Source organism: Pan troglodytes, chromosome 2, assembly GCF_028858775.2.
Source record: "Pan troglodytes isolate AG18354 chromosome 2, NHGRI_mPanTro3-v2.0_pri, whole genome shotgun sequence".
NCBI lineage: Eukaryota > Metazoa > Chordata > Mammalia > Primates > Hominidae > Pan > Pan troglodytes.
In genome coordinates this window covers 190,384,568-190,528,746 of record NC_086015.1, presented here as the reverse complement: position 1 = coordinate 190,528,746, position 144,179 = coordinate 190,384,568, and the positions used below count along the sequence as shown (strand labels likewise).

The 144,179-nt window shown below is 43.4% G+C and overlaps 1 protein-coding gene across 13 annotated transcripts; it reads left to right on the top strand.

Moving 5' to 3' along the window:
• Nucleotides 1-60,577: 60,577 nt before the first annotated feature.
• Nucleotides 60,578-135,007, top strand: MASP1 (MBL associated serine protease 1). Of its 13 annotated transcripts, XM_063807415.1 has the most exons (17): nucleotides 60,823-60,903; nucleotides 66,451-66,703; nucleotides 89,808-89,985; nucleotides 91,656-91,787; nucleotides 95,666-95,862; nucleotides 99,211-99,358; nucleotides 100,773-100,891; nucleotides 102,192-102,270; nucleotides 108,901-109,038; nucleotides 110,982-111,056; nucleotides 113,376-113,471; nucleotides 122,676-122,813; nucleotides 126,084-126,197; nucleotides 127,095-127,280; nucleotides 129,101-129,168; nucleotides 131,157-131,256; nucleotides 132,031-135,007. In XM_063807415.1, the coding sequence occupies exons 1-17, from the start codon at nucleotides 60,899-60,901 to the stop codon at nucleotides 132,219-132,221; spliced, it is 2,217 nt and encodes a 738-aa protein (XP_063663485.1). In that variant the 5' UTR covers nucleotides 60,823-60,898; the 3' UTR covers nucleotides 132,222-135,007. The 13 variants fall into 13 exon arrangements, with proteins under 13 accessions (XP_054537290.1, XP_054537288.1, XP_016797969.1 ...); XM_516941.7 differs by lacking the exon at nucleotides 113,376-113,471 and having other exon boundaries at nucleotides 60,794-60,903; nucleotides 66,472-66,703; XM_054681314.2 differs by lacking the exon at nucleotides 113,376-113,471 and having other exon boundaries at nucleotides 60,824-60,903.
• Nucleotides 135,008-144,179: the final 9,172 nt, after the last annotated feature.

Sequence of the window (144,179 nt, the reverse complement as noted above, 5' to 3'; positions counted from 1 at the left end):
AGTGCAAATTGAGGAGAAACAATTAAAGAAGAAAAAAAAAATTTTCTGAGTCAAAAAAGACATGTTCGGGTTTGAAAGGACTTCATAAGAAGCAATCAAAATTAATCAATAGAGTTTTCTACATACACATATTCTGGTAAGTTTTAAGTTTTTTTAGATTGGTTGGGTGAGGTGTCTTACATGTATCCAGGCAGGGATGGGAGGAAATGGCTTACCTACAAAGCAACAAAAATTAGGTTGGCTTCAGGTCCTTTCTCATTAATATTAAACTCCAGCAAATATGATGCAACTTTTGCAGAGTTTAAAGGAAAAATATTCGAGTCTGAAAAATCTATCAAGTTATTTTCACTTGCAAAATGGAAAGAAAAAAAGGATCCTTAACAAGTAGAAACTCAATATATATATCTGCGTTTCCCAGAAACCTTATTAAAATTGTGCCCTAAAAGATAATTAAAATAAATACTCTAGGATGGGAATGTCTTTAGTGCTGCCATATTTCACATACATTTTGCTTTTAGTATCTAACTTTTTTTAACCATATTTAAACTTTCTTACTATTCTGCATACAGTGTTAAATCCTAATATGTAACCTCCACAAAGCAGGGAGTTTGGCTTGTTTTTGTTCACTTCCACACCAAAACCAGAAAACCATACAGAATTGGTCCTTAAGAAATGTATGTTGAAGGAATGAATGAAGTAACCAGTAATGAGTGCAAAATCAAGTATAATGCCTTTCCCCACATGATTTTTCTTTTTAAATAATTAATATTCTCATTTATATTCATAGACTTCCTAATACTGAGCCATAACCTAGGAGTGAGCACATAACTCGCTCCTGGCCAATTAGAGCACCAGATTTTCTGGCCACAGTGAATGGTTTAGTGATGGCATGGGAACTAAGCCGGACCAGTGAGATGCCACTCTGGGGACTTGTGCTGGAGTTGCCAACAGAGAGATGCTCTCCTTCTGCTGGAGTGCCAAGCTAATAGAATGTCAGCTTGTACCTAGACAGCTTGCCACAGCCAAGTGAAAATGTGCTTGAGAATGAAACCAGTACAAAGGGAAGCTTTAAGTACTTGTTTCCAGCATGCCGAAGAACATTCTGCCATATCTTTTGGTAATATGAACAAATCAGCTCCCTTTTTTTCTTAAGTCACTTTGACATGATTTCATTTGCCACTTATAAATTAGAATTTTCTGTATGTTTATGTTTTGTGCTCTCATCAAGTTTTAGCGTCAGACCTATCAATGCTAGCCCCATAAAAAGATGTAGGCAGATTTTCATATTGTTTGCATTCTTGGAACATGTTGGAAAGCAAATAACTCATACCTCCTTCCACCTTTATTTACAACACATTGAAAGATAGACACTGACCTGGAGGAAATTAAAATACCATACACCCTTTATTACCTGCAAAGATGGCCTGAAGGACATGAGCTCTGCGGACAAAGTGGGATCCTCCTAACAGAACTTTCCAGGCAACTGGAAGGTTCTGGAGAACCACAGCCTCTCCCACTGCCACCCGTACACCCACATACACAGGGTGGGGAGGGGTGGAGAGCCTTGTCTGGAGTCAGTTTTGGTTTTCTAATTTTCCTAAAGAATTCTGTATTTTGTTTAGATTTTCATCTAGTTATACTTTCCTCATTTCTAATGCTTTATATTTTTATTTTCTCCCTTCATTCAAGGCCCAAATTCCAAAGGACTTGCTTTTTTTTTTTTTTTTTTTTTTTTTTTTTTTTTTTTTTGAGACAGAGTCTTGCTGTGTCAGCCAGGCTAGAGTGCAGTGGCATGATCTCAGTTCACTGCAACCTCCGTCTCCCAGGCTCAAGCAATTCTCCTGCCTCAGCCTCCCTAGTAGCTGGGATTACAGGTGTGTGCCACCACGCCCTGCTAATTTTTGTTTTTTTAGTAGAGACAGTTTCACCATGTTGGCCAGGCTGGTCTTGAACTCCTGATCTCAGGTAATCTGCCCGCCTCAGCCCCCCAAAGTGCTGGGATTACAGACATGAGCCACTGCACCAGGCTGGACCTACGTATTTTATTTATCTTTTTGAAGAATCGCCCCTTTTATCCATTAATTGTATTTTTTCATTTTTAGCATTCAGAGTCATTAATTTGTGCTTTTATTTAATTGTATAATTTTATATATGCATCTATATGGCTTATTTTGTTAACTTTTCTGTATTGAATTGAAGGCCTGGTTGTTATTTTGGGCCTTTTGAATTTAAATGTATGAATAGTGCTTATGCTTAGCACCAGCCCATACTTTTGCTGTATACTGTTCCTATTTTTGTTGATTTTTAGATCTCAGAATACAGTTTTGATTTGATTTACAATTTTTTAAAGAAATTTGAGATTTTGCTTGTTTAGTTTTTGTTTTTTTCAGTAGGTCTCAGTTTTGATCTAGCATTTATGTGGATCTAGCTTGATTGTGTGATAGTCCTAGAATGCAGTACACATTTTTTTTCCTGCTTCTATGGGCATATAATATACATTCTTTATAAGGTACCATATACTAGATTATCTAGTAAATTCATCCTATTAATTATGTGACTAAACTCATTAATATTCTATTTTTGGTCTATTTGGTCAATTAAATTTAAAGATAAGGTGTTTAAAAACTCTTTTGTACAGAAAAATTGGAATGAATAAAAATTATTTAATTCTAGTGAATCAAATTTTATTCTTATATCTAAGAACTGTGCTTTCTATATCTTGCAATACATTGTTTAAAGTGCATATAAGTTTATGACAAATATGGTCTTGATGTTTTAAATCAAATAGAAAATATTATCTTTTTCCATTTTCACTCCTGGCCTCAAAATTTACTTTATTTTTGAAATGTTTTTACATGTGTGTTTATTTATTTATGTTTGTTTTTGTTGTTGTTGTTGTTTCTAGATGGAGTCTCGCTCTGTCACCAGGCTGCAGTGCAGTGGCATGATCTCAGCTCGCTGCAACCTCCGCCTCCCAGGTTCAAATGATCCTCCTGCCTCAGCCTCCCAAGTAGCTGGGACTGCAGGCACGCGCCACCATGCCCAGCTAATTTTTTTTATTTTTAGTAGAGATGATGTTTCACCATGTTGGCTAGGATGGCGATCTCTTGACCTCGTGAACTGCCCACCTTGGCCTCCCAAAGTGCTAGGATTACAGGCATGAGCCTCCACGCCCAGCCTATTTATTTTATTATATGCTTTTATGAGGCAAAATGTGATTTTTTTATATACGTGTACATTGTGGAGTGATTAAATCAAGCTAATGAACATATCCATCACCTGACATGCTTATTTTTTATGGTGAGAACTTCACAATTTTCAAGTATACAGTACATTATTATTAAATATAGTCACTAGGCTGTACAACTGATCTCCAGAATTTACTCCTTCCATCTAATTGAAACTTGGCACCCTTTGACCAACATCTCCCCTTCACCACCCCACTCCTGCTGCCCCAGCCTCTAGTAATCGCCATTCTATTCTCTGCTTCTATGGGTTCAACTTTTTTAGATTCCACACACAATTGGGAAATAATCTCTTCAATAAACAGTGTTGGGAAAACTGAATATCCACATGCAGAAAAATGAATTTGGACCCTTATTTTATCCTATATATAAAAATCAACTGAAAATGGAGTAAAGACTTAAATATCAGCCCTAAAACTATAAAACTTCTAGAAAAAAGGTAGGATAAAAGCTGCTTGTCATCGGCTTCAGCAAAAATTTTTTGGATGTGACTCTAAAAGCACAGGCAACAAAAGCAAAAGTGGACAAATGAAATTGCATCAAACTAAAAAGTTTATACACAGCAAAGGAAACAACAGAGTAAAGAGACCAACTCTAGAATGGGGGAAAATATTTCCAAACTATGTAACTGATAAGAGGTTAATAGCCAGAATATATAAAGAACTCAAACAATTCAATAGGACGAAAGAAACCCAATTTAAAAATGAGCAAAGGACATAAATAGATATTTCTCAAAAGAAGACATTCAAATAGCCAACAGGTATACGAAAAAAAATGTTCAACATCACTAATCATCAGGAAAATGCAAATTAAAACTACAATAAGATATTACCTCACACTTGTTTAAACGGTTTATATCAAAAAGACAAAAGATAACAAGTGTTGGTGAGATGTGGAGAAAAGGGAATACTTGTACACTGTTAGTGGGAATGTAAATTACTATAATCATTATGGAAAACAGTGGAGGTGTTTCTCAAAATAGAACTGCATATGATCCCACTACTGGCTATATATCCAAAGGAAATGAAATCAGTATGTCAAAGACATAACTCCACACTCATGTTCATTGCAGCATTATTCACAATAGTCAGATGTGAAATCACCCTAAGTGTCCATCAGTGGATGAAAAGATAAACAAACTGTTGTACCTCTATCCACTGAATACTATTTGGCCTTAGAAAAACCTGTCTTTTGTGGCTGGGCACGGTGGCTCATGCCTGTTATGCCAGCACTTTGGGAGGCCAAGGCGGGTGGATCACAAAGTCAGGAGTTCAAGACCAGCCTGGCCAAGATGGTGAAACCCCATCTCTACTAAAAATACAAACATTAGCCGGGCGGGGTGTCACCCACCTGTAATCCCAGATACTCGGGAGGCTAATGCAGAGAATTGCTTAAACCCGGAAAGTGGAGGTTGCAGTGAGCCGACATCGCACCACTGCACTCCAGCCTGGGCGACAGAGTAAGACTCCCTCCATCTCAGAAAAAAAAAAAAAAAAACAAGAAAAATCTGTCATTTGCAACAATATAGATGAACATGGAGAACATTATGCTAAGTGAAATAAACCAGCCATAGAAAGAAAACCTTTGGGTTTTATGGTTTGTTTGGTTATAAAATATTTGATTACAAAATATAGCATACAGAAAAAGATGCATAAAACATAAATGTGTGACTTAAAGAAGACTCATCTAACAGGTCCAGTAACAGAATGTAGAATATGATGGAACTCTAAAAGCCGACAGTTCTTTTCAATCTTACCCTCAAGTATTAACCACTCTCGTGACTTTTATAGGAATTGTCTCCTTTCTCTTCATATATCATCCACCAAAGTGTGTATTCCTTACTTCAAGATTTAGATTTGCCGTTATTAAATTTACACTATAAAAATTATTTAGTATAAATTTGTTGTTTTACTTCTTTTGCTCAGTATTATCTTTTAAAGATTTACTTACGTTTTGGGGAGCTATAGCTTTTTGAGTTGTTGATGATGCTTTATACTATTCCATGGTTTAAATATATGTTAATTTATTTTTCTCTTCCACTATTGTCTGCCATTTGGGTTATTTCCACTTTGGGGCTATTTCATATAGTGCTGCTATGAATATTCTTAAACAAATTTCTTGTGCATACATTTACATTGATTACACAACAATAAGTAGATTGTATTGTATGATACACATACTGTGTATCATCAAATTTGGGATTTGCCAAATATTGTACAAAGGGATTGTATCTATTTATAAGTCCCACAGACATGTATGAGTTTCTATTGGCTCACATTCTCAGTGATACATGATTAGTCTTTTTGACGATAATGATTCTGGTGACTATATAGTGATACGTTCCAGTGGTTCTAATTGTGCATCCCTGAGATTACTAATGAAAGCGGTGCTTTTTCACATGTTAATTTCCCATTAAGTTTTCTCTTTTGTGCAATGTCTGTTCAAAATTCTTGGTAACTATTGGGTTGTCAGCCATTTTCTTATTTATTTGTTTTTTGAATTATATTTTCTTCATACGAATCCCTTGTTGTAAAAATCTTCTCCCACTCTATGGCTTGTTTTTTCACCCTCAATAATATCTTTTGATTAACAAAATTTCTTCATTTTAATATACTCAAACTTCTCATTCTTTTATGGAAAAGAAATGTGTGTTTTTCATGTCTTTTTAAATTAACTTTATAGGCCGGGCCCTCTGGCTCACACACCTGTAATCCCAGCACTTTGGGAGGCCGAGGCGGGTGGATCACCAGAGATCAGGAGTTCGAGACCAGCCTGACCAACATGGAGAAACTCTGTCTCTACTAAAAATACAAAATTAGCCAGGTGTGGTGGCACATGCCTGTAATCCCAGCTACTCGGGATGCTGAGGCAGGAGAATTGCTTGAACCCGGGAGGCGAAGGTGGCGGTAAGCTGAGATCTCACCATTGCACTCCAGCCTAGGAAACAAGAGTGAAACTCTGCCTCAAGAAAAAAAAATAAACAAACAAACAAATAAATAAATAAATAAATATTTACTGGAAATAGAAATTCTTCTATTTTATCTTATAAAAATATTTATTTTTTTGTTAAGTCTGTCACACTTAGGTCTCAAATCTCTTGAAATTAGTTTTTGCACGTGTTGTGAGATAGGGATCAAGCTTAGTATCTTTTACTTAAATAAAAAAAATACCCTTTCTCTACTGCTCTGCATTATGACCTATATCACATATCAAGTATTTATCTCTGCTGGAGTCTGTCCGTGGCTTCTCTAGTCAAGTTCATTGACTACATCCTTGTGCTGATATTATAGTGTTTTAATAACTGTGATTTTATAATGTCTTCATACCTTATATAGCATGGCTTCCTACCTTGGTTTCTTCTTAAAAGTATTCTGGGTATTTGACTTTTTAAATTTCCATATAAATTTCATAATCAGCTGAAGTTCCTTTGGGAAATTTGGGAAAAAATAATTCTTTGGGATTTTGATTGATATTGCATTGAATTTTCAGTATAATGTAAAAGAAGTGTCATATTTACAACACTATCTTCCAGTCCATGAGGAGTGTGTTATATCACTCCATTTAGTTTGTTCTTCTTTAATGTCTCTCAGAAATATTCTGCTCATCTTAAGAGAGACCTTGCACATCTTTTGTTAGATTTGATCCTAGATATTTGATATGTTTTATACTCATAATATATATTTTTAGAATTTTATGTGTTAACTGTTTGTTAAAGGTATGTATGAATACACCTGATTTCTGTACATTAATTTTGTATCTAGAAAACTTACTAAATTTTAAAATTATTGTAATAATTTATCTATAGATTTATTTAGATCTTCTACATATATAATCATATGTCCATGAAAATTACCATTTTAATCTGTCCTTTAAAATCTTTCATACTCTTTTATTTACTTTACTTACTACTCTAACTAGAGTCCCCTGAATAATAGTCAATACAAAAGTAGAACTTGGGCATTTTGTATTGTTCTTACTTTGAGAGAGAAGCTTTCAACATTTCACCATGATGTGTGAATTTGCTGAAGGTTTTATGAAACTACATTGCAGGCTTGCTAAGAGCTTTTATCATGAATAGATCTTAAATTTTACTAAATATTTTTTCTTTATGTTTCTGTGATTATATGATATCTTCTCTTCTATTCATGTGGCAAATTCATTTATGATTTTTTGTTGTTATTAAATGATCCTTAAATTTTTATAAGAAGTCAATTTAAATGGGATGCATTGTCTTTTTTATATATTGCTAGAATCCACTTGTCACTATTTTGTTTAGGACTTTATATTTCAGTGAAAATGAACTATAATATTTCTTTTGCATACCACTCTTGTCAGATTTTGATATCAAAACCATATTAACCTTAAAAAAACAAGTTAGAGATTGCTCCCTCTTTCTATTATATGAGATAGTTTGTGTAAGATTGACATTACTTCTTCCTTAAATGTTTAGTAGAATTATTCACTGAAACCATTTGAAAGTTTGAGGTTTTTGTTTGTTTTGTTGTTTTGTTTTGTTTTTGAGATGGAGTTTCGCTCTTGTTGCCCAGGCTGGAGTGCAATGGCACAATCTCGGCTCACTGTAAACTCCGCCTCCTGGGTTCAAGCGATTCTCCTACCTCAGCCTCACAAGTAGCTGAGATTACAGGCATGCACCACCATGCCCAGCTAATTTTTGTATTTTGAATAGAGACAGGGTTTCACCATGTTGGTCGGGCTGGCCTCGAACTCCTGACCTCAGGCGATCCGCCCCCCTCAGCCTCCCAAAGTGCTGGGATTACAGGCGTGAGCCACTGTGCTGGCCGAAAGCTTGAGTTTTTTATTTTGTATTTTGCCCTCAAGTAATGTATTACTTACCCTTTTTTCTTTTCTTATCTGAATTTATTCTTTTGTCTTTTATTTCTGTTGTGATTTGTTTTAGTTCTACTACGTATTTCTATTTTACTAATGGTTAGTTTTAAACATTTAACAAACACACTTAAACTTTATGCAAATACAAAACTTAGAAAGTGAAGTAACTATGTTTATATTCCCTCTAGAAGAGACTCTGAGTGCTTTCTCCTACTCTGTCTTCCTTGTGCCTGTTAAAATGATTGGAATTTCTACTCTTTCTGAGTTGTTAAAATATTTCTTTTAGTGCTTCCTCTTCCATAAGAAACTTGATTTATATTTTAAAATAAGACTTACTGGATTCATTGAGAATCAATATTTTTCTTGTGTATTTCATTTCCCGCAATCTGTCTTTTTTCCTGATTAAATTTTAATTTGGAAGGCATGCTTTTTCAAGTTCTCTGTAAGAGGCTCATGGGTTCATACTTTTGGAGTCCTTCTAGTCTCTGGCTGTGGAAGATCCTGTAATCACAGCCCTCTCCCACTGATATTCTTTGAATATTTCCCAGTGTCTTTAGCTTCCGTTGTTGAAGATAAGAACTCTAATGTCAAATTATTTCCTTTCCCTTGTAAGTAACCTATTCTGTCTTTTTAAAAACTTACAAAACGTGCTTTTTTATTCCTGGAAATTAGAGTTTTCACAAGAAAATGTTTCTGTTATTTCATTAATTATGTACATAATTCTTTGACTTCCAGTCAAAAATCTTTTTTCAGCTCCAGGAATTTTTTTTAAACTTTTTATGTTATTGTTTCTTCATTCTTTTCTCTTTCTCCTCCAGAGCTGCACATCTTTTTAAGTTATGCATCCTGAATCTACCCTCCATTTCTCTTTCATTTTTACTAATGTTTTCATTAATTTGTCTTTTTTTTTTTTTTTTTGCTTTATGTTATGGAGTACATTTTTAAGTCTGTCTAAAGATCAATAATTCAATTTTCAGCCTCTCCACATATTTTCACTCCTTCTAAAGATCATTTTAATTTCAGAAATCATTTTTAAATTTTCTTCCTAATTTCTGAGATTTCTTTCTTACTATGAGTTTTCTCTTAAGTAATATCTTCCTGAATCTCATTGAGAATTTGTATCAGAGTTCTCTCTTTTGATCTCTTCTTTCTCCTATTCTGTTTAAACCAGCCCTACTTTATTTTGACTTGTCAATATCATATTTCTCCCTTTAGGCTTCTATTTCCCCCAAATGTCCACTATTTATGTCATAATCTTTTACTTTTTTTTTTTTCTATTTTCATTCTTATGAACACAGGCCTAGACCTACCAGCACCATCAGCCGGTATAAGTCCCTTCAACACTACGAAGGCTAGGCTGTGGAGGACTTACTTCAAGGTGTTTGTCCCTTTCCAGGTAGATCAACAGCAATGGGGTAGAGAGGAGTGGATTTCTAAACTGAGGAGAGAGAAAGGCCATTAGGTTCACAAACTTCTCCAGGTTCAGGGAGAGGGAAAAATGAGCACTGCTAAAGAGCTGTGCCCCTCTACAGGACTGAGACCCACCAGGATAGCTGGTGTCAGCAAGGCTGAGCTTCTCCTGGGGCTACGAGCTGTATACTAACTGGAAGGCTGGGCTTCTCCCACACTTTTCTCCTTGTCCTCTGAGAGGCAGGCTATCATCCATGGCAAGCAGATCCCCAGACACTGCCTAAATCATCTCCATGAAAACCGAGGCTGCAGTCAGGTAGGTGGGACCTCTTCCAGGCTTCCTTTCTTCTCTGGTCTCTGGCCACATAGTGAGTGCTGAGACAGGGAGTGAATTCAAAGTATATAGATAGAATATTTCATTTCCCTTCTACTCCCTTAGAAAATACATTCCATTATTTGTAAATTGGAAAGTAAAAATAATTACTATCTTTAAAAAGGGACTTTTTTTTCCTGAGATGGAGTCTCATTCTTGTTGTCCAGGCTGGAGTGCAGTGCTGCGCAATCTTGGCTCACTGCAAGCTCCACCTCCTGGGTTCAAGTGATTCTCCTGCCTCAGACTCCCAAGTAGCTGGGATTACAGGTGCACACCATCACGCCAGGCTAATTTTGTATTTTTGTAGAGACAGGGTTTCACCATGTTGGCCACGCTGGTCTTGAACTCCTGACTTCAGGTGACCTGCCCACCTTGGCCTCCCAAAGTGCTGGGATTATAGGCATGAGCCACCACGCCCAGCTGGGAACTCCTTTTTGAAAGCACCTTATGTGTAGAGTCAGAAGACCCTGCACTAGATTCATGGTGGGGAGCCAGATGGACCTATGTTCCTCATCAGTGAAGCAGTCATGGTAGAATAAACGCAGGCTACTCCCCAATAACCTTGTGAAAAATCGAACAAAACAAATGTGAAAATACTTTATTGGAGGTAAACCACCATTAGAAAGAAAGCTGATGTTGCTATTAATGTCAATGAGAATGAGAGTTATAATAAAGAAAAAAAAAATGGACTGCCTCAAATAGTAATAAAACATCCCATCACTGGAAGCATTTGTAAGGAAGGCATGCAACCCTCTCTCAGAAATGTTGGGGGAGATTGATGCATAGGACCTTCAAATCCTTAATCTCTGAGTCCCTTTTCAATTTTCTAAAACCTGTGATTTATTCAGTACTTGGCAAGTGTTGTAGGCCTGGGAACCAAAATCTCCCTGAAGTTAAATTTAACTCCACGAATTTGAAATCAAGGAGGAGCAAATATGTATTGTAAATTGGGGTAAAGTATGACCGCAACATGTGGCTAATGCACACAGACTTCTCTTTCACTAATGACAGAAGAAATTACAATGGGAATTCTCCAGTAAAATAACTAGCTGCAGCCCATTGGCATCACCCTGTCAGGCAGAGGGAGAGAGGAATCCCAGATTAATTAGTAAAATTTGACAAATTTTCTCTCGAGTCCTAGACTCCAAGCCCACCTGCTCCTACTACTTCAGAGGCTCAGAACGCAAAGCCTCCAGTCTGGGCCTAGATGTGGTGTAAATGGATACGTTTATAGGATACAAGTTATCAAGAAAGTCCATTCCCCCATGCTTAAAAGAAACCTGGATGAAAATCACATCTCTGTCAGTTATGTCCAATATATTCTGAAAACTAATGAGACTTGTTAGGAAATGAATGAGACTTGAAACTGACAATAGAGCCCCATCCTCATGAAACCAAAGTGTAAGAAGAATGCAAAATGAAAGGAAAATCAATCTGGCTGTTGAGGCTTTGTTTGATTTACCTAATTGATGAATTCAACCAACACTTACCAAGAATCCTTTATATATTGAAGCCCTTGGTTCAGCACCTTGGAGAGGATCCAGAAAAGACCTGGAGACCTATTTTGTTCCTAAGATATTTATAGTATCAGATACTAACAAACCATGACAAAGTAGAAAATAACTGTGATATGTAGAAGTAGGAGGTTCAATTAAGGAGTGAGTGGAACTTGGGAAGATTATTCTTACCAAGAGAATCGGGAAAACTTTCCTGGCCAGTCAATATTGGAGCTGAATCTTGAGAATGAGAAGAACACAGACATGCCAGGAGGAAGGTGAGTCAAGGCACTACCTGAGAGGCAGGTGAGTGTGAGGACTGTTCATGGTACAAGGAGCTAATCCACAGCATTTATCAAGTGCCTACTGTATGCCAGGAGTTGTGCAGAGCTCTTGAAACAAATTATTTCATTTGATTGAGAAAACTGAGGCACAGATAGGCTGATCACCTTGCTTGAAGCTTAGAAGTGATAGAATGGATGCCATGTCTGGTAGTAGTTATAGGAGGATGTATAAAAGGTGCTGACGCTAAATCAAGAGGACTTTGGGTGTCAAGCTTAGGAGGCAAATGTGTCCAGCTCTTGAGATATTCTCTATAGGTCTTGTTACTGAAAAGATTGAACATATTAGTTATTAGCTAAATGTTTCTCTCATCATAGTGATTTGGGATGTCTTGAAAACCTGGGCTTCTATGGCAGAAGTGAAGATGTTCAACTGCTGTTACTTTTTCTTACCACATGGTTCTTGCCTCTAAATTAAGCAGAACTCTGAAATAATCTAAGAAAAGTCTTACTACAGTTGGAATCCTTTGACTCTGGCAGAGGAGAAGTAAGGAGTCTTGCCACAGGTAGGCAACAGACTGGTCTAGAAAGGAGTCCCCACCACTCACTTCAGCCTGAGTAAGAAAGCCCTATTGTGTGGAGAATAGATAGAAGAGGCTAGAACAAGCACCTACAAACCAGGGGTCAGCAAACCAAGTTCAGCTTTCCACTTGCTTTGTAAAGAACATTGTAATGAAACAAAGCCAGGCTCGTTCATCTATTTATTGTCTATGGCTGCTTTCACACAACGATGAAGTGTTGAGTAGCTGTGACAAAGTCCATATGGTCCACAAAGCCTAAACCCTCTGGCCCTTTACAGAAAAATGTTGCTGACCTCTGAAACAAAAAACTCAGAAAATCCTAGCATATCCACATGGGAAGGGAGAGTGGCCATCCTGTAATCCAATTACCTTCTCCCTCTCCACCCTGCTGCCGCCCACACACCGATAAAGAATCTGAACCCAAGAGAGGAAGAGATTTGCCTAAAATCACAGAACTGGTAAGAGAGCATACTTGGGGTCCCTAACTGTTAGACTAATATTCCTTCTGTTAATACCACACCAATCCTGAAAGGCTAAGGTAAGTTGTTTTCTTTTCTTTTTTTTCTTTTCTTTTCTTTTTTTTTTTTTTTTTTTAAGACAGAGTCTCACTCTGTCACCAGGCTGGAATGCAGTGGCATGATCTTGGATCACTGCAACCTCCACCTCCCTGGTTCAAACGATTCTTCTGCCTCAGCCTCCCAAGTAGCTGGAACTACAGGTGTGTGTCACCGCACCCAGCTAACTTTTGTATTTTTAGTAGAGACGGGGTTTCACCATGTTGGCCAGGATGGTCTCGATCCCTTGACCTCGTGATCCACCTGCCTCGGCCTCCCAAAGTGCTGGGATTACAGGTGTGAACCACTGCGCCCAGGCAGGTAAGTTGTTTTCTAAGCAACTATTCAATAACTACTTCCTGAAACACTGGGTGCCCAGCACCATCCCTTCTCAGGCTGCTGTGGGGAGTACAAGTTGCAGAAAGGAAGCTTGATGCCTTCCCATCATGTGGTCTGCACCAGAAGTGGTGAGAGACCTCACACAGTGGAGCAGTGCCCTAAAACCTGCAGCTTGCGAAGGGAAAGGATACAGCATCATAATTTCCCTCTTAACCCTCTCAGAAAGTCCCCACAATGCAAATTGACTTTACATTCCTCTATGAGTCCGATGCCAGCAGTCAGTCCTCCAGGGCTGGAAATGATTTCTGCTTGTGGATAATGCCTCAGATGAAGTCGCCAGCTTGCGTTTAGCAGCTGTGTAATTCAGGATGCCTACAACTCTGAGCAGCACTCAGGGAATGAGACACATTGAGGAAACGGCAGGCACTCGGCTGCCATCCTACCCTCAGCCTGGGCTGGGGCTCTGCTTAATGAGCAGAAGGTCAGGCGGCCTCCCCAAACTGTTCAAATTACTTTCCTGCTCTTCTTCCCCATCAAGCTCAGGTAGTTAAATGAGAGCAAGGGTGACTCCACTGAATATAGGAAGCAATTCGAGTGTGGGGTTGTGTGTGGTAAAGCTTTCAGTGTCTAGTGCACACTTGCCATGTGGAGGAAGTGTGTGGAGTGTATGTGTGTGCGGGTGGGGGGGTTTCTAATGCTTAGGAACCCTAATTATGCTCCCTTAGCAGTTCTGTAATTTTAGGCAAATCCCTTCTTCTCTCTTGGGCTCAGATTCTTGTCATAAGCTAGTGGGAAGAGGAGATAACAGAGTGGATTATGACTGTGTGATCCACCCCCATGAGTATATTACATGGGGGCACCCATGTGTGGTGAGGTGAGAGATTTCCTCAAACAGGAAAGTCTTTTCTGGAAATAGCGGAATTGGATCTGGACTTTTTATCAGAGATTTATAGAATCATGCAATCGGAATGTCACCTGAAGGTCACTGACTCCCAGGTGATGCCAGGAGTGAGAACTGCCCCTGAAGCATCTGAGACAGACAGGCTGTGCTGAGTTATCCCAGCGGCACACTCACTATTTCCCGGGGCGCCTGCCATGTGTTCAGACAACTTCAATTGTCAAGTAATGATTCTTTACATTGAAATGAACTCACAGTTTTCAGTCCTGTCTTCAAGTCCACTTAGAATGAGTCTGTTCTCCCATTCCTCATGTTGGCACTGAGGGTGTTTGCTTTAGGCAGTAAAGTCCCCTTTCTATCCCCTCTTCTGTCCTCCTGATCATGGAGCAGATGGATGGATGACGTGTGTGTACATATGTGAGAAGACATGTGTGTATGCACATGTACATATGTGTTGGGATATGCACAGGAGAGAAGAGGGAGTAAATACAGCAGTTCTGAATTAGTATAGTATAAAAGCCAGGTGGAAGAGAGGGTAGAAAAACAGGCAGGCTGTATTGCAGAGGGCATTATATGTGAAACTCACACAGCTAGACTTGAGGTAGGAGAGTGACATAGCCAAACTGGCAGTTTAGAAAGATTTCTCTGGGGCTGGGCTCAGTGGCTCACGCCTGTAATTCCAGCACTTTGGGAGGCCGAGGCAGGCCAATCACCTGAGGTCAGGAGTTCGAGACCAGCCTGGCCAATATGGTGAAACCCTGTCTCTACTAAAAAATACAAAAAATTAGCTGGGCATGGTGGCGCGTGCCTGTAGTTCCAGCTATGCAGGAGGCTAAGGCAGGAGAATTGCCTGAACCTGGGAGGCGGAGGTTGCAGTGAGCCGAGATCGCGCCACTGCACTCCAGCCTGGGTGATAGAGGGAGACTGTGTCTCAAAAAAAAAAAAGAAAAAAGAAAAAAAAGAAAGATCATTCTGCAGAGGAGATGCCTGCAGGACCAGGACAGGAAGATTCAGAAGAAAATATTCTGAGAGGTCCAAGTGAGAGACAGTGAGTGCTGAGCAAATCAAAGGACATAAAGATGGAGAAACAAAGTTACCTCCAAGAAATGTTCAGGAGGGAACCTTGGCAAGACCTGACGACTGGTGTAGAGTTGACATAGAGAAAAGAATCAGGGATGATGCCAAGGGGTTGGCTCAGGGTGATGGGACAGTCAGCAGATGGAACATCTTCAAAAGTCTGCCACTGCCAGAGAGTTTTATTTTGTGGCCACCTCAGAGCCCTCCCAAAGGAGTTTCTGCAGAGAGAGAAATGATACATTAACTTCATGAATTGGCAAGGCATGAGGAATAGGAAACACTAATTACAGGCCAAGATAATTAACCAGCAGGTCTGGGATCAGCTGCATGTAACCTCAGCTCATCTGCTCCTGAAAATGACCAAGGGAAGATGTGGGGGAAGAGTGTGGGCAGGACATTTTGCAAACACTGAGGGAGCAGCTGAGCTCAGGCCTTGGTGACACTTGAGTTTGATGTTCTTGGCACTTTGGCTCTGGTTTCTGGAGCCCTTGGGGGTGCCAGATGCACTGCAGCCGGCCAGCCAGTTGTCCAAACGTCACTTATGCCTCTGGGCCACTAATTACAAGGCTCCCCTTTAGCCTTACTGCTGTGCTCCATTAGGGCTTGCTGGTGACAGGCACGGGAAATGGACTAGAGGCCATTAGACCATCCAGGTTGGGAAAGGTCAGGTCTTGCCTCTTGGGACAAAAGCCAAAAGCCTAAAGCCTAGCTTTATGATCTGATGCTTGAAGCAGGACAAAGATCTCAGGACTAGGAAAGCGGGATAAGTTCTCATCCAAGCCCAGCCATATGACCTTGTGCAAGCAAATCATTTCACTTCACACAGCCTCTGTTTGCTTACCCCTTACCTAGGCATAAATAAGCCCTGGTTGGGAAGATCAGATGATATCAGAAGCATGGAAACACCTTGTGAATGGCAAGTGCATTTTAAGAGCTATTTTTACTGCTGTTAATGTTAATGTCTAGCACAAACATTAAGGTACACTGAACTGGGAAGGAAGAAAACAGAGTTTTAATCCCATTTCTGACTCTGATCTTCATATGACCTTAGGCAAGTCACGTCTCTCCAGGCCACAGTTTCATCTGAAAACTGAAAACGTTGATTTAGATCAGTTATTCTCAACTAAAATTTTGCATTAGAATTGCCAGTGGAGCTTTGTAAAGATGTCCATTCTCCACCCCAGATATGCTGAAGTAGATTCTCTAGAGAAAGGAATGGTTCTCACGCCCACTGAGAACCACTGGAATGGACGGTCAAGTTTTGCCTGCCTCCCACCTCTGCATACCTGCTCCCCCCACTGCTAGAACTATAGGACCCCTCTCTTAGGATAAGGCTGGACGCAACCTTCAGCACTGACCCTATCCTTAGGCTGAGGCACTTAAACCACATCAGGCCCAAGCTCTGGACCTCAGTGTCAAGTCCTCCGAGCCCCGAACTGGCTCTGATCTCTTGTCTCAGTCACATCTAAACTCCACCCAGACATCAAGATGTGGTGCTCACCTCATTCCCTAGGACAGCTGCATGATGGCCTTGTCCAGCTCTGCTTGGAAAGGCATTGTTTAGCTTTTCTCAGAGTCTGAACCCTAGGCTGATGGGAGACCTGCTGCTAATGGAAAGATTGCCCTGCTCTGACCACCTGCTGGGATTATGCAGCTATCACTGGCTGTCGGACCCTTCCTTTTGTCATGCCACCTGCCTCACAAAGAACTCCTTCCCATCCTGAATTCGTGTTGGACAGCATGATGGGCTTCCCAGGACTACATGTGGCCTGTTGTGCGCGGAGCAGGTGGCATTTTCTGCCTCTAGGCTGCCTACTCTATCCTTCCCTACTCCAAGCTTATTCCTACACTGTCCAGCTGCAGCCAGTCATTTTGTCCATTTCTGCCCCACATGTGATTTCAGTGGTTGCTAATATCCCTCAGGGCTGAAAAGAACCACAGTGTTTTCTCCGGACTTCAGGAAAAGCACTGAGCCTCTCTGGGCCTGTTTGCTCATCTGTAAAATAAGAGTGGCAACCTCTGCCTTGTAGGAGCATTAGCTGACTCAAATGCTCCTCCCCATCTATTAACTGAATGAACTTCCTGTCCTCTGGCCTTAGGTCTTAAGTGTTGCTTCCTAAAGAAGGTCTCCCTCACAAACATTCCCCCGCAACTCTTCTGTGCTCTGATAGCAACCTGTACTTTTCCTTTGCAACTCCTTAAACTTGTGTAATTTTCAATTACCAGTTGAAAGTCTTTCTCCCGGCCTGACACAGTGGCTCATGCCTGTAATCCCAGCACTTTGGGAGGCCAGGGTGGGTGGATCACTTGAGGTCAGGAATTCAAGACCAGCCTGGCCAACATGGCGAAACTCCATCTCTACTAAAAATACAAAAATTAGCCAGGCATGGTGGTGGGTACCTGTAATCCCAGCTACTCGAGAGGCTGAGACAGGAGAATCACTTGAACCTGGTAGGTGGAGGTTGCAGTGAGTTGGGATCACATCACTGCACTCCAGCCTGGGCGACAAGAATGAAATCCCATCTCCAAAAAATAAAATAAAATAAAAAATAAAGTCTTTCTCCCTTACTATTTCATAAGTGCCATGAGGACAAAAACTGCCTAACTCATCACTATTAAATCCCCCATACCTGGAACATAGCAGACATGAAATACACATATCTGATGACAGACAGATGAAATGTTGAATGTGTCTGACACATAGCTGGTGCTCAAGAATATTATTCTCTCCTCTCTTCTCCTCTCCTCTACTCTCCTCTCCTCTCCTCTTTGAGAGTAGACCACTAAGCCCTCCACAGGCAGTGATCCCTCAGCACAGAGCAACATAGAGCAGAGCTGAGCTGTTGCATGAGGCCTAGCCCAGCCTCTCTCCTGGGTCCTGTGTGATCCGAAACCCAAGCAGCAGCCCCAAGTCACTCGAAGTCTGGTGAGAGTGATGCCCATATCTGCAGTTATCAATCCTGAAGTATTCAGTATTTAAGAATTTTCATCTGGAAATCTTTTTTAAAATAGTGGTGCCTTGGTCCTACTCATAGTGATTTTCATGTAGTTGGTCTGGAATGTGGCCTGGTCTTTGGTGTTTTTAAATAATTTCCCTAGGTGATCCCAATATACAGTAATGGATGAGAACCACTGATCTGGTTCAATCACCATTTTTCAGATACAAAGGCTGAGGCGCGAGGGGGAACGGAGTTAGCCCAAGAACCTCCAATACCTTTTGCAGAGCTGGAGCTAGAAGTAGAAGAGCTAACTTTCCACCCACAGCTCCTTCCACTGCACCAAGTAGCAAATTGAAATCCCCTTTATCAATAACAGAGGCTGCTTCCCTGGCATCAGACAAAGCTGGGAGCAGAGAGCTTGTTTTTTCGCCCTAAAAGATCTGTCATTAAAAGCCTGTTTATGCAAGAAGGGTATAATTAAAAGTGAATGAGTGCCATTTTTTATCGCAATGAATATTAATTAAAGGAAAACACTGAGTCAATACTCATTAGAAAAAGACGGAGGCTGAAAGGCAGACTGCTCATACCAGGGTTGTCAATCACATCAAGCAGTAATGAGATGACAGGACCCTAATAGCAAAATGTTGCTCTATTTTCCTCAAATCCTCTTGGATTTAGAAGTTAGCCAAAATGCAAATCTCAGGCTAGGCTCCGTGGCTCTGCATTCTGTTTGGGCACAGGACTGTCTTGCCTAGGACACAGCCCTCCATGGGCGTCAGGCTGTAAATGGTTTTACTTATGCAGGGTTAGGATGCTAGAGAAGTAAGTGGCCTCTTCAGCCTCCCTAGAGAGTGAGGGGCCAAACAGATCCAGTGATTCTTGCCACATTGTTCCTGTCCCTGAGCCATGGGAGAAAGGCAAAAGCACAGACTTTCCCAGAGAAGAATCCTCAAGTCATCAGCAGGTCGCCAGAGCTGATAAATTAGGCTCAACTGGGAGGCTTTTAAAAATGCAGTTTGCCAGGCCTTGCCTTGGTCCTACTGAATCTGAATCTTTTGGGCTGAAGAGTCGTAATTGGGAGTAAGCATTTAACAGATTCTCATGTTAAACTCTGGTTTTTAGCCCAGCTCAAGATCTTTGCTTTCCTTTGTCAATTGGGGTCTTAGATGATTTTAGTCATCTAAGAATCAATCAATCATTGATTCATTCATTCAGCTGATAAATATTTATCTTCATTAGGCACTGTGCTAGTCACACGTGAAGACAGACACTTGACCTCTGTTTTCTAGTTTCCTGTGGTTTAACAACAGAAATTACCACCGCGATGACTGCGCCATGAAGGAGGAACACAATGGTGAGGGAACACAGAGGTAGGAGAGCTCAGCTCTGAATGGGGAGTCCATGAAGGCTTCTAGAGATGATGAATGGAGAGCTAGGTTGAGTGGCATGTTCTCCCAGCAAAGGTGCAGAGCCTTAGAGAGGTGGCTGGAGAATCCATTTTAACTGGAAGGCAGAGGGTGTGGTGTTTCATGAGGCTGATGAGTGCTGGATGGGGAAGAGCTCATGCCATGTAAAGGCATGTGCATTTCATCATGTCAAACACAAATTGTACCTAAATTGTCTGACGGAATACAAATATCAGCAAAGAGGAAAAGAAGCGAACGGTTCAGGAGACTGACACACACACTGGTGGGTTCTAGTGGGAGCACATGCAGAGACGGCAGGTTTAAACGCTTCTTCATTACACTGGACATTGGAACAAAACAAGTGTTTGGGGGAGTGATATGGTTTGGCTTGTGCCCCATCCAAATCTCATTTCGAATTGTAATCCCTGCATGTCAAGGGAGGGAGGTGACTGGATCATGGGGGCAGTTTCCCCCATGCTGCTATCATCATAGCTAGTGAGTTCTCATGAGATCTGATGGCTTCTTAAGTGTTTGGAAGTTTCTCCTTTGCTCTTCTCTCTCCTGCTGCCTTATGAAGAAGATGCTTGCTTCCCCTTCGTCTTCCACTGTGATTGTAAGTATCCTGAGGCCTCCCTGGCCATGTGGAACTGTGAGTCAAGTAAATCTCTTTCCTTTATAAATTACCCAGTCTGGAGTATTTCTTCATAGCAGTGTGAAAATGGACTAATACAGGGAATTTCAAAAGAAATGCCAGATAGGAAGGGCACATCTACTTAGGAGCCAAGATAGCAAATATTTAAGTAATAATGGAAGACAATTAAAAAAAGAGACCAGAAGTTCAGAGAAAGGAGTGATATCTTCCCAGAGAAGCTGAGTAGATCCTGAGCAGGCAGGGAGGAGAGGAGAAGGAACTTTAAGCTGGGCAAGTCTTGGCCCTGGGACCAGCAGCTGTGAGCAAGGGCCCTGACCACTATTGTAAACCGAGAATGTCTTCCTGGGCTTTTTGACCCATGGCTGTGGACAAATGCCTAACAAATTCCTAAAGAGAAGGGCCCCATGTCTGGTTGCACCTGCACAAACAGAGCAGCAGGATGGGTACCGGTTCTGACCAGCAGGAACAGGTGAGCTCCGCACTCACGTGGGTCCATGTGGAACATTTTAGAAGAGAGTAAGTGGATTCTATTTTTTCTGAGACTGGTCTTACACAATTGGGGTTCCTCAGCTCTGGCAGGGCCTGCGGAGCTCCTCCATACCAGCTCTCACAACTCAGAGAGACGCGAGATTTCAAAATGAATGTCTGAGGGTACAGGGACCCTCCCACTGTCACTCTGCCATCTAGTCCCACCTGAAGTGAGACCTTTTCCCTTGAAGGACCTGTTCTCTATTCTTCTGGTTAGCAAACCCAGCTTCACATTGCATTGGACTCACCTGGGGAATTTTAAAACTTGTTGATGCTTGGGCCCCACCTCTAGAGATTTTTTTTTTTTTTCTTAGAGACAGGGCATTGCTTTGTTGCCCAGACTGGAGTGCCATGGCATGATCATGGCTTACTGCAACTTTGAACTCCTGGGCTCAAGCGATCCTCCTGCCTCAGCCTCCCAAGTAGCTGGGACTACAAGCACATACCACCATGCCTGGATAATTTATTTTTGTTTTTTGTAGAGACAGGGTCTCACTATGTTGCTCAGGCTGGTCTTGAACTTATGATTTCAAGCTGTCCTTCTGCCTTGGCTTCCCAGAGTGCTGGAATTACAAGCATAAGCCACTATTCTAGGCCAGAAATTCTTATTAACTGATGTGGAGTGGGGCCTGAGCATTAAGCCTTGTAAATATTGCCCATTCTTACTCTCATTTAGATAGTCAACCAACAGATGTTAGAAGGAAATTAAGGAATTATTCAGCAATTGAGATGTTCGCTAAGAATGTTATTCCCATTTTAATGAAGGAGTGTTTTCTTTTTCTTCTTATTCATATCTTGTTGATTTTCCTTTCAAACTCCAAAATCAGTTCACACTTATTGCTATAGTCCAAACAACACAATAAACATTTTTGTATATCTAAAATTAAGCTATCTATAGTCTCCCTTATTTATAATAACAAAAACAATAACTTCCTACTACCCACATCCTACATAGGGATCATTTGGGGGTTGGGATCTAGCATAATATTGATTTTTTATAGTCCAACAATTATTGAGATTTAATTTTAAATTTTCTTTCTTTACTCAAGAATGTTTCTCTCTCCTATGAATTCCCATTGTATTCCTTTTTCATTTTAAAGATTAGAGCTTTCAGGAATTCTTATAGTGAGAATTGTGCAGACTTTTGTATCCTGCAATACTTTTATTTTGATCTTGCCTTTCAATGATCACTTGAGTCGGTACAGAAGTCTGGGTTCAAAATTATTTTCCCTCATGACATTGAAGATACTATACTATTCCATTGTCTCTTGAGGCCATTATTGCCAACCAGAAGCTTGTTGTTTATTATTGTTCTGTTCTTTCTCCTTTGTACATAATCTTTGGTTTCTTTCTAGAAGCTTTTATATTGTTTTTGCCTTCATTTTCCAAAATTTGGCTAGAATATATCTAGGGTTGATTTGTTTCTTCCCACTCATTTTGCTTAGAAACCTGGTGTGCCCTTTCAATCTAAAAATTCTGGCACTAGGCTGGGCGCAGTGGCTCATGCCTGTAATCCCGGCACTTTGGGAGGCTGAGGTGGGTGGATCACGAGATCAGGAGTTCAAGACCAGCCTGGCTAAGATGGTGAAACCCTGTCTATACTAAAAATACAAAAAACTTAGCCAGGTGTGGTGGCGGGCACCTGTAATCCCAGCTACTTGGGAGGCTGAGGCAGAGAATTGCTTGAATCCGGGAGGCAGGGATTGCAGTGAGCCGAGATCATGCCACTGCATGCCAGCCTGGGCAACAGAGTGAGACTCTGTCTCAAAAAAAAAAAAAAAATTCTGGCACTAGGATATTCTCTTATATTATGTCTTTGATTTTTTTCTCATTCATTTTGTCTGTTCTCTCCATCTTTTACTCTTATTATTATAGATACCAGAATTTTTACACTATCCTCCGAATGTCTTAACTTTCCCCATATATTCTATCTCTTGGTCCTTCTGTTTGTTTGTTTGTTTATTTGTTTGTTTTTTGTTTGTTTTGAGATAGAGTCTCACTCTGTCGCCCAGGCTGGAGTTCAGTGGCGCGATCTCGGCTCACTGCAACCTCTGCCTCCCGGGTTGAGGCAATTCTCCTGCCTCAGCCTCTGGAGTAGCTGGGATTACAGGTGTGTGCCACCACGCCCGGCCAGTCCTTCTGTTTTAAGTACTGGCAGAATCACTCCATTCAGTCTTGCTGCACACAACCTTTCTCTTCACGTATATCCAATGAGTCTTTGCAGCCCATTTATTGACTTTCTTCTCAACCAGCTTTTTTTTTTCATTTCTAAGATCTTTAATTGGTACTTTTTTATGACAGCTTGTTCTTATTTTATAAATGTAAATATTAATTATAGTTTCTACATTTTATTTACTGAATTTTCTCTTTCCTATGGTGCTATTTTCTGTTTTGTTCCTTTCTTTCTCAATATTTGTTTCCTTAAATACTTAGCGATTATTTGTGACATATTCAACTTTGTATTAGAGATGACTTTCAAGGCCATCTGAGAGTGCTCTTTCTTTACCAAAATCTGACTCTAGTCCTGTGGTGGAGGAATGGGATATGTTCTAGGCAATGAGTTGTGGCTGTGCCCAGACTTGGGCGTGGGAGGTGGAGGGGTTCCAGCTTCTCTTGGATGTCACAGGTACATCCCTGCCTCTGGGGCCACAGCACTAGGAGGCACTGTCCTGTAGCACTCATTCATCTGGCTTGCTGCTTGGCTCTGCGAAGGGAGTTCAAGGTGAAGACTGACAGCACTACTAGTGGGTCTTGAGACCCTCTAGGTCTGGGGAAGTAGTCTGCCAATGCTCACATGTAGAGGAAGCGGGCCTCTCTTTGAATTTTATTAGCACTGGGCTCAGAGACACTTGGGAAACACATGAACCCAAATATAATACAAAGACAAAAAAAAATCCTTTAAACATTTCACTATGTTGCCTTTCCTTATTCTAGGGTGAATGCATGAGTTTAAAAGGCCAGACCCTAGTGGTTACGTGTGCATAGTTAACTTGAATAATTTAAGTGTTTTCCACAAGACCTGAAGCTTAATAAATTAGAGCCACTATGAAAAGACATTCAAAGAATGTATTATAGTCATCAAAAGTCATACGCTCTCCTCTTTTCCCCTCTATCTCTACTGCTTCTCTTTTTAAAATCAGATTTTAAGTTAGAATGGGTCTTAGAAGCCATTTACTTCAATCCCTATATTTTCACTTTTTTGAGGTTAATACATTAATATTTCAAGGTTAATTAAAACATTTTCATTGCAGCAAATATGGAAAGTAAAGATAAAACAATATGAAAAAAGTCATCCATAAACTCATTACCAGAGACCAGATCAGCTACATAATGTATAAGCTGTGGCTCAGGAAGGAGAAGTGGTGGGCCGGGAATCTGGCTAGCAGTGAGTAGGTCATTTGTCAAGTCTTCTCCATGCCAATCCTCTGTCCTTCCCCCTGAAACAGGAAGACTTTGTTTTTTCTATTGGTTGGAGAAACACAAGATTGACAACAAGCCTGGGTAGGGTTGTGGTTTTGCAAAGCGAGTACAGCACACAGAAGAGAAGGAGAGGCAAGGGAGTTGGGAGTAAATACAAGGAAGTTGTAGCAATAGACCCTGAAGAAAACATTACTGTCTTACCCAAGAAGCCTAGATGAAACCTCAATTCTGCCTGCTCATGCCCTCTTTCCTGTCCCTAATTGTGTTGGTCACAGTGTCTGTCTTTTGAATCTCATGGCCTCTCAGAGCTGAAAGAATCATTCTGCTCTTTGCTTGTCTTAAAGTGTGAGTGTGGTACGGGCTTTGTCATTCCAGGTGTGAGGCCGTGCCAAGACCAGTCTCGGGAGAGCTGTGGTGGCTGTGCAATTGTTCCTCTGCACTACCAGGAAAACTCTTCTAAGAAGCTTCAATGTCACCTCCAACTTGAAGTCCTCCTTCCTCTGCCCAGGTAGTGACTCAATCCCAGCTCTGTGTTCCTTAGTACTTAGGGCATATTTCTCCTACAGCATTTATAGGGTGAATGTTTATTTATAGGTCTGTCGTAACTGAACTTCCTAAAGACAAAGATATAACAGCTAGAACAATTCCAGGCACATAGCAAGGGATTAATAAAAGTTTGATGAATTAATGAATGAATGTTCAAATTAATACACTTCACTAAGGAAGCTTACCAAATATTTTGGAAGCATTTTTGTTTATATAGAAAACAGCCCCAAGAACAAATAAGATAAATTCACCTGCCATACTAAACATGATATAAACATTCTAATTAAGGCTTTCTTCTGTTAACATAGACATTTATTCCCTGACATATCCTAGAGTCAAGGGTGGAAAGCATGTGAGCAGTCATTTACTCTAACACCACAATCACTGCTTGAATTTATTCTGCAGAATCTCAGAAGAGTGCTAATCTAGTGCAAACTCCTCCACTGTCAGGTATACACCTGCTCTCCAATTCACCTATTTCAAACTCAGGAAAACACTATTTTTAGAAGAAAACATTTTAGGAAATGGAAAGAGAATTGAATTTAAAGTTAAAGATTTAGACTTGAAGTCTAGATCTGCTATTAGCCAGCTTTTGTGTTCATCTCTTCACTATCCCAAGCCACATTGTATTATCTTGAAAGTAGAAATAATAATAACTGCTATCAAAGGTGACTGTGGACACAAAGTGTGAAAATGAATATAAAAGATTTTGTGAATAGTGAAACATTGTGTACATTTAAGGAAAGAAAGGAACGGAGGATGGGGGGGTTGGTAAAATTAAAGTGATCCTTCTCCAAAGATGAGAGGGGAATCATTGCAGTCATGGAATATCATATTACAGGGAACAGGAATTCCTTCCTTGAGGTTACGTGGGGAGTCAGCAGAAGGAATCAGTTTTGTAACTCTAATCTGATGCCCTGTCTTTCCTGCCTCCATCCTCCCACCTTTCTGATCCTGTGTCTCTCATAGGGAGCTATGTGCTTTGAGCCACACTGCCTGGGTTTGGATTCTGGCTCTGCCATTGATCAAACCTCAAAAAGTACTTAACTTCTCTGTGTATCGCTTTCCACACCTGTAAAAGTGGTGTAATCATAGTATCTCCACGTAGGGTCCTTTCTTCCCTCTTATCCAATTTTTTCTTCAGGGTCTATCACTACAACTTCCTTATATTTACTCTCGACTCCCTTGCCTCTCCTTCTCTTCTGTGTGCTGTACTCGCTTTGCAAAACCAATACTCTTGTTAATCAAAACTCTCCTTTTACTCTCTGCCTGCTACCATGCAACTGAGAGGAGCTTGAGAAAAACCCATGACCACACAAACTGCCCTGCTTTAAATATAGGACAAAGGACCACAGGTGTGCCCTTAAAGCTACCTGGCTACCATATTGTATTTTCTTATTCTACTCACTCTCCTACCTGCTAGAAACAATTTTGCAGCTTCCCCTCTCCTCCATCTGCCATTGCCCACACCTGCGGCCACTGACCTTGCTTTCCACATCTCTGAGGGAATGGAAACAATCAGACGAGCTTTCTATGGAATGTCACAAATATATCCATAAAACTGCCAGCATGTTCAAACGAATCCTCTACCTTCCCTTTTATTACTAAAGACAAATTTTCCATCTCTTTTCTAAAGCTGTTATGGGTTCTTTGTGTATTCCAAAAATTCATACGTTAAAGTCTTAATCCCCATGGCCTCAGGATGTGACCTTATTTGGAAATGAGGTCATTGCAGATGTAATTAGTTAAGATGAGGTCAGACTGGAAGAGGGTGGGCCCCTAATTCAATATGACTGATCCTTAAAAAGAGGAAAAGTGTATTCACAGATGTGCACATGGGGAGAATGCCATATTAAGATGAAGGCTGAGATCAGAGTGATGCACCTACAAGCCAAGGAACACCAACGATTACCAGCAAACACTAGAAGCCAGGGAGCAGCATGGAACGGATTCTGCCTCACAGCTCTCAGAACAACCAACCCTGCTCACACCTTGATTTTGGACTCTCAGCCTCCAGAACTGTAAGACAATGAATTTCTGTTGCCTAAACCACCCAGTTTGTGGTACTTTGTTATGGCAGCCTAGCAGACTACCATGAAGTCCAACCCTTCAATTACCTATAGTGGCTAGGTCTTACCCTCTTTCAACTACTCAAAGACATTGTTTTAAAAACACTTCCTTTTCTCTCCTATCGTGTTAGTTTTTCCCACTCTGTTGCATCATTCTTATTGGCATCCACACAGGCTGTTATTTGTCCCATCATAAAAAATAATAGTTTTTAGCTTCCTTTCACTCCACTTCCTCTGCCTTCCACCCCCTCTTTTCTCTGTAGTACTTTGCAGCAAAAAATCTTGTGTTGATATATTCACTGTCTCCAGTTCTTCTCCTATTTTCTCTTAAAGAGACTCGAACTAAGGCTTTCATGCTGATGACTCCACATGAAGAGCTCTTGTCCAGGTCACCAGTGACTCCACATTGCTAAGCCCAGTGGTTGATTTTCAGCCATGCTCCTACTTAAGCCACCGGCAACATTTGATGCAGCCAATCTTTGCTTCCTCCTGGAGGCATTTCCTTTCCTTGGCTTGTGGGACAGCACCACTTTGTCTTTCTTTGTCGTTTTTCACTGACTGCTCCTTCTCATTCTCATCTTCTCTGAGACTCCTGACATTGGAGCCCACAGGGCCCTGTCCTTGGTCCTCCTCTGTGTGTGCATACATTTCCTCAGCAAGCTCTTCCAGGCTTAAGGTTTTAACTACCACTTGTGTACCAAAGACTTCTAAATGTATACCTTCAGCCAAGCCTGTTCCCTGAATCCCAGACTCACCTGTCCTGCCGCCCACTCTGGTAGATACCAATAGGCTTAACATGTCCCAAACTGGACTCCTCATCTTCCTCCACATGCCTACTCACCAGTATTCTTCTCCCTCTCAGTAATGGCCAACTCCATCCTTCCAGGATCTCAGGCTAGAACCTGGTAGTCATCTTTAACTCTTCACTTTCTCTCACTCCACAGACTCACTAAGTCAACAAGTCTGATTGGTGCTACATTTAAACCATATCTGGCATCTAAACGTTTCTCACTTCCTCTGCTAAGCTATCATCATCTCTCCCTAGAATTATTTCAATCGCCTCCGACTGGTCTCTGGACTTCCACTTTGGCACCCTATGTCATGGGCGTAACTGGCTCGGGCTGACTTCGTAGGTGGTAAAGGAATTTATCAAGACAGTTGTAGGTACAAAAAGGCAGATTTATTAGAGAAAGCATGAAATTTTTTTGCAAGGTGGCAGTGGGCAGCACAGCAGAGAAAGGACTATCTGCAAAGATGCAGGGGCTGGAGGGAAGTTTTTTAGGGTCCTGCTGAAGGGGGATATGTGTGGAATAAGGTCATTGTGCCTGCCAAATAAGGTCATCGTGCCTGCCAAATAAGGTCATCATACCCATGGATTGTTCTCCCCCACCTGGGGCCCCTTCCTCATTGTTGCTTCCTTGCCTTCTCAGGATTCCACACCCTACAGTCCATCTCAACTCAGCAGTCAGAGAGATCTTGTAAAACACAAGTTGCATTAAGTCAGCTCACTTTTAAAGTCCTCCAGTGGCTCCCTACTTGATCCTACCGGATTTGGAGAGAAAGCCAAACCCTTACAGTGGCCCCTTAGGCCCTTCATGGCCTCTGCCCATCCTTTTATCTCTGACCTCATCTCTTTTATTCCCCTCCTTCCTCCACTCCAGCCACAGGACTCCCTGCTGGCCCTGGACCATCAAAGTTGCTCTCCCCTGAGAGTCCATGCACTGGCTGGTCCTTCTGCCTGGATCGCTGTGCCTCCAGCTACCCACAGGGATAACTTTCTTACTGCTTCTGCTTAAATGTCACTACCTCAATGAGGCCTACCTGGATGACAATTATTTAAAATTGTAATCCCTGCTCTCATTTCCTTTTCTTTTCCCTGACCCATCACCTCCTAACATACAATATAATTTACTTATTCATGTGATTATCATATATGTTCTGCCTCCCTGTGCTAGACTATAAGCTCTGGAGGGCTGGGATTTATTTTTCTGTTTTGTTTATTCATGTATGCAATAAGTGTTTGTGAAAGGAAAATACATCTCAGGACCCCCAAATCACTAAGTGAAAGGCAAAAGTCAAGCTGGGAACTGCATCAGGCAAACTGCCTCCTCTTTTAATCCTAAATAAGATAGCTGCAAATATTTTTTTAAAAAACTATATCCCTCCCTCACAATTTGCCTGCAAGGAAATTCCTTGTGGGCCTCAAGATCTTTGCCCTAAACCAGTTCTGTGGAATTTCACCCTGACAACGTAAATTGATAGCTTATCTTCATAGGTGCAGGACAAAGGACAGACAGAATCAAGGTAATTCCTCTGCTCACCTGAGACAAATGCATATCCAATTGCTTCCTCTGTCGTATTGCTTATGCAAAAATGCAGATTCACTGAGCCAGACTAAGGCATAAAAGACCATTTCTCCTCTACCCCTTCTTATATGTAGCGTGTGTCTTCAGTGAAATATTGATCAAAGACCCAAAAGAATGCAAGCTTTTGTCTCGTATCTACCTATGACCTAGAAACCCCCATTTTGAGTAGTCCCGCCTTTCTGGACAGAACCAATGTATATCTTACATGTCTCATGTCTCCCTAAAATGCATAAAACCAAGCTGTGCCCCAGCCACCACTGGGCACATGTCATGAGGACCTCCTGAGGCTGTGTCACAGATGCGTCCTGAACCTTGGCAAAATAAACTTTCTACATTGATAGAGACCCGTCTCAGATACTTTTGTATTCACATACTCAAAACAGATTTGTTGGATGAGTGAATAAATGAATGGATATAAAATTTTTAGAATAGTGCCTGGCACCAAAAGGGTGCTTAATAATTATTTGCTATCATCAATATTACCGCCCATTGTTCAGATCACATTTGCATTATAAAGATCTAGGAACTTGGTTGGCAAAGAACCCCTTGAAGGAAAAGACCATGGGCGAGGAGGAAAACGCAGGGAATGTTTGCAGATTAATGAAGCTCATCCAAGACTCATTTATTTCCGGTAGACTTTGCATGGGCTCTTTGATTTTTCCCCAATCGATATCTTATGCCAGCCTTGAATGGATCCCTTGGACCTAACCCTGGCACAGCTCTGCTAAAATCACCGCTCTGGGTTTCTCAGGAGAACCACAGGCCCAATTTAGCTAGCAGGAAGTAAAAATTAACAACTTCGAAGAAACCTCAACCTATTTCTGCTGTTATCTCATTTCCAGAAATTTTCTGTCTTTAAGAATAAATAAAAGAAGTAAACTCTAGCCAAAGAGCTGGTAATGGTTAATGCTACTAAACAAAGAACAAGCAGGCTCTGCACAGTCTGTCAGGATATTCCAGTGATCAGTAGAAAATACAAATCATTTAAAAATTGTTTTTAATAGAAGGGCTTACAAGGGGACTGACTTAATAAATCCATGTGACTTCTGCTTCACAGGATGACTCTGGCTGTGGCTTTTAAAACAGAGTGTAGGGTAGAAGTAGGGAGACCAGCTAGGAGGCTACTGCAATCATCCTGGAGAGAAGTGATCACAGCTCAGATCACAGCAGTGACAGTAGAAGATGTGACAGGTGGGTGGGTACTAGATATGTCTTGAAAAAGGGAGTCAGTAGGACTTCCTGGCTGGCCAGATGTGTGATGTGTGGCATGAGAGAAAAAGAGAGGTCAGAAACACCAGCACAGCTTTGGAGCTGAGCATCTGGAAGGGCAGAGTTGCTCTCAGCTGAGTTAGAGGGAGCCCTCAGAGCACCTCACCCCACCCCTAGGACACTGCTGATGTTCAGAGAATGTGTGCGTGCGGTTGCCTTACATTTTTTTGTACATGAATATTTCACGTCTTTTTTATTTTATTTTATTTTATTTTTTTGACAGAATCTTGCTCTGTTGCCCAGGCTGGAGTGCAGTGGCACGATCTCAGCTAACCGCAACCTCCACCTCCTGGGTTCAAGCGATTCTCCTGCCTCAGCCTCCTGAGTAGCTGGGATCACAGGTGTGCACCACCACACCCAGCTAATTTTTTTTTTTTTTTTTAATAGAGACAGGGTTTCACCATGTTGCCCAGGCTGGTCTCGAACTCCTGACCTCAGGTGATCCACCGCCTCAGCCTCCCAGAGTGCTAGGATTACAGGCGTGAGCTGCATGTCTTCTTTAATGCAGAACTGACATGTATTTTTCAATTTTCTCAGAAGCAAGAGAGAGGAATTCAAAATCCCTAATCATTAATTCCTCCCGTCCCTGCCTTTTTCACTCTGTCCAGAAAAATTAGTTTTCTGAATAATTTTCATGGAACAGAAATAGCTCAAGTCTGACATGTTCTCAATAAAAATGCAGATATTAGTGACCTTCACACACACAGAGCCTCTCCCGAGTGAACATAGCCCCTCAACGTGCAAGTCTTGCCTGAATGCCTCGATGTCCATTTAAAGCCACCCGGTAAGAGGAGCAGGTATTTCTGTAACTGAGAGGAGTATTGGGAAGAGGCTAGAGACAACATTTTATATTTCTGAGCCCTTGGGATAAGAAAGAGCCCCATTTTCTCGCCTGAAGTCCTCTGAGCAGTTAGAACCACTGGGCCACTGCTGCTCATCTGTAGCCCATCCACTGATGGCTCCTTGCCCAGACACAGAGCCTGACCCAGCCAGTGGACCTGGAGAGGAAAAGGGGATAAGATGAGAAATGGGAGTTGAGGGCCTCCCAGCTCCCCATTACTAATATTAATTTACTTTCTATATGCAACTATGGCTATGGGAATTTAGGACCACATGAAGCAATAAGATCAAATGGAAATCTTGACCTGCTTGTTTGGGTGAATCAATTTTCCTGGAAGGCTCAGGGCACTGTGGGGAAAAAACGCATACAAGGTGAAAACATGGCTGTTGCTAGAGCCCAGGAGACCCTATGAGTTCAGTCAAGGCTGGGAGAGAGTCAGTGGCTCTACCCTGTGACCCCCAGGAGAGTTTGCACCCACCATGTCACAAGGGCACTGCTGTATGCTCAGAAGGGAGCTGTGTTACGAATTTTCAAATGATTCACTGCTCTCTAGATCAAGGTTGTTGTTATCAAGCAAAAGCAGTAGGAAGAGTGTGTGAGTAGAGCACTCTGTAGTTAGCAGAAGGTGTTCAGATACTTGCTGATTTGATTCTCAAACTACCCTGGACTGTCGGCTTCATCAAGACAGAGAATCATGTCTGTCCCATTCACTGTTATCAACTGTGCTAAGGACGAGGAGTGGCACGTAACAGGCGCTCCGTGCATATTTGTTAAATAAAAATAAAAGAACCCAATAAGATAAGAAATAGGGGTTATTATTCCTATTTTATAATTGAGGCCGAGAGTCCCACAGTTAATAAACGGCAGAGTCAAGACAAGACTGAGAATCTTAATCCCAAGGTCATTGCTAGCTATTTTGTCTTATGAAGCTTCTAGGTCACAAGCTTCAGGATGCAAAGAACTTCAAAGGTAGGAGCATATGGAGGAGCTGTACAGTGCAGAGAAAAGCAGGCAGAGGCCCTGGAGCTTCCCAGAACACACAAAGATTTACAAAGAAAGCTCAGGACTGAGATGTGGACACCAACATGGCAAGAAGCTTCACTTCCTCCCTGCGTGGCCAGGACACATCCCCAGCGAGCAGGGACTCACTGGGGATATGTGTGGCTCTTTAGCCTCCCCTGCAGGAGAGTTTCAGAATGCACCCTCTCTAAGGGGCTGAAGTGCTCATAGGAAAGCCCAGATCTGATGGATGATCCACTATTGAGGTATTCCTAAACAGTGGGATGCATCACCCCCACTTCTCCGGAGGAAATAACCAAGAGTTTAGTCTTACTACAAATTAGAAAGCTGCTAATGTGCATAGCTCGTTATGAAGTACAACTATAAGACATTGGGTTCTTAAAGCTGAGAGGAACCCTAAATAGTCCATAGCCTGGGTTCCTAGATAAAAGGTCTGCGAAGCTGCTGAAATAATCTGCATATTATGAGTATTCTGGAGGGGATAGTCCATGACTTTCATCAGATCCTCAGAGGCGTCTCAGATTCAAACCCAGCCACAGGAGGGTCTAGAATTACCTCCTCAGCCCCTCAACTAAGCAGATTTGCTCAAAGCCCCAGGGATGGGAAGTCCGTCTTTCCCAAGGCAGCTGAGGTCATTTCCTGTGATCAATTCCTGCTCCCCACAGAGAGTGAGGAATGTACAGATGGTTCCACTAGAACCCGAACAAAACAACTCCCTCCATGTGTCCGGCATATGAGGTCCAAAAATGAGCTGTAGGGTGGGACTACTGGGACAGCCTTCAAAATGCACCAGCCAGCATGGAAAGGGCTGCTTTTGAAATTTGTGCATTTAAAGACAACTAACGACTAGTTTCATTGCCTCCCCCAAAGTGAAGTTTTTAAGTGACAGATTCTGCTCCTCTGTCTCATAATATTCTTACATAAAGCTTAGGCATGGAGCTGATGGCACCCATCAGCCCCAAATTCGAGTAGACCACCCCCAGAATGAAGTCTAAGTCATGGAGACAAAGCCCCGCGCTTGTGCTGAATGAGATCCTCTAGTGCTCTCTGGTGGCTACGACTTGTTACTGCACCTTTCACAACACATTTGTACGAAGTTTGTATTTCTGATTTTTTTTAAGTATTCCAAAACTGAAATCAGTTTAAAGTCCTCTCTTTGCTTACATATGAGTTGGGGCTCAAGGATTGTATAATCAATGTGTCATGTGACTTATCAACGGCAGAGCCAACACTGGGGCTTAGGCCTTTCCTCTTGTTCGGGAGCTGTTTCCCACTCTGAGATTTGAAGGTGGGTGCAAGTGAAACATGGTGGAGAGCAGGAACTGCCAGGCTCAGGGTGGGAGCAAGCAGGTGTGTTAAGGATATCTCCGGGGCACAGAGCAGATTTGAGAGTTGGGGGCGACCCAAGAGCTGCACAGGGACCAAATCACCGAAGGTCCTTTATGCCAGGTTATGGAGCTTAGCGTCTGTTTGTAGGGAGGAGAGCCCCATGAAGGATTTTAAGGAGCAGAGCAATGGGATGGGGTCAAGGCAGCAGTGGAGAGGATGAACTGGGAAGCATTAAAAAGTAGGCCCACAGGCCGGACACTGTGGCTCGTGCCTGTAATCCCAACACTTTGGGAAGCCAAGGACGGTGGATCACTTGAGGCCATGAGTTTGAGACCAGCCTCGGCAACATTATGAAACCCTGTCTCTACTAAAAATACAAAAATGATGCATGTCTGTAATCCCACCTACCCAGCAGGCTGAGATACGAGAATCTTTTGAACCCGGGAGGCAGAAGTTGCAGTGAGCTGAGATCCCAGCACTGCACTCCAACCTGGACAACAGAGTGAGATCCTGTCTCTCTCTCTCACACACACACACACACACACATACACACACACAGAAAAAGTATGACCCACAGCTTGGGCTAAATAGCAAAGCCTCATCTCTACAAAATATTTAGAAATTAGCCAAGTGTGGTGGTGCACGCCTGTAGTCTCAGGTACTTGGGAGGCTGAGTTGGGAGGATCACTTGAGCTCAGAACATGAAAGCTGCAGTGAATCGTGATCATACCACTGCACTCTTGCCTGGGTGACAGAGCAAGACCCTGTCAGGGTGGGTGTGGAGTGGGGGCGGGGAAGTGTGGTCCAGGGAAAGTGTCAGAATCTCCAGGAGAGACAGCTTATAATGCCTGTTCCTACCCACCTCCAGAGACTCCATACAGTCGTTCTGGACTAGAACTCCAGTCATACCTTTAGTAAGCAGAAAGCTCCTTGGGTGTTTCTGACACAAATGATTCCAGAGCCACACTTGAAGAGTCACTGGAGGAGAATGAGAGGAGGAGGCAGTCAAAGACAGAGGCAATTTGCAAGGGATGAAAGGGAAAGAGTGCCTTGAGATTTCAGCTGAAGGGGGGCAGTCCGGGGTGTAGGAAGGAGAAAGGAGAACAGACAATGTGTGAAAAACTAAAGGAAGATTGTCTTAAGAGGGAGACAATCGTTCACAAAAACATACTCAGCAGGAAAGTTAAAGTAGGTGTGAACAAAAAACGGGTTCATACCTACTCTGTGGATTGGATGTGGCCACTCAGAGGGTCCCTAATGGCTCCACCTGGCAGCGGTTTTATTGGAAAAACGAGGGCAGAATCAGACAATAGAGAAGAGGAGCTAATTGGAGAAGAGAAATAAAGAGAACTCAGGAAATATTCCTCTCTCCAGAAGCTTGACTGGGAAAGAAAACGAGAAAGAGGATGAAGGCTGAATGGGAAGGGAAATTTTGTGCCAAAGAAAGATTTTGTTTTACAGATGGGAAAGATCTGAATATCAGTCTAAGCTGTGGAAGACGAGCAGGCTGAGAGTCACAAGCAGTGGATACAAGACAGAGCAGGCATCGCTGGAGAGGGGAGGTTCCCGAGGACCAAGGAGGAAGGCCCCTTCCCTCTTGAGGCAGGTGGCTAGAAGCAAGGGGAGAGTGTGAGGGAAAATAGATTTGCAGGTTGATTAAAGGCAAAGGCAATGAAAATAAATGTCCTGAATACAAAAGCTCATCTGGTAAAATTTGAGATACTATAAATCTGGGAGAATTGATGAGTTCATTAAACAACTGAAGATTCAAAAAGTTACTTACAATCTAGAGTGAAGAGCTACAAACTGGCTTCTGTAGTGTAAGCGGAAATTCTGCAGTTGATTTTTAAATTAGCTTGTGCAAATACAGGAGGGTGACTTGATGTAATGGCAAATGATAAAATAAAAAATTAATTGATGGTATCTCCATTTGACTAAAAAGGCTTAGGAGGCTTTGAAAAGCCAAGAATTTGAGGTTATCAATGTGGGTTCTCAGGGGTTTGCAGAATTCTAGCCTAACAACTATTATACCAATTCTTTCTAAAGATGCAAAGGCAAGGAATAGTGGGTGGTGTGATTGTTGAGGCAACTTAATCTATACTGTTCTTTATAATATTTTAATGTCCTTTATTTGCAAACCTTGCTATTTAAGCTATAATTGGAAACCAGTTCTCTGTGATCTATCTCAAAACTGACTATACCAAAGGATGTGGCTACAAATGAGGCTCATAAACCTCCCTGACCACCTGGGAATTTTTTTTTTTAAATAGAGTCTCGCTTTGTCACCCAACCTGGAGTGCAGTGGTGCTATCTCAGCTCACTTCAACCTCCGTCTCCAAGGTTCAAGCGATTCTCATGCCTCAATGTCCTGAGTAGCTGGGATTACAGGTGTGCGCCACCATGCCCGGCTAATGTTTGTATTTTTAGTAGAGATGGGGGTTTCACCATGTTGGCCAGGCTGGTCTCGAACTCCTGACCTCAAATGATTTGCCTGCCTCGCCCTCCCAAAGTTCTGGGATTACAGGCATAAGCCACCATGCCCGGCCTGGAAAAACTTTTTAAGAAGTGTCCCCACAGAAATTCCAATTGATTAAGTCTGGGCAGGGGATGAGGTCAATGAATCATTCTGATGATCAGTTAGATTTGAAACCACTGAACTGCGTAGGAAACTAGTCATCAACTGGTTTGGAGGTGACTGGTTCCCATCCTAAACGCCTACAGAGAGATAGAACTTTTTTCCTTGTGCTTCGCAAGCATTCAGAACAATTAGATTGGGCCTGTAGTGGGTATGACAAACTTATGTGCTTGAATCTGTGGCTAATTATGATTTACTAGAGGCATTTGTTGGTATTGGATATAAAAAATGTAGAAAGATCTGCTTAGACTTATAAAACTCATTTTCTTAAAACAATTCAGTTTTCAAAATAAATTCAATCAGTATGTATCTATTCTTTTTAATATTTTCAAGTGAATAGTCATTAATAAGCAATAGCTATGTGTAATGATGCTGTGGATGTTATGAAGAGAGATGAATAAAGTCATAAGAGGTGGTTTGGAACTAACTCGTCATACCCAGAGAACCTACATTTTAAAAAATGAACAAATAATTTATCATCTGTATTCTTTAGGTTTAATTTTATTAGTCGTCATATTTAAGTTATGATTGATATACCATGAAGTCCATGCTTCATAAGTGTATTGTTTGATGAGTTTTAGTAAATCTGTCCCGCTGTGTAAGCACCATCACCGTTCTAGAACACTTCCATTTTCTGACAGCAAAGTCCCCTCCTGCCTACGTACAGTCCCACAGCCTCAGTGAATCTCTGATCTACTTTCTGTCTCTATTATTTTTGCCTTTTCTAGAAATTCCCTATAAATGGAATCATAAAACCTTTAGGGTTTCGTGATGGGCTTCTTTCACTCAGCATAATGTCTGTGAGGATGATCCTATTCTTCGTGTGTATAAGTATAATCAGTCACTCCTTATTTTTCGCTCTTGCATTTCTGTCTGTGATCCATTTACTAATCAATTTTTTGTGTATCATGTGAAGTAAGACTCTAAGTTTATGTATTTATGTATGTATGTATTTATTTATTTTTGCATCTGGATAACCAGTTGTCCCACTACTATTTAAAAAGACCATCTTTCCCCATTGAGTTACCTGGGCACCCTTGTTAGAAATCAATTGACCATAAGTGCACAGATTTATTTGTACATTCTCTCTTCTGTTCCATCAATCTTTATGTCTGTTCCCATAGAAAGCGTAAGTATTAATTTATGAAACCTTTGTTTCAGTTATATAAAGTAGGCTACTGTGTAAAATGTATTTCTTACTGAGGATTATGGTAAAAATATTTTTTAAACGACATTTGTCTAGGGAGTGCCAGATAATATTCACAATAAGACACAAAAAAGAGTCCTAGAATAAATAGGCTGTTGGAAACCCATAAAGACTGCAGAACCAGGTACACCCTCATGCTTTGCAGAAGGGGAAACTGAGGCTTATGGAGAGAAAGTAACCTTCCCAAGGTTATGACAGGATGCAAGACTGGAGGACCCCTGCCTGGAAGACCCCATCTTCCCACTGCACCTCCCAGCTTCTTCTATCTCCTCCCTCCACCAAGCTCCTGCTGGCAGCAGCTGGCAGAGCCCACGGGGGCACAGGGCTAGGCAGCAGCCCACTGGTGCTCCTGTCTTAACCCCTCTCCTCAGCCTCCTCTCTGAATCTCACTGAAAACAGTCTCCCCAGACGCTGCGGAGCCCTGCCAGGTCCAGATGACAGTTCCCTGGGCTCCTACCCCTTCCTTCTTCGGAGATGAAGGAGCTGGCTTTTCTTCAAGGACTCTTCTCAGAATGGAAAAAAGAAAGCAGTGCCACCGACGTCAAATGGCTCTTACACAATGATGGAGTCTTGCTCAGAATTGTGTAAATAACTGGGGAACATATGAATTAAATTTCCCTCTACTTACCCAGGGATGTAATAAATCAGGACTGTGAGAAAGGCTGCCACTCGGCCCCAGCACTCAGAACACCTGAAGGAGTTGTCGTGTCCCCAACCCTGATGTCTTCTCACCCTGGAGCATTTCTATCCCTCTCAAGTTCCAAGGGCTCCTATGCTCTGCAAGGCACCCACACATGGGCTTGGCTCTGTCCCTGACAGGGTGGGCTCGGTCATGACTGCAGCGTCCCAGGCAGCCTCCACCCCTTCTTCATAGGGAGAGCATGCTTCCAACCTCTCAGACAGGGCTGGATATGTCTGATCATTAGTTCATTCATTCATCCCTTCACTCAACTAATACTTGTTAAGCACTGTGTTGGGAAATGCTGTGCTAGCAGTAGGAATGCAACAGTGAACAAGAAAACACAGTCCTGCTCTCATGCCTAATGAAAGAACTTTCTGGCATTCCAAGTTAGCAAAGCTTTTAGAGAGAGGTGAGTTCCTAACACTGGAAGTGTTCTGCAGAGGTTGAGACTCAAGCATCAGTTGAAGAATTGAATGGTCAGCCTCCAAGATCACACCCAAGTGCAAGGTTTCAGGAGGCTTTTAAGTGCCTTCAACGCTGCACCTGCTCTCTTCCTCCCTCCTGCCTGTGCAGTTCTCTTCGGACAGCACCTGCAGAAGCTTTCAGCCAGAGGTTTCTGTTGAGGGCATGGATGGTCCCTGGAGAAGCAACGATGAGTCTAAGTAAAGCAGATGCTAATTTTTCCTGCCTGAAAAAATAATTTAAAAAAAATCATTATAATTTTTTAAAATGTTCTGTCTTCTCTGTCCCCTCAGAAGAGATCTGAGAACTTTCTCCTGAATGTGAATAAACCTGAAGAATGAAACAAAAATACTCAAATATAAAAGTTCTAGATGAGATGTTCCCATTGGGAGAAACTGCATAAAGAATACATGGGAAATCTCTGTGTTATTTTTATAACTGAATGTTATAAAATTAACTCAAAATAAAAGGTATAATTAAACACCCCAAGAGTTCTTGATGCTTGTACCATGGGTACGTAAGATGTTACAATGAGGAGAAGAGGAGTGAAGCAGGCTCTAGCAAGGGAGCTGCAGATCCAAGCCTGGGAGACAGAGAGAGGGCATGGCCTGGGAGAGAGACAGATGACAGCCTGGGTGAGAGAGAGATGGCATGACCTGTGAGAGACAGAGATGGCATGGTCTGGGAGAGAGAGAGAGATGGCATGGCCTGGGAGAGAGAGAGAGAGATGGGATGGCCTGCAAGAGAGAGATGGCATGGTCTGGAAGAAAGATGGCATGGCCTGGGAAAGAGAGATGGCATGTCCTGAAAGAGAGAGAGAGAGAGATGGCACGACCTGGAAGAGAGAGAGAGAGATGGCATGGCAAGGGAGAGAGAGAGATGGCATAGCCCAGTAGAGAGAAATAGATGGCATGGCCTGGGAAAGAGAGATGGCATGTCCTGAAAGAGAGAGAGAGAGAGAGATGGCACGACCTGGAAGAGAGAGAGAGAGATGGCATGGCATGGGAGAGAGAGAGATGGCATAGCCCAATAGAGAGAAATAGATGGCATGGCCCAGGAGAGAGAGGTGGCATGGCCTGGAAGAGGGAGAGAAATGGCAAAGCCTGGGAGGGAGAGAGAGAGATGGCATGGCCTGGGAGAGAGAGATGGCTTGGTCTGGAAGACAGAGAGAGAGATGGCATGGTCTGGGAGAGAGAGAGAGAGAGAGATGGCATGGCCCAGGAGAGAAAGAGAGATGGCATGGCCCAGGAGAGAGAGAGAGAGAGATGGCATGGCCAGAGGAGAGAGAGAGATATGGCATGGTCTGGAAGAAAGATGGCATGGCCTGGGAGAGAGAGATGGCATGGCCTGGAAGAGAGAGAGAGAGATGGCATGGCATGGGAGAGAGAGAGATGGCATAGCCCAGTAGAGAGAAATAGATGGCATGGCCCAGGAGAGACAGGTGGCATGGCCTGGAAGAGGGAGAGAGATGGCAAAGCCTGGGAGAGAGAGAGAGAGATGGCATGGCCTGGGAGAGAGAGAGAGATGGCTTGGTCTGGAAGAGAGAGAGAGAAGTGGCATGGTCTGGGGGAGAGAGAGAGAGAGATGGCATGGCCCAGGAGAGAGAGAGAGAGAGATGGCATGGCCAGAGAAGAGAGAGAGAGAGAGATGGCATGGTCTGGGGGAGAGAGAGATAGAGAGATGGCGTGGCCCAGGAGAGAGAGAGATGGCATGGCCCAGGAGAGAGAGAGACAGATGGCATGGTCTAGGAGAGAGAGACAGAGAGATGGCATGGTCTGGGGGACAGAGAGAGATGGCATGGCCAGAGGAGAGAGAGAGAGATGGCATGGCCCAGGAGACAGAGAGAGAGATGGCATGGTCTGGGGGAGAGAGAGAGAGAGATGGCATGGCCCAGGAGAGAGAGAGATGGCATGGTCTGAAAGAGAGAGATGGCATGGCCCAGGAGAGAGATGGCATGGCCTTGGGCATGGGAGATCAGAGCAGGTCTCATTCCTCCAGGATAAAGGGTAGAGGGAGAAATTGCTCCAGCTTCTCTTATTTCTCCTTTCCTACCTACAACAAAGCCCTGCCCTCTATAAACCCCACCCCCTCCCCACCCCCACCCCTGCAGCTCCAGAGCCAGGAGGCTGGGACTCAAGTTCAGAGAAGGGAGGATGGGGCTCAGGCTGAAGTGCTGGCTGCAAAAGCAGAGGGAAGGAAAAGAAGGAGTGAGGGAATTTCCCCAAAGTCTAGAACAAACAAGCTGAGAGGGGAGAATTGAGCAAATTTAGTCAATTCCTGTGTGGGGGGAATGTTCCTGGGTAATCTGGGAAACTAGATAAGTTGAAGGTTGCCTGTGATTGTGTTTGTCAACACACAGGTGATCTAGTGGAAAGTTACATGGACAATGAAAAAAAAATGGCTAACATTCAGGAAGCATTCAAGTCAATGGCTGACTCTACACTAAGTAGCTTACATATTATGTCTTCATGAAGTAGGCATTATTCCCCATTCATACACGGTGACTCTATGTCATACCAGTACCTGAGTTACACGGACACCCAAACTGCCTGAGGCCTGGAATCAAACTCTTGCTCTATCCACTAGGTTGCTTTATAACCTCCTGGGCTCTGTCACTGCCTACAAGCTTTACGACTTCCAGCAGATTAACTTTTCTGAGCTTTAGGATTTTTTACCAGTAAAAGAAGTTATGCTAAGTATTCCCCAAAAGATTTTGAGGTTCAGATAAAATAGCAAGTTGAAATGCAGGTTGCTTCATGAGTCTCAAACACCAACCTAATCACTATTAGTAGTGGCCATGGCCTCTGACATTCACAAGGCCAGCCACTTAGAGAGTTGACATTTAGTTCTCAGCACCACTGGGTTGACATTTTAATTCTGTTTTAAATAAAACCATTACTCACTAATGTAACTAATGTTTTATTGTTGCTAATTCCAGAACCATTACACTATGGAGCCAGAAGTTAAAAAGAATTTAACTGAAGACCAAAACATGCTCAGTAGCAAATGCCTCTTTTATAAATAATTTCTGTTCCCAATTCTAACTTGGAAATTAAACAAAACACTCCTGAACAACCAAGGGATCAAAGAAGATATCCAAAATTATCTTGAGAGTAGTGAAAATGGAAACACACATAACTAAATGTGTGGACTTCAACAAAAGTGGTCCTAAGAGGGAAGTTTATAGTAATAAGTACCAATATTAAGAAAAAAGAAAGGTCTCAAATAAACAGCCTAACTGTATACCTCAAGGAAGTAGAAAAAAAGAACAAACTAAGCCCAATGTTAACAGAAGGAACTAAAGATTACTTCTGAATACATAAAACAGAGACTAGAAAGACAATATAAAAAATCAACAAAACTAAGAGATCTTTTTAAAAAAGGATAAAATTAACAATTATCTGGGCTATCTAAGAAAAAATAAAGAGAAAACTCAAATAAATAAAATTATAAATGAAAAAGAAGACATTACAAGTGATACCACAGAAATTCAAAGAATGTATTTTATGTCAACAAATTGGATAATCTGGAATAAGTGGATAAATCCCTAAAAACATACAACCTACCATGAAGGAATAAAAAATCTAAACAGTCCAATAATGAGTAAGGAGACTGAGTGAGTAATGAAAAACTTCCCAATAAAGAAAAGTTCAAGACCAGATGGTTTCATAGGTGAAGTCCAACAAACATTTAGAGAGGAACTAAAACCAATCCTACTCAAACTCTTCCAAAAGAAAAAAAAAGATGAAGAGGAGAGAAAACTTCCTAATTCATTTTATGAAGTCAGCATCACCCTCATACAAAAGCCAGACAAGGATAATACAAGAAAGGAAAATTATAGGAAAATATCCCAGATAAACATAAATGGGAAAATGTAATAAAATAAATATAGCAAACTGAATTCAACAGCATATTTAAAAAATCATTAATCGTGATGAAGCGGGATTTACCCCTGGGATGCAATGATGGTTTAACATATGCAAATCAGTAAATATGATATACAACATTAACAAAATTTAGAAGAAAAACTATATGATCATCTCAACGGATGCAGCAAAAGCATTTGACAAAATTCAGCATCCTTTCATGATTAAAAAAAACTCTCAAGAAATTAACTATAAAAGAAACGTAATTCAACACAACGAAGACCATATATAACAAGCCCACAGCTAACATTATACTCAATTGTGAAAAGCTGAAAGCTTTTTCTATAAGATAAGGAGTAAGACAAGAGTGCCCACTCTGGCCACTTCTATTCAGCACAATACTAGAAATCCTAGCCAGCTCAATTAGAAAAATACATAAAAATAAAGGACATCCCATTCAGAAAGAAAGAAGTTAAATTGTCTCTGTTTACAGAGGTATGACTTTGTATTCAGAAAGCTCTAAAAACACCATCAAAACAGTTAAAACTGATAAACAAATTCAGTAAAGTTTCAGAATACAAAGTCAACATACAAAGATCAGTAGCATTCCTATACATTGACAACAAACTAGCCAACCCCTGCCCCCACCAACAACAACAACAAAAAAACAAAACTGAGAGGCCAGGCACAGTGGCTCATGCTCCCAGCAGTCTGGGAGGCCGAGGCAGGCAGATCACCTAAGGTCAGGAGTTTGAGACCAGCCTGGCCAACATAGTGAAACTCTGCCTCTACTTAAAACACAAAAAAAATTAGCCAGACATGGTGGTGGGTGTCTGTAGTCCCAGCTACTTTGGGAGGCTGAGGCAGGAGAATCACTTGAAGCCAGGAGGCAGAGGCTACGGTGAGCCGAGATCGTGCCACTGCACTCCAGCCTTGGTGGCAGAGTGAAACTCCATCTCAAAAAAAAAAAAGAAAGAAAGAAACTGAGAAAATTCCATTTACAATCCCATAAAAATATTAAAATACAGTCATATGGTGCTTAATAACAGGGATATGTTCTAAGAAATGTCTTAAGCGATTTTGTCATTGTGCAAACATCACGGAGTGTACTTAGACAAACCTTAATAGTACAACCTGCTACACACCTAGGCTATATGGTATAGCCTATTGCCCCTAGGATACAAAACCAAACAGCATGTTACTGTACCGAATACTATAGGCAGTTGTAACACAATGTGTATCTAATAGAAAAGTTAATGTGCTGCACTGCAACGCTAAGGTGGCTAAGACATCACTAGCGATAGGAAATTGTATATGTGGTCCATCATTAATTGAAACATTGTTATACAGCACATGACTTTACTTAAGAATAAATTTAACCAAGGAAGGAAAAGTTCTATACACTAAAAACTACAAGATATTGAGAAAGAAATTGAAGACATAAACAAATAGATGTCTCATGTTCATGGATTGGAAGAATTAATATTGTTAAAATGCCCATGCTAACCAAATTGATCTACAGATTCAATCCAATTCCTATCAAAATTCCAATGGCATTATTCACAGAAATAAAACAAACAATTCTAAAATTCATAGGGCTCCATAAAAGACCACAAATATCCAAAGCAACCTGGAGAAAAAAGAATAAAGCTAGAGGCATCACACTTCCTGACTTCAAACTATATTAAAAGTAAATAATTAAAGCTATAGTGATCAAAACAGCATGGGACTGGCATAAACACAGACACATAGACCAATGAAACTGAATAGAAAAACCAGAAATAAACCCATGCATCTACAGCCAATCTTTGGCAAGGATGGTAAGAGTTCACAATAGGGAAAGCTTAGGCTCTTCAATAAATGGTGTTGAGAAAACTGCACATCCTCATGCAAAAGAATGAAATTGGACGCTTATCTTATACCATATATGAAACTTGAAGTGGATTAAAGACAAATGTAAGATCTGAAACTGTAAATCTCCCAAAAGAAAACACAGAGGGAAAGCTCCTTGGCATTGGCCTTGGCAATAATGTTTTGGATATGATCGATACCAAAAGCACAGACAACAAAAACAAAAATAAAAAGGTGGGACTACATCAAACTGAAAAGCTTCTGCACAAAAAAGGAAACAATCAACAAAATTAAAAGGCAACCGACAGAGAAGAAGATATTTGTAATTCATGTATCTGATAAGGAGTTGATATCACAAGATACATATACAAGAAACTCATAAAACTTGATAGAAACAACAACAACAAAATGACGTGATTGAAAAATGGGCAAAGAACCTGAATAAATATTTTCCAAAGAGCACAATACAAATGGCCAATATGTATATTAAAAAGTGCTCAACATCATTAATCATCAAGAAAATTCACATCAAAACTGTAGTGAGATATTACCTCACACCTGTTAAAATGGCTTAAAAAATAAGAAGCGTTGATGAGGATGTGGAGAAAAGGGAACTCTTGTACACGGTTGCTGGGAATGTAAATTTATACAGCCATTATTGAAAACGGTATGAAGATTCCTCAAAGAATTAGAGATAGAACTACCATACAATCCAGGCAATCCACTTAGGGGTACATATTCAAAGGAAACAAAATTAGTATCTCAAATATCTGCACCCTCATGTTCATTGCAGCATTATTCACAATAGCAAGATATGGAAACAAGCTAAGTGTCTGTTGATGAATGATACATACACACAAACACACACACACACACACACACACACAAATGGAATATTATTCAGCCTTTACAAAGAAGAAAATTCTGTCATTTGTGACAACATAAATGAACGCAAAGGGCACTGTGTTAAGTGAAATAAGCTGGGCACAGAAAGACAAATACCATGTAATCGCACTAACATTCTACTCTCAAATTCTATGAGTTCAACTTACTTAAAAAGTAAGGGGCTGGTAGGTGGGGGTGGGGATGCACAGGTACTGGTTAAAGGATGCAAAAATTTAGTTAGATAAGAGGAGTAAGTTCAAGAGCTGTATTGTACAACATGGTGACAATAGTTAATAACAATGTTTTGGATTTTTGAAAATTGCTGAGAGTAAATTTTAAGGGTTTTTACCACAGAAAAAGTATGTGAGGTAATTGTATACATAGGCTAATTAGCTTGATTTAGCCATTCTACAATGTAGACATATTTCAAAATATCATGTTGTACACCATAGACATATACAATTTTCATCAATTACCAAGTAATTAATTTAAAAAATAAATTAAATTAAATGTTTACGCATAAAAAAAATGCCTTATGATTAGCCAGCTTCCCTGAGATGGTTTTTTGTGAATAAGTATTTTTATTTTTAAAATCCTGCTTTTAAAAAAACCATTGTCATTCAGATTTGCTGTGTTGTGGTAGCTGCAGTGTTTAAATTTGCCCTGTGGTTTGGCCAGAGAAGCCAATGGACCACCCGGCCCCTGTGCTCCATACCCATGACCCTCAGGCAAGACGGGCTCCGGCTGAGGACCCAGAAGGTCTTTCCAGCTCTTTTCTGAGTGGCCTTATCTGACATTTTTCCTGAGCCTAGGGAGGGGCATGAGAATCAGGAGACCTGGGTACTTGGGTATTGTTAGCTCCCTGGCTTACCCTCCGGTCTCTCACCCACTCCTTCCCATCCCCCATACTACTATCAAACGGTGAATTATTATTATTATTATTATTATTATTATTATTATTATTATTTGAGACAGAGTCTCGCTCTGTCGCCCAAGCTGGAGTGCAATGGTGTGATCTCGCTCACTGCAATCTCCGCCTCCCAGGTTCAGGCAATTCTCCTGCCTCAGCCTAGCGAGTAGCTGGGACTACAAATGCCCATGCCCGGCTAATTTTTTGTATTTTTAGTAGAGACGGGGTTTCACCGTGTTAGCCAGGATAGTCTCGATCTCCTGACCTCGTGATCTGCCCGCCTCGGCCCCCCCAAAGTGCTGGGATTACAGGCGTGAGCCACCGCGCTCGGCCAAACAGCCAAGCCAAATCACTTCTGGCCATATCATTTTCTGTTTTAAAAAGCTTTTGTGTAGCCCCATTGCCTAAAAATATTGCAGTCCTCGGCCCTGGCCCACTGTCAAGATTCTGGATTGGTTGGTCTGGGGGATGTGGCAGAAGTTTGAGTTCTTAAAGTTCCCCACGTGACTCTGATGTCCAACCAGGGTGGAGAAGCACTGACCCATGCCATAAATTTTCAACACTGGTCTGGCAGGGGAGGCTGTTTACATTCTGACCCCTGCTTGACGCCCACTCCCCTTGTCTTCCCCATCTCAGTAAATGGAGCCAATTCTTATGCAGAAATTCTGATACTTATCTTTGCTCTCTACCTCTCCCTTATCACTCACTCTCATTTTATGGGCAGGTTCAGGCTTTTCTTCTTACAAAACATCTCTTGCCCTTGCCTTTGTTCACTTGATTCCACGTCCACTGTCCCCACTCTGCTCCATCCAAGTCATACCCAGGGCCTCTTTATGACCTCCATGGGCCTCCTCATCCATCAAAAGACATTAAAAAGTATATATTTAGTGCTATGTTGGTATAAAAGCAGATATAATCCAAGCTGGATTTATTTTTTTTTATTCTGATTTTTAAAGAAATCAAAATTCAAACATTTTCATGGGCCCCTAATGGTGCTGTGGCCCCAGGCTCTGCGCTCACTGTGCCTGTTAGTATAAGTGGCCTGGGCCCTGGCCACTGCCACAGCCTCCCAGCTGGTTTCCCTGTCTCCCCATCCTCCAAGTCCATTCTCCTCATAATACAGACAGAGACATTTTATAACTGTGAATTACATTGTTCCACACTCCTGCTTATAATGCATCAGTGATTTCCTGTTGTACTAAGAATACAACCAAAACCCTGACCATGGCTTACAAGGCCAGGCATCAAAAGCTTTGTTGTATTATAAATAAGAATAAAGCCTCTTACTATTGTACCCTCCACATAAGTAACTTTTAATGTTTGAATGTTTAAATTGAAGTGTGAGTAGTCATTTGATTTGTGGGTGGGGAATTGAGCAGGGACATTTAGACTAAAGAAATAGGTTTGTCTGTGATCAGTAGTTAACAATTTTTAAGTCTATAGTGGTAGAGTATATGCAACATATTCAGGAATGATGGTTGAAGCTGAGCTTCAGAGCTTCAGGCCTCAGGAGGGCCATCGGCCCCTTGAAATTATATGCCAAGTTTTGAGAATATGTGTTGTATTTAAGTTTTTCTTGGAAGAAGCTACATTGCACAAATAAGTATTAATTTCCTACTATGTACAAAACAAAGGCACTATCCTTGGTACTAAGACTACAACAGTAAATAGGGAATATAAAAATGCTTTCCACTTGGAGATTATATTATTGTAGTGGGGTAAAAAGCAAGCAATAAACCAATAAGTAATCAAAATAAATAGCCTCTTAGCTAGTTGTCAGTGCCATGAAGGAAAATAAAATAGCTTATGGAGATAGTGAGTGGGGATAGAAATAGAGGCTGCATCCTTAAACAAAGTAGTCACAAAGGACTTTGCTGAAAAGTTGACATGTTTAGAAAGAACTGAAGGAGGTGAAGGAGTGAACTATGAGACTTTATTTGGGAGTGTCCCAGACAGAGGGAATCTAACTATCTTTAGATCCTCAATAATTTACCAGAAGATGAAGTACCGCTTCTTTGAAGTAAGAAGAGAGTCAAGAAACAGGCAGAAAAAGAGTCATTTAAGGAGTGCTGGTGACTGGTTGTGGAATTCAAGGAAGATGTAAGGTCAAGAGATTCTGATAGACTGGTATAAAATGAAGTAGTGGCAAAAAAACTAGATGAGGTGGAAATCTAGACAGAGGTTCATTGAAGGAGTGCAAGACCTAGAAAGATAGAAGACTGTGATTAGAGAATGGGGAGTAAGAATTTCAGATTTCAGAGGTAGACATGGCTATGGGTATAATAGATGGCTAAGGTGAAGTGGAGGAAGTCATCTTTGAAGGTGAAGAGGTCAAGGAACTGAGAGCCCAGTGTGCCCAGGGCACCAGGAGCAATTGTGAAGGAGAGGTAAGCAATGGTGACACATCCCCAAGCAAAAGGAATGAAGGATTGGACAAAGAGGTTGAAAGGTGACAGTAGCAGAGATGAGTAAATACGGAATAGCCAGAGTGGAAGAAGAGCAGAAGAATTTGGAAAAAGAGTGGAAAAGTAATGGTCATGAAACATCAGTAAGGAGTTAGGGAAGCGAGAACCCTGATTCTCCCATGATCAGAGTCATGCTCCCCAGATGTTGGGACCATGCTGTGTGGTCCATTTGCTTCATACGGCCTACTTTCTCATATCGTATGGTTGAGTATGCTTGGTCCATGTGGCTGTAGCATCGGAAAAACCTCTGGGAAAGGGGAGACAACATGAATGGATAGAACTATAATTGGGCTGGGTGCAGTGGGATGTACCTGAAGTCCTAGGAGTTGGAGTCCAGCCAACATAGTCTAGACAACATAATGAGACCCCATTACTAAAAAGAAAGGAAAGAAAGGAAAGAGAGAGAGAGGGGGAGGGCAGGGGAGAGAGAGAGAAGGAAGGAAGGAAGGAAGGAAGGAAGGGAGAAAGGGAGGCAGAAAGAAAGAAAGAAAGAAAGAAAGAAAGAAAGAGAGAAAGAAAGAAAGAGAGAGAAAGAAAGGAGGAGAGGAGGGAGGGAGAAAAGGAAGGGAGGGAGGGAGGAAGGAAGGAAGGAAAGAAGGAAGGAAAAAGAAAAGGAGAGAAAAGAAAAGAAAGAGAAAAGGAGGGAGGGAGAGAAAGAGAGAGAAAGAAGGAAAGAAAAGAAAAGAACTATAATTAATATAAAATAAGCTTAGGTGAACAAAGGTAAAGAAGGTATGGATGAGCATATTAATTTGCTAGGTTGACATAACAAGACACCACAGACTAGGTGGCTTAAACAACAGAAATCTATGAAGTTTATTTTCTTACAATTCTGTAGTCTAGAAGACTAAGATCAATGAGTTGGCAAGTTTGGTTTTTCTGAGGCTTCTGAGGCTTCTCTCTGTGGCTTGCAGATGTGGCTTCTCCCTGTGTCTTCACATGGTCTTCCCTCTGTGTCTGTGCCCTGATCTCCTTTTATAAGGACACCTGTCATATTGGATTAGAGCCCACACAAACTATCTCACTTTAACGTATTCACCTTTTTAAAGATTCTGTCTTCACATTCAGTCATAGTCTGAGGTAGTGGTGGGTGAGGACTTCAACATATGAACTTGGGGAAGAGACAATTCAATTGATAACAGATGGTATATGTATCAAGTACTTAAGAACTCGGGGAGCCCAAAGCTGGTGGATCACCTGAGGTCAGGAATTCAAGACCAGCCTGGCCAACACGGTGAAACCCCGTCTCTACAAAAATTGGCCAGGCATGATGGCGGGTGCCTGTAATCCCGGCTACTCAGGAGGTTGAGGCAGGAGAATCGCTTGAACCCGGGAGGTGGAGGTTACAGTGAGCCGAGATCATGTCATTGCACTCCAGGCTGGGTGACAGAGTGAGACTCCATCAAAAAAAGCAAAAAACAAAAAACAAAACAAACCTCCAGAATTCTTCCTAATACCTCACCCATGCTCCTGCAAGATTACCATGGGGAAAATAACCAAAGAGGAAACCAGATATCCTGTGTTACCAGCTAGGCTATTACCTGATTTCATAGCATTGGACTCTTCAGTAATTCTGGGTTAAATGACAGGGCTTCCTTTGATTTAAGTGGGGCATCCCTAGCTCCTGCCAGAGCTTAAATCCTAATCTTAATCTCCTATCACCCTTTGTCGAAGTGCATGGAGAAAGAAAGACAAAACCAGAATGATTTAAAGGAGGCTGGTCTCAAGCTGTTTTTTCACTGCATGAAATAGGGCAGAAAGCAGGAGAAGTTAATGTATAATATGGCCAGTTGATGACACTTTCATTGCCCCCTAATAAACAGACTCTGGTCTGGATAAGAATGAAGAAGAGGGTGGGAAGCAGGTTGGGCTGAGAGGCTGGAAAAAGGGGAGAGATGTCCTTTCTTACATAGTGACTGAAGTAGGTTCTAGAAGTGATCATCCTAATGGCAGCCGAGAAAGTGTGAGGATTTTGTTCTTCAGGAGAAAAAACATCTCAGTGTACCTTTATTTGACAATACCATGTTCTAGAAAGCCAGGCTGTGTTGACCAAGCAAAGGTCACTTTGTACCTTCAAAAGACAATTAAGTTTCTTTTTAGGGTACTTACTCTCAAATAGAATGGTCAACAACCTAATATAAAAGAATATGAGCATGGCTAAGATATGGAATGAATCTAAGGGTCCATCAATGGATGAATGGATAAAGAAAGTGTGGTGTGCTATACATACACAGTGGAATGCTACTCAGCCCTCAAAAAGAAGGAAATCCTGTTCATTTGTGACAGCATGGATAAACATGGAAGACATTATGTTAAGTGAAATAAGCTAGGCACAGAAAGACAAATCTCACATGATGTCACTTACATGTATGTCTTAGTCCATGTAGTGTTGCTGTAAAGAAATATTGGAGACTGGGTAATTTATAAATACAAAGGGTTTATTTGGCTCGCAATTCTGATATTTGGAAAAGTTCAAGATTAGGCACCTGGTGAGGTCCTCAGGCTGCTTCCACTCGTGGCAGAAAGTGAAGAGGAGCTAGCATGTGCTGAGATCAATCACATGAAGAGAGAGGAAGTGGGGGTGGAAGTGCATGACAGGCTCTTTTTTTTTTTTTTTTTTTTTTGTGATGGAGTCTCGCTGTTGTCGCCCAAGCTAGAGTGCAATGGCTGCAACCTCCGCCTCCCGGGTTCCAACAATTCTCCTGCCTCAGACTCCTGAGTAGCTGAGATTACAGGTGCCCACCATGACCTGCTAATTTTTGTATTTTTAGTAAAGACGGGTTTCACCATGTTGGCCAGGCTGGTCTCAAACTCCTGACCTCAGGTGATCCACCCTCCTCGGCCTCCCAAAGTGCTGGGGTTACAGGTGTGAGCCACCATCCCAGCCACCAGGGTCTTTTTAAGACCCACTCTCATGAGAACCAATAGAGTTAGAACCCACTCATTCCTGAGGGAGGGCATTGATCTATTCATGAGGGATCCACCCCCAGGACCCAAACACCTCCCAGTAGGCTCCACCTCCAACACTGAGGATCAAACTTCAACATCAGGTTTGGAGGGGACAAACATCCAAACTATAGCAATGTGGAATCTAAAAAAGTTGAACTCAGAAGTAAAGAGTAGAATGGTGGCTGCTAGGGTGTTGGGGGAGGTAATGTGGTAGGGAGATATTGGTCAAAGGATACAACATTTCAGTTAGATAGGAATGTATTCAAGAGGTTTATTGTACAACTATAGTAAATAACAGTATATTGTATTCTTGAAAATTGCGGAGATTAGTTTTTTTTTAATGTTCTCAGTGCAAAAAAAAGTATGTGAAGTAATGCATATATTGATTAGCTTGATTTATCCTTTCTACAACGTATATATAGTTCAAAACATCATGTTGTACACAATCAATATGTACAATTTTTATTTGTCAATTTAAATAAACAAATGTTAAAAAGAAAAAAAAGAGCATGAGTACAGGGAAATCGGTGTTCATGATCCCAGCCTCACCTACCTTCTGTGTGACCCTGGGCAAGGTATTTCTCTCCTCTTGGACTCAATTACCTCCTCTTAATATTGCTAATTTTGTCAGTAAAGTAAAGATGATAATGTTTGACTTTTTTGTTGTTTTCAGGATGAAATGAGTATTAAAGGAGAAACATTCATTTTGGGAATAACATCTTGTTTCATACCAGAGTGCACCCCCTTTTTAAAACTGCTTTGAGAGCCTCTAAAACTATGATCCAGTCTTAATAATAATGTAATAGGTATAGTTCCACACACTGAAACAGAGATGTCATAAACTGAGTAGAAATGTGCTTTAAACACACACACACACACACACACACACACAACACCAAATCCAGCTCAACATTGTGAATTAGAAATCCAAAGCCCAAGGAAGACCAAAAGTTCAAGGTTTCACATTGGGTTAGGACAGAAATTGGCCTCTGTCTCAGGCATCGCAACTCACACTACAGTCCTCTCCCACCTTGCTGGGATGCTTTCACTAAGTCTACTCTCCGGAGCAATGTTTCTGTATTAGTAAGGATCTCCAAAGACATAGAACCAGTAGGAAATATATAGATTTATAAGAGGGGATTTATTATAGAAATTGGCTCACATGAGTATGGAAGACAAGAAGTTCCAGGATATGTCATCTGCAAGCTGTAAAACCAAGAGAGCTGGAGCTGCATTCAGTTAGAGTGCAAAGGCCTAAGACCCAAGGCAACCAGTGATGTCTAAGTCCAAGGCTGAAGGCCTGAGAGCTTGGGAGGGTGGGATAGGCATGTAACCACTGGTGTAAGACCCAGAGTCCAAAGGTCCAAGAACCAGGAGCTCTGATGTCTGACGGCAGGAAAGAACGCATGTCCCAGCTCCAGAAGAGACAGCAAACACACCCTGCCTCTGCTTTCTTGTTCCACCAAAGCCCTCAATGGATCGAATGATGCCCACCACATTGATGACAGCAGATCTTCCATACTCAGCCCGCTGGTTCAAATGATGATTTCTTCCAGAAAGGTCCTCACAGACACACCTAGAAATAATATTTTACCAGCTATCCGGGCATCTTTTTAACCTAGTCAGGTTGACACATAAAAGTAACCATTGCCATTTTTAACACTTAATAATTTATCTTTACATTTTTTCATATGTCTTAATACCACCTATATTATTATTTATTTCTATATTTTTGATTAAATCTATTCTGGAATTTTAAACTGAAAGCCACATATTTAAAAGTGTGTCAGCCAGGTGCAATGGCTCACACCTGTAATCCCAGCACTTTGGGAGGCCGAGACAGGCAGATCACTTGAGGCCAGGAGTTCAAGACCAGAGTGGCCAACATGGCGAAACCCTGTCTCTATTAAAAATACAAAAATTAGCTGGGCATGGTGGCAGCACCTGTAAACCCAGCCAGCTACTCAGGAGGCTGAGGCTCAAGACTTCCTTGAACCCGGGAGGTGGAGGTTGCAGTGAGCCAAGGTTTCGCCACTGCACTCCAGCCTGGGCAACACAGCGAGACTCCGTCTCAAAAGAAAAAAAAAGTATGTCACTACCACTGATAATACCTTTTTTTTTTTGAAATGGAGTCTCATTCTGTTGCCCAGGCTGGGGTGCAGTGGTTCAATCTTGGCTCACTGCAATCTCCGCCTCCCAGGTTCAAGCAAGTCTTGAGCCTCAGCCTCCCGAGCAACTGGGATTACAGGCGCCCGCCACCATGCCAGGCAAATTTTTGTATTTTTAATAGAAACAGGGTTTTGCCATGTTGGCCAATCTGGTCTTGAACTCCTGGCCTCAAATGATCTGCCCGTCTCGACCTCCCAAAGTGCTGGGATTACAGGCGTGAGCCACCGCACCCAGCAATACTACTTTTTTTAAATTGTCAAATTCTAGAATAGTAATGCCTCCATAAGCTCTGAATCTGAGACCCATCATTCCTTTTTAAGAGGCAAATTAGTGTTAATGGCATAATGGCCCCTTGAAGCTTTCTTCTTAACTTTCTTCTTAATAATATCGGGAATGAAAGACAAATGAAAAAGGCAGGAACTTCTTGGCACGTATGGTAACAGATGTTGAGAGCTGACTCATGCAACACCCATTTCCAACCTCGGTCTTCCTTGCTGCCTGCCTTGCCATATAAGCTGCAAAATAAGAATTTGACTTCCCAGCCTCCCTTGCTGCTAGTGCAGGTTGCACAACCCCGCTCTGGCCTGTGAGACACAAGCAGAAATCTCCCAGTGCTACCTCATCCTTGTCCTCCTTTTCTCCCCTCCCACTTTGAATGTGAACATGACATCTGGAGTTACAGCAGCCTTTCTGTGACCAAGAGGTGACAAGCATGAGGAGAAAAGCCCCATCCTAAGGCTGGCAGATTGGAAACAATCTTGATCAGTTGCCCCAGCCCCACCTGCTTCCTTACTTCTTACTCTGTGAGAAAAATAAGTCCTATCTGCTTCAACATTAGTCAAGATTTCTCTTACTTCCTACCAAACAGAGCCTTAACTGACCCAGGGTTTGTTAATTCCATGAATGTGATGTGTGAAATCAATGTGACACCCCTGGCGATGTGGGTTTCATGCTTTGGGAGGCCCTTCTGTAAGCCAGCTGTATTCATTTGCCAAAGATGCCATCACAAAACACCACAGAGTGGGGGGGCTTAAATCACAGATATTTATTTTCTCACAATTCTAGAGGCCAGAAGTCCAAGATGGGAGCTGATCATAATCCCAAATGCCATCATCCCCAATGTTAAAATCCTGAAAAATCAAAATTCCAAAAATATTTTAGAAAAAACTTTTTCAGCCGGGTGCGGTGGCTCACGCCTGTAATCCCAGCACTTTGGGAGGCCGAGGTGGGCAGATCACCAGAGGCCAGGAGTTCAAAACCAGCCTGGCCAACATGGCGAAACCCCATCTCTACTAAAAATACAAAAATTAGCCAGGCATGGTGGCAGATGCCTGTAATCCCAGCTACTCAGGAGGCTGAGGCAGGAGAATCGCTTGAACCCAGGAGGTGGATGTTGCAGTGAGCCGAGATTGTGCCACTGCACTCCAGCCTGGGCAACAACAAAAAAAGCGAGACTCCGTCTTAAAAAAAAAAAAGTTTTCAAAACGTTGTAAAATATTTACTTACATTTTTAAAGGGGATTTATTTAAGAAACATACAAAAACATGACAGAACTCTTCATAGGCTACTTTACACAATAAAATGGACAATAATACCATATTTTTGCAAGCAGAAACACTCAGATATACTAACAACAGTCACATGGGTATAACAGTTATGAGCAGATGAACCATATTCATAAATAAATAAATCAAAGAGCAAAATATAAAAATGTATATCACACTGTGGTTGGTAATTGTGTGCCCCCAGCTTTATACAGCAGTCATCTGAAATGCTGTGATTCTTAGACTCTTCTAAGCCTTTTGATAAGATTGATCAAAAACCGTGATGAGTCACTACCATATCACCACATCAGTTGCCCAAAGAGCCAAGGCATTGAGAAATTTTATCTTTCATAAAAGCAGATGTACAAAGAAGATACATTTTCATTTGTCGAGGAAGTTTTAATGTCTTTATGCACACACCTACTGCTTACACACAAGTTCAACATTTTGAAAATGCACTTCCATGGAGTTACATTTGCAAAAATGCACAAAGCAAATTAGGACTCTCTAAAACTCTTTATACGATGCATGCAGTATTGGAAATGATGCAAAGATGAAATGGGTAGCATAGCAAATTATAAAAAATAATGCCGACAATTTCAAATAGTGAAAAAAACTAAAAATAAAAACTAAAAGCTAAAAAGAAAATTCAACAAATAAAAAAGTTATGGAGCTAGATTATGGGCAATTGCATAGAGATAGTCCATAAGAGCTGGCCAACTTTCACAGTCATTAACTATATTTTTAAGTCTCACAACACAAAAAAATAGCTGCTTTTTTTTCTTTTAGGACATGGCTGTCCTTGGAGAATATGTTCACATTTATTTTCTATGTGACACTGCTCTTTTCAAAATTCTTCTACGGTTTAATATACATCTACGTGAGTATTCCCCATTAAGTTTTCCCATCTTCTGTGCCATGCTTCCGTGTTGTGGGTCTGTGGAAATCTATTCCATACGCACACATATATAGACCACAAATCTGGTGGAAGCAATACTGGTGATTGAACTGCAACAATACTGCCCATCGTGCACATAATCGTTTTTGAACCAGTTAGTAACTTCACTGGCTTCTTCAGGCAAATGTGGCTTTAATTCATTAAAAGCTCCTGGAATGCCATCAGCTGGAATGAATGCCAATACTGAAGTTTTTGTCATTGCTGTATCACGTGACCAGTCCACTCATCTGAAGTTTCTGCCAAACACATTGGACAGAATGGAAAAAAACGAACTTTATTGGTAACACCTTGAAGTTCACCTTTAGAAACCTCAATCACACCTAATTCCAAATCTGTCTTTGTGGTTTGAGGATTCAATTGAAATCCATTTCCCTCTGCATAAAGACAGTGACAAAGTAAATATTTCCACCTAATATGATGCAACTATCTTGTGATTTTGATTTTCGGGATTTTAGATGTTAGGGATTTAGACTTTAGAGGTTTTGACTTTTTGGAATTTCCATATTTGGGATTATAGATTTCAGGATTGTGTCTTTCGGGACTATAAACAAAACCTGTCCGAGATGGAGGTGTTGGCAGATTTGGTTTCTTTTGTGGCTTTTATCCTTGGCCTGCAGATGGCCGTCTTCACCCTACGTCTTCACATGGTCTTCCCTCTGTGTGTGTCTGTGTCTTAATGTCCTCTTATAAAGACACCAATTGTATTGGATTAGGGCCCATTCTAAGGATCCCATTTTAACTTAAACACCTCATTAAAAGCCCTTTTTCCAAACACAGTCACCTTCTGAAGTACTGAGGGTTAGAAATTCAACATATGCATTTGAGGGGAATGTAATTCAGCCCATAACAGAGCCTAATCATTTATTTTTTTAAATAGAAGCTATTTTTTGTCTGCTGTAAAATCTTGTAATCACATGACAACATGGCACATGAATGTTCAGAGTCCACAAGAAGTACGAGAAATTTGCAGACGACAGGGAACAGCTTTGCACTTGAGATCAGGAGGCCCTGGGCTCTAGACATATATCATTCACTTACAGGCACGGGCAGGCTTAGTTTCTCTGAACCTCAATGTCTTTACCTGTAAAAAGATGTGAATACTATATGCAATAATATATATAAAAGTATCTGGCATATACAAATTACATCTTATCAAATCGAAGGTGCCATCAATTATAAAATGTATCATTATGTTATTTGTACCAAAAGTGGCAAAATCATGCCGGGGGAGATTTTCAAATTACAGATTCAGGAGACTTACCCGCAGATTCATTGGGTTTGAATCTCCTGGGATGAAGCTCAAAGATTGTCATTTTTTAAAAATATTTTCCCTGTTATTCTGTTGATAGACTCAGAAGCCAGGACTTTCAGCATGCTGTCAGTCAATGTGCTGAAGAACCCAAATTTTCATTCTAAGCTGCAATCTTTGGAGCTATTTATCAGTTTCTCAGATATTCTATAGGAAGCCTGGATTTCAGCCCTTGCCAACAAAAAGTCATTGCCCAAATTCTTTACGTTTTCTAACCCATTCATTGAATTCCAGAAACTCTAGCTCAAAAGTTGCATAAAATAAATACTTTGGTAGAACATGTAAACCAAAACCTCTTCCAGTGGTAGGAATATTGCCGCATTTACCCTTAGTAGGCAGCTCTCTGATCCCTTTCCCGGACTATAGGACTATAGTGCATGGATGCTGAGCCCACCTCAGTCATTCTACACTTTCATGATTCTAAATGATGTCAGTTCCTTGTATGCATTTTTTTATCGCTTTTGCCAAACTCAAAAAACTAGTTGAACCCTTTTAAATATTACTTTTTCTGAATATCTATGATTAAATTCTGAGTAACGGTAACATTATGAGCACAGAAAAAGCAAATGTCAAGATTATTAGAGCTACTTTGGACTCCTTGACAATCTTTTAGGTCTAGCAAACTACCTAACCCCCTCCCAACGACATCATTTCATAGTCTTCATATCCACATGTTGATATCTATGATCTCAACTGAGTCCAACCCCCTGATTTCATAATTGAACACACTGATGCCCCACCCCTCCACCCCTCAACCCCCACCCCTGAGAAAGTAAGTGACTTACCCAAGGTCACATACAAGCTGGCCTATAGTCACTGAGCCCAGTTCTGTTTCCAGTCTAGTGTCCCTTCCATTCCTCCCACCCCTGATGACCCACGATGTCTTAGTGACACTTCAGCGAGATTCATCAAAAGCATCAGACAATATGTAGTGTAACCAAGTAGAAAACTGTCCTGAATCACATGCAGATCATTCCTGAGCCACGTAGTTCCTGTTTTTATGCAGATTTCCTCTGAGCCTTGGCTAACTCCCAGGGAAGCGCACATATCAGATCTGCTATATATTGGCAGAACTTTGGCTTAGAACACATCTCGAATGCTTTCCATTGAACATTGGCAGCCTTGAAGAAACATGGCTAGAAAATTATTCCAGGAGGCCTAATTGCTCTGTGACACTTTACAAGGAGAAGCTGATGGCTTTCTCGCCCAAGCTCTTCCCTCTGTACCCAGAACAAATGACTGCAGTTCCCAGTATATGCCCTAAATTAGGAGAGGGCAAACTCCGTGGCAGCATGAATTGAGGGAATGTCTTTACTGGGCAGGGGCCCTCTTCCCAGCACAGTGTGCATTTTGCCAAGCTCTTTCTCCTTCAGTTTTAAAACACTTGTGTATTCCAAGAGAAATGTCGTCCATGTGTTTCTGATTCATTTACACTTAAATCATTAAAATGTTGTTTTGTGACAGTTATTTAATGTGTGCGGAGCCTGTGAGTCTTCTTAATGGGAATGTTAAAAGCTTTTTTTCCTGCGCTGACTGAGACAGAACACATTTTGCTAAAACAGTGCCTGAGTTCAAACATATCCTCCCATCTCATATACTTGTACCTGCATTATCAACCACAGCTTGATAATGCCAAGCTTGGCAAGGCTGGCATTCAAAAGTGTGAAAATTAGAGAAACTGGAGAGAAAATGGAGTAAGAAGTACAGTGAGAGTCAAGCCACTGTTCCCCAGAACGTGCCAAAGGAACGTTATCTGAGGGTAGACAGTGCATGTGTCTGCCGCTTTGGTGAGTGTGGCTGGCAGCCCTCTCTCTGGTACTCCCCTGGACACTTCTACAAGCGCAGTCTTATTTAAGCCTCATAGTAACTCCCATTTTCCAAATGAAGACACAGAATCAGATACCTTAAGTATTGTGCCCAAAGTACACAGCTGTCTTGGGTAGAAAGGAAAGATTACAGCTAAACTCTGAGTCTAATCTTCTTTTCAAAATGACTCAGATTGAGTTTCTCTATGAATGCCGTCTGTGTGTGTGCATTTGAAATTCCATATGCATTATAAAATGTTAATGAGTAGCAGTGTAATACAGTGGCTAACACTTCAAATTCTGCCTCTATTACTTTCTAGCTGTGTGAACTTGGGAAAGTTACTTAACCTCTCTGGGCAATTTCCTCTGAAAAATGAGAATATTGCCAGCCATGTATACAACATATAAAGATGACTGAAAAGAATTCATATATTAAGTGCTTAGAGCAGTGCCTGACACGTAGCACTCAATAGCTGTTAGCGTCTAGTGCTAGTGGCAGTGGGGAGTCATAAATAACTGGATGATCTTGGCAAGTGGCATATTCTCTCTGAGCCTTAGTGTCCTCACTTGTAAAATGAGTATAACAGCAGCACTCTCACCAGTTTGCGAAAGTAACTTGAGATGATGTTAATGCCTAGTACTGTGTCTAACACAGAAAAGGTGCACAGTCAAACTTAACTTTTACACCCAGATACACCTCTCCCTATTCAGTGTTGGTTGTTGTTGTTGTGGAGGGGGTAATTTTCTTATTATTCAGCTCATCTTAGATCTAGTGTTGATTTCTCTGGAAGCCATGGGTATAGACATATATACAGGCCCAGGTCTTTCTACACCCCTGGGGAGGTGAGACTTCTTGCTGCAATGGGCCCTTTCTGGGCTGGAGTAGAGCCGCACACACTCCGAGCCAGTAAACAGTGCCACAGGTATTGCTCATGGGGAGGAACAACCAGCCAACTTCAGGACTTGGTGCTCCCCCAGTTCCGGGCCCGTGGCTCTGTTCACAGGAAAGCCTGTCGTTGTGTGTGACTCTGATCACGAGAAAACCTGTAGTTATTTGGGGCTCTGCTCACAAGGAAACCTGTAGTTATTTGCAGACAGACGCTCTGGGATTTAGACCTTTTTTTTTTCTTCTAGTGTAGGTGCTAGAATTGCCTTCTTAGTTGGTTGTTTCTATTTAATTGCTTTTCTTTCATGGGTGTCCTGAAGAAAAGCAGAAAATTATAGTCATCTGGCAAAAAAGACTAAAGAGAAATTAGACTTTGTCCCCTTTCACTCTCTGTCTCTCTCTACACACACACACACACACACACACACACACACACACACACACAGAGTGATACAAATACCTGCTTGAGCCCCTCAGTTATTTTCTCTCAAGGGCTGAAGTCAGCCACACAGGATAAAGGAGGGAAGGGAAGGAGCAGATCTTTTCGGTAGGAAGACAGATTTTGTTGTCAGGTTCCTGGGAGTGCAAGAGCAAGTCAAAGGAGAGAGAGAGGAGAGAGGAAAAGCCAGAGGGAGAGAGGGGGAGAGGGGATCTGTTGCAGGCAGGGGAAGGCGTGACCTGAATGGAGAATGCCAGCCAATTCCAGAGACACACAGGGACCTCAGAACAAAGATAAGGCATCACGGACACCACACCGGGCACGAGCTCACAGGCAAGTCAAGCTGGGAGGACCAAGGCCAGGCAGCCGGGAGCACCCAAGGCAGGAAAATGAGGTACGTGCCAGGGGAGGAGGGGGCACGGTTCCCTTTTGGGGACCAGTGTCAAATAGCAGGGAAGGTCTGACCTTGTCACTGACAGACTCACCTGCGTGTCCTGCATGTGGTAGTGAGGGGCTTTCTCATCAATTCTTAGGGCTCTGAGAAGGGAGCTGTGGGTGGGCTGGGTGCCTTCCCCAGGACTCCAGGAGACATAAAACTTGAAACGGGAGACTTTGTGCAAATCCTGCTCCGGACGCTGCTGAAGCTCAGATTTCTCCCACTGCCTGCACAGGGTGCTGCCTGCTGGCGAATGTGACTCTCCTCCTGTTCACCCACAAGGCTGATTTTTCCGTGTTCCTCCTCTGGAAAGAGCATTGCTTTCTCTCTTCCAGCACTTTGTGAGTTAGATATGTGTTTGTGTGTTCATTCCTTCTGACCAGAAAAGAAACCAGCTTCCCATAGCTTGGCTCTGTGGTTTCTTCAACCTTTACAAGTTTGCCAGTTAAACCTCAATTTAGAAAACTAAAAATCTGTCCCCATTTTACAGTTCCCTATAAATTTTCTGCATTTCTCATTGAAATCAGAGGCAGCTGGTGGCATGAATCAGGCTATGAAGTACACCAAATGGCTCTTAAAGAGATATCATACTTAAAAAAAAAAAAAGGATTTTAGAGTTCTGAAATCAAGAACTTCAAATTCTAATTGGTTTTAAACTCTTTAACCTTTCTTATTCCTCATTATACTTGACACTCCTTACCAGACCTTTCATACAAGTTCTATCCTGCAAGTCTGAAAACCCAACCACCCTAGTTATTTTTATTACTTGTTAATGCTGTTACACACACACACACACACACACACACACAATGCTCTGCAGATGTGTAAAGTCCCTAAACACATCTTTTACTATTAATTTTCTTTTCACTTGGGAAAGTGTTTTTATTTGTTTATCTTCTGCAAAGTAACCTAGCAACTTTTCTGGATCTGAGACCAATGAGAGGCTTCAGACTATGTTAACTCTTTGAACTCCGATTACCTGTGGTTCAGAGAGATAACCAGGTCCTTAAAAAGTGAGTGCAATAATTCTGTTCTTTTTAAAGCCATCGTAATTTTAAACCTGCCATTAAACATCATTTTTCTTTCTCCAAAAAAAAGTGATTTATGTCAATCTACATTGAATGATAATCTCATCTATCTGTCAATGATCTGGTCTGAATCCCACCCTACCATTCAGTGCCCCAGCCCATATCAAACTACTTGGCTGAGTAACAATTCTGTATCTTTGCATATGCTCATCCCTCAACCTGGAGCAACCTTCTTCTTTATTTTCCACCTAGAAGACCTGATTGTTCAAGCTGGCACAAATATCTCTTTCTCTCTCCTGACCACCATATTCCAGAGCGAGCATCCCCTCCTTTGTCCTTTGTTCTGTTTCTGTCCCTTGAAGCTGCATCTCTTATTGTCCTTGTAGTATCCCCTTGTTTAAATGTCCACCTCCCCTTACAAATCTCAGCGCTCCTGAAGTTACATGATCTATGTCTTCATCTTTGTATGGCCAGCACCTAGCATAATGTCTATTTCCTACCTGCCATTCAATACCTATTTGTTGAATTGAATTCAATTTTTGAATAGCCAAGCAACTACGAGAAAGGTGCTCCGCTAGAAAAGTCTCCAGCAGGTCTTGTCTCACATGGATACAGTATTTCAGTGTTTGCAGGGCACTTTCAAGAGCACTGTCTCATTGGGGTTTCAGATTCTGGTTGAAGTAAGGATTTATGGATAAGTAGTGGGTATAAAAGCAGTTAAGCAACTTGCCCAAACCACACTGATGATCGTGAAAAGGTCCAGATTCAAATTTGGGTCTTCGGGCTCCAAGTTCAGGATTTTTTCTACTATATTCCACTAGACTTTCAGCCAAGTGTATTATTCTAAACTGACGGCTCACAATTCTGACTGTACATCGGAATGATCTGTGCTGCCTTGAAACATGCCAGTGCTCAGGCCTCACCCCAGAGCAATTAAACCAGAATCTCCTGGGGAGGGACTTTGGCATTAATATTTTTAAATTTTTTACGTAAAGCCATGGGTTTTTAAATTATTTTTCACAGGATTAATTGCTTTGGCCAGATGCCTGGGCATGATATGGGCATGGACCCAGCTTCTTCTGTGAGCTCTTGTTATTCCCTTCTTCTGTTGAAGTTAATTCACCATATGGTATTGAGCATGATGTGACATCTCTTGGGGTATCCTTTTCATCGTCTGTCAAATTAGGGTGCTCTGTAAGGGATCCATGCAGTCCCTTCCAACTCTTCAATTCAAAAATGGAGTCTTGGTGTGGTGTGGGTTGAAACAAGGGGCGTGTACGGACAGTGTATGGAAAAGATAGCAAGTGCCGTTCATGCTGCAATCATAGATATATGCAGGCATTTTTACAGAGTCCTGCTAGCCTGTTCCTACAGGGGGGCCTCTAAAATCTCAGCTCTATATATTACTTTTGACATTTCTGCAATGTAGCTAAACTTTTTGATTAGCCGGAGGATAGATAGCAGGTGTTGGGAACTATACAGCCGGTGCCTCGTATACAAGAAGCCAAAAACATTCAGAGAGTGTGACAAGGAATGAAAGCTGCCACTTATATTCTTCAATTTACAGCCCCTAACGCAAGCAGGCAAGCATATGCTCAAGCCCATTACATGAAGGGAGATATTTGTTTCATATGTTTGAAACCGTTTTGAGATGCAAACAAAGTAGAAGGGAAAGCTTCCTGGGCCTTCCTCCCACGCTGACCATTTGCCTACCACACATGGCACCGGGCTTCTAGGCTACACAGGGCTGTCTGCTGCCAGTCCTTGACAGAACCGGCCTCAGGAGGCTCAGTGTCTCCTCGATGTGGTCTGGAAAAAGCAGTCATGGAGGAAGTTGACCTTTCGGCCTTGCATAATTTGGGTGTCGCTATTATAGGGAAGTCCGGTTTAGGAGCCAAAGCTCATTCCTGACTCTTGCTTTTCGGGAACTGGCGGGATGGAATAATTATAACTAACGTTTGGCTAGGGCTGGACAGTTAACAAAATACTTCCCCATCCTCCTTTACGCTGATAGCAGTGCTGTGGGAAGTCGTTATTATTACTACTTAATGGATGAGGAAACAAGACCTCCCATGACCTCCTAAAATGCAAAGGATAAATAAAGTCAAAGCTGGAGCTGAATCTAGCTCTTTTGACCCAGGGCCAGTGCCCTCCCCTCCTCAGCAGGGCTGAACCTGAACTCCCAGCCCTGTTAACACTGGTTCATTTCCTCACTTGAAAATGGGATGCCTGGGCCCTGCCACCTGGTTTTTTGACTCAGCTTTCCAACTAATTCACAGGTTAACTTGGACAGATGCCTTCCCTTCCTTCTGCCTCTGAGGCCCTCCTTCCACAGATTGGTTTAAGAAAATATTGACATTGGCTATGGGATTAAGACATTTTGTTTTCTTAATAGAATCTCACATATTGCTATTGTAGCGACCTTGAAAAAAATTAAATAAATGTATTTTCTTTTTATTGAAAAAATAGTACATGGTCCTTCTTGACAAATGTAAACATTTTATATGCACAAAAATGGAAATACTTATATTCCCATTTCAGAGATAACTACTGTCAATACCTTGGTGTATATCCTTTCAGACATTTTGTACTTACCTATTTACACTTTATGTAAATATTAACATGACATAGCTACATAATCTATGTATGTAGTTATCTTGCTCTGTTTACATACCCAAAAACTCAAATGTATGCATTACACAGATATGTGCATCTGAATACATGGGCAGACTGGGTATTGGAGAGAAACAATGTCCTGATTAGCAAATATATCATTGTTAATCTGAAGATGCTGGTATGGTTTCCCAGCATTGACTTTTTACGCTGTCTAAGACTCAGGCCCCACTTTCATGGATTCATTCATTTATAATCTGTTATATATCAGACTCTGTACTGGGACCTTTATATACATCATCTTTAGTGCTCATAGGAGCCTTATGAATTAGATATTATAATCTCCATTTTACTTCTGAGGAAACCGGGGCTCAGGGAGACTAGTTGCCCAAGTTTTCACAGTCAGTAAGTGAAAGAATTGGGACTTAAATCCAAGTACATTTCACTCCAAAGGGTGTGTCTAACGTAGTGCAATGTGATACCCACAATAATAGAGAAATGTGCAGGGAGCAGTGGCTTGTGGAGGAGTGAAAGGATACTCCATAGCTGGGAAGCTCTGAGCTGGATGGTGGAGGATAAGCAAGACAGTGGAGGATAAGTAGGTGAGGAGTGAGCAGGGCACATGCAATGAGGCTGGAATGGAAGGGCATGGCGTGCTCCCAGAATAACAGGGGGCTCACAGGGCTGGCTACTGAGATGAGGTGGGAAGGACAGATCAGCCAGATCAAAATGGCCTCAACAGCCATCCCAGGAGCAGACGCTTTACCCTGCAGACACAGTAGAACAGTGTGGTCCTATCTGTGTTTGAGAAAATCAGCTTTGGCAGAAGACTGCTGGTGGGTGGGTTGGGGATATCGGTTAGGATGCTACAGCAATAAGCCATATAGGAGAATGTAAACTATGTAATTAACTGGAGAGGAGGAGAGATGGATTTCCAAAACATGGGAAGCAGAATAAGTAGGACGTGGTGACTCTTGACTCTGGGGTAAATGAAAAGATGAATGGTTAAAGTTCAGGCCAGGGAACTGGTTGATGGTAATACCATGAACAGAAATCAGAAATGAGAGCAGGAAAAGATTAGGAGAGGAGTGATGAGGCAAGTTTGGGCCCATTAAGTTCAAGGTTACTGGACCTCACAGGGGAATCGGTCTGTTAGACAGAAGCCTGGTGTGGTGAGTGCAGACTGACCAGAAGGGCTTTGACCAGCCTTAGTCATTCTGCCTCGTTATTGCGTCAGCCATGGTGACGTGCTCTGTAAGTTTTATTGAATTTTCCTTGCCTCTTTTGCAACTCTTTATTAGTCTATTATCTCTGATTCCTACAGGAATAAGTTGTAGGTTTTTGATCCTTTTACCAAGAGGAAGAAAACTTGCTTTGCTTATTCTTTCTTTATTAAAGATTTTGCATACTTTGACTGAGTTTGTGGTGAAATACCATTTTCAACGTTAAATCTGTTTAAGGTACTACCGATTCCATCAATGCATTTAAGCCTCATCCCAGTATGATAACATTTACTTTTTCGAAAAGAGAATCAAGAGTTAAATGAAGCTGAGCTAAAGAAATATCAACTTTTACTTAATTATGAAAATTAGATTTTCAACAGTAAAATGGAAATGTCAGACTCCCAAATGTGATACTTTCTAGGAGTTTAAGTTAACACTATTATCAGAGCTTTGAATGAGCAAAACCAGAAGAAATCTTAGAAATTATCTAGTTACCATATTCCCATAATACAGACTGAAGAGGCAAGGTCAGAAGGGGAAAGCTAATTACGGCAGGCCAGAGACAGAGACATGCTGAGATCTTGTTCTCCTGGCTGTGATTGAGATGAATGGCAGGGGCCTGTGTTTATAAATGTAAGTAGACCTACATTCATGTCTTTCAGGTGGCTGCTTCTCTATTATGCTCTGTGCTTCTCCCTGTCAAAGGCTTCAGCCCACACCGTGGAGCTAAACGATATGTTTGGCCAGATCCAGTCGCCTGGTTATCCAGACTCCTATCCCAGTGATTCAGAGGTGACTTGGAATATCACTGTCCCAGATGGGTTTCGGATCAAGCTTTACTTCATGCACTTCAACTTGGAATCCTCCTACCTTTGTGAATATGACTATGTGAAGGTGAGACTCCTGATGTCCCCTAACTGGGCCAGGCTCTCTTCTGGGATTTAGACAAGGCAGTATGAAATTAGACCCTTCCAGGGTGGCATATAGTAAGAGAGACACACAACATCACAATGGTATGAATTCAGGTCAAGGTGGAAAGCTAAGTGCAAGCAGATGGGTAGAACTAGAAAGGTCCATGAAGGAAACTGAAGCTGATTGATAGAGTACGACTCAGCCCAACACAACATCCCTTCTTTCTTCCTGTTCTCAAAGCCTTTAGTGTTTCTACCAGCCTCTGTTCCAAGATCACCTTTAATTCAACAAGCAGAAAAGGGCAGAGACCTCAGAGTAAGCAGTAATCATGGAAAGAAAACCATAATTATGTCCAAAGTTGAGGCATTAGAAAGCATTGTCCAATTTCCCAAATAAAGATCAAGTATTTGGGAAGTGCAGGATATACAGTAGTAAAGAGTCAGAGATGAAGTAGGAAGGGTGAGTGGAGGCGAGATTCTTAAGGGCCTTGAATGTCATGCCAAGTAGTTTGCATTTTATCAGCAAAAAGTGTGGGTAGGAAGGGGACGGTCACCATCAGAAGTAGACGTAAAAAGTAAATATGGGGGAAGAGCAGGACCACATCAAAACAATATACCCTGGAATTTAGAGAACCCCCCAAAAAAAAAAATTCCACGGGTGGGAAGCTGTTCTTCTTTTAAAGTGAGGCTGAAAAAGGTCAGAATATTTCTAAGGGATCAAGTTTATTGCAGTTATATCTAGTTAAAAAAGATGTGGAGACCTAAGAACCTACCTTCTAAGCTCTCTCCAGCTTCCTGAAAGAGGTTCTCATCAAACAACTCTAGAGCATTTAGATATTTTTAGTATTATTGTAGACTCATTATTCCATAGCCAGTAATTCAACATGAATTAACCTTGTATTAACCAGAATATTTGGTCAACAGCAGAGAAGTGAGTTTACAAGGTGCTTTTACAATTATAATCTCAATCAAACTTTAAAACAATTTTGAGACAGGAGCCATGACCCCATTTCACAGGTAAAGAAGTAACCCAGGAAGGTTAAGCAACTCACCCAAGGTTGTACATCTGGTAAGTGACGGATTAAGGTCTCAAACCCATGCCTTGTGTTTTTGAATCACATGCTCTTTTGTCTACACCAAACAACTCCCAAGCTATTCTCCACTGAGCCTAAGATACAGCAGAGGCATACAAAGGCACTGTGCTTCCACTTATTTTATATGTAGAGTATTGTCATTGTAGATGTTGGGTCTGCCTGCAATGTCCCATTTACAATAGGTCTCTGCATCTAAAAATTTTCCAAAATTGGTCTTCCGTGGTAGGGATTTTTAACCTCAGCACTACTGATATTTTGAACCAGATAATTTGCTAAGAAAAGCTGTCTTGAGCATTGTGGGATTTTTAGCAGCATCCCTAGCTTCTACCCTAACTAGGTGCCAGTAGCAGCCCCTGCCCCACCAGTTATGGCAATCATAAATGTGTCCAGATGTTGTTCAATGTCCCAGAACCACTGCTGTATGGGATGATGCCCTCTTAGAATGCCCTGTGCTAGGGACGGTGGAAATATTAGGACACAAAAGATCTGGTCCCTTAAAAAGAAAGATGAGTCTTGAAAATAGCCATTGCACAAGATAGAAAACAGTGATGGCAATAAAGACTAACTGATAAAGAATGAGAAAAGGTGGAACTGGTTGCTCTAAGAGACAATGCGGATTGGTAATCTAGATGCAATTTCTATAAATTCATTAAAAATAGAACAAATTTCTCAGGGTCACAAGGATCAACCAGGGGGTCTTCACTGAGGCCATGAGTATGTATCATCCTAAACTGAACTTTCTGACAAAAAGGCCAGTTACACTTTTCAGGATAAAAGGGTTATCCAGAGTTAAACTCCAGGATAAGATGGATTGTAGGTATGGGTCCTCAGGCTAAGTGGAATCTCCCAGCCCATTCCCCCAAATAATGTTGGTCACAAAATCATGGCATTCTTTAGTATTTTGGTTGGAGAGTTGTCTTAACCAGAAGAAAAATTACCAAACACTGGTTTAATATGACAATAAGTTCCATGGATTTAGACAAGGCTAGATATGAACTTTCTAACCACATTTTTCTCTACTTTCAAACATGTTAACCATCTAGAAATTTTGTCAGTGCCAATAGCTTTTATTGGTACCTGAGGCTCAAGATCACAGAAATTACAGAATTTTTTTGCTCAGTTGTAGCGATGACTTCTTCTCATAATTTGCCCCCTCTCCTCCTTAAGATTTGACTCTTAACTTCATAGTCATTGAGCAACTCTTTCTCTTAAATTTGATTCTTTTTCAGACAGAAGACAAATTTAACCTTGTTAGGTCTCCTTCATCAAGATGATAAACACACAAGAGAGGATTTAGCTCATTTCTTTGCTCCAAATAAGTGGAGTATCCAAGGAAGGCAGATGAAGCAGCTGACATAAAGCAGCATTTTGTTAATGGGAAAAAATGATGATACTTTTCAAGAGCAATAATATAATCTGAAGACCTCTTCTAACACTGAATTAAAGACATTGGAATAGATTTCTAACCAAGGCTTGACTTTCTTGGCTAGAGAATATTTTGGAAATTGGTTGATGGTTTCTATCTAGAGTGGTGAGACTCCTTCCTGAAACCACAAGTAGATGGACATGGGCCCTCTGGAAGGGGCAGCACGGTCCTGGGCCCTTACATGGAATTCAGGAAATGCCTTTTCTGGTCTCAGATCTGTCACTAACTCCCCAAATGACATGGAGTGGAGAAGAATATTATTTTACAGCACCCTCTCTGTTCCAAAATTAGACAGATGGCCTCTGGGCATAACAGAGAAGTAGTCTACTTGAGGCAACTTAGGGACTGAGCTGCCTACCCGAAGTGCCTTACAGTCCTTGCATCTGTGAGTTGGGACAATTTTCCAGTTCCTTTGAAAGAAGAGATTAACATGGTGGCGGCGGGAGGTGAGATAGATTTCTCCACTTGTGCTTGCACAGCTGACTCTCTTCCAGAAGGCCACCCTAATGTCAGCATTAGCCTCCTGCAGAGGTTCCAACAGCTGTGGGGCACCAGCAGGCCTCCCCTCTGCAGGATGCTGCATGCTAGTTGGCTGACTACTGGTGCTCATGTGGAAACCACCCTGTATCCCTGCCTATACACACCCAGTGAGTTGCCCTCCTAGAGCTGAGAACTCACAGAATGTCAGGCTGCAGGGGCCCTCTGGGGACGCATCTCATCTTAAGTTGTGGTTTTCAAATATGTTCTCCCCAGTACACGTTTTCTTCTTCTTCTTCTTCTTCTTTTTTTTTTTGAAACGGAATCTTGCTCTGTTGCCAGGCTGGAGTGCAATGGCGGGATCTTGGCTCAGTGCAAACTCCACCTCCCGGGTTCAAGTGATTCCCCTGCCTCAGCCTCCTGAGCAGCTGGGACTACAGGCACATGCCACCATGCCTGACTAATTTTTTGTATTTTAGCAGAGGCGGGGTTTCACCATGTTGGCCAGGATGGTCTCGACCTCCTGACCTTGTGGTCCGCCCACCTCGGCCTCCCAAAGTGGGATTACAGACGTGAGCCACTGCACCCGGCCCACATTTTCTTCTTGAAAATCTTCAGTTAGGCCCAACATACATAAGAGACAGAAGTGAGCTGCTCTAGCTGAAGGTGGTTTTGCTTGCTCATCCTTCTTGGTTACCCTGAAGCACCTTGAGGGATTATGGCTTGAATCTTGCTGCTCTGGCCACATTCCTATTGGACAGAAGAGGAGGTCAGAGTTCAGAGAGTGGGTGAGCAGTCTGCCTCTGAAATCCCAAACCCAGAAGTCTTCCACACTTAGTTGAAACCCACTGACTTTTTCTAATCGCCTGGCCAACGCTAGCCCCTAGCATATATGCTTTTTCTGGCTATAAATGGAAGAGAAGCTCTTCCCTTTCCATCTGAATAAAAGCGCAAATATGCCATGTGGCCCCCAGGTAAATCCACATCCCTCTCCAAAATTCTGTCTTTTCCTCTGTTCAGTGAGAGGGTGGAACAAGATGATCCCCATGGTCCTTTCAATTCTGGAATTATAATCCCAATCCTCCTCACCGGAACTTCCAAGATGACCCCACCAAACACTCCTTATCATAGTCAGGATAACACCAGAAAACAGAAATCGTATGTTTACAGCAGCTGCTTCTCAATGTTGCATAACTGCAAGCACTCCAGTAGGAGCCTGCAGCCTGCTGGGGATGCCTTGGTGGTATGTCATCACAGAACTTGTAAACATATCATGCCAACACTGTCCTTTACCAAGCAACTTAAAATATCACTGACTTGCCTTTGGCAGGATAAAATTCCCTGTTTTGAGGCATTTTTCCTCTTTGACTAAATTCTCCTCCCAGGCCTATATAGGAGTAGGTTTAAGAAACCTTCCAACTCACAGGAACATTTTCCAGCCCAGCTCAACACCACAAGCTGCCCTTCCCACCCAGGCCCATCGGGGCGATGATGATGGAACTGCTCATACTGCTCATCAGTAGCCTGAAGAAGAGCAGGACTCCCAAGTCTGTGGTCTGGATGCTCACATTTATGAAAATTCCTCTCCTGCCTGATTTCCCACAGTTCTTGGTCTTCAAGACTCATGCACATCTGCACAGCAGCATCTGCTTCCTTGGAATGTGGCTGCAATGTTTAGATTCCTGTAGTATACGGATGAGGCATACGAATCAAGGCTGGTTAATGCTGCAGGCAAGAGGCAAAGCACAGATACTAGTCAGGGAGTCAGGCAGCCTGGGTCCTGGGTGTCATTCTATACTCATTAACCTTGGGCAGATGACTGCACCTAAAAGGGGCTCTGTTTCCTCCTCTTTCAAATACAAACGGTTAAACCAGATGGTCTCTAAGGTCTACTTTGCCTTGATGTTCTGTGCATCTAAGACCGTAGAAATCATGATCCAACCCCATGATCAACACGTCCAAAGTCCAGGGAAGGGCAGTTGATTGACCAACATCATGCTTGTATGAGAATTTACATCTTAAGATTCCCAGTCTTTTCTCCTATTTATTTAACAGAATTATTTAACAGATTAAAAAACAGCAAAGTCCCATTTCGTGAATGACTAGTTTTTATGTTGTAATATAAGACAAATATTGTCTCTAGTCAAACTTACTGTTAAAAAATCCCTTAAATATTGCAAAGCATTATCTTTTTAGATGTCCAGAAAAGAATTTTTTTCCAAAAATGCAAGAAATTAAAGTTCTTTGGTTGAGCACCAGATGAAGTGGTCCATTTATACTTACAAAGAAACTATGAAGCTATAGTTATGGAGAGAGTCTAGATAGTTAGAAACCAGAACCACCAAGAGAACAGCAGATTACACATTCCAATTTCAAGTTCATTTCATGGCATCTATTCACTGCAAAAGGAAGCATAAATCATCTGCATTTGGATTGTACTCTCTCTTTCTTTCTCTTTATGTCACCATGTGTAATATTTTAATAGCATCTGTGACATGTTTATGTAATGCAATGCCACTGTTCTCCTTTTAACCCTATATCCTTGATGTATTCGACATTTCTTCCATCCTCTCCACTGCTAATTCCTTAGTTCCAATTCTTATTCCTCTCAACTAGTCTATTGTAATAGCCTTCTACATGTCTACCAGATGTCAGCCTCTCCCCATCTAGCCTACCTTCTATGAGTATCCAGAAGGATCTTCTTGGAACATAGCTTTGATTACGCTACTCTAAAAATCTTTCAATGCCTCCCCATTGTCTATGGAATGAAGCACAGTAATCCTATTGAAAATCTACCATAAGCTGGACACTATGCCAAAGACTGGGTCTGCAAAGATCAGTAAAAAGAATTCTTCGCAGTAAAATGAACTATAAAGTCCTCAAGGAATTCACAGTTCCATAGAATGTAATGAAATAAGTGCATAATAAAGCCAGACAAAGTAACTCAAGGGGTATCAGTCAGTATATAAGTTTGGGAGTGGTCATTTTTAGATGGCCAGGGAGGGCTTTGGAAATAATTGATGTTTGAGATTAGTCTTTAGAGGTAAATAATAATTTGGCAGTGCAGTTCTCTAAGTAGGATTTCTTAGCAGAGCTACCATCAAAGCAGGGAGGTTGAAGAGGATGGGAATGATGCAAAACTGAGAATAATCAGAGTTGGCATGTTTTGGGGAGATGTAAAGCCCAGAAAGATTATCTGAGGGTCAACTGAGAAATGTTTGGTAAATTTGGGTTTAAGCATGTGCTCCCCAAATCACATACGTGTGGCCAAAGGTTGAATTAATTTCACAGATGGATTTTGTTGGCCAGCCTAATATTAACTTATACTATGATTTGGGGGTGTAAAAAAAGAAAGAATTATGACAACATAAAATTTCCGATCTCACACAACAATCTGCATTTCCAAGTTCTCTTAGAATATTAGAAAATCTGGAAACTCTTGCAGCTTCCTGCCTTCAACAATCAGCCAACACCAGGAAGAGGTGGCCTTGTGGGTAGGGTCCCCACCATTCTCTATAGCTCCCCCATGCTAATGCTTTCTGGCCTCTTAATGGCACCATTGCTGATTTTACAGTAAAGAAAGTGAATCATTTTTCCCCAGTGTCTCTATCAAAAGTAGAAAAGTTGAAAGTTCTTGAGAAAGACACGTATTTCAGGAAAAATTTCTTTGCAGAGTGAAGAATATCCCTCTGTATTTAACACGCAAAGTGTATATTTCTGTCTAAAGAATTCATAGCAGCTTGTTTCACTCATTTATGTTTTCTGCCTGGCATCTTTTAGCATTTTAGTCTAGGATGTCCAATTAGAAGCTGTGATGTGGCGGAGGGGTGGGGCAGTGGGGTTCGGGGATGTGACACAGTCAGGGGTATGCTTGAGGAAGGTTAATCTGGAGCTACTTGAGGGATGTCAAGGACTAGTAAAGTCAAAATAAACTGGAGCTGCTGAATGAGGCCATTTAGGTGGCTGTGCTAAATAGATTGGATATGACTATGTGGAGCGTAGTATACTTCAAGAAAGCCCACAGGCCTCCTGGACAGCTATGGAAAAGCAGGTAGGATGTGCAGAAGTAAACTCCACAGGAACTGGCTGCGTATGGGAGAGGAAAAAGGAGGAATCAGAGGCTTTAAGCCCCAGTTATGACAACTTATTGGCTACTTACCCAGAAATTGAGATCAGGAACGTGAAGATGTGTAGATTTAGAAAGATAAAGAGTGCACTGAAGTGCATTGAGTTTTGAATACAGCTGGAAATGCTGGTCTAAATTTTGAGACAGAGCTTAAAGAGTCGTAAGAGTGGGTGTAGAAAGAGCACAGAGACAGTGATGGAGAGAGGATTAACACATTGAGGATTAAATTCTGTCTCTGCCACCATCTGAGTGAGGAACCTTGGCGAAGCTCCTTGATCTCCCTCAGCAATGGTTTTGTCATCAGTTGAAAGGAAGAGTTCCTAATGAATACAACGTCTTCCTCACAGGTTGTGGGAGGATTTGAATGACATGAGGTTCTAAGTGGAATCAGTACTGCAAAACGCAGTTGTGCTCAGTGGTTGGGAGCTCAAACTTTGGAGTCATTCAGACCCAGCGTCAAGTCTTGCCTCCACTTCTTACTGGAGCAGTTGCTTAAGCTTGCTAAGATTTTCTTCTCCATCTGTAAAATGGAGATAATAATGATGCTTATTTCATAGACTTACTGTGAATGCCAAATGAAGTAAATGCTTTAATGACATATGTCCAACACATCTCTAATTAGCTCAAAAGTACTATTATAGTGGTAATGAAGGCAAAGGTATGAGTAATAAAGTGTCTGCCTGGTATCACCAGATGCTCAATGAATGTCAGTTTTCTTATCAACTCTGACCCTACCACTGACTGCCTATGTATGACCTTGCTAATGTTACTGAGTTTTTTCTAGCCATTTATGGAAAAGTGCTTCCAAAGCACTATTCGAAAGCAGGAGGTTATTTCTCCTTTGTATTTACCTTGTAGAAACACACATTTTACGGCAGTTTCTAATCTATTAACTCATTTGATTCCCATGGAGTAGGAAGAGCAGGGATTATTGCACCTAATTTACAAAAAAGGAAACAGGTACAAGTGAATTTGTTCAAGTCTCTGCAGGAAAGCCAGGCTTGAATCCCTGCTCTTCTAACTCCCCGAGTCGTGGTTCTGTGTCTCCATGCAGCCTTCCTCAGAACAGGCTTTATTGTGGAAGGGGTCCTGTTGTGTTTCCTGGCCATGCATTATTCCTAAAACAATACTTTATTTGTCAAGATGATTTCATAAAATTTAGTAAAACAGAAGGTCCTTGAGGGTCCCTATATTGTCTAGATTATTTTAAATAACGTTCTCTTTTATCCTTTGAGAGAAAAAAATGTTGTTTAAAAATAATAGAAAATGGAGTCTGAACTACAGTGAATCTGCAAGTGCTTGTATCATCTGCTTGTAGTGCATCCTTTCTGATGAGCTCAAGCTCATTCCCACTAGATTGCCAGCCCCATGAGTTCAGGGCCTATGTCTGTGTTTTCTCCAGTAGAAAGCACAGTCCTGGGCAGAACAGGAAAAGGCACATGTCTCTTGGCAGTGGAAAGGGCTCTGGCCTAGAAAACAGCTGCTGACTCCTGCTGAGAGCTTGGGCAAGTCACGTCTTCATTCAAGGCCTCAGTTTCCCCATCTGCCTGATGAGGGAACTGGACCAGCTGGCCTCTCCAAACCCTTCCAGTTCTGATGGTCTGTGACTCCCAGTCCAATGCCCCTTCCCTCAGGCCACATTGGGTCAGTCTGCATCCTGCTGTGTAATTGAGAGGTAAGTCGCTCCCAAGTGAGACTCTTCTGACCCCAAAGCTCCTAATTTCTGTGCAATGCTCTGTGTTTACTTAGAACATGCCCTCGACCTTCCGGCTGAACTCATTTCACCTACTGCATAACTCTGCTCATTCTCTGGGAGTGGACAGGAGGCCTTGGCCCCAGAAGGAAATGAGAAATGGGTAAACATTTCTCATGAATTTCAATTGTAGTCTCCGGTGGAATTCTCCCACTCCAGAGACACCAGGACCCAAACACCAATTCTAGCTTATTCAGAAGAATTAGAAAATGAAAATGAGCTTGCTTCAGGAAAGTGTAATGAAAGCTCATTTTATGCCAAAAGTGCAAACAGCACAGGCTTCAGGGTGATGGGAAACAAAAGGAAGCTCGCAGTGCTGAGGAAGAGCATGTGGGTGAGTGTGAGCTGGGAAGGTCCCAGGTGTGGGTGCACATGAGGTGCATATCTCTGTGCTTGAGTATATTACAGGTTGCTCTTGAAAACACCTTGGTGAAGAGCAGTGCCTGAATTTACTTTGATGTGCTTATAAAGGGAAAAGTTAAGGGACGAAGAGGTATTCATTTATTCAACAAATATTCATCTAGTGCCTACAATTTATTAGAGCTTAGGGTACAGCAGTAATTAGAACAGATAGAAATCTCTAAAGTGAGGCTTACATTGCACTGGGATAAACAGACAATAAACACTAAACATAATACATAACTAAATTATGTACTAAGTAATAAGTTTATGGACGAAGAAATAAAATAGAGCAGGGCTCTGCATGAGTTGAGATGGGGGCTCTGATTTAAATATGGTGCTCATTGAGAGAGTGACATTTGAGCAAACACTTGAAGCAGGTAAGAAGGTTAGCCATGTGGCTTTCTTGATGGGGGGGCTACCCTGGGGGGCACTCTAACCAGAGGGAACATTCAGTGCCCTCAGGTGGAAAGTGCCTGGTGTGTTTGAAGAATAGCAAGGATGGCAGTGTGGCTGGAGGGCAGGAACATGAATGAAGACTGAGAGGTACAGATGGGGGGCGGGATGGGAGACTGGAAAACAGGGTTCCTGTTAAATGCTGCCAGCCAATGGCAGACTTTACAAGCTGCTTTCATGCCCCGAATCTCATTTGACCTGATGCTCAGAGTATTAATGTCCACTTTTTACGTTTGTGAAAACTGTGGCCTGGAGACAGGGGCATGAGTGCTAACAACCAGATTGGGGGGTGGGGGCAGGGAATGGGGGCAAAGAGATGCGCAGTGGCTCATCATTCGACATTCAGATAGCACAGACACAGACAGCCCGCAGAGCATAGAGCATAGAACAATCACATAATTAGGAAGTAATGAGTTTTCACAGAACTGGTTTTCATAGAACTGGTTTCTAATAGAATGTACTTAATTTTAAGTTTATGAAACTTGATGATGGCTGGATTTAACAACAGGGTAGCAAAATCTCTGAAAAGCTGACAGTTGGCTCTTATAAACTGGTGTGAGCTGCTGGCTCCAGCACACCTACCGCCTGGGGAGGTTTAAGTGACCCCTGAGGTATGAGTGGCAGAGCTATGACAGTTGGTCCTTATTCCAGCACTCTTGTAGGATTTCTGTGCAAAGATTTGAGGATGTAAGTTTAGCCTGAGTCGGGGCAAGGTCCTGGGCAGTGTCACAGGGACACAGCGGCTCACAATCCTTGAAACTCTGCTGGAAGACACTGGCCCAAGGCAGCCCCTTCTGTCCACTCAGCACCAGCCTCATCACTGCCTTCACCCACGTCCTGGCTATGACACACCTGGAGCCAGGCAGCTTCTGCCGCAGAAGAACACAGCAACCCTTTGTGTTTCCCATCCTCAGGCTATTTTCCTGTCCTGAACTGTTTGGGGCCCAGCCTCCAAGTTGCTGAAGGGATTTGCATATGAATGAGCTCAGCTCTGGAGTCCCAGAAGGGGTGAGGTGGGGGAGTCTGAGCCATTCTTAGGCCAAACAGTGCCAATCCTCCCTGGCTCTCCCTCCCAGACACAATTCCAGACTCTTCCCTCCCACCCCACCCCCCCAGCCCAGCTCCCTCTGAGACGGTGGGCACTGCTGGTTTCCCACCTGCGGGATGCCCGCTTCCCAGGCTCTTGGCAGGACACCTCCCCTGCCAGCTCTTTCTTCTCCCTCTGCTCATGCTGCCCTTTTCTGTCCAGAGCCCTCCCGAGAATGGGCAATCCTTCCTGGCAGCAGTGGGATTCTTGGACTCTTAGGACCTGCCAGCTGTTTCTCTGGCCCCCACCAGCTGTTTCTCAGGCCCCCACATTCTTTATGGCGCCAAGCATTTGCATGTACACAATACCTGCTTAGGGGCTCACTCAGCTCTGTTAGGAGGTTTTCACCCTAATTAACAAATAAGAACACCATCCTGGAAAGAGCAGTGCACCTAGGCCCCAGTACTGGCTCTGCCATTGACTGACTTTGAACATGTCTGTTCCTCCACCAGGTATAGACTTGAGGTCTTTTCATGTTCTTTTCAGCTCTGACCTTTGCTCTGGCAGGTGGTTTATCAGCTGTGTGATTCCAATTATTGAGCCAAACCTGGATGTCAGAACATCCTGATGTTGTCTCAGGTCTGCTACTTGTAGGCTATGTGGACTTGGGGGAGTCATGTCACCTCCATGGACTCAGAACTGTCTCCCTGAAGTGCATTCACTACATGACTGCCATTAGGAGCAAATAAAATAGAGAAGGTAAACGTGCCCTGTCAACTGGAAAGTTCCACATAGAACAAGGAATTATTATCATCATCATTATTTTTATTACTTTTTTTTTTTTGATGGAGTCTCACTCTGTTACCCAGGCTGGAGTGCAATGGCACAATCTCTGCTCACTGGAACCTCTGCCTCCCGGGTTCAAGCGATTCTTGAGCCTCAGCCTCCTGAGTAGCTGGGATTACAGGTGCCCGCCAGGACGCCCGGCTAATTTTTGTGTTTTTAGTGGAGACAAGGTTTCACAATGTTGGCCAGGCTGGTCTTGAACTCCTGACTTCATGATTTACCCACCTCGGCCTCCCAAAATGCGGGGATTACAGGCATGAGCCACGGTGCCTGGCTGATTATTATTACTCTTTTTTTATGGCCGAAAGACTTGAGCCAGGACTGGAGCATCAACCTCCAGAACCTCTCATTTGAAGTCAACTTGAGCTTAGATCTGCCAGCTGTGTTATTTTTACTTTACGTGGCTTTCAAGAGCTTCTGAAGTGCAGCACACACATGCAAACACATACCAGATGCCTCCTTCGTTTCTAGACCCAAGTTTCTATCTGGTATCAGGTGCCTTTAACTTGCTTCTACTCAGATCACTGACTGAAATTAAAGCTACCTGGTGAAGTAGCAGGACTGGGCCATTAACCACTGGCCCAGCAGCTGGGAGTGATGGACTTTCCGTGAAGGTGAGCTCAGGAGTACTGAGCCCGCACAATGAGCAGGAGTCAGCCCGGGGCTGTCGGTGAATCATTGGCCTACCGTTCACGCATCTAGAAAAATCTTTTGAAGCACAGCAAAGTAAAGAGAGAAATTCCTAGACTTAATGCCATCTTCTTGTGGACAGAAGCCTTTAGAGATCCCTCACTTTGCTCTGATCGTCTTTCATAACTTAAGAGTACCCTTTTGATGTCTCTCAGCCCCAGGACTGTTAGAAGGCTTTGTAAAGTGCAAAGAGCCAAACAGCTAATATGCCACCTGCCAGAGGAGGAGGCTGGGCTGGGAGGTCTCTCTAGGTGCCCTTCCAGCTCTATCAGCCTGGGTTGTGAGTCCTCACAAAAGGGGAAACCACTGCTGATGGCTTCAGCGAGATTAGGAAAGGAGTGAAATGGAGAAATAGTATCCAGGGACAATCTCAGCTTCTTAATGTTCTCCAAATGCATGAAGTGACCCTTGCCCCACTAGCTGGGAGCCAGAACGTGTCATCTCAGTTGGTGGATGGATCTCAGCAGTCCTGTTTTTCTCATTGATGTACTGAGTGCTCAACATATCCCGGGCACTTTTCTGAGTGTTTTATGTATATCACCTCCCATCCTATTTACAACAGTTCTGTGACATAAATAGGATTATTTTCACTATTTTACATATGAGAAAAACTATATACAGAGAATATTAGTTTCCTAGGACTTCTGTAATAAATGACCACAAACTAGGTGGCTGTTTAAGTTGTTAAATTTCTTAACAACAGAAATTTGTTCTCATGCAGTTCTGGAGGTGAAAAGTCTGAAATCAAGGTGTCTGCAGGACCATGCTCCTTCTGAGGGCTCCAGAGGAGGATCCTTCCTTGCCTATTCTAGCTTTCTAGAATAGGCAGTTGTAGGCCGGCCGTCTTTGGCACTCCTTGGCTAGTGGCAGCATAACTCTAATCTCTGCCTCTGTCTTCACATGGCTGTCATCCCTCTGTGTGTGTCTCTGTGTCCAAACTTCCCTCTTCTTATGAGGATATCAGTCATTGGGTTAGGGTCCACTCTAACCCTTTGTAGTGTCATCTTAACTTGATTACATCTGCAAAGACCTGTTTCCATATAAGGTCACATGCAGAGAAACAGGGGTTAGGACTTGAACATGTATTCTAGGGGGACACAATTCACCCTACAGTACAGAGAGTTTAAGTAATTTTTCCAACATCTAATCATTGGAGAAGATCATATAAAAATGAGATGCCCCAATAAGTAAGGCGTTGCATCCTAAAGAAACAGAAAACCTAACAAATTGAAAACAATTCACAATTTGACTCACTCTTGAGAAGTCAACAAAGGGCACAGATGTTCTTATTGCAACCTTTCTTGAACATCTAAGATCTGTCTTTCTTCTCTTTTTCTGTCTCTCTCCCTTTCCTGTCCTTTAGGTCTTCATGAACTCTGGACTAAGAAACTCTTCTCTCTCCCCTTAGCCATCCACTTACACCCACCTACTCACTCCTTGGACTTCACAGTCACAAAAACTGTCCCCTGACATGAGACCCTCCCTGCCATACGCTGCCATATGTGAGTTTTAGGTATTCTGAGTTTCTTGATATTTTCTCAGAATTTTACTTTTCACCTTATTGTTTATGAAGCAAAGATCTCTTTTTCAACTCTGTTGCGACCCAAGGGCTAGAGAAATGAGAGGAGGTGACAGAGTGCTGAGGAGTTCCCACGCCATGTTCTGTGATGAAGGGAAGACACGGGGGGAGGAGGGTGATAGCAGATGAATGACCCTGCACTTCCAGGCTAGTTTAGTTGCCCCTCCTGTGTGCTCCCCTTAATTAACCGGTTTTATACCATGGGGTGGAAGCTAGAGGGAAGCAGCTTTGAGCTCAAGTTTCTTTTTAAATGTAAAAAGAGAAGAAAAAGAAAAATTACCTATAGTTCCACTAACCATTGCTAACAGTTACTCTAATTCCTTTTACTTTTTATTTTCAATGCGTACTTTCAACATAGGTATAATTATACCATATATACTATTTTTTCTGCTTTTTCACTTAATATTGCCTCCTAAGAATATTTCCATATTGCTATAAACCCTCGATTAATGTGATAATTAATGGCTGCCTTGTATTTAGAAGTTAATGCTAACTTATTTATCTAGAAAAGGATATTTACAGTTATTTCTAATATTCTAATATCATATGACTGCTATAAATATCTTTGTTTATAAAAGTTTTTTTCCACATTTGGAATATTTTTCCCTAGGTTATATTCCCAGATATGGAACCAACAGATAACTTTCAAAGTCAAGGATAATCCAAAACAGCCTGATCTATCTTGGAAGATACTGAGTTTCTCATCCCTGCAGCTGATAGTGAAAAGGTGGTATGATATTTGCTAAGGGTGTGGTAAAAAGATAATAAGTTAGACTAGGTGACTTTTGAGGCCCCAGAAACCCATGAGATTGTGGTTCTCCAAATTTCAATTTACAAACGTGAGCCTATTCTTTGTCCCAAATCACTTTCTTACTTGCTATAAAAGTTATCTATTGCTGTGTGATAAACCACTCCAACACTTAGCAGCTACAACAACATCCATTTTGTTTGCTTATGATTCTGTAGTCAGGAGTTTGAGCTGGGCCCAATGAGATGGTCCTTTTGCTGGATTAGCCTGAGGTCCTTCAGGCAGCTACAGTTGTTCAGAGGCATGTCTGAAGGTCATCTTTGGCCTTAGTTTCTCATCTGGTAGCTGATAGTGAATGCCAGTGAATTGGTCTAGACATTTTAATCAGATGGCTCATCTCTGCCCTATGTGGCCGCTGAGCCCTATGACCTCACAGGGCTTCTTCACACAGTTGCCTCAGGGCAGTATTCCACATGTGAAAGTGTTAAAGAAAAAATTATTCAATGACACTTGTTAAAGTGTGGTAAGGCAGACTTTATTCAGGACAGGGATGAAAAGTATAGGGACCACGGCATGGGATTTTGCAGTGAGGGAGAGAGATTGGGCTCAATTTTGAGTATAGCATGGGCAAGTGGGGATTTATAGCCAGGGAGCATGGTGGTGGTCAGTGGATGTTAAATTACTAATGGGAAACATCAGGGGTAAGAGGGGTTCTAGCTAAAATGACCTAACAGGATTCTTGCTGATGACAGGCCAAGATGATCAGACAGCACCTGTGGGGATGGTGGAGGATGAAGATCCCAATTGGAACTCTAGGGAGAAAAGATTTCAGGGATGGGGCATTCTTGCTGCACTGATTCAGCAAAGATTTTGCTAAAACTGAGTTTTACAAGGAAGTGCACAGATGAGTTGAGGAGACGTTTCAGAAGCCTGACTAAAATTTGGCTAAGCAAAGAATCTTTGTTAATAGCTGCAAGGCCCCTTGAGGCCTAAATTTGGAAATAGTATACTGCTTTTAACGTATCATATACTTGTTGTCAGACCAAGTTAGGCCAATCAATGAGCAGTGAAGTTACATTGCAGAATTATCTGTGTGCAGAAATGGAAGAAAGTATTGTGAATAATTTTTGCAAACAATGTATTATTATCTATCTTAGGGACAAAATAATTCTTGTCCTTTGCATATGTGAAATGTGCTTTTGCCCCTTCTCTCAAAGTTTTATCCCATTAGCCGTTCAGGCTTGAACTCCAGGACCTCATGATCTAAATCATGTCTAGAATTAGATGACACACAAAGGTATAGCTCTTGAAGTATATCTCTTCTTGATCTAGAGATCTCTGAACCCAAAAGAAAAGTTATTTGCTCTCCACATGCTCAATATCTCCTTGTCTTGGTGAGAGAAGAATAAGATAACCACAATAGAATTTCCATTGAAAAATGGAAAAAATGAGAGGCATATAGCAATTACTGCTCCATAGTAATTCTGAAATTTAGCCAGGCACATGTTGCCAACTCCAGATACCAAGAATGTTCCTTGATTAGAGCCCAGTTCTTCTTCCTTGGAGGGGTGAGAGTGGATCCCCAGTCCATTGCTCTCTGGGAGTGGTGAGAGTGGCTCTTGCCTCTAATCTTGACTCTGCCTCTGGCTTCTTAGCTTTGTCTTCTGAGACATTCTTTCCTTTCTGTAAGAAATGGCCCATGTTTGTAGCTGAGTAGTCTATTCAGTTCGCTTTCTGTACATAGAAACCTGAGGCTCAGGAGCCTCTTTTCATTTTGAATTGCCACAGTCATTTCTAGTCCAAGCGGATATAGCTCCCTTAAAATCTTTTTGGGTCTCCAATGTAGCAGAATATAGTTCACTCCACTAGATGAAAAACATATCCACAATTCTTTTCAAAATAGGTCTTCCTGCTTTGAAGGGCATGTCAGGGTGCTACAGAACAATGCTCTTAAGATTCTTAGGTGCCTTGTGGTCTGGCTGATAGGGAGTACTAGGTACTGCCTTAAATCTTCTAGGTCTTAACAAATGATTCTGACAGTCACACCATTGATTTGACATTTACCCTGAAGCCATTTTTGGTTTTAAAATCTTTTTTTTTTTTTTTGAGACAGTGTCTTTCTCTGTTGCCCAGGCTGGAATGCAATGGCATGATCTCAGCTCACTGCAACCTCCGCCTCCCAGGTTCAAGCAATTCTTCTGCCTCAGCCTCCTGAGTAGCTGGGACTACAGGCACACACCACCACGCCCAGCTAATTTTTGTATTTTTAGTAGAGATGGGGCTTCACTATGTTGGCCAGCCTGGTCTCAAACTCCTGACCTTGTTATCCACCCACCTTGGCCTCCCAAAGTACTGGGATTACAGGTGTAAGCCACCACACCCGGCCTTAAAATCTTTTACTAGTGGATAAACTGTTTTCCAACCCAGCTAGTTCTGGGCCCTCTATATTTCCTCTAAGTTCTGCTCACATATTGAAGACTTACTTCTTCCTGAAGTACATTGCCATACACAACCAGAAGTACACACTGACACTTTCAACATTCTGTCTAGAGATCTCCTTAGCCAGATATGCAAGTTCACTACATACAGTCCTTCCTTTCTTTTCTTTTCTATTTTCTTTTCTTTTCTTTTCTTTCTTTCTTCCTCTCTTTCTTTCTTTCTTTTTCATAGACAGAGTCTCGCTCTGTCCTCTGTTGCCCAGGCTGGGGTGTAGTGGCACGATCGTGGCTCACTGCAGCTTCAACCTCCCAAGCTCAAGTGATCCTCCCACCCCAGCCTCCAGGGTAGCTGGGACTACAGGCACATGCCACACCACCACACCTGGCTAATTTTTGTATTTTTTGTAGAGACAGGGTCTTGCTATGATGCCCAGGCTGGTGTTGAACTCCTGGGCTCAAGTGATCCTCTCACCTTGGCCTCCCAAATTTCTGAGATTACAGGTATGAGGCATCACACCTTGCCCATTACATACATTTTTCTACCTTCTAAGTTGCCGCAGACAAGTTTTGCCAATTGATTCACCATTGCATTATTCAAGTGGTCTGTTTTAGACTCCTATAGCAGTCTCTTCACTGTTTTTCTAGAATTTACTTGCTAGCCAATCCTAAAACTGAAGCCACATATTCTAGTTTTTTGTTACTGCAGCATTCTACTTCTGGTATCAATAACTATTTCAGTCAGACTTCAATCAGGAAAGCAAAGTCTTTATGAGTAATGTGAGATAATGAATATTTATAGTATTAGAACTCATGTAATTATAGAAGGAGCTGGGCAAGTAAAAGTTGGAAATGGGGATTTAAAGGATTAGAGAAAAGTTCACCAAGCAGTTCTCTTAAAGCCCTGGCATGGGTGGAAATATTGGCATCTGCAAGAGAATCTGATAAGTCAATTCTACCTAAGGGGCCAAAGTGCAACTATGAAGGGGAGGCTCATGGAAAAGGGTCTCTGAGAAGCTGTTGGCTGTAAGCAGCTACCACCTCTGTGGTTTCACCTGAAAGTATCTGGTGATAGGCATGGGCCACTGTTGGTCATCAGAGCCAGTAGTTATAAAGAAGAGCCGGGTGCAGAGTAGAGGAACGTGAGAGCAAGTGAGGATGTATTGGACACATCTACACATTTCTTTCTATGTATGTGATTACAAAACAGCCTTCAGTGAGTAATGACTATTGCCTTTCAAACTTGCACAAATTCCTCTTTTGGCCAACTCTAATCTAGAACTATACAGGGAAAGAAAGTTTGGGGAACGTAGCTCCCAGATTAACTAAACTGGCAACAGGGTAATCCAGCATACTCCCTAAATGTCTGCCTAAATTAAGTCTGCAATGCTCCTCAAGGGCCCTGAGCAGATTTCAGAAAGGCTCCAGGAGATAGCTCGGGAACATTGACAAACAAAGTCATGAGGCATTTGGGTTATAAGACAGCCTTTGTTTATTTGCCTAATGTCTTGAGGAGCACTGGCTAGGGAATCAGGATGCTGCAGTTGTGGACCTGGATCCACCACTCACTAGATTCATTTATCATGAGATTCATTCACCACTCACTAGATTCACCAGTCACCTTGCCCAATTTGTTCAAATTATCTGGGCTTCAATTTCCTCATCTATAAAAGGAGAGCAATCCTCCCAGGCTGCTTTCTCTATACATTGCTTTGAGGAGCCAGTTGGTAGCTGTGAATGCATTTGTTTAGCTGATGTAATGAATTTATGGACATGCAGAGAGCAGCCATACATAGCGAGAGTAGCTGTCCTTCCATAGAGTAGCTGTCCTTCCCTAGAGTAGCTGTTCTTCCATAGAGTAGCTGTCTTCCCATAGAGTAGCTGTTCTTCCATAGAGTAGCTGTCCTTCCACAGAAATTTGGCCAATCCCAGCTGCCCTGCCATAGTTTTGCCTAGCAGGTTTGTGCTGTTTCTGCTGAGGTAGAAAACTCATGGAAACCAAAGGCTCTTGGCTTCTCCTTTTCAGATGTGCCTTCCCAGCTCTCTGTCCTTAACAGAGCCCCTTTCTGACGCCAGGTAATGGGTAGTGGGGAAGAGCAGTTGAGATTTGAATACCCCAGGCCTTCACTATTTCCTCTCCCTACATACTCTACCCACCCCCTACCCTCCATCCATGATTTCTACCTGCCTAAATTCTATTCACGTTTCAGTCTCCAGCTCAAAGATTATTCTCTTCTTCCTGTTTTCTGATTTCCCTCAGCTGGATTCAATCTTTTCCATTCCTTAAACCCCCAGGGCAGCCCATCTTTGATTGCATTTACCATACCCTGATAATACCCCAACACATATACCTTTGAGTACTTATCTTATTCTTCTACCAAGTGTCACATTCCTAGAGGCAAGGAACTTGCTTATTGAGCTCGTATAACAAATAAATAATTTTTGGCACCCTTCACATTAAAGTGTAGACAGAACTTAGTACACACATATTTGGTGAATTGAGTTGAAAGAAAACAAATTGAGGACATACAGCCACATGTTGGTGTCCTAAATAACAATAGTCTGTAAGGACATAGTCGCCCACAAGAAGAAATAGAAAAATGAAGAGTTTATTATTCGCAGCCACATGGGTCTCCATTATTATGAATGTTTTGTCTTCACTTGATAAGATCCCTCCATCATGTTGATACGATGACCTCTGAGAGGGGACAGTCCAAACAGAAGCTAGGTCTCAATCTGCCTATACTCAGAGGTAAATGATCTTTATAGAACTCCATATTCCACAGCACAGGATGCAAATATTAACCAGGACCAGTGACCCCTCTGTTTAGGTTATGACTGGAGCTGTCACTGAGCCACATCCTCTCTAAGAGACAGTCCATGCACCCAAGATAAGGTTTCAAAAGGCCTTTGAGCCAGGAAAATTGTTTGGCCAAGTGTCTGTGTCTTTAGTCATGTACTCTCTGGGTTGGTGGGTTCTTTTCTCTCATCTCAGAATAGTTCCCAAAGCAAAACTGATATCAGAAAATGTTCGTGTTATCTCTCCAGCCTTGAGCAAGTCACTTCCCCTCTCTTGACCTCTGTTTCCTATAGAAGGAGGCAGATAGAAATAGCTCTTAAAGGTCCCGCCCAGCTCTGATATTCCAGGACTCTATTCTGAGCTGCAGGCTGAATTCCCAGGGCCCCAGGCTACTGGCCTTCTCTTCTCTGCTTCTAAAAGGATGTATGGCTCAAATTTTCCCATGGGCCTCAGCTGGGGCGTGCTTCCTGTTCTCTGGAATACTGTGGCTCTGCAGGTGATAACCATTTATCTGATTTATCTGCCATTATGAAAAGGTCCTTCAGCCCAGACGTTACAAGGAGGGAGGTCATTTATCACAGACCCTCAGTAGTATCTCCCTAATCCAAATGACCAGTGTGTTCACTTGAAAATGTTCATGTCCCAGTCACTGCAGAACCCAAGAGGCACTGGGAATACCAAGTTCCAGAAAGAAGCCTGTGTAGCTGGAACTATTAATGCCCAAGGCATGACTATTCATTATTAACAAATTCAAGTTCATCCGCAAGCAGTAATCCTGCATATGTTAAAACTCCTGCTTACCATCTTCTGGTTGGTTTATATAATATATGACTATGATGATTTGTTAGAACTGTGTTTGACTATGATGACTGCTATGTCTGGAATTGGAAAGGAATCTAGAGCTCAGCTAGTCCAAACCCCTGTTTTTACAAGTGGATAACTGAGAGCTAGAAAGGAGATGGCCCAAAATGCAGAATACGGCAGTGTCAGGAACAGGACCCAGGACCTCCAACTGCCAGGTTCCTGGCAGTTTATCGTATTACTCCAAAGCAGAGGTCACCAAGATGGTGTACTCTAGTTCATGCAGTTACTCACAGAAGAATCCCTTTCCCAGGCCCTCATTCTAAATCTATTTAGCTTTTTTTTATTAAGTTCTAGCAAAAGCAGTTAACTGGTTTCTAATTCACAACATATTAAAAATAAGCAGACAGAAAAGTACAGTGAATAGGCTGATAAAAAGACAGGAAATAAAACATGACATAAAGAAGACTTCAGAAGTTCAAGGCTTTATAGTCCGGCAATGTTTAACGCCAGATCAAGCGACATTACACAACTCAATATCCCCAAGATTATCACTTTAATGTAGTATCACAATGGTTGACATTCATAACAATGTCCCTGGATCACCAAGAAAGGGTTAGCATGTTTCACTTGAGAAAGTGGGTACTTCTTTAAAGTACTTTTTTTTTAAAAAGTGTTACACCAAAAAGAAAATTTTTAGTTATAGTTAGGTAAAGCTTTGGCTATCTGGAAAACTGAGTCAGATAAAATAACACAGCAGCTGGGAGGTTCAAGGAAGTGACATTTCAGCTGTGTGCAGATAGGCACATTCTATAGTAACAAGACTGGTGTGAGTTCGGCTGGTATCTGCAGAGAAGAGGAATAAATAGCAAAGCCATGATCTCATCTTCTGTTTACACTTCAATTCCCAAAGTTAGTGATTAATTGTACTTGTGTTTTGTTGCCAGGGCAAATTGTTTTTCTTTGAAACTCCCACTTATTTTAAATAAATAAACCATTAGTTTCAAAACAGAAGTGTCAAATGTCAAGATATTTCTGACATGCTAAGCTAACGAACAAAACAATGAATTCATTAGAAGCTACTAGAGATAGCCGCCTTTGAGAACTTTTCTCTAATGACTTTGAAAGGCAGCAGGAATCATTCTTGGTAAGAGATTTTTTTCATGCATCTTGGCTAAAATTTAGTCCAGAGGTTGCAAACACAAATACAACTTAAAAGAATTGGATTAGGTATAAGATAATCGAATAGATACGTCAAGAATTTATACTCAAATAAATATACCAACTAGCTATCATACGAAGCTTCCCAAACTCCTGTCTCACATAAAATCAGCTTTAAGCCACCAGTTTAGGATCTCTGCTTGGATCTCTGAATTCGCACAGGGCCTCTGGCTCTTCCAAAGAGGGGAATTCTTTTAGCAAACAGGCATGTTTTTTGCATCTAAGTCTTAACACAAACATGTACACACAGAGATAGACACTCAAACTATTTTTGGGTGATTCCAATAAATAGTTTCTGTATTAAGACTGCCTATTAAACATTAGTTTTCATTACATGACTTTCCTGCTTAAAAGTTTTCAGTGTCTTCCACTTACTCACAGAATTAATGGCATTCAAGGTCAACCATAATTTTCTTTCCATGTATCCTTCCAAGTACATCTCCTCCTACAATCCCCACAGACTCCCTGGCTACTCACTGTTCACAGAATGGGGCTTGTACTTTTAGTTCTTGTAAACAAATGTTTATTGGATAACTATTATGTGCCAGGTCCTGTTCCATGCACTGAAGACACATCTATAAAGAAAATAAAGTCCTTCTCTCCTGTAGCTTATATTCTAATGTGGATTGTTTGCCTGCTTTGAGTGCATATGCAGGGCTTCTGCTTGTGTGAAAGCATTTGTCACACTGTGTAACACCTGCCTGTGTCTGTGTTCCTCAATCTCAACACTGCTATTGTGTGCACAGCACTGTGTCTGACTATCTCTCATCACCTCCATCTCATGCTTTGCTCGGCAGTAGGCACACACTGGATACTCAATGAATGACTTGTATTGTGTATACAGTTTCCATTCTTTGGAAATGTGGTAAGTTCCTGTTGTGCAGAGAATCTGTCTGCGAGGTTATCTAACTTTTTAAAACTTTCATATTGAGTTATTTTTAATAAATAAGCTGCTTGGTTATTGACAGGAACAACAAATATCAAGCTACTTCTAATGGAGCTGAATAAGATGAATGAAACTGATCAGATGTCCACATTGAATTAACCTGTAATGCATCTTTTCTCAAGAATCCTTAACCTCCTTTCTTTGGGTTTCTCAGGCTGACTAGCCTACTCTTGGGTGGCCCCTTCCTTTTTCTTTCTAAAGATAAGGAAAGAAGCCTAGCTGGGAGACTGCTCATCTTGTTCCCTTTCTCTTTGACCTCAAAGGTAGAAACTGAGGACCAGGTGCTGGCAACCTTCTGTGGCAGGGAGACCACAGACACAGAGCAGACTCCCGGCCAGGAGGTGGTCCTCTCCCCTGGCTCCTTCATGTCCATCACTTTCCGGTCAGATTTCTCCAATGAGGAGCGTTTCACAGGCTTTGATGCCCACTACATGGCTGTGGGTAAGTTGGAGAACTGACTCATCCTCAGGTCTCTCTCTCTCTCTCCGAAGATGAAAACTGCCTTGTGACCTCTCCTTTACGATGGAAATCTGTGTGTGCACCACATAGATTTTACCATTAATGTCTTACTGCATTTGCTCTATCACGTATCTATCCATCTATCTACCCTCTATCCATCCAGCAATTCATCTTTTACAAAGTGTTTTAACGTAAATTGCAGACATCAGTATACTTCTTCCTAAATAATTCAGCATGCATATTATTTTGCTAGAGTTTCATATTTGTTCACAGCATTTTTTCTTTTTGTGTAAAATTGACATAAAATGAAATATACATATCTCATGTATACATTTGTTGAATTTTGAAAAATCTGTATTTGTGTGTAACCCAAACCTCTAACAAGACACTGAACTTTACCACCAGCCCAGAGGGTTCCTTTGTGTCCCTGCCCAGTCAATCTCTGCTCCCACTTCCCTTAGAGGAAACAACTGTTTTGATTTTTTTTCTGCTGTAGATTAGTTCTTGCCTCTTCTAAAACTTCATTTAAATGAAAACATACAGAATATATTTTGGGGGTGAGGATTCTTTTACTCAGCATAATGTTTTTGAAGTTAATTCATGTGTCGCATGCATCAGTAATTTGCTCCTTTTTCCAGCAGAGTAATTTTCCATTGTATGAATATACTAAAGTATGTTTACTCATTCTCTCATTGATGGCTACTTGGAATTTCCCCATTTTTTGGATCTCACTAACAAAGTTTTTATGAGCCTTCTTGTGCAAGTCTTCTTGCAAACATATGTTTTCAATTCTATTGAGTAAATATGTAAGAGAAGAATTGCTGGGTCATAGGATAGGTATATGTTTAGCTTTATGAGACATTGCCAGACCTTTTCCAAAGCAAATGTAACATTTTTTATCTGTCCACCAATGTATGAGAGTTCTGGCTGCTCCACATCTAAACCAACATTAGATGTTGTCAATTTTTAAAAATTTTAATCACTCTGGTGGGTATGTAGTGGTACCTCATTGTGGTTTAAACTGCATTCCCTTAATGACTAGCAATGTTGAACATCTTTTCATGTGCTTGTTGGCCATTGGTTTATCCCTTTTGGGGAAATGTACATTCAAATGCCTAGGACAGGGCTTGACCCACATTAGGGGCAGAAAGAAAGAAAGAGGTAGCATGAGGTAGAAGTTAAGAGCACAAGCTCTGTACCCAGCTTGTCTGTATTTAAATCCTGGGTCTGCCACTTATTATCTGTGTGATTCTAAGTTTGTTAATGCCTCTATGTCGCCATTTCATCCTCCATAAATGTGACTAGTAACAGAACGCATAGTAACAAATGTGTAATTCTTCCTGAAGTTGTTGTCCCACACACAGTTATTATTATAACTGTTAGAGGATAGTGGTCCCACCAGAAGTCAAGTTACCTGGGTTTGAACCTGGCTTTTTGTGACCTTGGGTAAGTTGCCTAACCTCTCTGAGTTCCAGTTTCCTAGTCTGTAAAGTGAAGATAATGGCTACCTCTGGGCTGTATGAGAGGATTAAATGAGAGAACGCATGAATCTCCTAACATAGTGAGTGGCCCATATCAAGTGCTCTATAAATGTTGGCTGTAGTCTTCATCATCATGCATGTATTGATGGAGAGGCTTTACCTGCCCTACAGATGTGGACGAGTGCAAGGAGAGGGAGGACGAGGAGCTGTCCTGTGACCACTACTGCCACAACTACATTGGCGGCTACTACTGCTCCTGCCGCTTCGGCTACATCCTCCACACAGACAACAGGACCTGCCGAGGTAGAGCCTACCAATGATTGTATGCATTGCCCTTATAGGCCACATCCTCAATAACATTAGATGAGGCTCAGAGAAAGACAGATATGCAATAGGAACAAGTAAAAATGAAGTCAATGATGCACCTCAGACACCACATGGATGAAGATGCAGAAATGCCCACCCAGCCTGGAAACCTGATCTTGGGTTCCCAAAGGAGAGAAGCTCTAGACTATTTGGCCATCTTTCTTTCTGGGGCAGCATTTTTTGCTATACAGGTTGCTGTCTCCTATCCTATTGTAGGCAATTGGTCTGGTCAAGTTAGGGGAAAACTTGGGTTTCCCAGTTCTTTCTCTTTGAGCCACGAATTATGCTTTACCCAGCAACTCCTTTTCTCTTCTTTTCCATGGCCCCTAAGTTCCTCTACAATAGAAAGACCTCAGTCCAAAGCAAAGAAGTGAGAGAGGAAAGAGGCAAACAGAAACAGCCAGAAAACTTCCCATTCCTTCTATCTATCTTTGTTTTCATCTATCATCAACGTACCTACTATGCTATAGTCTCGTGCTTAGGGAGGGATGGAGAAATGGAAGGGTTTAGCCACTTTCTAGGAGGAGCTCTTGGGCTAGTGGGGTAATGGGCATGTAAGCAAATGGTGAAGTGTCTTATGGTCTCCATTTTAACATTAATGTTTCCATTACATTTATGTAATGGAAGTATGGACATAGCACAATCAGACCTGTGCAGGCAAACACTTCCCAGAGTTGTGACCCTTGACAGAGATGAAAGAATAAAGACAAGAAGGGCCTTCCAGGCAGAGAGAAGAGCTTCTGCAAACAGTCAGAGGTGTGATAGAACTTGGAATGTTTCAGGGAACAGTCAATAGATTAGTGTGGTCCAGGATAAGCATCTGTGCTTGAAATCTCACTTGGAAGCTGAGTGAGGGATCACTGGGGGAGCGCAAGTCTGGAGACAAAAGTTTTTTTCTTCCTCCTTCAAAACCTGCTATTTGCTTCTGAATAAAACCCTATATAACACATCAGTATAAAGCAATCCAAAACCAAAAGAACAGGCACGTGCAGGATTTTTCTTAAAGAGTGTATATTTTCTATTTTTTTATTCGGTTAAGTTCTTCTTGAGTATCTACTATGTGTTCAGTACAGTCAGGGCCAAGAATGCTTAGGGCAGAGCAAGGTTTCTCACTCATTTTCTTCATTTTCACCCTTCACCAGAAGCTTTTTTAAATATAATTTTCCTAAGGCCCCCACCATGAAATTTTAATATCACAGATAGACTATATATCTGTTTATGTACTGTATGTCCATCTGTGTATTGTGCATTTAAAAAGTAAGACCTTCCCCACCAAGAAGGAATTTTAGCTTTCTTGAGGGCAAGATCGCCCCCATGAGAATGCTTGGGGTAAAAAATGAAAACAGTCAGGAACTCAGGAGACTTCCATCTTCACCTTGTCCTGCAGCTCATAGCTGTGAAACTTTCAGATAGTCAAGACCCCTTTTTCAGAACCACAGTTTTCTCATTTGCAAATAAGCAGAATGAACAAGGGCGTAGAAACATTGACATCCCAGATCTAGGATGAACTGGCCCAAGAGTAAAGACTTAGTGACACATAAATGTTCCTTAGCAGGGCTAAAGTCACGTCTAGGTTCCCAGGACAGTGGATTCTCGCGTGCAGTAAATGCAGTGGGGAACGAAGCAGAATTCCTGCACTCACAGAACTTACAGTCTACTGGGAGCAAGAAAATCAATATAGGGAGCTGTTAAAAGAAAAACTTCAGACAAATTCAATTTAACAGAGTTTAACTGAGCAAAGAACAATTTGAGAATCCTCCCCTGCACCCACCCTACCACCACCAGAATATGTTCAGAGCAACTCCAGGGTTGCTCATGCTGGATAATATTTATGGGAAGTAGAAGGAAAGTGATGGACAGCAAATGGAAGTCAGGTACAGAAACAGCCAAATTACTTACAGCTTGGTATTTGCCTTGTTTGAATGTAGTTTGAACAGATGGCCACCCGTGACTGGCCAAAACTCTGTGATTGGTACTGTTAACTTAAAAATCAAGATTACAAATCTGTAAGTTTAGAAAAAGAGAGGAGATTTTATTCCTTATGAAGGGTTACAGCAGGTGGCTGTCCTCATAGTCTGGGAAGCACCGCCTCCAGCCAAGACCAGAGACAGGCACTTAAAAGGAGGAGGGGTTGAGATAGGAGCTTTGTGCTGAACAGGTTGGCTAAACATACATATTCAACAGGTTATAGGAGGAGCTGTGAATATTCATAAGAGTGGTCCTGACACATGCATATTGAACAAATATGTATGCAACATATGACCCATGATCACTTTGGGATGGAGACTTCACATTAAATGTGTTACAGTTAGGGTCTAAACGTCTTTTCAGGATGGGAGACATTCAGGTGTGCAGCCTCTGTAAACTGGCGAGAACCAGGCCATGGTCAGAAGTCTCTTATCAAAAGAAAGTGACTGAAATCGATGTCTTGTCCATTCAAAGCTATAGTTATGGCTGGTGGAACAGGGTGGGGATCAGACAGTCAGCATCTGGTAGAGCTGAAAATTGTTTTCATATCACTTACCACAAGGCCAGTACTTGTTCAGCTGCTGGAGAAAAAGAAAAACTTTGTAGCATCGTTAGAACATAGTTTATGCTTTCAGTGTAGGGATGCGTGACTTAACCCTTGCCTGGCATGGCCTTAGTTCCTTCATCATTTATAATTTGGTATTTTATTTCCACGAGGAGTCTGTTTTCTTACTCTCGTGATCTCTATTTAACATTAATGTTGGTCAGTTGTTGTGTCCAAACTGCAGAGAAAAGCGGATACAGAAGGAGTGTCTAACCTACCACTCCATCATGGCCAGGAATTCCGTTTTAAGGTTTTTCTGGAGATCCTTTGCCACAGGGGGCCCATTAGGTCAGTGGAGGGCTTAGGATTTTATTTTTAGTTTACAGTAAGAGAGTAGATTACAGTCTACTTAAAAATCCAGTTAGGTTGCAGTTCACCATGTATGCAGAACCATTCAGGCTGAATTTAAAATATGTAAGGAGGCCGGGCGAGGTGGCTCACACCTGTAATCTCAGCACTTTGGGAGGCCAAGGCAGGCAGATGGCTTGAGTCTAGGAATTTGAGATCAGCCTAGGCAACATAGCAAGACCCCATCTCTACAAAAACTTCAAAAATCTGCCAGGTGTTGTAGCACGTGCCTGTCGTCCCAGCTATTCAGGAGGCTGAGGTGGGAGGATCACTGGGAGAAGGTGGAGGTGGAGGCGGAGGCGAAGGTTGCAGTGGGCTGAGATGGCACCACTGCACTCCAACCTAGGTGACATAGTAAAGTTCTCTCTCAATAAAATAAAATAAAATAAATTAAAATAAGTAAGAAGGAAGCGTAAGGCTACATTTAGTTGAACAGAGTGAATAGCACTATAAAGAAAAACAAAACAAAGACAGGGGTTAGACAGTGAGGGTGTGTGTCAAGGGCCTGTAGGAGATGAGGGATCTCCTGAAGTTCTGGGTACAGGGAGGACATGATCACAGAGGTCCAGGCATCCCCCTGACCACTCCATCTCAAAACCCTTCCCTCTCAGATCCCTCTCCCTGACCCCCATACCAGAGGATCTGATGAGAAGGATCTTCACACAGGGTAAACAGCCCTGGACAGACAATTAGAAAATCTGTGCTTGAATCTCAGCTCAGTAAATTACTAGACATGCGACCTTGAGCTTCATTTTTCCCATCTGTAAAATGGAGATGCCGATACCTTCCCTGTCTACTGCTTGGGACCATTGGGAAAATCATATACTAACAGATAAGCCAGGCTTGCTATGACTGTGGTTGCGATGCGCCATTTTCTCTATTATGTTTCCAACAGTGGAGTGCAGTGACAACCTCTTCACTCAAAGGACTGGGGTGATCACCAGCCCTGACTTCCCAAACCCTTACCCCAAGAGCTCTGAATGCCTCTATACCATCGAGCTGGAGGAGGGTTTCATGGTCAACCTGCAGTTTGAGGACATATTTGACATTGAGGACCATCCTGAGGTGCCCTGCCCCTATGACTACATCAAGGTGAGCCTGCAATGAACACTTGTCCTGGAGATGCTGGAAAATCTTGGCTGAGTTGGGAAAATTGATATTGCGGAACCTTCACCTTCTTCTCCCAGGATAGAGAGCCTAGCAGCTAGTTCCTCAAAAAGGCATTATTTAAAATAATATCTACCATCTTAGTTAGATCTATGCCAGGAATCTCTGATCTGAAATGACCCCACTGGCCACTAGGGTGGCTTGAGGAGGAGAGTCGTGAATCTGCATTTTAGAAAGGTCTCTGGCGGGCACGCCCAGCCTCATGAGCACGCCTCCCATGCCGTCACACAGGGCCCTGTGCACAGAAGGGCCTCATGCTTGGTTTAATAAACATATGAAACTATTTTTCTTCTGTTTATTTTTTTAACCTACTACCAAGGCAAAGAAGAATGTATGAAAATTTTAATTTGTTTTAAATAAGGGTCCCCGTATTTTCATTTTGCCCCAGACCTCACAAATTATGCTGCTGGGCCCACTTGCGGGAAGAGGCTATGTCAAAGGCAAATAAAGACGGAACAAATACCACAGGCAAATAACTACTCAACTTGTGGTTATTTCAATATTATAATTAAGAAGGAATGGCAGCCTGAATTTGAGCCATGGCTGGGATAATGGGGGAGATATTTTCGAGATATGTGGAAAGTAAAACCAGCAATTCTTATAGAGTGATCAGCCAAGACATCCAAGTAGAGCTGAATATTAGGGTCTAGCTCAGAAGAGACCCTGAGCTGGGGATAAAGATGGGTGCCATGAAATGTTTAAAGAGGTGCTGATTTAAACTGTGGAAATGGCGGGATGTCCTAGAAAAAAAAAATGGAAGCTAGAACATAATAGATTATGAGACCTAGATGGAGGAAGAGGAACCCACAAAAGAGGTCAGAAAGAGCCAGAAAATGAGACTGCCCAGGAGAAAGCTGTCAACAGTGAGAGAGGCAGAAAAGCCTGAGAGGACACAGAAGAAAACTCTAGAACTTAGAGCCTGGGCTGTCCCCTACTTGTGTACAGAGGCTAAGAGGCAGCTTGACTGGAGGGGGTTAGCAGGAAGCATAGGCCACCGGTTTTCTGTTTTGCTGTGTTAGCAAACTACCACAAACATAACAGCTTAAAACAATGCCAATTTCTTATCCCAGCATTGTGTCGGTCAGAAGTCCCAGTGAGCACAATGGGGTTCTTTGTTCAGGGTCTCATGAAACTGAAATCAAGGTGTCAGCTGATGGAGCTCTTATCTAGAGGCTCTGGAGAAGAATCAACTTCCAAGATCATTTAAGTTGTTGGCAGAATTCAGTTCCTTGCAGATGTAAGACTAAAATCCCCTTCTTCTTCCTGGCTGTCAGCCAGTGGTGGCTCTCAGCTCTAGAAGTTGCGCTCAGATACTTTTACATTGGCCCCTGCCATCAGAGACAGTCCCTTCCATCAAATTCCTATTACACTTCAAATCTCCCTGACTTCTGCTGCTACTACCAGCAGGAGGAAACTGTGTTGAATGGGCTCGTGTGATTGGGTTAGGCCCATCCAGATAATCTCCCTCACTTTAGGTCAACCAATGAATAACTTCAATACATCTGCAAAATCCCTTTTGCCATTTAACATAACATCATCACAAAGTAACACTAGGGGTGAAGGTCAGGAGGACCACCCTAGAATTCTGCCTGCCATGGTGTCCCAGAAGCTACACATGGGAGCCTCACCCAAGCACACAACCTCTTGGGGCTTCATTTGTTTCCCCTCTCCTCAATAAGGACAGGACAAAGATGTCACCTGGGATTGCAGAAGTCACCAAATGATAGATAAGGAGTCATGGCCCTCAAAGATGGGGAAAAAAACAGGTTAAAGACATGGAAAAGAACCAGGACTGAGAGGTGGGGAATCCGGATCAGATAATAGAGCCTATTGCCTTCTCTCCCCGACTGCCCCCAACCTCCTGCAAACTCATCACCTCCCTCCTGCTCAGCTGCAAAACTTCCCAACTGTTTTTTGTTTTGTTTTGTTTTTTTGCTTCCACTCTTGCCCTACACAATCTATTCTCCCATAGCATTGAGGGTGATCTTTATAAAAGCTAGATTCGATTGAGTTTGCACTTGAAATTAAACCTAAATCTCTCAACACAAAGTGGCGTTTGTCTGTTTTCCAACCTCATGCCACAGCACTCCCACTGCCCCAGCCTGGCTTCCTGCCTGTTCCTAACACTAGGCAAGCTCTTTCCCACCCTTGGCTTTGATCTTTACATATGCAGTTTTCTCTCCCTATAAAGTGTTCTTCTCTTCTCTTCAAATAGGCTCATACTCATCCTACATATCTCAGATCCCCAATGCTACCTCAGAGAAAGGCCTTCCTTGATTACCTAAAGTTATTATCTATTATATTACCATTATAGGAATGATTACTTCTATAGGTTACATAGATTTTACATCAATTATAAACATACAGCATATATTTCTTTTGTATATGTATATCATCTTGATTATTTTTATAACCCTTATGACAGCCTACAATTATTTTGTTTATTATTTCTTATTAGTCCCCCCCAACTAGACTGCAGGTTCTTTGACAGCAGAGATCATCTCTGCTTTATGCACCAGACAGCACTCTGCCCTTCTCTGAGCCACAATACGTTCATCTTTAAGCAGAGGATTTTTTTTTTAATTTTACTTTAAGTACTGGGATACATGTGCAGAACATGCAGGTTTGTTACATAGGTATACATGTGCCACGGTGGTTTGCTGCACCCATCAACCCATCACCTAGGTTTTAAGCTCCACATGCATTAGGTACTTGTCCTAATGCACTCCCTCCCCTTGCCCCGCCACCCCCTGACAGGCCCTGGTGTGTGATCTTCCCCTCCCTGTGTCCATGTGTTCTCATTTTTCAACTCCCACTTATGAGTGAGAACATGTGGTGTTTGGTTTTCTGTTCCTGTGTTAGTTTGCTGAGAATGATGACTTCCGTCTTCATCCATGTCCCTGCAAAGGACATGAACTCATCCTTTTGTATGGCTGCATAGTATTCCACAGTGTATATGTGCCACATCAATGCCAGTCTATCATTGATGGGCATTTGAGTTGGTTCTACACCTTCGCTATTGTAAATAGTTAAGTAGAGGATTATTAACCTGCCTTGTCCACTTCAAGAGCCATTGTAAATTATAAAAGAGAGAATGAAGATGAAACCATTTGGTGAATGGTAAGGCTCACTAAAAACCTAAGTGAATACCAAGGGTTCATATGGAAGCTTCCAGAAAACCCAGAGTGCAGTGGAGAGGTGTTACCTGCAGTGGCCATTTTGGCTGCTCAGATGGAACCCTCTATTTCTCTCTCTCTCTCTCATATTTTGCAGATCAAAGTTGGTCCAAAAGTTTTGGGGCCTTTCTGTGGAGAGAAAGCCCCAGAACCCATCAGCACCCAGAGCCACAGTGTCCTGATCCTGTTCCATAGTGACAACTCGGGAGAGAACCGGGGCTGGAGGCTCTCATACAGGGCTGCAGGTAACCTCTTCCCTCCCAGGTCACACTGAGCTGCTGTGCTTAGCCCTTGCAGAGGCAGTGGCTGAGGGAGGAGGTGTGCAGGCTTGGATCTCCTCTGGAGACCTGATGGGACTCCCAGTTGAGCAGCTGGGGACCAAGGCATCTCCTGATTTAGTTTTCCATCTATAAAATGGGGGCAAGGGCAACAATAATGTTGGGTGGACTAGACTGATGGTTTTCAAAACATGTACTTCAGTATCACATAGAGAGATTAAAGAAAAAGAAATCTTGTTTCCTGAACTCTACCCCTCACACAGTGATTCAGTAGACTTGAGGAGGGCCTTTTCAGCTCCAGCCTTCTCCAAGTCTAGGGCTAGAATTTGGGTATGGGTTTCTAGCCCAGAATGTTTCATTATGGTGCTTTGCCTCCTTGTGGGCCCCCCATCGGCAAAGCCCATGGGTCTCATGCCCCCATCCCCCAAGTCAGCCAGTCTTGGCCCAAACCTTGATCGAGCCATTTAACCTGCAGTAACTGGTCTGTAGGAACCCAAGGAAGGAGAGGGTGAACATCAGTGACAAAAGATTGCAGCTGGGCATGACTAATCTAGTTCATAAACTAAAACTCTGGCCCTGCCTGCATTATCACATACACTGCTCAGATGCAGGAGAGTAGAGAAGATCTTAACAAAGGAGAGTTTGTCTCAGAAAAAGTGTCAGGGATAGGCCCAGGCCTGAAGAGCCTGTCAGATTTAGCCTTTCAAGGAGAGGACTCAGAGGCATATGATCACAGTCTTTCTAATGCTTTGAAGAAGGGCCTCGGGAAGAAAGAGCAATTTGGGTCATCCTTGGTGGCCCAAGAGGACAAATGAGTAAAAATTACAGGGGCGCAAATTTCAGTTAAGTAGGAATGCAGTGTTCATGTAATCAGCAGAGTCCGTGCCTGAAAGGTACAGGTTAGGGAGGCATTGAGCTCCCTGTCACTGTGTCCCTGAGCTGCCATGCTTAGCCCTCCCAGGGGTGGTGGCTGAGGGAGGAAAGATGCAGGTAGTGGCTGAGGGAGGAGGGATGCAGGTTTGGACCTGGTGGGGCTCCTAGCTGAGCAGTCTGTTTGGCATCTACTGCGGAGGATATTTTAAGAGAAGCATCAGACAAGGATTGGATTTAATGACATTTAACATTCCTCCCAACCTGTGTTTTAATGAAATCATCTGGTCAACCATTTCATTCTACAAGTAAGGACATGGTGGTCCAAGTTGGAAACTGCCCTATTCACGGTTCCAGAATTAGTCTCTTGCAGGGCTTGGAAGATCCATGCCTCCAATACCCAGTTCCATGTTTTATTCACCTTCATCAGGCCTTGCTTTCTAGGGACTGGCCCTTTAAGGTCAGAATTCTCATTTTCTCACCTGCTGTTCTTTCATTTGCTCCTCACCAGGAAATGAGTGCCCAGAGCTACAGCCTCCTGTCCATGGGAAAATCGAGCCCTCCCAAGCCAAGTATTTCTTCAAAGACCAAGTGCTCGTCAGCTGTGACACAGGCTACAAAGTGCTGAAGGTGCAGAGCCTTGCCTGGGAAAGGGGAGTGACCAGGCCACAGAAACTCTCCAAACCTGCCCCTCCCCAGGGCAGATGGGCTGCCAGAACTTGTCATAGTTCCAGCACAGAATTTCCTAGCTGCCCATCAACTTCTCAAATGCTCCAGAAATTCCAAAGCATGTGTCCCAGGCGGTCTCACACTCTGAAAGTGGCACAAAAGTTTGTTTGTTTGTTTTAATCAGAGCATGAGCTGGTTTGAATTTTTAAAATATGGATCCATACAGCTCTATAATCAAGGCTGAGAACTGTAACAAAGTTCGTCAGGCTTATAGAGGGGAGTGGAGTGGGATACCAGGAAAGGAAGTAAACAGTTTAAAAGTAGCAAATGGGGCTGAGCATGGTGGCTCATGCCTGTAATCCCAGCACTTTGGGAGGCCCAGGCGGGTGGATCACCTGATCTCAGGAGTTTGAGACCAGCCTGGCAAATATGGCAAAACCCTATCTCTACTAAATAATACAAAAAATAGCCAGGTGTGGTGGCGGGCGCCTGTAATCCCCGCTACTCGGGAGGCTGAGGCAGGAGAATCACTTGAATCCAGGAGGCAGAGGTTGCAGTGAGCTGAGATCATGCCTTTGCACTCCAGCCTGGGTGACAAGAGCAAAACTCCATCTCAAAAAATAAAAAAAGGAACAGATGGGTTCCCCTCACTCTCCCACCCCCAGAAGCAGTAGTTCTAGGAATCACATGGTTCGCTTTAAAAAAATCACCTCCCAGCTCTCACTTGAGATCAGTTAAAGCAGACTCTTTGGGGCTGGGACCAGTGATTGGTGCAGCCAAGCTAGAGGACCATCGCTTTCAAGGAATGGTTCTCAAAGAGGGGTGTTCAGTTTCAGCATCACCGGGAACTTGTTAGAAATGCAAATGCTTGGGTAGGCCAGCCTCACTGAATCAGAAACTCTGGGGAAGAAGCCCAGCAGCCTGTGTTTTAACAAGCCCTCTAGGAGATGCTGACCACTTGCCCTGGTTTGAGAAGCACTGCTCTGAAAAAGGAGTCAATGCTTACCGTTTTCCCTTCAGAGATAGTTGCCCAAACCCCTTCTTGCACACAGCCCTTGCCCCTCTCCAGAGTATGAAAAGGAGGTATGAATTCAGCGTGTATCTTTCCCCTACCTTCAAGCTCACCCTTGGAAGCCCATGGGTGGAAAATCTCAGTCGAGATCAAGACACGTGTGGAGCTTGAGTTGGTTTTGCTAGGAAAAAACCCCTGACACCACCCCCACCTCCTTCTTCCCACTCCCTTCTTCCTGTCTCTTCCCAGGATAATGTGGAGATGGACACATTCCAGATTGAGTGTCTGAAAGATGGGACGTGGAGTAACAAGATTCCCACCTGTAAAAGTAAGAAAGCCTAATGGGTTGTTATAAAGATACTGAGCTCCCCAGCACTGGCGGGATCCGAGCAGAGCATGCAAGGGTGAAAGCTTGGCAGGAGCACTCTAAGGGGGATGGGAGCAGGAATTTAACAGACACACAAGGGTTGGGAAAAAAAAGAGTATCAGTGCCCCTTTTGGCAATAAGATGTTTGAATCCCAAAAGAAACTTCTTGTGGGCCCAGTACTTTGTTAAATACCAATTTTACTTCAGCCCACGGATGGGTTGCCAGACTTACTAAAGGAATAGCATGTGTCCAGGTTCAAAACCAGCTTTGGCAATTGCTAATTCAGGAAACTAGTTTGGTGCTGGTGCCCAGAGCTGAGTGACCTTGCTAGTCTTCACATGGCCATCAGCCATATCCCCTTCATCTTCTGAGACAGCTCATGATTTAGGGCTGTGCAGGAAAGGCTGTGGGATCAGCACAGTGGGCCTGCATGAAGCAGAGGATACAGCTCTTCACTGGCTCCTGGGACCCAGAGTTCTTGCCTTGGCTCTGCCCCTAACCAACTCTGTGACTGTGAATAAGACCCTTCGCCTCAACTATAAAATAAGGAGTTTGGACTAGCTTTATATTTTAGAATATGTGCCAATGGTTTTAAAATGATATAGTCTATATAAATCATCTACTGAGCTTTGTAAAAATACAGGCTTCCAACCCCTTCACCTCACCACCACCCCCTGCAACCACCCCTCAACACCCAGGTGATTTCAATGAAAGACTTATAAGGACCACAGTTTTAGAAACTTATTATGGCCAACATTGATGAGAGGAGGCACAGTGACAGAAATAGTCAGGGAAGGAAGGGAGAGAGAAGGGAGAATTTGCTTTACAATGGATTGGTGAGGTCAAGAATTAGAGCCTGGCATGGTGGCTCACGCTGGTAATCCCAGCACTTTGGGAGGCAGAGGCAGGTGGATCACTTGAGTTCCGGAGTTCGAGACCAGCCTGGCCAACATGGTGAAACTCAGTCTCTACTAAAAATACAAAAATTAGCCAGGCGTGGTGGCACACGCCTGTAATCCCAGCTACTCGGGAGGCTGAGGCAGGAGAATTGCTGGAACCCAGGAGGCGGAGATTGCAGTGAGCCGAGATCGTGCCACTGCACTCCAGCCTGGGTGACAGAGCAAGACTCCGTCTCAAAAAACAACAAACAAACAAACAAAAAAAACCAAATTAGAGTTGGTCCCACCCGTCTTCCTTTCATGACTTTTCATGCAAACTGGAGCGCTATCCTCTTCCCTTTCTCCTACATGGCCTTGATTCAGCAGGCAGACAAATCTCCTGCCATTGTCCCAAGGGGGACATTCCCTTAACGCAAATCCCAGGAAGAACTTTGAAGTAAAATACGCTTGTTCTTTTCCTTTTCATATGATGAAATTTTTCCTTTTCATATGATGTAGCTGGAGTCAGAGCCTAGCATGGGGAAGGAGGGGGCATTTTATGACTTTAACAAAATGTTTCAAAAAATGTTGACTGGATGCCTGCACAGAGTTCCATAGGGAAGTCAGACGGAAAAGACAAGGTCCGGGCATGGCGGAACTCAAGTGGTGGTGGCCACAGCCACCACCTCCTCCAATCCGAGGCTCAAGGTGCAGTGCTGTGACTGGGTTCTAAGCAAAGCACTCTGCAGAACAAAGCAAGGGCCGTGTTGAAGGAGAAGGTAAAGGAGGATATGGGGTGTCCTGGATAGAATCAGGCTTTGGAATTAGGAAGTTCTAGATACAAATGCAGACTCTACAAGCTGAGAGTCCCTCTCAGCTGTAATCAGTGTATTCAGACTCTTTGGCCTCAGTTTCCTGCCCTCAAGATTGCTGTGGGGATTAACTGGGTTAATATACATACCATACCCATGGAGGGCCAGAAACATGCAAAAGATAAACGGACTCCTCCTGCCCCAACCCAATCCCCTCACTAGGAAGTGGTTTCATTTCTCTCATTCACATTTTTGGAAAGTAGGAAACATTAATAATTTTTCCCTGACTTACATTAGCATACAACAGAACACCCTGTCATTTTGTAGTAAAGAGAAACTGTTTCCCTGATATGACCCTATTCTCCCAAAATAGGCTGGATTAAGACTATTAGAATTCCCATTCAGTCATACCCAGCATCTTTGCTCACTCTGTAGGTATTTATTGAGCATCTCTCTGTACCAGGCACTGTGCTAGGTCCTAGGGGAGAGGCAAGGACAGGACTGAGGAGTCGAGAGTCCCCAGGCTTCTGGGGCTTACAAGTTCTATGTTTCTTAAAATTCGCTGATTAAAAATTTTAAAAAGATAGGTATCACACCTGAAAGCAGTGGCCCCAGCTCTGTGCCATGGGATATCACAGGTCCTAAACAGTGATAGAGAAAGGGCTGGGGAGTGGCAGCTGGAATCTCTGCTTCCAGACAAGAGGGGTGCACTCTGTGGTAAAGAAGCGTGCACTAGAAAAGAAGCTGGGAATTATGGGTCATTGTTCTGGCCCTGCCTCCACCTTGCCGTGGTGACCCCGGGACAAGCCCTGTTCTACTCTAAATGCTGTCAAGTGAGGGTTTGGACCAGATGCAGGCAAAGCTCCCTCCAGGGGCAGAATTTTATAATCCTCATGAGCCAGGATGTATGACTCTGCAAATTCTCAGAACGATACAAATTCCACAATCCCAAACTGTTCTTCACACTGGCTGTACCTAAACTATGCATTCTTAATCAATTCTGGTGGAGTAATTTCTGTATTTCCTGCATAAACTGTTTCTGCTTTGCTTGCTAATCTCTCTCTCTTTCTCTTCCTCTCTCTGCTTCCTTCCTCTGTATCTCTTGATACCTCTTTGATCTTCACCATGGTGGCAGAAAATGAAATCGATCTGGAGAGCGAACTCAAGTCAGAGCAAGTGACAGAGTGAATGACGGGACCCCACACAATGCAGACATCCAGAAATGGATCACTCCCAAGACCCCTGGGGCCCAGAGCTGCACCACCCCTCCCCACCCAACAACACCCCCGTACCCCTTTCCATGTGGATTAGAATGGGTGCTGAACAACATGATCTCAGCAGTTGAAGCTGCTACGTGTGTGAAAACAAATTCTCCACTTGAGGGTTTGCCCATCATTCAAACACTATTCCAGAAAATAATGAAAAAAAAATCTGGGATTTATTTTAGCACCTCTGAGTGGACTGTACTTTTCTCAACGGAAAAAAAAATGCCCTTGGTCCTTGAGACAAAAGATTTAATATACAACCATGTGGCCTCAGGCTGACCAGATCAAAGTGGTTTCTAATCCATTCTACATGTCAAGTTTAAATGAACCAGACTGCCTGTGACTTTATGAATCTGAAGGTATTACCTGTTGCTGCTTTCTTAACCACCATCAGTAGGTAAAGCAAATAATAACTCACAGAGTGTGGATTTTTGAGAATCTGAATGTTTTCTCATTCACAAAAGTATCCCTTCTACCCCTATCTGGCGCAGGGCTGAAATGTCATCATTAGAGGTTCTGTCTTCTGGGGCTTACAAGTTCTATGTTTCTTAAAATTCGCTGATTAAAATTTTTAAAAAGATAGGATCACACCTGAAAGCAGTGGCCCCAGCGCTGTGCTGTGGGACATCACAGGTCCTAAACAGTGATAGAGAAAGGGCTGGGGAGTGGGAGCTGGAATCTCTGCTTCCGTCTGAACATCTGGGCACACATGTCAGAAAACCTTTGAATTAAATGGACTGCCTGATCTATTTGGTGATGAAATGGCTGTGCAGTGAGGGGAGAACCCTGGGCAGTCTGGAGACTGAGGTGCCATTCTCGGCTAGAGACACCACCCAAAGAAGAGATGAGCTGGCTACTAAAGACAAGTGTCAGTTGAATAAATGTCTTTAAACCTACAACGTATTAACAGCATTCATACTCAGTGACATACAGGGCATCAGAATTTAAGAGGAAGATTTGATATGTACCCAAATAATTGTAATAGCTTTGATGCAGACAACATTAGATATATTCCATCAAAGAAACATGAGTGAAGAGTTCCAGAACAAGGAAGCAGCCCTGCCCAGTTAGAATTAGAAAGGCTTTCAAGAAGAAGGAGTGTTTCATCAAGACTTCAGGGTGGCCAGAGCATGGACACAGGGTGCCCCAGGCAGCAGGGATGGCACCAGCGAGGTCTGGGAGCAGGAGGCAGCAGGGGAGCACACTGAAGGAGCTGGTGTTCGGAGGGTGAGTGCACCAAGGGGAGGAAAGAAGATGAGGCCAGGGAGGGGGCTAGAGCCCAAACCCCCAGGCCTGAGTGCCAGGGTTAGCTGATTGCACATCATTCTCTAGAAAGCCCCCCAGTACAGCAAAGCACACTTGGAACTGCAGGTCAAGAAATGTGTGTCTGGAGAAAAATAAGTGGCAACAAGAAATTACCATGGAGATAGGGTGTTGGGCGGTACCTCCAAGGCAAGGGGAAAGAGAAGGGTGTTTTGATTCCAGAGTGCGGAACTGGCCAGACGGGACTTTAGAGAAAAGGATAAAACCCTTCCTAAAGCAAAGAGCATAGGCCAACGGAGGAAGCAGGGTCTAGTGTGTGCTGATTGTGCCAGACAGAGCTGCTCAAGGCCTCTTGTGAGGGGTTAAGTCACTTCCATGTCCCAGAGAAACATGGCTTTTTCCCTGCCACTGTGGACGTGGGAAGAAAGTGCGCCCCTCCACACTGCCAAGACCCTCTACCTTCCACTATTTATCACCCCCTCTACCTAGTTGTAGGGCCAGCTGTATCAGTGGGCAAAGTTACTTCTCTGAAGTGATGTGAAAGTAGGTCCTCCACCCAGAAAATATCTATCCGCCAGCATCAGCCACATAACAGGCTCCCAGGGGCCCGTCCATCTAGCCACGCTAAAGCCAACCCTGGAATTCCTGAACTAGGCAGTCAGGTGGACCAAAGTTAAGGGAGATGAGTGATACCAATACCTAGGCACCAAGTCAATGGCATTTTCTGAAAAAGGAGGAAAAATCGGCTTTAACAGAAAATAAATTTAAAACTGTTCATGGTATTTAAATAATAAATATTATTGCCTCATTATCCTAGTGTTGAGCTGCACACATTTACCTCACAAAGTAGAAGAGCATCTGTACTTTTGGATGATCAAAACAAATGGAGATGATTTGTCCAGGGTGATTGGACTAGAGGCCAGGACAAAACCAGTTGTCTTGATTGGCCTTCTTAGCGGATAAGAAGTACCTATATTTACTCAACCTCCTTCATCTTTTCCTCCAACCCAGAGGGACTTGAAATTATTTACATTTTGAGTGGACTCTCTAGCTAATCAAAAAGATGAATTTGGAGTCCTAAAGTTAAAATCACAATGTCTAAATGGCACTCAGGGATAAATTACATCTCACTGTTTCCCAAAATGACCAGGTAAAATTCAGGAGGACATGGAACTTTGGAAATTTTACCAGGGCTCTGGAAATTCTGACAGTTGATGTCCACCATTGGCCAGCTAGTACCTAGAATAGGCCATTTAACTGGAAAACAGATCCTTAAGAACCACTAGTTCCATTTACTAAAACAGCCCTGGGTTTGAGGTCAAATCTTGCTCTCACTCTGACAGTAACTTGCTGTATGTCCTTAGACGAGTCAAGTCTCCTCTCCAGGCTCATAGATAAAATAAAGAGGACATTCTAGATTGCCTACTTCAGGTTTCTTTCCAGCTGTGACATTCTATGATTCATCTATGATTCTTCGACTCTGGCATAGGCTGTTATACCTAAGATTAGGATTTCCTTAAGAATGAAAAGATTGACAAATTTGGGTCCAGAGCCTCTGATATGGCCATGAAAAGATGCCCTGACTCTCAGCTGACTCATGCTGGGCTCCATCAGTGCTGACAACTCCCCTAAGACTGAGCTGGACTGGAAAGCTCCCCAAAGACCACCTCTGAGGAGCAGGCATCTTTATTCATGTCCTGTACTGGGAATTATGGCTCAAACATGCAGCCATCAACAATTATAGAAAATGAACAGCGGAAGACTGAAAGCTGATCCACCTCCAACCCTGCCTCCTGTCTTCTATGGCCAAGCAAGCTGCCTGTAGAGAGGCAGCAGGGTGGGGCTGTGTACTCATACAGGAGCTGGGTTTTTTTATTTTTTGTGCCAAACTCAAATGTGAGCACATTAGCTGCTCTTACTCAGCCTAGGATTGGGACTAGAAGAACAAAAGATTATTTAGTTTATGTCAGCTAGAGTTTTCTCACTAAGCCAAGGGTTTCATTCTTGGGCAGAAGAGACAGAGAGGATTGCACAATAAAACTAGAAGTAAAAGAAAGAGGCCCTGGTGGGTAAAAGACTGGAGTCTGCTTAAACCTCAGTAGACCTTCCCCTACCCAAAATTGACACTGGGCAGGTGAGTTGACCACACAGTAGTACCATAATGAATGGAAGAGACCTCAAAAGCAGGACCATGGGTAGCTTCACAGGCTGTACACTGCACACCCCAGGGGTGCCCTTCAGAGGCATTATAACATTGCTTTCTGGAATTGTGTGCAGTGCACAACCTGTACATCTGCATGAGACAGATCCATCAGATAGCCAAAGGAGGATGAGCAAAAGGCAGTTGAGGGGTCTCACTTCTTCTCTCTCAGTTGTAGACTGTAGAGCCCCAGGAGAGCTGGAACACGGGCTGATCACCTTCTCCACAAGGAACAACCTCACCACATACAAGTCTGAGATCAAATACTCCTGTCAGGAGCCCTATTACAAGATGCTCAACAATAACACAGGTAAGCCATCCATGCTAAGCCATCCCACTCCCGTTTCACACTCTCGGGGCCTCAGGGTTGGACTGGGGGCCGAGACAGCTCTGAAAGGAAGAACTGCTCATAAGTGTGTAGAGCCTGATAATGCAAAACGTGTCACTCACACATCTCCTCAGGTTCTCACTTTCCATGAGCTTGTGTTACTGTGTCCATGTGGAGATGCAGAAACAGTCTCAAAACCAAAAAGCAGGCTTTTTTGTTTTTAACTTTAAAGCTAGCACTGATTTACTAATGAGTTGTTGGTGGGAGCGTGAAGGAGTCACACATTGACACAACTAAGAGAAGAAACGAGACCCTAAAGGAAGCCTGGAATCCCCCAAGTTAAACTCCTTCATGTGGTCTGAGGCTCAGTTGGGGTTTCCAAAAAATGGCCAGTATTACTGCTTCACTCAGACTCTGCCTTGGCTTCTGGGTGAGGGCAACATCTCACCAGGCCAGACCCATTCAGCAGGTAAGGGACCTTCCTTCAAAGACCTGTTCCCCTGGTACGGACAGGGGTCCAGGCAGGGTTGGGGAGTGAGGAGTAGATCCTCTGTGTCCCCAGGTAGCCCAGCATATCCCCTGACCACAGCTCAAGCAAAGCCACAGCAGTCCCTGTCCAGGCCTCATCCATGCCACCTGGCGGAGACCCCTGGCTGCCCCAGGGGCTGGGCAGCAGCACACTGGCCAGAGGGTGAAGGACCAGCAATAACCTGTCCATTGGCCACACTGGGGGTTTGGGAGGAACTGGGAGGAGAAGTGCTTAGAGACATAACCTGCCTCTCCCTGACTTGTGGCAGCCCAACACCCGCTCACATGCACTCATAGTCCCTAGCAGAAAAGGAATTCTCAGGGAGAAAGGAGGGCCCATCGGCTCTGCCTCTCTGGCATGCAAGCACTGAGAACATTCTCCTGACTCATCTAAGCCTCCACCTCCTCTTTGTTTTTGTTTCTGTTTTTGTTTTTGTTTTTGAGACAGGGTCTCACTCTGTCACCCAGGCTGGAGTGCAGTGGTGTGATCTCGGCTCACTGCAACCTCCACGTCCTCGGTTCAAGCAATTCTCTCGCCTCAGCCTCCCAAGCAGCTGTGATTACAGAAGCTTGCCGCCATGCCCAGCTAATTTTTGTATTTTTAGTAGAGACCGGCTTTTGCCGTGTTGGTCAGGCTGGTCTCAAACTCCTGACCTCAAGTGATCCGCCCGCCTCGGCCTCCCAAAGTGCTGGGATTACAAGCGTGAGCCACTGCACCTGGCCCCAAGTCCTCATTTTTAAAAGAGGGAAGAGTTACAAAGCTCTTAGAGCTATTTCGAAATGCCAGTGAGATGGTGGCCACAAATGTATGCTTATTAAAGAGTCTGTCAAATGGAGAAGAAAGGAAAGGGCATCTGTGCAACAGGGAGCCATGTGAGCCCAGGTCTTTGTGACAAATGAGGCGGAGGTGCCTTCCAGGACCTGGGCAGCGTGGGGTGGGGAGGGGAGCAGCCCTCAGCCAGGCAGGAGTGGGATTCCCCAGAGCTTTGGACAGACACCATGCTGAAGAGTGTGGTGTTTATTTTTGGGGGTGACAGCAAGCCATTGGTGATTCTGAGCTGAGAAAGGACATGGTCACCTTCCCATTTTAGAAAGATCCTTCATGTTGCAAAGGGAGTTTGATAGAAGGACTAGGATGGTAGCCCTGTGGGTATTTGAAGATATTTGGAGGTTAATTGGTCCCTTTGGAGGATTGTATCCCAGAGAGTACCTGCCACATTCTTCCTCATTCTTCTTAGTACATCTAGGCTCAGAGACAATCGTATCTGAGCCTAGATGACCATTTGGAGGACTTTGTAATAACTCACTTTAGAGAAATTAAATACCCAGATCTATTTTCCATGTGTTACAAATCAACCATTTTCTCCCTCTTCTCCTAACCTCTTTCACTAATCCAGGTATATATACCTGTTCTGCCCAAGGAGTCTGGATGAATAAAGTACTGGGGAGAAGCCTACCCACCTGCCTTCCAGGTACCTCACCCTCCAAATCCTTTGCCTCACGGTTTTCCATCCAAGGCCCTAGGACCCCAGGTTTTCTGGCTGTTAACAGGGAGATGGGGGACAGGGGAGGTGATGCTTTGGTTGCTTTTTAAGAGATGTCTTCAAAAGGTTAAAGGTCAGAGAAGCCTTGCTTCACACCTTCTCAAACCAGCCTGTATTTTCTGCCTGCTCCATCACTCCGAGAGCCCTCCTGTCCCGTCTCTGTGCCCTTGCCACAAGATTTTTCATATAACACAGTTTGCATGTGCATCTGCTGTTGTGCCGGGGAAATTTAAAAAGTGGGCACCCTGTCCTCAAGCACTCACCATGCTATCAAGGAGATGATAACACAAACAACATTATGATAAGACAGAATGACAAATTCTTTCTTCCAAACAGCAACGTAGTCAAGCCTTTCCGATTCCCATGGTTTACTTACTGACTCCACTTTAAAATGGAAAGAAAATTTTGTGGTAACAGGAAGTGTTACTGTGCATACAGATTTTGAGGATATTTGCTTTAGCATTAAAAGTATAGGCCAAGCGTGGTGTCTCATGCCTGTAATCTCAACACTTTGGGAGGCCAAGGCGGGTGGATCATCTGAGGTCAGGAGTTCAAGACCAGCCTGGTCAACACAGTGGAACCCCATCTATACTAAAATAGAAAAAAAAAATTAGCCAGGCGTGGTGGTGTGCATCTGTAATCCCAGCTACTCAGGAGGCTGAGAGAGGAGAATTGCTTGAACCCAGGGGCCAGAGGCTACAGTGAGCTGAGATTGCACCATTGCACTCCAGCCTGGGTGCCAGAGCTAGAATCTGTCTTGAAAAATAAATAAATAAATAAATAAATAAACAAATAAATAGTATGGGTGATTTGCATTGCAATCACATTGTGTAGCTATTCAAGTCGACTTAGAAAAGTGTAGCCCCAAAATGCACACTCTACGGTTAAACAAATAATCCACAAAAAGTTAAATTTAATATTCACAACATAGTAATTTAAATTTTTTTTAAAAAAAGCAAGAATGGCAGTAGTTTAATGATACAATCACTCAAGACAGCATTGAGGAATACTGAAAATTAAATGCCTTGTCTAATTCCATCTGCATGTTTGCACAAACAGCAGGAAATTTGCAATATGGTTAAGCATTGGGTGATATTTGTATTTTGCTGAATGAGAGTGTTGGGTAAACTGACATAGTGTATTATATTAATGGTACATTTCAGTAACCCTACAGTATACAGTATAAAGTAGGTATACTAGTACACGGTTGGTATATTAGTCTGTTCTCACACTGCTGATAAAGACATAATCCAAGACTGGGTAATTTACACAGAAAAAGAGGTTATTGGATTCACAGTTCCACATGGCTGGAGAGGCCTCACAATCATGGTGGAAGGTGAAAGGCACATCTTACATGGTGACAGGCAAGAGAGAAATGAGACATAGCCAGTTTGGGACATAGCCAAACCATATCAGGAGGCTTCTAGATATCAGATTAGACACTAAAACGGAAAGGCTATGGAGTTGTCTACCATTCATCCTTAAGAAGCGAAGAACATGTTAGCATTTGGGAGTCAGGTTTTGACCATCACAGGTGCTATGGGATCCCAGAGAAGAAGGAAGTAACAATGCCTGGTTGTCTATGAATGAAGGGGTAAGAACTGACTGGGAAGGGTTCACATAAGAGGTCTTTATTTCTGAGAAAAACTTATGAGGATGTGGAATAAGGGAATGTTCATCCCACCCATTCTGCTGATTCCACTTACCTCAATTAGGCTTGCCCAGAAGTACAACCAAGGACTCCAGGCAGTGAAGCCTCAGAGAAGAGAGGAATGATGGAGCTGTAGAGGAATGGTGGGGCTGTAGCAAACCAGAGGATCTAATCCCCATTTTGCTAAAAGACCATGTGAGCCCAAAAAAGCTAGGGATAGATTCCATGCTAGAAAGCCATGTGGCCACCTCTGGAAGGGGAAGAAGCCCTGGGCAAGGAGTCAAGGCCCTAGATACTAATACTGATGCTGCCATTTCCTAACTGTGATCTTTGGTAAGTATTTTCATGTCTCTGGGTCTGGGATCCCATACCTCAGAAGTAAAGCATCAGAACCAAGAGACCTGTGATATTCTGACCTTTTTTTTGAGACAGAGTTTCACTCTTGTTGCCCAGGCTGCATGCAATGGTGCGATCTCGGCTCACTGCAATCTCTGCCTCCTGGGTTCAAGCAATTCTCTTACCTCAGCCTCTCGAGTAGCTGGGATTACAGGCATGCACCACCATGCCTGACTTTCTTTTTTTTTTTTAATTTTTAGTAGAGACGGAGTTTCTCTATGTTGGTCAGGCTGGTCTCGAACTCCCCACCTCAGGTGATCCGCCCACCTCAGCTTCCCAAAGTGCTGGGATTACAGGTATGAGCCATGCACCCAGCTATTCTATGACTTTTAATGGTCATCATCCTCTATGTTTGTACAAAGCATCTTGGATACAATGAGTCATGACATTCTTTTAACACCCAATATTGGGCAGAACCATGGTGTATCATTGGACTAGGCCAGAAATTTGTAAATTCTCTCTTCGCAAAACACTGTGATTGAACCAGGATGCAGGCCAGGATGGAGAAGGCCATCTCATCTATTGTCAAAAGGCCCACCATTTCAGGGGGCCTGCTAAGCAAATATTACTTGCCCTTTTATTTTATAAATGAGAAAACTATCAGAATAGTGTAGTGATTTGCACAAGGCTACTTGCAGAAAGTCGGGGCAGAACTGAAAGGTGAACTCAATACTTTTGATGGCAACATAAGCAATGCCGACCCATTTTTTTACCATGATCATGTTTTATGCCATCCTCAGGAACCTTGAATCCTAGAGTATCACATTTTTTTTTAAAGACCCTCCCTCAGTAACCACTGTCCTCTAGAACCCAAATCTGGCTTCAGCATAGCCAAAGCTATAACATTTCAAGAAGATCCCTTTCTCCCAGGAAAGACTGGGTGGGGAATGGCAGCAGCCAATAAGAATGACCCCATTTCAATGAGCTCTCCCAAGAGCTTGTTGCATCATTCAGCCTCTTAAAAGGACAAGAACACATCAAGGAGAAAAACAGATTTCAGTGGAGATATGAAGCTAGACTCAGGATAAATAGGTTCGAGTTCTGGCTTTCCCATTAACAACCTTGAGTAAGTCACTTGCCTTCTCTGAACTTCCATGTTTCCATCTGTAAATTAGCTGTTCTCCAAGGTCTCTCCAGATCCGATCTGTGACCTGCAGTGTGCCACTGGCACCTTGGTTGGAGAAAGGTACCGTTTAATGCTGGCTTTGTTGTGACCACGGACCAAGCCACAGACGTGTCCCTTACCAGATCAGGGCCTTGAAGCACTAAATATATGTAGGACCAGTCACAGAGCTGCGTTGAGATGTTGCCTTGCAGCTTGCTACTTGTAATTGGAAGGCTGACCCTCAACTTTGAAAGGCCAGGCCACAGAGAGTTACAAAGACCAGTTCACATCTGGCCTGGGGTGAATGGCAGGGTGCCCCAGGATCAAGCAAGAAGCATTTGGCCTCAGGAAGAAGAGCATCTGAAAAGCATTAGGTTGCTAAAAGCCTGCTCTCCCAAAGTTGCCAAGAAAACTCAAATGTTCCATGGTGTCTAAAGGATTGTCAAAAGCACCCAGGCCAAGGAGTGTAGCCTGGCCATTTGGAATCAGGAGGAGGCCCACACTCATAGTAGGTCTACCTCCAAGACCCAAGCACCCTGCCTGGGAAGGGCCATGCAAGCATGTTCTTAGCCAGCGGGGGCCTGGTGCCGAAGACCTTCTGCTCGTTGGCCAGAGGCATTTGGCTGCAGGAGGCTGGTGGTGCATGTGCATGCTCAGGGTGCAACTCAGTGGAACGAAGTTTGCTCAGATCTTTCTCCTTCCCCTAAAGGTACTACACAGCTCCTGGGTGCAATGATGGGTGGCCCAGAGTAGGGTCCATGCATCATTGCTTATAGATTATGCCACCTTTCCCCAACCCTGGATGCCCTGGGGCTTAATCCATGGGCATCAATTTATAGCAAGATTCTGTTAGGACAGAGAAGAAAAGGTTTGAGGGCCTATGCCCATGGTCTTAATATCTGTTAAGTCAGTGTGGGATACAAGACTTAGAATCTAGTTAAGCTCCTGCTATCTGACTTAAGAGTCATATCCTTTTGGGCTAGTCACTTAAACTCAGGAGGTTTACTCACCTAGAAAATGGTGATGGCCAAGGCAAATAAAATGAAAATTAAAGGATCTCTGGAATTTGAAGGATCCCTGGAGATCATTGTGACCAAATGCCTCATTTGGCAGATCAAAAATTGAAATCCAGAGAGGGATATTTGCTGACTCAGAGTTATATGGGAAATGGAAGAGAAAAGCCAGGCCAAGGCTTCCAGCATCTTTGTTCCCAGTCTAGCGTTTGCTGTGACCTGCTAGATGGGTTTTTAGGTTCCTTCCACCTCTCTGTCCCCATGGACAGAAAACTTTCAGAAGTATTCTAGGTTCCCATAGCATGGACCACTTCTGAAATAAGACCTGCCTTTCTAGAGAAGGAAGGGGAGAAGTGACCACTACTGGAAATAGATGGCTGTAAATGGTCCGGGTCACAAGTGGTCTTAGCCAGAGGTGGTTCAGGGTAGAGAAAGCCCAAGCACAGAGTGGTCCAGTCCAGAGACAGTCCCAGCTACAGAAGAGCCAGACTAGAGATGGGCCAGCCTAGAGAGACTTAGACCCAAAATGACCCTGAGTAGAGCTCTCCCAGGCTAGCATGACCCAGGCAGGTTAGGGTCCCATGGTGGCATAATCTATAGTGGGTGAAATGTGAATTTATCTTTGTGGCTCCTGTCATATGGCTGACCTGACCAGTCTCTGTCTCTTGTCCCTGCTCCCTCTTTCTCCTTACAGAGTGTGGTCAGCCCTCCCGCTCCCTGCCAAGCCTGGTCAAGAGGATCATTGGGGGCCGAAATGCTGAGCCCGGCCTCTTCCCGTGGCAGGCCCTGATAGTGGTGGAGGACACTTCGAGAGTGCCAAATGACAAGTGGTTTGGGAGTGGGGCCCTGCTCTCTGAGTCCTGGATCCTCACAGCAGCTCATGTGCTGCGCTCCCAGCGTAGAGACACCACGGTGATACCAGTCTCCAAGGAGCATGTCACCGTCTACCTGGGCTTGCATGATGTGCGAGACAAATCGGGGGCAGTCAACAGCTCAGCTGCCCGAGTGGTGCTCCACCCAGACTTCAACATCCAAAACTACAACCACGATATAGCTCTGGTGCAGCTGCAGGAGCCTGTGCCCCTGGGACCCCACGTTATGCCTGTCTGCCTGCCAAGGCTTGAGCCTGAAGGCCCGGCCCCCCACATGCTGGGCCTGGTGGCCGGCTGGGGCATCTCCAATCCCAATGTGACAGTGGATGAGATCATCAGCAGCGGCACACGGACCTTGTCAGATGTCCTGCAGTATGTCAAGTTACCCGTGGTGCCTCACGCTGAGTGCAAAACTAGCTATGAGTCCCGCTCAGGCAATTACAGCGTCACGGAGAACATGTTCTGTGCTGGCTACTACGAGGGCGGCAAAGACACGTGCCTTGGAGATAGCGGTGGGGCCTTTGTCATCTTTGATGACTTGAGCCAGCGCTGGGTGGTGCAAGGCCTGGTGTCCTGGGGGGGACCTGAAGAATGCGGCAGCAAGCAGGTCTATGGAGTCTACACAAAGGTCTCCAATTACGTGGACTGGGTGTGGGAGCAGATGGGCTTACCACAAAGTGTTGTGGAGCCCCAGGTGGAACGGTGAGCTGACTTACTTCCTCGGGGCCTGCCTCCCCTGAGCGAAGCTACACCGCGCTTCCAACAGCACACTCCACATTACTTATCAGACCAAATGGAATGGAACACACTGACCTAGCGGTGGCTTCTCCTACCGAGACAGCCCCCAGGACCCTGAGAGGCAGAGTGTGGTATAGGGAAAAGGCTCCAGGCAGGAGACCTGTGTTCCTGAGCTTGTCCAAGTCTCTTTCCCTGTCTGGGCCTCACTCTACCCAGTAATACAATGCAGGAGCTCAACCAAGGCCTCTGTGCCAATCCCAGCACTCCTTTCCAGGCCATGCTTCTTACCCCAGTGGCCTTTATTCACTCCTGACCACTTATCAAACCCATCGGTCCTACTGTTGGTATAACTGAGCTTGGACCTGACTATTAGAAAATGGTTTCTAACATTGAACTGAATGCTGCATCTGTATATTTTCCTGCTCTGCCTTCTGGGACTAGCCTTGGCCTAGTCCTTCCTCTAGGAGAAGAGCATTCAGGTTTTGGGAGATGGCTCATAGCCAAGCCCCTCTCTCTTAGTGTAATCCCTTGGAGCACCTTCATGCCTGGGGTTTCTCTCCCAAAAGCTTCTTGCAGTCTAAGCCTTATCCCTTATGTTCCCCATTAAAGGAATTTCAAAAGACATGGAGAAAGTTGGGAAGGTTTGTGCTGACTGCTGGGAGCAGAATAGCCGTGGGAGGCCCACCAAGCCCTTAAATTCCCATTGTCAACTCAGAACACATTTGGGCCCATATGCCACCCTGGAACACCAGCTGACACCATGGGTGTCCACACCTGCTGCTCCAGACAAGCACAAAGCAATCTTTCAGCCTTGAAATGTATTATCTGAAAGGCTACCTGAACCCCAGACCCAAATATGGGGACTTAGTCGATTACCTGGAAAAAGAAAAGACCCACACCGTGTCCTGCTGTGCTTTTGGGCAGGAAAATGGAAGAAAGAGTGGGATGGGCACATTAGAAGTCACCCAAATCCTGCCAGGCTGCCTGGCATCCCTGGGGCATGAGCTGGGCGGAGAATCCACCCCGCAGGATGTTCAGAGGGACCCACTCCTTCATTTTTCAGAGTCAAGGGAATCAGAGGCTCACCCATGGCAGGCAGTGAAAAGAGCCAAGAGTCCTGGGTTCTAGTCCCTGCTCTGCCCCCCAACTGGCTACATAACCTTTGAAAAATCATTTTCTTTGTCTGAGTCTCTGGTTCTCCATCAGCAACAGGCTGGCATAAGGTTCCCTGCAGGTTCCTTCTGGCTGGAGCACTCAGAGCTTCCCTGACTGCTAGCAGCCTCTCTGGCCCTCACAGGGCTGATTGTTCTCCTTCTCCCTGGAGCTCTCTCTCCTGAAAATCTCCATCAGAGCAAGGCAGCCAGAGAAGCCCCTGAGAGGGAATGATTGGGAAGTATCCACTTCTCCAACCGGCTCATCAAACACACTCCTTTGTCTATGAATGGCACATGTAAATGATGTTATATTTTGTATCTTTTATATCATATGCTTCACCATTCTGTAAAGGGCCTCTGCATTGTTGCTCCCATCAGGGATCTAAAGTGGAAATAAACCCTCGTGGATAACCAACAGCCTTGGCTTATGGGTTTTGTTATTGTTGGGGAAGTGTATTCATTTGTTTTAACTTTTTTGAAAAGAAATTGGTCTCCTCATTAAACCAAAATCTCCCTTGTTGCAGAAAAAGTACAACTTTTGGTATCTGGACATTATCCAAGAGGTAATGAGGAAAGGATTTGGTTATTGATCTGTCTCCTTCTGAGAGGCTACTTGTTCCTTCGTTTAAGTGCCTGCCATTTAAGTCCTTGCCTTCAAAGGACTTGAGCCTGAAGGCCCAACCCCCCATGTGCTGGGCCTGGTGACTGGCTAGGGCATCTCTAGTCCCAATGTGAGATTGGATGAGATCATCAGCAGTGGCACATGGACCTTGTCAGATGCCCTGCAGTATGTCAAGTTACCCATGGTGCCACACGCTGAGAGCAAAACCAGCTATGAATCCCGCTAAGGCAACTACAGCATCATGGAGAACATGTTCTGTGCCAGCTAGTTTCTAGTACCAGTTTCAAAGTGTTGAAACTGGCATGCAAGACAAGCTTATGTGCATGTAGGTCTTATATAGGCAAAAGGAGTTAAATGTAAAAGGAACAGAGATTTAAGTACTATAGGAACTTAAAGAAGGGGCTATTTCATACAGCTGAAGGGGCTTGGAATAGCTTTGCAGAGGCTTCAAAGGATGTGTGGGAGATAGGAGGGAAGGGGCAGAGTGGAAAAAAGCATGAAAGCTGGCCATGGTTAAAGTGAGAGCAGTGGGCATTGAGTGGGAAGAGTTTTAAAGGGCATACTCTATTTGAACTGTCCTGAAACGAGTGATTCTCTAAGTTTGGGGTATATGAGAATCACTTCGAGTGCTGGTGAAAAATGCAGATTGCTGGGTCTCACCCACTGGAAAATTTGAATTCAGTATGTCTGAGGGTGGGCAGCATGGTGTGGAAAGTGGACAGGAAGGGGCTGAGCTAGGAAAGCAGTTATGCAACTTCTGCAACTGTCCTGATGAGGGATGGTGCAGACCCACCAGCCATAGGGCTGTGACAGTGCAGACAGGAGGAGGGGCAGTTTAAATCGATTTAAGTGGTACATACAGCAGGGCTTGGCCTATAGGCATCTCTTGATAAGTTCAAGCATGAGTGGCATGTGATAGTGAAGTCTCACCATGGGACGCACTCATGGTTCGCCTTTGTTTTTGGTTCGTACCATAATGAAAATGCCATCCTTTTTACACTATTGAGAATGAAAATAAGAGCTTATTTATGCTTTGCACTTTATGGTTTGTAGGACTATCGTGTCTCATGTTCTATTACATTTCCAATTTTTGTTTTTCTTTTGATACTTGGACTTTATTTTGTGACATATTGAGGTACTGAGGTATTGAGGTACTGAGGTACTGAGGTTGTGACATATTGAGGTACATAGAGAGCACTTTGTGACATGGAGTCGGGGAGACACATCACTCTCCTTCTCCTAGGGATTTACCAGCAGCTCAGCGACTGATTGAACATGGGGTTGAAGAAAAGGGAGGCAACAAGGATGTGATTGATTCAGACATTAGCAGACATCTGGAAAAACAAAGGGGAGAAGGTTAGTGAAGGGTGGATACTTGGGCTTGGATTCACTGAGCTGGAAGAGTTTATGAGCAATCCAGCTGGAAATGTAAGTAGGCAGTAAAGAATGGTGAGTTTTAGAGGACAGGGCAGATTTAAAGACACTGATTTGAAGTTCATCAGCACATGGGTAGTATGATGGCATAGAGGTAGAGGGCATCACCTACGGGAAATTTACAGATAAGAAAAGGATACCAAGGCCTGGGGCCAAATGGGTGAAACACCAGCATCATGGAAGGCATGAAGAAAAGAGAGGCCCCAAGGAAAAAAAAAAAGGGAGGGGAAGGGATCAGAAACACAGGGAGAAAAGTACTTCAGAAGCCAAGAGGAGGAGTCGTAAAGAGGGATGAAGTAGTCAACAGCACCCAATGCTGCTAAGAGTCCCAATAAAGGACTCCAGGATGGAAGTTCCCTAAGAGACGAATCAAGTCTCTATCATCATCCCTGAGGGGTATGCAGGCAGGAGGCTCCATGTGTGAGTTTCAAGTCTCTAGGCCTTCTCTCTTCCTTTGTCCTCTCTCTCTCTCAGTCCTCTCTCTGTACTCCCTCCTTCCTCTCTCTCCAGCCTTCTCAGTCTCCCAGGATGGGCTTTTAGCTCTTTTCTCAGAGTTAGGAAACTGCCCATGCATCTTCCCTAAGCCTTATGGTAAAAATTACATGTTCAGTTCTCCATGTTTTGGTTCCTTGAAACCTACAAATTTTTTATTCTTACTATGAAGCCTGACTCTTCAAAATGAAAGTCCGTCTTACCAGACTTTGGTTTCTGCTTTGCTCTTTCAAGTCAAAGCCTTATCCAGCCTTTGCTTAAAACCGTGGATGCTCCAGCTTCAATGGCTTGGGAGCCACAGTGCACAGCGAATTCCTAGGGATGAAAAATGTATCTGATAAGATTCAAAAAATAGTATCCTACTCTGTATGTAGATATCATGGTTGAAGTTCCATTTATGGTCTCAGAGACATTTTATTTCCATCTACTATTTGTAGACCTGTTAAATATTCAAATGGCTGCCTATTTCCAAGTTTGTGCAGTACGTGGCACTTTCTTCTTCTGAATCCGGCTCCAAAGGGGGAGGAAGAATGTGGGAAAGGAGTGTCAACTCGTCTTTTCAGAAGCTTTACTATAGAAGGGAGGAGAAGGAGAGACTGTGGAATGAATGGCAAACGGGGAAATGGAAGCTGATTTTTAGGATGAAAAGTCTTGACTGTGTTTTGGAGGCATAGAATAAGGAGAGATGAAAAATACAGGAGAGGGGTGACAGTCTCCAAGGCCAGGTCTCCAAGAGTTCAAAAGTTAAGAGATCCAGAGTGAAAAATTAGTTCTGAAGAAAATAAAGTTTATAGGAAGAAGAGATGGTGAGGAGGATGGTTCCGATTCAGTGGGGTTCCCACTCAGGGAGTTCCCACTCATTGGGCTCTGAGCGTCTGTTGGGAATGGAGGCAGGGCATTAGCTTGGGGAAGCTGGCTGTGGGCATGTGGAATGATGCTGGGAGATGCTGAGGCTGCATCAAGGTTGTGGATGCAGAGCATTTATCTGTGATTTTCTCCAGCCTGGTGACAGCTACAAAGGTAGCAGGTGACTGCCTGGATCCAGGGGCTTGGGTTATGAGTGTTCTGGGAAGCCACATAGTTAAAAGTTTATGGGGCTGGCCAGAGTAAGAAAAGCCCAGAGTTGGGAGTCAGGAGACCTAGAACTATAGTCTTGCTACTAACTCATGGAATACCTTTTGGAAGTCAATTTCCTTCTCCGGGCCTTGGTTTCTTTAGCTGAATGATGAAAGGGATAGACCAGATGGTCTCCAAGGGCTATTCAGTTGTAAAGTGTGTATGTGGGAGCGTGTCTGTCAATCCAAGCCAGTGGAAAATGGGATGGAGCAGGCAGACACTGTGGTGGAGGGGATCTTCAACTCCACGAGGCCCTGAGGAAGGGCTTCTCTGAGGAGACAAGATTCATGTGGCTGGAGCATAATGATTCTTTATTAGCTGTGACTCTTTCATTTGTAAGTGACATAAACCCAACATAAGCAGCTTAAGGGGAAAAAAGGTAATTTATAGGCACACATAACTGAAAAGGCTGTACCAAAAGACTTCAAGTATAATTAGATCAAAGGGCTCAACTATTAGGGTGCAATCTCTCTCTCTCTTTGTCCCTCAACTTTCGGCTCCACTTTTCTTCATCATTCTCAGCAGACTCTTAATGAAGTGATTGTTGGCAGATCTGGGCTTATGGCTAATAGCTTGGCAATTCCAGTAGGGAATGACTTTCTCTTCTGTAATATGTTTAGCAAAATTCTCAAGTAAGGCTTTCATTGGTCCAGCCAAGGTCACATTCCCATCTCTGAGCAATTGCTGTGACCAGAAAGTGCATAGCTTTGATCAGTCACATTCCTATCCCTGAAACCAGAGGTGAGGTCAATCCAACTCTAGCTGCATAGACTAAGAATAAGGAAAGTGCAGCCTCCAAAGAAAGACTGGGATGCTATTATCAGGAAGGTCAATTAATGGTGGAGGAGCAAAAATAATAGATGTTCCTAACAGGGTGAGGAGCTGGGAGCTCTGGCAGTGGGCAAGATGGAGCCCAGAGTCTGATCTGTCTCTCCCTCCCTCCCTCGGATGCAGTGTGTGGGCTCCCCAAGTTCTCCCGGAAGCTAATGGCCAGGATCTTCAATGGACGCCCAGCCCAGAAAGGCACCACTCCCTGGATTGCCATGCTGTCACACCTGAATGGGCAGCCCTTCTGCGGAGGCTCCCTTCTAGGTAAGGAGAAGGTGGAAGGGGTGGAAGCTAAGAAACTGAACCCCCTCCTTGGAGACTGACCAAGGTTTCTTCATTGAGAATCATTGTGCACACTAGCATCAGGGTGCAGAAGCACAGTGTGGTAGAAAGAGTTCTCGACTAGACTGGATCCTGGTCTGTCTCTGGCACCGGGAAGGACAAAGTCAGGGAGTCTCTCAACCATGAATTTAACAGTACATGGAGGTCAAAGACAGGGCATGCCAGGGCTGTGAGTTCAGGCAGAGCCAGGAAACTCACCCTTGGGGATCAGGGAAGGTCGATTTACAAAGACCTTGAATGCTATGCTTAGGAATTTCTATCTTGTCTTGAATGCTGCTTTAGGTTGATAAGTATGTTCTGGAAAGTTCTCTCCAGAGGCAGCAATGATAAAAAGGAGGGTGAAACTGGAGGCCAGGAGATCAGTGAGGCATCCATTGCAGTGGTGGGGAGAGAAGGCATAGCCTCAGAGTAAGAACAGGGTATGATGGATGGAAATAAGGAGGCAGATTCGATAACACTGGGAAATAGGACTGTCACCTTTGTAATGGAATGTGGGTGGGAGTGGGAGCAAGAATGAGAACAGCCGATGGCTCTCCCTGACACAGTTTGGTCCAGGCAATCTAAGATCTATTCCAGTTCTGATGTCAAAAGAAAACTGAATAGCAATCTAGGCTATCTAGGCCACTTCTGCATCGGATCCCACCCCCGAGGAAGAAGGCCCGGCTTGGCCCATCTCTGCATGAGCAACTCCCAGGCTGATGGGTATGCCTCTCACTCTGCCTCACCCTCCTCCAGATCCAACCAGGGGTGGACAGCTCTGGGGCAAGGATCCCTTTGGCAAGGCATCAGGTCTGGGCTAGAGCTGCAGCCAAAGCACCAGGGCTACATAAATCCCTACTCTGCAAGGAATTTATCCTTATATTCTCTCAGACCCAAAGATGAATAGTCTCACTCAAAGAAGTCCCCCAGAGAGGTAAAGAGAGTGAGGGAAGGTATTATAGGGCCAGACAGGGCTGAGGGCAGTTCAGTGGGAGCAGAGTCGGGGAGAGGACCAAGGGAGAGAAGGGAAGGGAAACAGAGGACCAGAATTGGAAAGACAACAATGGAGAGGACAGAGAGAGACAGAGAACACTGAGAGATACCTGGAAAATAAGATAGAGGATTGAAGAGAGTAAAGAGAAAAATGAAAGGGAACAATACAACAAGAGGAAGAGGTACTGGCAGGGCACAAGATACCCAGGAGAGAAGAAGCCAGGGAAGGAGGGACCTGAAGGGAAGTTGGAGAGAAGCAGGGTGGTGTGGAGGAAGAGCTGCCAGTGAGGGCAGAGGGAGGGAAGACTCTGCTTCACCAGACAGCTCCGATTTTGTTAGAGGGCAAGTAAGAGAGATGGATTGTGTGCACCTAATTTTAAGAATGAATTCATTTTCTTAAACCTTGATTTTTTTTTTTTTTTTTTTTTTTTTTTTTTTTTTTTTTTTTTTTTTTTGAGATGGAGTCTCACTCTGTCACCAGGATGGAGTACGGTGGTGCAATCTCGGCTCACTGCAACCTCCGCTTCCCGGGTTCAAGCCATTCTCCTGCCTCAGCCTCCCGAGTATCTAGGACAAACCTTGAATTTTTGAGTCCACTAATGTCCACCATGTATTGTGATTCATTGTGTGTTTATTCCCTGTGACTTATGTTTGAAAAATGTTTGACGTTCACTTCTCTACCCTCAGCCAAGCTGGAATGCCCTCATACTTCGCACTCCCTGCAGCAACCCTGATCTATCATTTCTGTCTCCCTCCTGTCATTCAGTCTTAAAGAGCAAGGGAAGGATAGGAGAGGGCAGAAGAAACAGGAAAGCAGCCAAGGGACAGAGGAAGGGGAAAGCACCTCATTAATGCCCACACTGACACCTGGGTAGAGGGATCTGCAGAGCTGGGAGGCCAAGCTATGTCTCTGAACTGGCCAGTGCACACCCCTGGGTTCATCTAAACAGCCCAGAGCCCCACACCAAGGCAGGCTGTCCTAACCTGGGTACCTCAGCCCACCTGATCCACCTGGAAAATCTGGTCCTGGACGTGGGCAGGGATCAAAAAATGCCCCAGGGCAGAGAAGAGTGGCCTAAGTAGAGCCCTGGCCAGGACCCAGGAGCACATAGCTGCTTCTCAGAGGGCCAAGTGGAGCCTGGAACCTGCTCTGGGACTAAGCACTTCTGCCCTCGACCCTGAACTTTGACCTGATACTCAGCCTCCCCCACCCCTGTGTTCTAGAGCTTTTCTTTCTGCTTGGCTCATCTTGGATATGTCTCTGGGCTCAGCTACTTACGGGCTTGTCATCTGCTCCACATAAGAGGTGAATGGAAGCCTGACCCTGCATTAAACGAAGGGCAGATGCCTGTCCATCCAGAGAAAGATGCCAGCTGAGACACAGGAAATGCATTAAGCTGACTATCAAGAGCCCTGGGGTCTGGCCCTGGCCCTGACCCTGAAACCAACCTGCTGGGTGACCCTGGACATCTCTGCTTTCTCCACGCCTCAGGGTTCCTGTCTATATAATGAAAGGTCTAGATCAGAGCAGTGATTCTCCACGCTGGCAGCAGTAGAATTAACTAAGGAAATGTTTAAAACATTATCTGTGCTTGGGCTCCACCCCCATGACATAAATGGTCTAGATATAGGTCCAGACACTGATTTACTCTTTTTTCATTCTCCAGGTAATTCTAACGTGCAGCCAGTGTAGGTAGCTTCTGATTCATCAATTTTAAACTTTAATATGCATACAAATTACTGGAGAGTCTTGTTAAAATGAAAATTCTGATTCAGTGGATCGGAGGTGGGGCCGGCCTAAGAGTCTTCATTTCTAAGAAGCCTCCAAGTGATGCTAATGTTGCTGGTCCAGGAACCACACTTTGAGAAGCAAGGCCTGAGAAGGCAGCCAGTTGACCACAGGCTTTCTGTGCACCCACCTTGGGCTCTCTGGCTCTCACCAATGCCATGGGCTCAAAGGATCCCTGAAATCCTGTTTACAATGTTCAGTCCTGGCCTTGGTTGGAATAGGCAGGTAAAAATCACAGATTTAAATCCTCATCTTCAGATTAGGATCATATGAGCATTTGAGTTGGGGGCCATAAAATACAATGGAGAGAAGTATGGCCATTTTCAAGGTCTTGAGGGGTCCTCTGGAGTAGCCTGAAGATCCTCAGCTCAAGACAGAGGGAGGCAAGACCCAGTAGTGCAGGACGATGAGACGTGTGTTCTGTTCCCCAGGCTCCAGCTGGATTGTGACCGCCGCACACTGCCTCCACCAGTCGCTCGATCCGGAAGATCCGACCCTACATGACTCAGACTTGCTCAGCCCTTCTGACTTCAAAATCATCCTGGGTGAGTGAGTGAGGGGCAAGCTTACTCCCGAAGCCAGCTGTGGTTCTGGGAATGACCTACTGGCCCTTTCCAAGGCGTGTCTGCTCACTCATTCGCTCACTCATTTGTCAGGGCAGGACACCTGGGATGGAGGTCCAGGAACCTGAGTCCAAGTGCAAGATATGATTCTCCAGACACGTGACCATGAGAAGGCATTGAAGTCTATGCTTCAGTTTCACAACGATAAAATGAGGAGGCCTCTAGATAATTTCCAAAGACCTGTTAGATTTCCATGAACCTGTGGTTTCAAATGGATCATACATATACGATCCAGATTTCCCCTCTTGTTTATAAAATCAGATGACCAGCTGATTCAATTCAGGTCCACACATATTTACCTACTGACATTATGCCAGGATCTAAGGACACAGTATGATTAAGACCTAGTTTCTGCCCACAGGCAGCTTACAGTCTAATAAAGGAATAAGATGTGAGCACAGAGACCTCTAATGGAAAGTAGCAAGCAGTAAGTTTTGTAGAAGAAGAACAGATAAAATGCCATGGGAGTTCAGAGGGGAAAGACTTCTAACCCAAGAGTCTGAGAGGCTACCTGGAGGAGGTCATGTTTGACACAGGCACTGAAGGTGATGATATGGATTGAACATGTGGCAGCAGGCATCAGAACAAGCATTACAAGGCAACAGCATCAGTTCCTGAAGAAAGGCAAGGGTGGGCACCCATGAGATTATGTAGAGAATGACCAATAGGGTGGGATGTCTGGGAAAGGTGGATGAAGGCAGTGAAAGGGCTAAGGCTGGAAGCAAGGGCTGGATGGGGCTGGGGTGGGGGCTGACAGGGAACAAGGTGTGACCTTATCCTCCATTGCCTCCATGCCTCACATGTCTTCTTCTTGCCCAGGCAAGCATTGGAGGCTCCGGTCAGATGAAAATGAACAGCATCTCGGCGTCAAACACATCACTCTCCACCCCCAGTATGATCCCAACACATTCGAGAATGACGTGGCTCTGGTGGAGCTGTTGGAGAGCCCAGTGCTGAATGCCTTCGTGATGCCCATCTGTCTGCCTGAGGGACCCCAGCAGGAAGGTACTTTCCCCTACCTCCACCTCTGCAGGGCAGCTGGTGTCTCCACAAGGAGTCCGTCTTCACGTTGGTGAAGCTCTGGTGCCAATTAAGTCAGCTGACAGTGTCTGCATGACTCACCAACTGCTTCCCCTCAAACAGCCAAGTCACAACTGGGTCCAAGGCAGCAAAAGTTGTGGGAAGCACATAGTAAACAGTCAGACCTAAGGGTCCAGATAGAAAAACAAAAACTAGACTAGTTATCGTAACAGAGAGAATTTAATATAGGGCACTGGAGGATTGGAGAAGTAAGAGGGAAAAGCTGAGATCATAGAGATGGTACCTGCAGGAAGAAACCACCAACCCTAGGGCTGGGGAAACAAAGGTAAGAACCTGGAGTTAGAAATTAGAAGCTTGGAAAAGGGGCCCTATGGGGCCAGAACCTGAACTTCTGCAGAAGAGTCTAACGTGCTAAGCAAAACAGCTGAAAACAATGGCCACTACTGGGGTGAAAAACCACTGCCAGGGCTGATGCCAACAGCCAAAGCAAGTCTTCCTGCCTTTCTGAAAGTGCCCCCTGTTTTCAGGAAACCAGCTAGCAAAGTAGAACTGCCCACTTCAGAGTCTCATCCCTAGTACCACAAAGCAGAATGTAGAAGGGTAAGTCTCAAGCTGGGGGACAATGGCTTAATACTCAGCACAGGCTCAAACCCCACTGCGACCATTTCCCAGCTGGGTGATCTTCAGGAAGTTATTTAACCTCATTAAGCCTCAATCCCCTTGCCTCTAAACTGGAGATGCTATCCCATGTGGTGGCTGTGACATTTCCATGTTTGAGATAATACTTAAACATAGGTGACCCATGTCAGCTGGCTTCCTTTTCATTCTAATTTCAGTGGTGCCACATCAAGTTCACTTCCTTTAGCTCAAAAGAAAAATGGCTGAGATGTAATCTGAGGAGTATTTAGGGGAACTGAGCCAACAGGAAAGGCCCAGGTGTAGCTGGCTTTGACTCATTGGGTGCCATGTGCCCACCATGTGCCAGGTGCTTTATGTTCATTAACTCATTTATGAACCATGCAAGCCTTGCAAGGTGGCACTGTAGCCTCATTTCCAAACGAGAAAACTAAGGGTCAGCAGGGTGAGGTGACTCACCTGAGATGCAGCTTGTATGAAGCAGATCTGGGGATATAGTACAGGTTTTCTGACTTTAAGCCCAACACTGTTTTCAGTATCCAGGCTCTTTTTCAAATGAGAAAATAATTGCTCTGTCAGTGCTCAACCCACTTCCACATTGCCCCACAGATTTACCAACTTCATAGACTTCTAGAATGTCAACTCTGAAAGGGGTTTTAGAGAATACCAAGTCCAGCCTCCTCATTTTATGGATAGGAAAACAGAGGCTTAGAAGGGGAGCAGAGAGGAGGGCTGGCTAAAGGCACCATAGCACGTAGTGGAGTAGGCTGGGCTTGTTATTTATTCGCTGTTCTTGATTGAGCACCTACTATGTGCCAGCATTGCGATAGGCATTGTGATATAGCAGTGACCAAGAATGAGATTCTGCTCTCATGGACCCTAGGTTTCAGACTAGTTGAGGGTGGGACAGAATAGAAAACTAAACAAGTAAGCCAGTAACACATCATAGAAACCAGTGCCCCTAGCTCTGCTGCAGGTAATCTGTAGCCCAGCTGCCTTTCACGTCTTCCTCCCCACCACGCCACCTTTCTCTGAGAAGAACAATCCAGTCTTTCCTCCACAGAAGAGGATGATGGAGCTGCAAGCTGCACCCCTCCAAACACCCCACAGATAGCTTCTCTGTTCTCACAGTATCTTCTCTCCTCCAGGAGTCATGGTCATCGTCAGCGGCTGGGGGAAGCAGTTCTTGCAAAGGTTCCCAGAGACCCTGATGGAGGTGAAGTTCACTTTATAACCTACGCACAGTGACACCTCAGCTCTGCACTGGGCCTTCCTTCTCCGTATTGTTCCCTTAGGGATTTTGAGGTTGGGTGGGGGTTGGTGAGAGGGAAACTAGGAGCCCAGACCCACCTCCAAAGTTCAATGGGACTTTGAACCCCAGAAAGCTTGATTTGTTTGTTCTACATGTCATGGACTCTAGCCTCTAAACACTGTTAAGTTTTTCTGGTAGCTTATTAAAGGCTTAGCTTATGAAAATTCTCCCAGAAAACAGCAAGTTTAGACACCCCCATGGTGACAATCCAGCTGCGCACCATGAGAACTGTACACCAAATTGGCCAGAATGAGCCAGGCTCTTGAGAACCACAGTCCTTGCAGTAATGAACTTGGCAGTTACACTTAGAAGTTCATATTCCTATCAGTTCAAGGAAAAAAAAAACAACACTGAACTAAAAGTAAGGAGCCATAGTTTCAAGTCTTGGCTCCCACTAACTTGCTGGTCATCTGAAGCAAGTTATTTTGCCTCTCTAGACCATAAGATATTATTTCCAACTGCAGAGTTATGGGGCAACATGAGCTGCCATCAAAGAGTTGCTTGGCTCTGATATCACCGGGGCCTATGACTGACACAGCTAGTTTCTAAATTCGTCCACATATATTATTTTGACATATTTTAAAATTTGGGATTTGCAACAACCATTCATCCCTTCATTCGCTAACTCCCGGGGGTCTATTTGGTGTTTCCTTGGTACCAGACACTGTACTAGCTACTAGCTGTGCTGGGGTAAAAGGATAGATCTGGTCCCTGGCCCCCTTGGGCTCATGGTCAAGTGGAATGGACAGAAAGTAGTTATGGATGTGATAAAGGTGGAGAGAGAGAAATGCAGGATGCTCCAGAACATATGAAAGAGAATCTGATCTTGTCTCAGGGGTTCAGGAGGCATTCCCAAAGGAAGTGATGCTGAAATGATACCTGAACGATGAATCAGGTGCTCAGCAGTTGCTGAGGACCTGTCCTCAGGACCACCCTGCCCTGGCTTCCTCTCCCCTTATCCAGGGAAGGCCATGACCCAAGAGGGATCTGAATGGCCTCTGGTTTCCTCCCAGCAAGGGCAACAGGAGTTGTCCATTTAGAGAATATGGCCCATCCAGTTCTTGATTTGACTGAAAGAGAATCATATGTTTCCTCTTTTTATTCCAGACATCTACTCCAACAGTTACCCCCACACTGGATCAAGGGCAACAATAGTCACAATGCCTTATTTTTATGTATCGATTTTGCTGCATTGCAAAAAAACATATATTTTCTGGGTATCTACTAAGCTCCAAGCAATGTAAGATAGAAATGCATAAAATACAGATCCAGCATCGAGACAGATGCTCATACTATAGAGAGGGAGGACAACATAACAAAGTGCTTGCTGCAACGCCAGCAGTGATAACTCCACAGTAGCTAATATTTATACAGCGTGTGTAGTTTACAAAGCACTTGTTCCTGCCTCTCCTCTTTGTACAGTGATTAGTATATCAAATACTGCAACCTCCATTTTTCAGATGAGGAAAAAGAGTCTCAGAGTCTGAAAAACAATGAGTAAGCCACATGTTCTAGGTCCTACAGTAGGGGTGAGACAAAAGAAAACCAACCTTCATTTTTGTATACATTGTCCTATTGACTAATACATCTCCTAGGCAAGTATGATTACCTCTATCTTACTGATGAGAGATCTGAGGCCCAGAGAGGGCATGTGACTTGCCCAAGTTCACACAGCCAAGGTCTTCACAGCCAAGACTGCCCTAGAACACGGGCCTCCTGATTCTCCATTCAACTGTTCCTTCACCTGTAGCATGGGGCAGTCTCTTAGATCAAGTCTAAGGTAGACACAGGTCCGTCCAGGTATGGAGTGGAGAGGAGCCGTCTTCAGGGGTGTCAGAATAGCAGAGGCTTCTCAGCCAGGGATGAGGACCAATAACAGCTTTGTGTTCTAGATTGAAATCCCGATTGTTGACCACAGCACCTGCCAGAAGGCTTATGCCCCGCTGAAGAAGAAAGTGACCAGGGACATGATCTGTGCTGGGGAGAAGGAAGGTGGGTTAAGAGGCTGGCATACAACAGGGGCGCTGCCAGCCAGGGAGTGGTGCAGAGCCAGCAAGGGAGCACAGAGGCCTCCCAACCTGGTGGGCTGGCAGTGTGGGGGCGCGGGGGACTGGAGGAAGGCCGTGGGAGGAGGGATTCCACAGGAGAAGATGCATCGGAGAAAAGATATTTACAGGATGCTCATCATTCCCTTCCCAAGTTCAGTGTTTTCCTTAAGAAAGAGGCCTTGGCCGGGCACGGTGGTTCATGCCTGTAATCCCAGCACTTTGGGAGACCGAGGCGGGTGGATCACCTGAGGTCGGGAGTTCGAGACCAGTCTTGCTAACATGGCGAAACCCCATCTTTACTAAAAATACAAAAATTAGCCGGGCATGGTGGCAGGTGCCTGTAGTCCCAGCTACTCGGGAGGCTGAGGAGGGAGAATCACTTGAACCCAGGAGGTAGAGGTTGCTGTGAGCCGAGATCATGCCACTGCCCTCTAGCCTGGGTGTGACAGAGCGAGACTCCATCTCAAAAAAAAAAAAAAAAAAGAAAGAAAAAAGAAAAAGAAAAGAAAAGAAAGAAAGAGGTCTGAATCAGGGCTTTTTAGAATCATTTGAACTCTGATGCGGCCTGACCTAGAACTGCCCAGAGCTGAGGTTTGGGTCCAACGGTCTGCTATGCCCTCTAGTGCCCAATTCTCTGAACTACAACCCATACATGGGAGAAGGAGACTTGGGCTGGGAAGGGGCATTTTATCTTCATCTATGTCTCTTTTTCACCTAGGGGGAAAGGACGCCTGTGCGGGTGACTCTGGAGGCCCCATGGTGACCCTGAATAGAGAAAGAGGCCAGTGGCACCTGGTGGGCACTGTGTCCTGGGGTGATGACTGTGGGAAGAAGGACCGCTACGGAGTATACTCTTACATCCACCACAACAAGGACTGGATCCAGAGGGTCACCGGAGTGAGGAACTGAATTTGGCTCCTCAGCCCCAGCACCACCAGCTGTGGGCAGTCAGTAGCAGAGGACGATCCTCCGATGAAAGCAGCCATTTCTCCTTTCCTTCCTCCCATCCCCCTTCCTTCGGCTTATCCATTACTGGGCAATAGAGCAGGTATCTTCACCCCCTTTTCACTCTCTTTAAAGAGATGGAGCAAGAGAGTGGTCAGAACACAGGCCGAATCCAGGCTCTATCACTTACTAGTTTGCAGTGCTGGGCAGGTGACTTCATCTCTTCGAACTTCAGTTTCTTCATAAGATGGAAACGCTATACCTTACCTACCTCGTAAAAGTCTGATGAGGAAAAGATTAACTAATAGATGCATAGCACTTAACACAGTGCACAGCATACACTGTTTTCAATAAATGCACCTTAGCAGAAGGTCGATGTGTCTACCAGGCAGACGAAGCTCTCTTACAAACCCCTGCCTGGGTCTTAGCATGGATCAGTGACACACCTCTCCCCTCAACCTTGACCATCTCCATCTGCCCTTAAATGCTGTATGCTTTTTTGCCACCGTGCAACTTGCCCAACATCAATCTTCACCCTCATCCCTAAAAAAGTAAAACAGACAAGGTTCTGAGTCCTGTGGTATGTCCCCTAGCAATGTAGCTAGGAACATGCACTAGATGCCAGATTGCAGGAGGGCCTGAGAGAAGCAGGGACAGGAGGGAGCCTGGGGATTGTGGTTTGGGAAGGCAGACACCTGGTTCTAGAACTAGCTCTGCCCTTAGCCCCCTGTATGACCCTATGCAAGTCCTCCTCCCTCATCTCAAAGGGTCCTCCAAGCTCTGACGATTTAAGATACAATGAAGCCATTTTCCCCCTGATAAGATGAGGTAAAGCCAATGTAACCAAAAGGCAAAAATTACAATCGGTTCAAAGGAACTTTGATGCAGACAAAATGCTGCTGCTGCTCCTGAAATACCCACCCCTTTCCACTACGGGTGGGTTCCCAAGGACATGGGACAGGCAAAGTGTGAGCCAAAGGATCCTTCCTTATTCCTAAGCAGAGCATCTGCTCTGGGCCCTGGCCTCCTTCCCTTCTTGGGAAACTGGGCTGCACGAGGTGGGCCCTGGTAGTTTGTACCCCAGGCCCCTACACTCTTCCTTCCTATGTCCACAGCTGACCCCAAGCAGCCGTTCCCCGACTCCTTACCCCTGAGCCTCACCCTGAACTCCCTCATCTTGCAAGGCCATAAGTGTTTTCCAAGCAAAATGCCTCTCCCATCCTCTCTCAGGAAGCTTCTAGAGACCTTATGCCCTCCAGAGCTCCAAGATATAAGCCCTCCAAGGGATCAGAAGCTCCAAGTTCCTGTCTTCTGTTTTATAGAAATTGATCTTCCCTGGGGGACTTTAACTCTTGACCTGTATGCAGCTGTTGGAGTAATTCCAGGTCTCTTGAAAAAAAAGAGGAAGATAATGGAGAATGAGAACATATATATATATATATTAAACCCCAGGCTGAATACTCAGGGACAGCAATTCACAGCCTGCCTCTGGTTCTATAAACAAGTCATTCTACCTCTTTGTGCCCTGCTGTTTATTCTGTAAGGGGAAGGTGGCAATGGGACCCAGCTCCATCAGACACTTGTCAAGCTAGCAGAAACTCCATTTTCAATGCCAAAGAAGAACTGTAATGCTGTTTTGGAATCATCCCAAGGCATCCCAAGACACCATATCTTCCCATTTCAAGCACTGCCTGGGCACACCCCAACATCCCAGGCTGTGGTGGCTGCTGTGGGAACTACCTAGATGAAGAGAGTATCATTTATACCTTCTAGGAGCTCCTATTGGGAGACATGAAACATATGTAATTGACTACCATGTAATAGAACAAACCCTGCCAAGTGCTGCTTTGGAAAGTCATGGAGGTAAAAGAAAGACCATTCTGGTATGAAGGTTTTGGGGGAGGAGATATCAATCAAGAAGGCTTCCCAGAAGAGGTGACTGGACCAGAGCCTTGTCCACAGGTAAGACGGAGGAGGCCTTCCACATGGAGGGAGAACAATAGTAAATGTCCACTCAAGATGTCCTTTATTATACCAGCTCCTCCCACAAAAACACATGTCCAGTGGACTCTTTTTCTGGGATCAGAACCAACACCAAAAAGAGCTTTTCTCCTTAAAGTTAGAATTCTAAACAGGACTTGAAATGGCCTCAAGGTTTATGCACAAATACTGACTTCTGGCTGGACCCAGCTTATTCTGTTTATTTCTCCAATTGCAATTTCATCCTTATCCTGAGAAAATGTCTAAATAGGCCATGGAACCCAGGCTTCCCCGTGACCTACAAGCACTTATTAGCTGTGCCAGCTCCTGCACTGCTGCTTAGGTCCAAGAAACCCAGATCTCTCACAGAGCCATAGAAGCAGAGGGCTGGAGTATCTGTGAGGACAACAACCTTGTCTAACTTCGCGACCTCATTCTTGAGCATTTCTACTGATGAGAAACTCACTACCCCCAATTGCAGCTCATTCAACTTTAAAATTGCTGCTTTTTGAATCACTGATTGTGAATATTAATTTTAAAAAAATAAGTAAGAAAATGTTTTAAATGTGCTGCCTCTTTAAAAGGTCTCCTCTTTGTGCAACCAAAACCCACCTCTCTAGAATACAGTTTGTATAACTGAAGCTATAATTTCATACCATGAGTGCTGCTGTTAGCAATAATAATCACGCCCGGATTTTATTAACAACAGAAGCTGTTGCTCATATGAAAAAACAAACATTAGTTCCAATAAACATCTGCATTGAGTCAAAGCTCCCTGTTTGTTTGTATGTCTTTTATGCACTGATGATTATAGTGAGTTGCTTTCATTTACCAACATTTTGTTGTATTCGTGTAGGATCACTGTACCATGAAGGGAGAGAGACTATGATGGGAAGATTGTTGTAGATACAAAAGCATGTCTTAGGTTTTTGGGTCAGTTCTGTTTAAATACCTGTCCTATTATTCCTGTAAATTATCAAAATATCCCAGAATGTCAATGTTTCTGCATCCACATTACAATTATTAAATGCCACTCATTTATTAAATTTACTATTATCAGTGGCATTTAATAAATTTGAATCATATGTTCAGTGTTTGGTTTAGAAAATATGGCGCCATGTCTATGAGTGGCCTGTTCTGGATTGGAGTACATGCCTTCTTTCTGCCTTGAGTTAATCTTACTCAATGGAGAACAAGAATCAAAGAAACACCACCACCAAGAGGGCCTTCAAGCTAGAGTTGGGCAAGAGTCAGGGAGGGGAATGTAGACCACTCATATGACAGAGGTGGAAACCAATCTTGGTCTAGAATAAGTCTCAAAATCAAAAGACTTGAATTCTAGTGCAGCGTAGGTTGACTCCCTTATTTATTTAATTTTCCCATCTCTACACTGCTAGAATAACCTCTCTCCTGAGGCTGTTGAATCTGATGAATTAGCAAATAGGAAAGAACTTAGAAAATTATAAGTTCACTCAAATGTAAAAGGTTATGTGGGAAATAATCACCACTAACATTTTTGAGTACTTACTATCTGCTTGTTATACACATTCTCTAATTTAATTTTCACAAGAAAATGTCACGAAAGGACTATACTTATCCCCCTTTTACAGGTGAGCAACCTGGAGTACAGTGAAGTGTAAAATGTGGGCTGACTTAGGAGCACAAATACCCCAGCAACAATGGGCACTCTTAGTACACAGGTCTTGGTTTCTAAAATATCATCATCCGATAAAAGGAACACAGGCTCTTTGAAGAAATGACTGATTCCGGGATTGGGGCAAGAAACACACAAGCTGAGACTGGAGCATCTTGCAGTCCCAGAAAGTGAGGAAACGCTGGGGATATGTCAAAGGGACACAGGAGCCAAATGAAAGAGCTTCCACTGGCCAAAGCTGGAATGTTGAGCAACAAAGCAACATAGCATTGGATAATAACCCAAAGTATAAAATAAATATTCATGAGTACATACTTATGTGAATAAATTATTGAACAAATAAATCAACTGGAAGAATAGACCAATCTCCCCTTGAAAAAATGCAAAATCGTGCATCCCTCCAGAGATGCAGCATGAGTCCCCATCCCTTAAGTGTTGGCAGCACATAGTGATTTCTTTCCAAAGAATATAGTATAAAAGGTGGGGCGGGACACAATAATTCTGCTGTGCAGAAGCCTGATAAACACTACCTCAGCCAGGTAATCAAGGTTAATACAAAAGTGTTAAGTCACATGGATGCTATGTGACTTTGTGTGCCATGATGAAAATGGCTTTGTACCTCTGTGTTCTTCCCTCCAAATCCCATAACCCCAGGCTAATCATAAGAAACACATCAGGTAAATCCCAACTGAGGGACATTCTACCAAGTACCTGACCAACCCTCATCAAAACTGTTAAGGTCATCAAAAACGGGGACATTCTAAGAAACCATCACAGCCAAGAGGAGCCACAATGGGAAAGATATGTTAAAGTCCCACCCCCCAGTACCTTCGAATGTGAACTTATTTGGAAATGGGATAATTGCAGCTGTAATTAGTTAAGAAAAGGTCATACTCGAGTAGAGCGGGCCCTTAATTAATCCTATAGGACGGGCATCCTTATAAGAAGAGTAGGCCAGGCACGGTGGCTCATGCCTATAATCCCAGCACTTTGGGAGACCAAGGCAGGCAGATCACTTGAGGTCAGGAGTTCAAGACCAGCCTGGCCAGCCTGTGAAACCCCATGCATACTAAAAATACAAAAATTAGCCAGGCATGGTGGTGGGTGCCTGTAATCCCAGCTACCTGGGAGGCTGAGGCAGAAGAATCACTTGAACCCGGGAGGCGGAGGTTGCAGTGAGCTGAGATCACGCCACTGCACTCCAGCCTGAGCAACAGAGTGAGACTCCTTCTCCACAAAAAGAAAAAAAAGAAAAGTAAAGACACAGAGACACAGACACGTGAGGGAGAATATCATGTCTTGATGAAGGCAGAGATTGAAGTTTTGTAGCTACAAGCCAAGAAATGCTAAGGATTGCCAGCAAACCAGCAGAAGCTAGGAACAGGTGAGGAAGGATTCTCTTCTACAAGTTTCAGAGGGAACACCCTGACTGCAGACTTCTAGCCTCCAAACTGTGTAATAATAAATGTCTGTTGTTTTAAGCTACCCAGGTTGGGCAGCCCCAGGACACTAATACAGAACCTAAGGAGATATGACAAATAAATGTAATGTGATATCCTGGATGGGATCCTGGAAAAGACAAAAACATCAGGTGAAAACTAAGGAAATCTGAATAAAATTTGGACTTTATTTAATAATAACGTATCAATCTTGGTTCATTAATTGTGAGAAATGTACTAAACAAATATAAGATGGTAATAATAGAGGAAACTGGTGTAGTATTCATCAGAACTTCCTGTACCATCTTCACAACCTTCCAATACTTCTCAAAACAAAAATGTCATTTAAAAAAAAGTGACCCAAGATCTCTCAGCTAGGAGATGGAGAAACCAGGATTTGAAACCAGTTCTGATGGACTCTGGAGCCTAATCCCTTAACTCTAACACCAATGGTTCTCAATCAAGGCTACACACGGGCATTACCTGGGGAGTTTAAAGAAATGCCAATGTCTGTGTCTCAACCACAGAGATCCAAATATGATCAATCTAGAGTAAGGCCTGAGCACTGGGATTTTCTAAAGATCCACAGGTGATTCTAATGGACATGCAATTTGAAAGTCATTATTATAGGCTCTGCCACCAGTGTGCAACCTCTGACTTAGGTCACTCAACCAGCAAGAGACAGAGATGAGATAGATTCCCTGATATTGTAGCCCATGGTCCAGAACTATTTTGTGACTCTCAGTAGCAACACCATTGCTAAGACCTTTCTGCACTAGTGTTTTCTGGAAAGAATGGTGCTGTTTTACCTTGCAGTAGTAAACCAAGAGGAGGAGGAGCATCCCAGGCAATGGGGAGTAGCATATGAGAAAGCAGAGATATGAAAGGACACCAGGCATTTGTGGAAAACTGAATGATAGAATGATATAGTCCCTAGAGAGACAGACAGTTTAGGAGAAAGAACATCACACCATTTGGGAAGATCTCTATGTGCAGGATTATAAAAGGCCTTGAATACACAGCTTGCTTTTGGGAATAGGGAGCCATCTAAGGATTTTAAACCAAAGAGAGATGTGATCAGCTTTCCCTTTCAAATGAGGCATTAAATGCAATGAACTGAGGGAGACTCAAGATGGCTACAGTACATTAGGCAAGAGACCTAATGGTCCTGAACGAGGCAGGCCAGCTTACAGGGAGGAGAGGAATCTCCTTCTGGGGGCTCTGAGAACCTAGGGCTGGGCTTAGAGAAGTCACTTTTAACAGATTCTCAACCTCTGTTAACACTTCACAGTGAATTAGTAGAGAAGTAGAGAGAAAAGAGGGCAGAAACCAAAACCCAAAAGCAGAAATCGTTTCCCAGGTCCCTGGTCTTTCTGTGACCCACTGGTACCAGCACTTGTCCATAGAAAGGAAGCCATGGGTTCTCCGAACTTGAGGGAAGGAGAAAAACAGTGCCTTTGCAACAATTTCCTGTGTTGGCATTTTTTTTTTCAAGAAGAAAAGAAAAATGTCATTTGAATGCAGAAACACAAGCTCAATTCCTAGCAATGAGCTTCTGATAATAAGGAAAAAGAACCAGGACCATTTCAACACCTAGGCAGATCACAAAGCCACCAAGGGAGTCTTCTCTGAGGAATGGGGTATTAGGATAAAGCAGTGTGATGACAATGGGAAGGTGTGTGGGGCCTGGACGGTACCCAGGGTTAGTGTCTGAATGACAAACAGATCAGCATGGGCAAAAACATGTCTTCCCTGCCAGCATCTTTCAGTCCCAAAGGAGACCTCTACAAAGTCAGAGGTTATGATACCCCAATGGATATCAACAGGCCAGCACCAACCAGAGCAAGCCTGGGGATCCGAAGGTCACAGTGTAGATGTAGACCAGGCCTGTGGTCTCAGAAGATGCTGACCTAGTTTGAAAGTGAGGACTCTCTTCTCCCCTTGGGCTATTTGTCCTGTGACGTTATCCCATCTTGCCCATCGCCTGGGACCATCTGGTTTATTTAATCCATGCCAGTTAAATGCTCATGTGTGGCCCAGGCCTGCCAGTGGGATCCAAGACAACAGAATCCTTCTTTTAACAACTCTGACAACATCTCCCTTTGGTCTGAGTTTGCATGTCTGACGCCCAAATCCATGATAGCAGTCTGGGCCTCCCACCAAGTCTTTTCATTTGAGTGCATTTTAAAGTTATGAAGTACTTCAAGTGCACTGAAAAAAAAAAAATAGAGACAAAAATCCACCTCCTGCTCAGATTCGATGAAACAATGTGTCCCATGCAAGGGACATCAGCAAGATTCCAATACGAGAAGTAGCTGGTGCCATGAGAGAGAAGGAGCCTTGGGCCAGTAGACAGAGCTCTGAACCTGGCTGTGAAGGCCTGGATTCCAGTCCTCACTCTGCTCCCAAAGCTCTGAAAGCCCCAGGGAATCCTGCTCTCTGTGCCTCAGTCCCCACAGTCTCCCTGTTACTCTCCTTATTTTTCCAACCTCTCTACATGGGGATTCCCTGGGCTCAGCTCTTTGGCCTCTTTTCTTTCCTCTCTAGCCTCACTCCCTAAATAATCTCATCTAGGCTTATGACATTTAAAACCACCTAAATGCTGATGGCTCTCCAATTTCATCTCTAGCTTCGGCACCTCCTCTAAACCACAGGCGTGATATTTCAACTGCCACCTTCGCATTTCTCATGTTTAATGTCTAACAGAATGCCCATGTCCAAAACTGAGGTCCTCATATTGCCCCAAAATTTGTTCCTCACGGCCTTCCTCATCTCAGAAAATAGACACTCCGTTCTTCCAGTTGCACAGGCCAAAAATCCTGGGGCGTCTTTGACTCCCCTCTCTCTCATACTGCACATCTGAGTCACCAGCAAATCCTCTCAGCTCCACCTTTAAAGTACATCCAGACTCAACCACAGCTGCTACCACCCTGGAACGCGTCACTACAGCCTCTTGCAAGGAGTACTGCAGGAGCCTCCTGGCTAATATTTCCTCTTTCATTCTTGTATCTCTATGGTCTATTATCAACTGGGTGACAGTAAATTGGGTAACATCACCCTGCCACTCAACTTCTCCAGTGGCTTCCTATCTAATTCAGATTAAAAACCAATGTTCTGACAGTGACCTGATCCCCGTTACCACTCTGGTCCTACTGCACACATTAGCCTCCTCATGTATGAACATTTCAGGATGCTCCTGCCTCAGGGCCTTGGCACCTGCCGTTCCTCTTATTTGTTTCCTTCATCTTTTTTTTCCCCAGTGTCATCTTCTTAGTAAGGCCTTCCCTCACTACCCAATTTAGATTGTAACTTCATTCCCTACCCTTCCTATCTCCCTTGCCTACTTTGTTCTTCTTCTTAGTATGTAACCCTATCTAATATACCACACATCTCAACTTACATTGTGTATTGTCTAGCTCCTCTATCCACAATAACAGCAATTTAGTAGCTCTTCTCTGCCATATCCCCAAGTGCCTAGAAAAATATCTGACACATAGTATGCACTCAATAAACATCCATTAAATGAATGAATCTTGAAAATAGGGAATATTTTACGACATTCTGTAAATATCATTATGACCCTATTAAGATGGTGATGTAGGATTATTGAGCTTGTTTTAAAAGAAGTGAAAGGATAAGAAAAAGACGGAAATTTCATCACTATCACCCAAGTTCTTGTATAAAACAACACCTCTCAAGGTAACTGCCTTTAAAAACTTGAATTCCTTTAGAGAAAAGTCAGAGAGTAAGACATATGTTTGTTTCCAGATAAGAAAGGAAAGAAAGATGTTATGAAGGTTTCAGATAAGAGGGTCAAACACCAAATCAACCTAGGCAGACTGAAATCCTGGGGTAACAATCAGATGACCTGTTGGAAGGGTCAGGGTTAGGACACCATTCCAAATTCCCCTCCTTCCCCAAAATAGGGCTAAGTAGCAGTTTGTGATTAAGGTCAAAGCTGGCAGAGACCCTTCGGGCACTTTATCTGATTGCTTTACAAATAAGGAAACTGATATCTAGGGGAGAGGAAAGACTACGTCGCCCAAGGCCAGCAGCCTAGATAATGGTTAAACCAGGTCTGAAACCAAGGTTTTCTGACTCCAAGGCCAATGAGCTCTTCTATACCACAACCACTAATGCAACCACCTCTACAGGACTCTGTAACAGCATAGTCATATAACAGGCGGATTTCATTTCCCTGGTGCATGTGGCAGTACCCAAGCAATGCCAAAAATGACTCCAAAGGAAATTCCTTAGCTAGGAGTCCCACAGAGAACCAGAATGGGACTTGGAAAAGAACTAAATTCCTCTGGAGTATTCCAGCCAATGGGAAGGGAGCCCAGAAAATTACTGGTGGTTTCTGTTTAAAGAGATGTTTTTAAACAGCTATCTTTGAAGAATGAAGAGTGACCATCGTGCTTCTGGAAAAATGAAATCATTGCTTTGAAATAAATATGAGGGAAGAAAATAAATAACTCTACAGTTAATAAATAAACCATTTCAAAGCTGCAAAATTAACCTTTGCCTTTTTTTTTTTTTTTTTAAGTATTTACCAACCAAGCTTAACTGAAATCATAGAGAAGAAAGAGCCTTTCAGGACTCAAAGAGGAAGCTGCAAATCAAAAGGGAAAGAGGATGAAAGAAGAGCATGAGCATTCAGTGAGCATGTGCCCTATAGCAGGCATTATCATAGACAGGGTATTCTTTATTCCTGGCAATAGCCCTCCAAGGCAGATAGGATTATTTCCATTTTGATGAGGAGGAAAATGAGGCTTGCTTGAGGTTACAGAGCTGGTAAGTAGCAGAACCAGCACTCAAGTGTTTTCTGACCCCAAATTTCATGATCTTCTCTTACCCCATGATATACAATGCTAGTCAAGTTTCCTAATTTCTCTGGGCTTCAGTTTCTCATCTGCAAAATAAGGGCCCTAGCTCAAAGCATCTCTAATTTGTCTTATAGCTCTGATAGTCTATGGACTTACTATGTCGGACATATTCCTTCCTTGGCAGTCCTCTCAGCTCTCAGGGCTCCTGAACCCCAGGAGGAATCCTCCCATTGAGCTGGTCCTCTGTCCAGATGGGCATGAGGAAAGCAATAGAGATAACAATTTTTCTCAACCCTACACCAAGAATTTCAGCCTCTGGAACTATAATTCAGTGCTTGTAGCTCTCTTCCTGGCTTGAACATCAAGACAAGCAAACAAAAGCTCCAGTGGGAGAGGCCCAGGATCCAGGAATTTCCCTGAGGAGTTTATTTATAACACATAAGATACATCTAACAAGTTCATTATGTGGCATGTGGCAATGTGTGCAAAGAAAGAACTATCACAGAGAAATCTTTGCCGAGACAGAAGCAAAGCCCATGAGCAAACCCAGAATTCCCCACCGGCAGCAAGTATAAGAGGCAATAAGAGAGGCAGGTGAGGCCTCCTTAGATTGAAACATCTTCCTAGCAGATCAGGAAGAGTCTTGGGAAACAGTTCTGGACTAAAACTAGGTGAGACTTGGATGCTTTGCTCTACCATCACCTGACAGTAGGCCCCGGGGTTAGTTACTCCCACACTCTCATCACATTTTGTCATTTTTGAAATGAAGTGATTGAGCCTCTAATGGTTCTTCCAACTCTAACATCCCATGACTCTGTAAATACTTGCTTCCCTAAGTAGACTTTGAGAATCATAAAGTCTTGCAGTTGGAAGGAGACCCTATGAAATGGAAAGCAGAGGGAAATATACTTGTTCTTAGCAGGAGCATCTATTCTATTCTTGAATGGATAAAATGAAGAGGAAAGAGTGTAGGCTGGAAACGGAATGAGTTGGAATTAGCCTGGCAAAGAGAAAAGAGGAACAGATGGAACAGCATGTGTGAGGTATCATTATGGCCCTGTGTGGAGGCCGGGTGGTAGGAAGACAAGAACAGGGAGAACAGTTGAGTGTGTTGCAGTGAAATGGCAGACGAGGCAGATCCAAACCCATGTTCCCCTCATAGAAACATTAAAACAACCAGAAACTCGATGAAATTAACTTTATAGGAGTGTTGGAAAATGGTAAAAGGTCCACAGCAAAGAAGTGAAGGCTCAGTCAAGAAAAAGCCACATTCAAAACATCAGGAAATTCATGGTGTTTTTACTCACCCTTGACCCACCCTTTCCCTGGTGTGGCACAGGGAGATGCAGCAGCCCATGCCCAATATCCTCCCTTAGAACAGAAGGAGCAGATCAGACCTTATTTGCAATGTTTTAACATCTTTGTGGGGCTGCCTGGAGGGCTAATCTCCCTCTTTAACCTAGGGTCGCAGGCATGGGAGTCTGCTTTAAAAAGCTCCACAGACACCTGTGGCGAGACATTACAGGTGGAGCTACACAATAGATCATCTAAGACCCAGAGGAGAAGCTGGAGTGAGACTCTGGGAAATGAAGACATTCAAAAGCAGGCCTGTATACTGGGAAATTGAAAAAGCCATAAGCCCAGGCAAGATGCATGCTCATAAAAGAACTGAAAAGACTTTAAGCTTTCACCTCTAGCTGATCCCTAGGTACAGGGCACGCCCAGCTAATTAGTGAAGGGCTTCTCTGGCACAAAGCCAGTCTGCAAAGACTGGAAGAGGTGGCTGTACTCCAAATGCCCCATCTTGAACAACAACAAAATTACCTAAAGAATTGAAAGCAAGAATTCAAACAGATGAATCATTGTCCACTAATGTTTGTGGAAGCATTATTCACAATAGGCAAAAGGTGGAAACAATTCAAATGTTTTTCAATGGATGAATGGAGTTTTAGGTATCCTGTTAGAAGCAACAGAAAACAGACTAAGAGAGAAAATTGCTACCAAGGAGTGGGGTGCTGCTTGT

What these genes read in the sequence shown, in the direction of transcription:
- MASP1 (XM_054681315.2), top strand. An exon ending in TGCCCACTACATGGCTGTGG is followed by an intron (nt 89,986 to 91,655) that starts GTAAGTTGGAGA and finishes CCTGCCCTACAG; the next exon opens with ATGTGGACGAGTGCAAGGAG. An exon ending in CAAGATTCCCACCTGTAAAA is followed by an intron (nt 102,271 to 108,900) that starts GTAAGAAAGCCT and finishes CTTCTCTCTCAG; the next exon opens with TTGTAGACTGTAGAGCCCCA.